Here is a 111,334-nt window from a genome sequence, read left to right as displayed (position 1 = left end):
ATTAAGATTGGAATAAAAGAACCTGTGAATGCCTGTCCCACAGGTAACCCACAAGTATTCCGTGAACTGCCCCTGCTTAAAGTGGTGTCGCCTGGGAATTTAGTGTCATTCCATAAATTCTGACATTGTGCAGAGACACAAATGTGTTTCATCTGTGTTAATGACATAGCAGGCTGGCACAGGGCCCCAGACTCTTAAGTTAAAAATGGGGCGGGGAGCAGGAGGCTGAGTTGTAAGGCTAGGGGTTTCCAGAGGCACACGGAGGAAGGCGGCCCCTGACCACCTCCGTGAGGACCCCTGGGGCCCTGTTCATTTTGGGTCTAGTTCTCGGAAGGTACTTTTCTGGTATTCCATTTCACAGGCAAGTAAACTGAGTCTGAGACACGCACACACCCACAGCCAAGGCCAAATTGCACTTCCGAGCCAAGGGACTCTCTTCCCAGTTCTGAGGTGACCTCTCTAGAGAGTTTTCCTATCAAGCCCGGTCCAAAGGCCCATAGTGCCATGCCAGGGTCTGGCCTCCAGGTGAATGGGTGGGGAGGACAGGAAGTGGCCAGCCGCAGTGAGGACCTCCAGGAGCTGCTGAATGTGGACATCAAGTCATGTGGCTACCAGGGAACTAACACCAAGGCTCAGTGCCAGCCTGTGACCTCAGACAAGGACACGACCCACTAGGGTCTACATGAGGAGGTTCCCATCCTAGCTTCCCAGCCCCAGGAGGGCCAAGAGGGAGTCCTTGGCCCTGGGTAAGTTGAGCATTCAGAAAGGCTCAGGTGAACCTCCCCAGGTGTGAAGCTGACCAGAACCGAAGGCTTCCAGACAGCAATCACATGCAGAGGCTTCGGTCTTTCCAATTAATGCAGGACAGGAAAGCGATGATAATGATTCGTTTCTTCAGGAGACAAGTTTTTTAAACATAGACTTGTACAGAGGCAAAACTGAAGGTGGGATTTTTTTTTCTAGCAAAGGGTTTGGATACCCCGGGCCGAGGAGGCCCTCCCCGTGGTTCTGCCATGCCCCTCTGACGAGTTGGTCACTCCCAGCACACACCCAGCAGCTGGTTGAGGACACGAGAGTGACCCATGTGGGCAGGACTGGGGAGAAGCCTGGCTGACCCCCAGCGTGGAGGCCAATGCCACTGTCTGGCACTCAAAGCCAGACTCCAACCGAGAGCAGACCCAGGCAAGGTCTGGTTTCAAATCCTGGTTCCACCTCCTGGTGAGAAGCGGGGAGAATAGAAAAGTAGGGTAAGTTAGGCTGTGGGCCTCGGCCTCCCCTAAGGCGCAGGCTGGACAGCTGCTCGCTGAGGCTCCCGCCAGCATCCTCTCCGTGAGGTACACCTCGGGCCAGGAGACAGGAGAGAGGAAGGGCAGTGGGCCAGGACCAGGTCGAGGGGCAGAGCCCAGGAGGCCAGGATGCGCCTGCAGGGCTTCACGACACTGGCCCAGGCTACCCATCAGGGTCAGGGCCTGGCTTCTTTGGCAGGACCCAGGGGCAGTTGTCCCTAGGACTCTGGGTCTGAGGCACCACTGGCCTGGCCCTAACCCCCTCCTTGTCCTTCCCAGGTCTCACAAGACCCCGGGCCCTTTGCACCCGAATCCCACTCAGTGTCTCCTGCCTGGAGACCCACCTGCCACAGAACCCTCAGCCTCTTCCCTTGGAAACACGGCTTTGGGCAGATCACCGGGCCTCCCGCCCCAGGACAGCGGTGGGCTTCCATGCACATGCATGTTGCTCTGAACTGAAGTTCACCACTGGTCTCTGTAAGGCAGGGAGTCCCAGCTCCCCTCGAAGGCAAGGAGCCACAGGTGGGTTTCCTGGGCAGCATCTGTCCCCAGCTACCCTCTCCCTCTAGGGAAACACCATGTGTCAAAGGAGGCTCTTTTCTCCAGCCTCCACTCAACCTTGACACACACACTCAAGCAAAACTTTAGCCAGATGTGCTGGCGTGCACCTGCGATCCCTGCACAGGAGGCTGAGGGAGGAGGAGGACAGTCAAGGCCAGCCTGGGCAACTTAGCAAGGCTGTGTCTCAAATTTTTAAAAATAAAATAAAAAGGGCCAACCAGGCATGGTGGCACAGGCCTGTAATCCCAGCGGCTTTGGAGGTTGAGACAGGAGGATTGTGAGTTCAGAGCCAGCCTCAGCGACAGCAAGGCACTGAGTAACTCAATGAGACCTTGTCTTTAATAAAATATAAAATAGGGCTGGGGATGTGACACAGTGGTCAAGTGCCCCTGATTTCAATTCCTGGTATCCCAAAATAAATAGATAAATAATTAATCAGATAAAAAGAGCCTGAGATGTAGCTCAGTGGTAGTGTGCCCCTACATTCAATCCCCAGTACCAAAAATTAAATAAAAATTAAAAAAGAAAACCTTTAGTATTATTTTTGGCACAAATATTTTCTGAGCTATTCTCTGGGGTTAAAAATATAGGCAGACTGTTTCTAAAAATTCACGGGCTTAGATTTGATGTTTTCAGTGCATGTAGGAGAAGCCTAACCCATCTCGCAGACCCGCTGCACCACCCAACTCAGGAGAAATGGGAGACAGAGGCACTTTACACCTTTGGGGTTGAGCAAATGCCTCCAGAAGCAAAGGAACAAGCAAAATCCAGCAAGGTAGTGTGAACGGGAGGGGCGAGCTCACCAGGCAGCAGACCCACGCATGCCCGCCCGTCGCCCAGGGAGCCTCACCGCCCCTCAGGACAGGGCACACCGGCCAGCCACTTGGACCAGCCCCAGTCAAGATTTCCTGTCTGGTAGAAGGGGCCGGCGGGCGCTGCCTGGCAAGGCTCGCCAGGCCTCAGGAGAGCCCGGGGGCATCCACTGTGAAGGTCTCCGCAGCCCCAGGCTCATCCACAAAGCCACCTCCTAGGGAGCCTGCTCCCCTCTCGGCAGCAGCCCCACCCCCAGGGAAGGAGCCTCCCTGTCCTGGCCCTGCTGTCCCCAGTCCCTGGGCAGAGCTGGCTCCTGGAGGCTCCACTCTTCAGGCCCCTTCTGCCTAAACAGATGCAAAACATACTTCTCTGCAGCCCAGTGCTTCTGTGGGGACCTTCAAGGGGGGTGGCCCCAGGACAGGGAGTGGGAGTGCTTTAGGGCTAGACACTGATGTCCTCTCTGGAAACCTGAGATCAAGGTGTCTCCAGCTGGTCCCTCCTGGGCCTCTCTCCTGGGCTCACAGAGGTGTCTTCCCCCGTATCCTCGTGTGTTTCTCTCTCTGTGTGTGAACCCAGGGGCACTTAAGTCCTGAGCCACATCCCCAGCCCATTTTTTTTATGTGAGACCCTGCCTCACTGAGTTGCTTAGGGCCTTGCTAAATTGCTGAGGCTGGCTTTGAACTCATAATCCTCTGCCTCAGCCTCCCAGCAGCTGGGATTACAGGCATGCGCCACTGCTGCAGGCCTGATCTGTTGGATTAGGGCCACCCTGATGACCTGGCTTTAACTTAATCATGCTGGTAAAGGCCCTGTCTCCAAATCCAGCCACATGCTGAGGTCCTGGAGGTCAGGGATTCAACATATAAACTTGGAGGAGCCACACAGCCCCAGATGCTCAGCCATGACGTGCGTGTTCTCTCTGCAGTGATCGTGGTGCTTATGTAATGCTGAAAGGCTTCTTAAGGTAATACGTGTCTTAAAGTGCAAAGACGCTATGCAGGAACAGGGGCTGGCGGTAAGCAGGTGTGCTCCCATGGAGAAGGGGGACCCCGACTGGCTGGGCCAACTGCAGACTCACCTGGGTGCCACTGTCCCTGCCGTCCCCTGCAGCTGGGACTTACAGTTCCCGCTGCCTCTTAGGAAGGGACCCTGAAGGAATCTAGGATCTGGTAGGAAAGAGAACACAGGTAGCTGCAGCCTGAGGTTCAGGCCTGCCTGCCTCTGTCCCTGCCTTCCTTAGGAAGAGTCCCAGTCCTGGGAGCCCAGAGTCAGGATCACGGTGAGCCGTGAGGGCGGTGGTGACAGCAGTGCCACGCACAGTGCAGTTCCAAGCACTTTCCATGTGATCTCCCAACACTTAGGGAGGCAAGGTTGTGATTCCTGTTTTTCAGGTGAGGATACGCAGAGAAGCTAAGTCACTTGCCTGAGGTCACACAGCTGGGGAATGTCCCTTCAGCCATAAAGTGTCTTTACTCAGTCCCGGGTAAATAATTTGAAGTGAAAACAAGAGGAGGGACTGCCCACCTCCTGTGTGTCACTTGAGCTAGCTAGGGACACTTGCTCACAGTTTGAGGGGAAAGGCCACTGTTGGGGAGTGGTCAGAGGCAATGTGGGCACGAGAGTGGCTGGTGCCACAGAGGAAGCCCCTGGCGGGGTCCAGCACAGCTCCACTACTGGCAGCAGCACAGCCGGAGCCCCAAATGCTGAGGACAAGTGCTTGAACTCTCCTTGGAGAGCTCAACTGTGGCCTGCTGAGAACCGTCACTCCAGCGCACGGCCAGCAGCCCTCATTCCCCGGCCTGCGGACCTGAGAGCTCCTGCTCAAGTGTTTAAGTGGAATTTCAAGATGCACGCACCAAGCAAGATTAGGTTTGGATTCGCAAGATCCCCTCTGCTGCAGATGCCAGCTGCCGTGTGTCCCGTGGCCCAGCTGGATCCACACAGCGAGTGGCCTCCCCCTCTTACTCATCAGTGAAGCCGGCTGTGTGCGCTGAGTGCCTGTGCCCACTCTCCAGCAGGCTGGTGGGCCGGTCCTGCTCCTGGGGCCCTGGCGTCCTGCCTCAGCCCTCCTGGCTTGCCTCCCCTGCAGGATGCTGAACCAGGCTGAGGGCCTGTCCCCTCTCTGGCTGAAACCCTGCAGCCAAGGCCTCACTATGTCTGCCCGCCCCCGGGGCCCTGCTGCCCTCCCTCCCTCAGGTGTGTGGGTGAGGGACATCCATGCACATTTCCTCCAAAGTGGCTGTGCAGAGATCTCCATCCCATGGGGACCAGCTCCATGCCCCTCCTGGAGAGCCACTTCCCGGCTATGGCCATTGCCCCAGTAAGATTCAGCTCCTATAGAGTGAGGCTGGGGGCATCCTCTCTCTACCTGGGGCCTGGGCCACTCTTGTGATGTGTGATTTGCTTTAGCCAATGAAAACCATTCAAAATGGCGAAAAAGAGCCAGGCATGGAGGCGCACACCTGTAATCTCAGCAGCTCAGGAGGCTGAGGCAGGAAGATCCCAAGTTCAAGACCAGCCTCAGCAACTTAGCCAGATCCTGCCTGAGAATTAAAGAATAACAGGTGCCCTTGGGTTCAATCCCCACTATAGAAAAAAGGGAAGAAAGAAATGAAGGACAGAAGGAAGGGAGAAAGGGAGGGAGGGAGAAAGAGAAGTAAAAAGGACAACCGCCCACCGAGGCATGTTTAAAAGTAGACTAGAACAAGAGTGGTGGCTTTGAAGTGCGCACCGGCTGTGCTGGGCTGGCCTGGTGGGCGAAGAGGGGCGTAGCTGCCCGAACCTGGGGTTGGCAGCCAGGCAGGATAGCAAGGCCATTGACCGAGGGGAACTCCCAACGCTGGAGAACCAGCCCTAACCAGCAGAGCCACCCAGACTGAGCCCAACAGCCAGACCACAGGCCCAGAGCCAGATAAGGGTCACCTAAGTCACTCAGCTCGGGGTGAGGTGGTGCCAGCGTCCACAGCTTATTGACAGCTAAGTGCCCGCTGGCCAGCTCCCGTGGTGAGGCCAGGCACGCTCTTCTTCCAGAGCTGGTAGGGAAGGTATCGTCTCCCATTACCCCAGGACAGGTGGCCCAGGAGGTCCCTCCAAAGGGGTGGCGGAACCTCAGCTTGGCCAGGCCGGTTCCTGACTTAGACCAGCACATGTCAAAAGCAAGGCACGAGCAAAGACTGAGGAAAGGACAGGTAAGCAAAGGTGTCCACCCACCCCCAGGCAGGGTGCTGGTGCCCTTGGCCTTTCAGGGACGAGGAGGGAGACCAGGGCGGCTTTCTAACCCACGCAGGATTTTCCAGGCAAGCTCCTGTGAAGTCAAGTCCCACCCATCATTCGACATCTGGGCTCAGACGTTCCTTCCCAGTCAAGCCGTCCAGCCACCAATCAGCGTGGGCGCATCCTGCAGGCCCTCCACTTGGTGATGGTTAAATTGGTCATGTTTTTTTCTAGTTGATCTGTGACAAGCGTCCACTGCAAGTTTTGTCATCGAACTAAAGAGGCAAGCTGGGCTGGTCAGGCTCACAGACCAGCCTCCCTCTAGTGCGGGTCTGTCTGCTGTCCCTGAGAGCCCACCTGTCTCCCGTGAACACCGTTCCGTTACCTTGCAGCTGAGGTGAACGGACATATTTCATATTGCCGCGAGCGCCTGCTCTGCCTGGGTATTGATCCAACAGGAAGAGAGGCCGGGTTTGCCTTGGCCGGGGAAGGGCCTGAGCCAGGCCCTGAGGACTGTCACTTGCAGATGACACAGGAGGACGCGCCTGGGGGGATTTTCAGGGCTTCTATCTGCCTGAGGCTCCATTCGGGCCCACATGGTGCCGTGCCTCTGCCGCCTTGCTTTCCTGCCTTTGGAGACACTGCCCGGTGAGGGACGGAGCCACAGTTAAGGACCACGGGCCAACTGGCCAGCTCCGAGCTGGAACCGGGTGCAGAGGTGATTCAGCATGGCGTCCGTCCCCGGAGGGCCAGTCCTGTCAGGCATGTGCACCACAGCACAATGTAAGACGCGTCATGGAGGACCAGAGGCGGTGAGAGCCGGCAAGGAAAGATGGAGACAGACAGACGCTCGGAGACGTCCTCCTGCCCTGTGGAAGGGACGTAACAGAGCCCTAGAGGGTGGCCAAGGACTGCCAGACGGCAGAATGTTAGGCTAGAAAGGACAGCAAACGCGGGACCACAGTGTGACAAAGCAGCCGTGCTTCCAGGTACACCTGAGTCACGCAGCCTGGGGCCACCGGGCCTCTGCCCCCCCACCCTACCCCAGCTCTTGCAGAGAACAGAAGGCACTTCCTACCTTCAAAGCCCCACCTCATCATCCCAGGTTGGAGCCTACTGCTTTCAGTGACAATCTCTGACAACCATGGCTGTTGTTTACTGAACACATACTATGTCCTGGGTGCTGAGCTAAGTCCTTTCCTGTCCACACCTCCTAATGCACTCAAACCTATCAGGACAGCACATGGTTGCTGTCTTACAGATGAGGAAGACAGACTGACGGAGGTTGATTGTGCGTCCTGGTCCCATAACTGAGAACCAGTTTGGAGCTTCATCTTTTTGCAGTGCTGGGGGATCCCAGGACCTGCCCACTTGAGCAGAGCACAGACTCCAGCGCCGAGCCACACTCCAGCCGGAGCCTCATTCTAAGCTCACTCTCTGACGTGGTGAAAGGAGCAGACTTGGATGTCTGATGAATAAATGACAAGCCCCTAGTGGACGGCAAGCCAGAAAGACGTGAGTGTCACGAGAGCGCTGCACCAGGGAGACGAGACACCAGCTGGACCAGAGCTGGAAACAAGCCAAGAAGAAGGGTGTATAAACGCACCCCTCAGACGGCTGCTCGGCTCAGCCCAGGTCTCCTGACCAACCCACGTCAGCCAGGTTCGCGAGCCCCACCCATCATCCGCCGAGCGCTGCTCTGACTGCTTCACGGCCAGCGGAGCCTGCCTGTCCTCGATCCTCGGACCATCGGCCGGAGAGAGTTCCGGGACCAGCCGTCATCTTCTCTCCAACTAAGATATGTCGCATTCGGGGTCGTCGGAACCGACAAGGCAGAGAGGACTTTGGACTATTCGATTGAGGTGTGTTTATTTGCTGTACAATTTGATTGATGTATGACATTAGGAATATTAAGGTTTGTGTTATCCCGAGTGTATCAAATAAAGCCAACTTGTTTGGAACCAAATTCTAGTCACTCGCCTCTCTGTCGCTCGCGACTCGTGGGAGAAAACAAAAATGGAGGAGACACTTTCCCTCTTTGTCAACTGTTGACTGAGAAACCTAGTGCCTGTTAAAAATTTTATTTTTGATCATTTATTGCAGCATGATTTGTGTGCCATGTGATTGCCTGTTGTCAATGGTTTTTAGTAAGTCAGTACAGAATCCTCCCTGACCCTTTGCCCTGTTCGTCCTGCCAGTCCCTGGGTGTCCCAGGAAACCTCTAACCTGCTTCCAACTCAGAGATGTGCTTTTCTGGATCTGGCAAACACACTGTAGCCCATTTTTCTCCAAGGGCCACATCGCCCGAAATCTCAGGGTCAGCCGTGGGCAGCCCTCGCCCTCTGACCCTTGCCCTTCTCACCTTCTCGGGGGCTTCGCTGGCTGCCTGCCTGGGGACATGCATCTTCTGGTGGCAAACCAACCCCAGGCTGGGGAGGAGAGGGAGTCACTGCCCAAGGCTGAGGACTCCCTCTGCCTCGCTCTCTTCCTGCACGCCCACCTGGCTCCCTGGACCCAGCAGTCTAGGGCGGCGGGAGCAGTGATTTTGAGAACGTGGGGTCACCTGGACCTTGCAGAGCTCAGCCTCCGGAGCCAGGCAGGTGGAGGACAGGTTCCCCTGAGCAGAGAGGTCCTGGTGTCTCAGTGGGGGTGCCCACAGATGCAGGCCACCCTGCCTATTGGTCAACAAGGACAGCAGCCGATGGCCAGGCACCATAGCCAGGCAACAGCTAAAACCTCTATGCGGGCTTGAGAAGAGGCCGGTTTGAGCATTGAATCCATTGACCTCATCTAAAGATGGGCTCCCCCCACACTAACCACTAGACACCAGGGTGATTTCATTTCCTGGGGCAGCAGGTGTGGAGCCAGCAGGGCGGCTGGGCTGCCCCTGGACTCTGCTTCAGATAACCTCGGGAGTCTCCGTGGCTTCTCCCAGCCCTGGCTGCCCGGCTCCTTCCCAGGCTGCCCCTGCTTCCTGACCACCTCTGGAACTTGGCCTCCTGCTCCTTCCTGTCCCTGCCGCGCCTGCTGTGTTCCGCCTTCCAAGGTGAAGTTCTGCAGGGACCCCTCCCTGCCTGTGGGACTAATGAGGTCCCATCTGCAGGGCGAGGCTGACCAACTCAGCCTGCTGGCCTCAGATGGAGATCCTGGATCCCCGAGAACAGCAGAAGCTGGAGACACTCAGAGAGACCACGTGAGGACCCAGGGGAAAACACTGTCTGCGAATCAAGAGGGCTCAGGAAGAACCAGCCCCGCGACACCTTGATCTCTTCCTTCCAGCCTCCTGCAGCAAGACAATGGCGGACTCCACCTGCAGTGCTTGGTCACAGCAGCCCAAGCAGAAAAGACGGTGACCTCAGCCCTCCCAGCCTCAGCAAACCTGCCTTTCCCACACCAGGAAGGCTGTGCCCACTGGCACCACAGGTGGCCCACACCCACTGCATGGTCATGAGTAGCAGGTCCTTTCCTCCCTGGGCACCTGCCAAGAGCTGCCCCTGAGCCACAGCCCTCCAGGCAAAACCCATCTGCTTTCCTGGCCCAGGCTGCCTGTGTCCTCAGGCCTGTTCTGGGTGGCAGAATCCAGCTAGGGCCTGGCTCCCAGCACCCTGGCCTTTGTGAGCCTCACTCTGACTTAAGAGCTGGAACAGACCCCACGTGCTCTCCCCAACTGAACCCGGCCTTTGTGCTATTCAGAAGTATGGCCAAATACCTACCATCAGGCTACTGTGCATGCAATGTTGTCATCTTTGCTAATGTAGCTCATGCCTATGGTTTTGGTATGGCGTTACAACTCACTGCAAAGGAGTGGAGTAGATAAAATTGTCGGGATGTTCAAAACCCTTGAGAGTTGTTTTCAAGCAATTCAGAAGCAATCTTCTTATAGAATTGAAATGCTAATTGTAAATAATCCTCTATTTACTAAGATAATTGACTCTCATGCCAGACTGAGTTTCTGTTGCTGTCCAAAATGAGAAAGCTGTGTTCTCAGACCAAGGCCAAGCCAGCCTCAGTCTCCCTGCTGACCTTCAGGGCGACAAAGACCCTTCTTAGGAGCTCGTGCAGGCTCTTTTCCTGCTCCTCTGCAATGTCCTCTCCTCCCTCCAGCAAGAGCATCAGGTTCCGGAGACCTTCTGCAGCCTGCTGCCTCCCTGCCTGGGCCGGTCCCAGGTTTGCATCCTGGCTGTAATTTACAGCTGTGTCTTTGGGCAGATGTCTTAAATGCTCTGCATCTCGGTCTTCTCATTTCAAATGGGGCTGATAACATCGCTGAGCTTTGAGCATTTTTGAGGATCTAGGATTTTCCTATGTGGTGGAAGCACCCATAGGACCCGCTGGACTGGTGACGATGTGGTGGGGAGGACCTCAGGCTGCTGTTCCTCCCTGCCTCGACATGGACTGTCAGGGGTTATTTCTGTGATTTAAATAATTAGCCTGTTGACTCTGTAAAGCATTGGTTCTGAAAGGTAGCCCCTGATCAGGCCCAAGATCGAGACCTGGGCAGGATTCATGGGAATTGCCTGCCTACCCCAGGCCTCCTGGTGCCTAATCCCTGGGCAGAGGCCCAGTCTTCTGCATGCTGGTGAGCCCTGCAGGAGGCTCTGGGCAGCTGGGGTTGGAGAACCACTGCGATAAAGGCTCTATCTTAAGAAAACAGATAAAAATAAACCCTGCCAACGGGGCTGCAGGGTAATATAAGAGCAGGACAGGAGGACTTCTGTCCTGTCCCTTCCTATACTAACCAGTGTGACTCTCGCCTTCTACCATCAGAACACCACCCCTGGCACTACCTGACCCTGAGCCCCTGACAAGCCCCGTGGGTCAGTATCAGGTCCTACACCATCATGACCCAGTGCCACAGCCGAGTGGCTTGATCCACATGGGTCCCCACCCACAATTTGGAGGCCAGAAGCCCAGGATCAGGTGCCAGCTAAGGCCTCCCCCAGCTGCTGGAACTGCTAGCCATCGCTGGTGTGGCCCTGACCCCGGCCTCCACTGCACTCAGTGGGCTCCCTGTGCCAGTCTGTGTAGTCACGCCTTTAAGGACACTCATCAGGTTGGACTCAGGACCCAGCCTTCTCCAGTGTGACCGCATCTTACCTAATTGCATCTGCCAGGATCCTGTCTCCAAATAAGCTCGCCTGCTGAGTCTCTGGGGGTTAGGGCTTCAATGCAGTGATGGGGTCCACATGGAACCATAACCCCAGGGCTATGGCTTGAATGATGGGGTCTCCTCCAACATTCGTGTGGCAACTTACCCCCCAGTGTCAGAGTGCTAAGAGGTGGGGCCATCGGGTGGTGAGCACAGTCCCAGGGGTGGGATTAAGGCCTCTAGAAAGTCCCCTCACCCTTCTGCTCCTATGCCATGTAAGATGCCACCACAGGAAGATGCCATCAATGGAGCAATCCCCAGCTCCTCGATCTGGGACTTCCCAGTCTCCGGTACCCTAAGTCATGCATTTCTGTTCTTTATAAGTTACCCAGTCTCGGATATTTTGTTACAGCAGCACACGTGGACTAAGACACAGCCTTGAGTCTGCATGGAGACACAGAGGTGTTCCCTATTATGTGTTTCCAGGTTCGATGACTTGTCCTCATGAAGAGAAGGTAGCCCTGCAGACTCTGCGTCTGGACTCGTGGACCAGAGCCATCTCCGTGCGGCTGGCCTTGCCCCTCACCATCCTGCAGGCTGCCACCCCGTGGGGTCCCTTCACAGGTGACAGCAGGTCTGCCCGCATTCCCAGCAGGAGCGCGAGCCTGGGAGCCTCTTGTTTCATAATGGGATCAATACGAAAATGGGACTTGCCTTCCAGAACTTGGGATGCAAACAATGTACAAACTAACCCCAGCTAAATAGAACTGGTCATCTGTTTAGTGTTTGCTTCCTTAAGATTGTTAATTTCAAAGTACGAAGGCTGGTGTCGGGCTGGAGCGTGCAAGTAGATAGTGTACAGGTCCCTGTGATCCCACTTGGCCAGGTTTGAGGCTAAAGGCATTTTTGACTGAAGGTGTGCAGAGGGCTTCGCCCGACCCCAGGTGTGGGTGTTCACCTGCAGAGGTCAGGGCTGGGGCTGCCTGCCATGCTGGCTGCTCTGACACCCACTCAGCGTCCTGGACCAGGTAGGTCAGGTCAGGTGGGTCTGGCCCTCTGGATCCAGTCAAGCCCTGCAAGACGCTCAGTTGTGTCCCTCTGGGGTCAGTTTCAGGAGGAAGAGGTGGTGGGTGCTGGCCCTCAGGGTAATGCAGACCTCACCTGGAGGGCACCCTCTCGGCTGGCCCCGGTTCCTGTCAGAGGCCACGCTCGCCTCTCCACCCTACCCACAAGGCCTATTTACAGGTGGCGCTGGGTTTTGTGGGCGCTCCTTACAACCCACACCTGGTGAATGGCTGGCGTGGCCTGGCCTCCCTCAGGCAGGGCTTCCTCATTCAGGGCAACCTGGGTGCTTCGCAGTATAGCAAACACACAAGGGACACAATACCCTAAAGCCCAGGGACACGGGGTTCAAGGGATAAGGGCACTCGTCTCTGTGCTGTGGCGCTCCTGCCAAGAGCCAGCTCTGTGTTGCTAACAGAGCACCTGGGACTGAGGGATTCACCATGACAGAGGCTTTTGGACTTGGGGTTGGTTTGTTTTGTGGATTTCTTTGCTCACAGTTCTGGAGGCTGGGAAGTCCACAGCATGGCACCCGCCTCTGCCCGGCCCTGGCGGGGCCTTCTTGCTGCATCACAACATGGCAGAGGGCGTCACATGGGGGACAGCAGGTGTGCCAGCTTGGGTCTCTTCCTCTTCTATAGAGCCACTGATGCCACCATGGGGTCACTTACGGCCTCGGCTAACCCTACAGCCTCCTGAGCCCCCTCCATGCACACAGGGAGTATCGGGTGGGTGGGCTAGGGTTCCAACCGTGAGCTTCTGGAGGATCAAGCCATAGCAGTTCTGAAGCAGTCCTCAGCTGGGGCGGAGCTGGGTGGGACACAAGGCACCCCTGTGCCCACATCGGCCCTGGCTGATCAACTCCAGGCCACCATCTCCCAGGGACCTCTCCGTCACACTCTGCTGAGAGCTGAGCTTTCCACATGGGCTCCAGCTCCCCTCCCACCTGGCGGGCCCCCCACCAGGACTCTGACGGCTTCATGGGGTCTTCCTGCCCCCTGTCCTGCACCTGTGCCTCCTGGGGCCTTCTCCAGCCGTGGGCCTCTGCCTGCACTGTGAGGCCCCTGCTCACTGGGAGCCGTGCCTGGCCCAGCCCGCCAGCTCTCTGCTGCCAGGTGCTGAGTCACCCTCGAACACAAGGTCAGCAGGTGCAGCACCTCAGGCCTGGTACACCACTCCTGAGGCTGCCCTGGGGACAGGCCCTGCACTGGCCCCCGCGGGCGCTCCCTGGAAACCCGCCATGGCAGCCACACGGCCTCGCCACGTGTCGCAGGCCGCCACTTGCACATCAGCTCTACTTTACCAATTGCCCCTGGTCAGTTATTCTTGGAATTTACCTTTTCCCGGCTTTGTAAATCCTAGGAAAAGCTGGTTTCGAGTCCCTGAGACACTGCTACAGTTGACTTTTGCAAAAAGAGGAACCAGAAAACCCTGACCTGTTATCCTTATCAGGAATCTTCTTTAGCTCTTTGGAGCCCAGAACATTTGATGGTCTTCAGATAACTTCAAAGGGTAGGCCAAGGACTTGCTGATCTTGTTCTTCAATTAAAAGTGAAATAATGTTTAACTTGCAGGGAGATAATATGTTCATCTAAATAATTATAGGGACTGGCCTAGCAGAAGAAAGTAGGTTGTTATCTCAAGGATATTCCAGCAGAAGAGAACACGAAGACCCCTCGGCATGAAGCCTCCCTGCCTGTTGTCCCTGCGCTCACGAGAGCCCTTCTGAGTGTCTGAGTTCCCTGCGATGGCCTTTGTTTGGGGTCCGTGGCTCCTCCGCTCCCAGCTTCTCAGGTGCCAGTGCTGTGAACACACCCGACTTCCTTCCCGCCTCCTCTGGTCTCTGGAGCGTTGGCGTCCGAGCAGTGAGCGGACAGACTTGGGTCCAGGAGCGCAGAGGCCTCGGGGTGCGGCTGTCCAACCACAGCATTGTTGTGATCGTTGTGCAGCGTGTTGTGGGCAAACATGTCTTTCAGAGTCAAGGAAACCTACCGACTCAGGCTCTGCGCAGGTCCTCCGAGGCACCATCTCCAGAAGCGCATGGGGCAACAGACAGAGAGGTAGCTCCCAGGGAGGCCATGTGCCTCCAGAGACCCCTCGGCTCATGTTTATGTTTGTTAGAACAAATATAAATAGCCTAGTCAAAGTTTTAGGGATGTTATTCTTTAGGGAAAAACTAACATTTTTAAAGCTCATCAATCTAAAATTCAAAATTAAACAAACTAGGGTGGATAGGACTTTCAAGTAAAAACAATAAAGATGGCAGGCTGCTGGCCTGTGGGTCTTCTGGACCTTCACACTGACCTCATCCTCAGAGTGGCCCCTCTCCCAAGGGAGTCTGGGAGGTCTGCCAAACATCCAGCCCCCGCAGGGTGCAGGGGGGCATTGTGCCTCCTGTGGTTGGCCTAGGTCTACTGTGGGCCTGAGACTCCAGCAATAGTGACATGGGACCTGGCCATGCCGCGGACAGAATGCCCACACCCAGCCCTCCAGGACTCTGTCTCCTCTGCTGTGACAACTGACCATGGTCTCAAGAGCACTGTCCCTGAAAACTGATAAGTGTCCCAGAGTTGCTGTAACAAACTGTCACAGTCTGGGTGACTTCAAACAGAAATGTGTTCTGGAGGCCAGAGGTCAGAAATCAAAATAAGAAATAAAAGGGTAGAGATGTTGCTCAGGGCAGAGCACCAAGGGATTCAGTCCCAGCACTGAGAAAAACAAGTATGAATATCAACTTTTTCAAAACTCTGGAAATGAGCTGAAGGCTTATAACAATCGATGGAGTATTTATTCAAGAAAAGCAGATAAATTGAAAGGATAAGGAGGCATCCAGTTTTTTAGCTTCCTGTTTCTCCCCACTTCCTCAGAAGCCCTGAGAAGCAGCCTATAACTCCACTGAAGTGGGCAGGATGGACAGGGCTGGCCAGAGGCCCCATCTGCTGACAGTGGCCACATTTGACCTCGCTGGTGCTCTCTGGAAACACCTACTACAGGCTGTGCTCCCTGGTCTGGACTCAGACTCCACTTCCAACCAGGAGACCAGGGCCTTAGGAGGAAAGTCCAGAGTGGCTGTCAACAGGGAACTTGGAAAGGCCCTGACATCTTCCTGGGAACCCAGAAACTGGAAAGTAGCCACGGAGGGAATCTGGGGAATTCTCAAGTGTGATGAAGTTAAGCAGATAACTCCTAAACTACCAGTAGATCCAAGAAGAAATGACAAGGTGGATTAGGCAATTCTTGAGATGCATGAAAACATAAAAAGGGCATATCAAAATGCGTGGGGTGCAACCCGGTATCTTAGAGGAAGATTCATGGCTATCAACAGCTACAGTGAAAAGGAGAGGGGCTGGGGCGGCTCAGTGGTGGAGCCCCTGCCCAGCAGGTGCGAGGCCCTGGGTTCCAGCCCCAGCACCACAACAGAAAGACAGAGAGGATGGGAGGGAGGTGGGACGGCGTGGCTGACTGATGGCTGCTACCCGGCGCAGGGCAGCACAGAGCTCGCCTTTATCCCTAGCAGGGGTGCAGAATGGCACCACCCCCTGGAAGGCAGTCTGGCTGTGTTTTTACAAAACCAGGTGTGCTCTTTCATAGGATCCAGGAGTCGCGCTCCCCGCTGTGGGCCCAGATGGACAGAAAACCTGGGTGTAGCAGCTTTGTTTGTACTTGTCAAGTGCTGGAAGCAACCAAGTGTCCCCCAGGAGGTGAGTGGATAAAGAAGTGTGGGCCCTTCAGACAACGGACTACTACTCAGCACTAAAGAGAGATGAACTGAGAAAAGACAAGGAGGGGTTTAGTTGCACATTAGTAAGTGACAGAAGCCGATCCAAAAACCCTGAAGAACACAGGGCTCCGTAGGGGAGGAAGAGCTTCACTCCACCCTCTTGGGGTCTTTGACTAGGCCTGAGAACTGAAGGACATCGTGACTCCACCTGACGCCACAGGGTGGAGGGTCGCTCTGTGGAGGGGTCTGGACCGCGGGACGCTGAGTGTGCAGGGATGCGTGGAAACTCTTTCTGTCCAATTTTCCTGTGGATCCTAAGCTGACTTTTTTTTTTTTTTTTAATACTAGAGACTGAACACAGGGGGCTCTGCCACTGAGCTGTGTCTCCAGCCTCTTCTTTTATTTTTCATTTGGTGACAGGGGCTCACTAAGTTGCCCAGACTGGCCTCAAACTTGCAATTCTGCCCTGGCCTCTTAAGTCACTAGGATCACAGGCATGAGCCACTGTGCCTGGTTCAAACAGTATATTTTCTAAAAGGAAAAAAAAAAGATCTTGAATCAGTAACCTAAATTTCCATCTTAATAAGCTAGAAAAAGAAGAGCAAACTAAACCCAAAGAAGGCAGAAAGAAAGAAATTACAAAGATTAGAGTGTAGATAAATGAAATAGAGAATAGAGAACCAAAAGGGGAAATCATTAAAACTAGAAGTTGGTCTTTAAAAAAGATTAACACAGATGATGAATCTTTAGCTACACTAACCAAGAACAAAAGAAAGAAGACTCAAATACTAGAATAAGGACTGAAAGAGGGGCCATTAATACTGACTTTAGAGAAATAAAAAGAACTATAAGGGAATATTATGAATAATTACATAACCTAGATGAAATGAACAAATCCTGTGCTAGTCAACTTCCTGGTACTGTAAAAAAATGCTTGAGATAAATCAACTTAAAAAGAAGAAAGGTTTATATTGGTCTATGGTTTCAGTCCATGACCGATTAATCCTGTTGCTTTAGGCCTGTGGCGGCACAGTACATCATCACAGGAAAATGTGATGGAAGGGGCCCATTTACCTCAGGGCAACTAAGAAGCAAAAAGAGAGGAAGAGACTGATGTCCTTCTGTTCCCTTTGAGAGCATGTCCCCAGCGACCTAAAACCTCTCCCTAGGCCTTGTACACATCCCACCACCTTCCAGGACTGTCAAATTCTTTCAAAGACACAAATTACCAAAAATAGACTGATAATACGTAAAGAGATCAAATTGGTAATTTTTTTTTCAAACTACCTATTAAAAAAAAAAAAAAACCTCAGGTCATGATGGCTACACTAATAAGTTCTACCTCACATACAGGGAAGAATTAATTCCAATCCTTCACAGGCTTTTCCAAAAAATAGAAGGGAACACTTCCAACTCACTCTATAAGGCCAGTTCTACCCTGATATCAAAAACAAGCAAGAATGTTACAAACCAACATACCTTATGAATGTAGATATAAGAGTTCTCAATAAAATTCCAGCAAACCAGATCCAGTGACATTTAGAAAGAATAATACCCGAGGGAGTGAGGTTTATGCCAATGCTGCAAGGTTGACTCAGAGTATGAAGATGAGTCGATGCATGCCCTGTGTTGACAGAATAAAGGACAAGAACGACATGTTCATCTCAAAAGATGGAGAAAGAGCACTTGACAATGTCTAACATCCTTTCATGATTTAAAAAAAACTAGCAAAGCAGAAAGAGAAAGGCACTTCCTCATCCTGATAATGCACAATTATGAAAACCCAAGGCTACCATCACACTTTTTTTTTGTACTGGGGATTGGACCCAGGCGTGTTTAACCATTGAGCCATACCCCAGCTCTTTCTTTAAAAAAATTTTATTTAGAAACAGGGTCTTCCTGAGTTGCTAAGTGCCTTGCTAATCTGCTGAGGCTGGCTTTGAACTTGTGATCCTCCTGCCTCAGTTTGCCAAGTTGCTGGGATTACAGACCTGTGCCACCATGCCCAGTGTACCATTACATTTAGTGGTAAAAGATGGAATGCTTTCCCTGAGAATAAAACAGTGATGCCCACCTTCTATTTGGCATTCTACTACAGAGTCAAATCAGGACAACAAGGCATGAAAAATAGATAAAGGCAACTAACTTAAAAAATAAGCAGAAGGATCTCTAGTCACCTGTGACATGATCTTATATATGGATCACACACAACGAACATTAGAATTAACAAACCAATCCATCAAGGTTGCAGGATGCAAGATCAATATACAAACATCTGTTGTGTTTCTACACACTAGCAAGGAACAAGCAGAAAATGAAATTAAGAGAAAAATTTCATTTATAATGATATCAAATAGAGTAAAATACTTAGGAACAGATTAAAATATGTTCAAGACCTATACACTAAAAACTAGAAAATGCCATTGAAAGAAATTAAAGAAGAACCTAATTCAATGGAAAGATATCCCATGTTCATGGATTGAAGACTTACTATGTTGAGGTGGCAATACCCCCCAAGTAAATCTACAGGTCCAGCCAAATTCTTATCAAAATCCCAGCTGCCTTTTTGCAGAAATTGAACAGCTGATCCTGAAATTTATATAGTAATACAAAAGATCCAGAGGAATCCAGATTAACCAAACAATTTTAAAGAACAAAGTTGAAGAACTTACATTTCTTGAGTCAAAACTTACTACAGGCTATAGCAACCAAAATAGTATTGTATAGGTATAAGGATAGACATTCAGAGCAATGAAACAGAATTAAGAGTCCAAAATAAGCTCTTACACTTATAGTCAAATGACTTTCAGAAAGTGTTCCAAGACCACTCAATTGGAAAAGAACAGTTTTTCCAACAAACAGTTCTAGGACAATTTAATTACCCACATACCAAAAAATAAAGTGAGGCTCTTATATCACACCATATAAAACACTTAGTGTAAATCCAAGAGCTAAGTGTAAAACTAAAATCAGAAAACCTTTAGAAAGTAAGGATGAGTTTTCATGACCTTGGATTGAACAGTGGCTTTTTAGATATGATAATAAAAGAACAGACAACAAATGAACAAATGAATGGATAACAACAGATAGACAGATTGGACTTCATTAAAATTTAAAACTTTTCCCAACTGCAGGGGAGGCTGAGGTAGCATGATCACAGGACCAAGGCCAATTTATTGAGACAACTGGGCAACTTATTGAGACCTTGTCTCAAAATGAACTGCAGGGGCTGGGTTTGTGACTCCATGGTAGATCTCTTGCCTAGAATGTGTGAGGCACTGGGTTTGATCCTCAGCACCACATGAAAATCAACAAAATAAACAAAATAAAGGCATTGTGTCCATCTATAACTAAAAAAATTTTCAAAAAAGAACTTCAAAGGGCTGGGAATGTAGCTCAAGGGTTGAACCCCCTTGGGTTCAATCCCCAGGACCACACAAAATGTGTGCAATCCCTCTCCTCTTTCCATGAAGTTAAGGTTCTCAGAGAGAAGAGAGGTGTAGGGAGACTCTAGGGTTTTCCAAAACAATGTGTCCTAGCTTTCAGTGTTCAAATTTCACATCTTTCTAAAATTTATTCGATACTTTGCTTTTGATAGTACTCTCAGTAGAACTGCGATCATAATTCCATGTTTCAATTGTCCTTTTCTTGTACATATAAGCACAATTGAGTTTTGTATATTGATCTTGAATCTTTTTATTTTTCTGAGCTCTTTTATAGGTTGTAATAGTTTCTAGTTAATTCCTTAAAATTTTCGAAATATAATATGTAGAGATGAGTATAGATATGAACATAGACTGTAGTTTTGCTCTTCCAATCTAGATGCATTTTATTTATTTTATTTTTTATTTGTTCTTTTTAGGTATAGATGCATTTTATTTATTTTCAATTCCAAATGACATGACTAGCATCTCTGGTATGATATGGTGAGGGTGGGTATATTTATCTTTTTTCTACTCTTAGGAAATAAAAATACAAGTTTCAGGGCAGGATTGTAGCTCAGTGGTACAGGACTTCCCTAAGTTTTATGAGGCCCTGGGTTCAATTACCAGTAATGCAAAAATTCATACAGATTTTATCATTAATGATTTTATCATTAATGGGGATTTTATGTGCTCTTTGTTAATTTGAGGGTGCTACTGTCTACTCCTACTTAATCTTATTATCATGAAAGGATGTTTGACATTGTTGTATTTGTTTTCTGCATGCATTGAGATGATGCAGTGGGATTTGGGTTGTTGTATTGAGATGGTGTATTATATTGAATGATTTTTTGGCTCCCAAATTTTTCAAAAAAAACTTTTCACTTCAATGGACATCATCAAAAAGGTTGAGGCAGGAGGATTGCAATTTTTGAAGTCAGCCTCAGCAAAAGTGAGGTGATAGGCAACTCAGTGTGACCCTGTATCTAAATAAAATACAAAATAGGGCTGGGGATGGGACTCAGTGGTTGAGTGCCCAAATCTCCAGTACCAAAAACAACAACAACAAAAACAAAACTGAAAAGACAGCTCATAGGATGGGAGAAAATGTTTGCAAGTCATATATCTGGTGAGGACTGGTATCCAGAACATCACCTCAGTGAAAAGGAAGACAACTTTTCTGCATAAAGATGAGCAAAGGGGTTGAACACACATTTCTGCAAAAGTGTATGGGAAAGGCCAATTGGTAGCTGAAACAATGCTGAACACACTAATCATTGGAGACATACAAATCAAAGCTGTAATGACACACCACTTCACACCACTAAGAGCCACGAGCCACTTCACACCATGAGAGCAGCCAAGTGGATGTGCCACTTCACACCATGAGAGTGGCCAAGGGGATGTGCCACTTCACACCACTAGGGTGACCACAGACCACTTCACACCACTAGGATCAGTGCTGGAATAAGCAGGAGAACAAGCCTAGGGGGCAGGGCATATGAAAAGATGCAAGAACTTTAGAAAACAATTCAAAAATTTCTGCAAGATGAACACAGCATCACATCACCACATGTAGGTACACATTCCCACAAAAACTCATGCACAGCTGGAAACAACCCAGGTGTCCACCTGCAGGTGGAGGGACAGAAGTAAGGTGGACTGTCCCTCAGCCACACAGAAGAATCCACGCTGACTCACCCACAGGGCCACTGTGGATTGCTGGGCTGTTCACGTGAAGCTGCTTCCACAAGACATTGGTGCTTTCCTGGAGAGGACACTGGACAGGAGGTGACCTGCATCCAGCGTCCCTGCAGAGAGGTGGGCGTGGCATGGTTCCTCCACACGGAAGTCCCTGGGCCTCGGCTGGAGGGCTGCGAGCCCTGAGGGTGCCCCGCCTCCTCCTAGCCTCTCTGCACTGGCTGTGTGGGGCATTACAGTGCCAGGGCTCGAAAGAAAGCAGAGGTTCAGAGAACTGGCTGGTCCCTGAGCAGGACTGGAGGCCCCTGCAGGACTCTGCCTCGCCCAGCAGCTGCTCATGGGCAGCACTGTCTCCACAGAAGGAAGAAGGTCTGTGTGGCCAGGCAGGTGCCCGGCTGTGGAGCCACTGTCTGCAGGGGACCTGGGACCTGGGCCCCCACAGGGACCCGTGAGAGAGGCAAGATCAGCTCTCCCCTTGGCCGGCCCATCTGCAAGTGTGAGGTGGTAGCAGCATCGGTGCCATGTGCAGTTTGTTAGCCCCGGGAGGTGGTGGCTTGCTGAGACTTACCAGTTCACCCTCATGCCACAGAAAACAGCCTCTGACCACCCACAGCCTTGCACACAGTCGGCAGAGGCACACGGTCTGTCGACGTGCAGCCTGAGACGGCCATCTACACTGACAAGAAACCGAGCGACAGAAAGCTCTGGTGGACCCTGACAGCACCGTGGCCTGCAGTTCAAGCAGTGCTTCTAGATTTTATTTGCACCATCCTGGTGTTCCTGTGTCCTCAAATCTCCTCTTCAAAAGCCCCTTGCTGGGCCTGAGGTGCGGGAGGGGCCCCATGACTGGCTGTCTTCTCCATGAGCTGGACATTTGAATAAAGTTGTCTTTCTTGTCTCAGTACTTTGCCTCTCAGCTTAAAGAGCCTGTCTGCAGCAAGCAGCTGGACCTGGGTCTGGTCACTATGTGGCCTGGGATTCTCAGGGAGCTGGACTCTCAGGGGACACCAGGCAGTCTCCCACAGCAGGACGCCCCTGGCCAAGTGATGGAGGTGACAGGTGGCCCAATGCCAGCCCACCAGGCCAGGGCCAGGCTCTGCACCCCTTGGACGGGGGCCCCAGGGGCCACCAGCTGAGAGCCATTCAGGCGACTTCCTCTCCCGTCCCCACCTCCCTGTCTCTCTCACACTTTATTGAGGGGAAATTCACAGCCTGGCACTCACGGCTCTGGAGTGAACTGTCCCACAGCATTTGGCACATTGAGCAGTCACAGTACTGTGCAGCCCTGCCAGTGTCTGGTGCGGATCCTTCCCAGCCTTCCAAAGGAAACCCTGACCCTTCCGGTGCTCCCCTCTGCTTCCCGTCTCTGGATCACCCCTCCTGGGCTCCTCGAGTCCCCACCTCTGGCCTCTCACTCACCTCTTCCCCCAGGTCCCTCTGCAACACATCACAGTCACATTCGCCCCTTTTGGTGGCTAGATCAGGTTGTGAGTGTCCTTCATCTGACAGTGGACGCCTGGGATGTTCCGCCTCCCGCTCCTGAACAGTGGGCTGCGAGCACTTAGGGATGAGAGCCTGAGACCCTGCTGTGGTCCCTCGGGTCCCCAGGTCTGGGAGCACATTTCTGCATCACACAGTGACCTTGACATTCAGCCAAGGTGCTGCCAAGTGCTCTATCTTTAGACAGCCTGCTGCCCAGGTTCTCACGCAGTGCCCAGTGCAGATGCTGGGGAAAGTGGCCGGAGGCCCCGAGCTGTGCAGAGAGCTGCCCTGAAGGTGCTGGGAGGCCACGGAAGGCACCATCACCCAGACCTGAGCTGACCTGCACGTGTGCATGACCTCTCCTCTCTGACCCTGCAGGGCAGGTGTCCAGGGGTGTCGGTCAGAGTCCAGAGCACGCAGCACTCCCAGTTCAGGTGCATCGGACCCTGGATTCTCAACAATTTCCCACAGAACACAGATAATTGTTAATGCTGGTGAAATACGCAGTTGGTTTTTTGTCACTGTGTCCAAAATACCTGATTAGAACAATTTAGAGGAGGAAAAGTTTATTTGGGCTCATGGTTTCAGCATTCAGTCCGTGGCCATTCAGGTCACCTATCCATCAAATGGACCCAACCACCTCTGGCATTCCCGCATTGCCCAACAGGAGCTTCTTTTTTTTTTTTTTTTTTTTTTTTTTGGGTGCTGGGGATTGAACCCAGGGCCTTGTGCTTACAAGGCAAGCACTCTACCGACTGAGCTATCTCCCCAGCCCCCAGGAGCTTCTTGGGTAGTAAAATTCCAGACCGTAACAGGTTGTTAGCACATACACAGCCGTGTCATCTGCAGGCACCTGGCCTTGGTCTCAGCACCTTGCAGGTTTCGGGTAATGAGAACCATGATCTCCTTTCATGTAGGTGTTATGATCATCCTCATTTTATAACTGAAAAGTTGAGTCACAGAGAAGAAAAGCAACTTGCCCAAGGTCACACAGCTAGCCAGAGGGTCCAAATCCAGACTTCTAGCCTGCAGGGTTCAGTCCTTAACCACTATGACCACTAGCCTCTTGCTTAGAGTTCATTTCTGGGTCTAAATTCACGGAAACAAATCCGCACAGGGCGACCCCATGCTTCCTTCTGAATATCATTAGTGAGCAATTTTAGGAGATGTTTTCTGTCATAGCCTGCAGTTTGGTCCTTACACTTTAAAGAAAACACAAGCAGGCTGACTGGAGCGCACACAGGGGAGTCGGGGCACTCGCCTAGAGCAGCACGCTCTCCCTCCTGGTGCCCCTCGGGCCGCTGCGTCAGCACATGCCTCAGAGAAAGCTGACTTAGGTGTGCACATTGTTTTCTGGTCCCCTCCAGGTGCAGGGCAGGGAGGACCCTGTCCTCTGGCGTCCAGACCACTCACTCAGAGGGCGTGCGCGTCGCTCTGTGTGAAGAGCGCCATACTCCACAGGGGCTCACAGGTCCTCAGGTTCCCCTGTCGGTCCTGCGAGGACTGTCCTGGTGCTGGCTCCATCTGACTCCCACGGCTGCTCAGGGCTCCCTCGGCCCAGGAGCAGGCCTTCCAGGATGGTCTTGCCATGTGCTCCCAGCTGGCTTCTCATTCGTGCTTTTGTGTTTTTGTCTAAAAAGTTTCAAATGTCGATGAAAACCTGAAAGAACAGCAGTGAAGTGTGGACCATCTCTCATCCACAGCCTCTCTTTCACTCGCGGCTGCACCACGGCTGCACCACCTGCCTCCTGGCTGCACCACCTGCCTCCTGGCTGGATCCCTGGCTGCACCACCTGCCTCCTGGCTGCACCACCTGCCTCCTGGCTGGATCCCTGGCTGCACCACCTGCCTCCTGGCTGCACCACAGCTGCACCACCTGCCTCCTGACTGGATCCCTGGCTGCACCACCTGCCTCCTGGCTGCACCACGGCTGCACCACCTGCCTCCTGGCTGGACCCCTGGCTGCACCACCTGCCTCCTGGCGGGCAGCCGCCTCCCATCATATGCGTATTGTGGTTTACGCATTTTGAAGTCAGTGTAGATATCAGAACCTTCCTCCCCACAATCTGAAGCTCCATATTTACTTGTGGGTCTTTTGAAGGACAGACTTTCAGAGAACGGAATGCACAGAGAACGTTTCAGAATGTTTCCCCAAGCGCATTTGCCTGTGCACCAGACATCTGACCAGGGCGAGAACACCCAGTGCTCCAGAAGGCCTTGCTCCCTCCCATGGGCACGTCCTCACCCACCTGCAGCCACCACTGTTGGGAACCTTTCCACGATCGAGTCGTTCAGTCTGCCTGCCTCTCTCAGAACTTCATGTAAGTGGGACAGTCTGGCCAGTGTTCTGCTGCGTGGGTCTTTCACTTGCCATGGGAGGTCTTGGGGTCATGGATGTCGCCATGTAAATAACTGATTCCTTCGCATTGCCAAGCTGAGCTCTGGCGTGTGGGTAAGCCACAGTCGAGTCTCCATCTTCCCCTTGACGGACCTCTGGGCTGCTGCCAGTGGGGGACCCTTATGAACAGAGCTGACATGTTTTTGTGAACAGTGCAATTGCAAGGTTGGGGGTAGTGTCTGGTTGTATAAGAAACTACCAGATCTTTAGCCAGGTACAGTGGCACACACCTGTAATCCCAGCAACTGGGCAGGCTGAGGCACGAGGATCTCAACTTCCAGACCAGCCTGGGCAACGTACTGAGACCTTGTCTCAGTTTTTTTACAATGGCCTGGGGTGTAACTCAGAGGGAGGGCACCCCTGGTTTCAATCCGCAGTACTGCAAAGAGAAGGGCAGGGAGGGAACTACCAGCTCTGTCTCCGAGGGCTCGTGCCTCTTTGCAGGCCCAGCACTGTGGGTTCAGGGGCTCCGCCGCTGCAGAACACACCCTCATCTTCGCTGGGCCATTCTTGTGCGTGTGTGGGAGAGCTCCCCGGGCCTTAGCTTTTACCTCCTTGGTGTCCGTTGAGGCTGGCTGTGTTCAGTGTGTCTTTTGACCACTTGCCAGTCTTTTGGGACACGTCTGTTCAAATCACCCACTTCTTAACTGCATTTTTCTTCTGAGCACTGAGTTGCATATATTTTTATATGCATTTTATCCCAGTCTCTGGCCTATTTATTTCTTGATGATGGCTTTAAATGAGCAGAATTCTTTAATTTTGATGCAATCCAATATGTCAAATTTCCTTTTCTGGTTCTGTGTCCTTTCTAAAAAAGCTCTGCCTGCCAGGCCTAAAGGACATGCTCCTGTTTTCTTCTAGGAGGTTTATTGTTCTAGCTTTTACATTAAGGACCAGGTTCCACCTGTAAAGCCTGAGTCTGATGTGAGGTAGAGATCGAGGTTCATCGATTCCCACAGGGCCATCTAGTGCTTCAGGTCATTTGTTGGAAAGAAACTCCGACCCCTGGAGACGGCATTAGTGCCTCTTCTGAGAACTAAGTTACTATACAAATGGGCTCTGCATGGCCCATGGACCCACCTGTCCCTTCTTTGCCAACGTGTGCTGTTGGCTGCTGCACTATCACAGAGGCTTGAGACCTGGCGCTGTGAGTTCTCCAACTGCTTTCTCTCAAGACTCTGGATATTCTAGGTCCTCTGCCTTTCCACAAAATAAAATCAGGTTTTCGCCTTCTCCGAAAATAAGCTTGCCTGGGTTAGTTAGGGCTGGGATTCTGATCTAGAGATAGGGAGTTTTCCAGTCATTTAACATGACATATCTCTCCATTCATTTAATTTATTTCTGCATATATTTTGTCTAAGTGGCCCATTTATTATCAAAATAATACAATTTCAAGCCAAACATGATGGTGCATGTCATAATCCCAGTGGCTCGAGAGGCTGAAGCAGGAGGATGGCAAGTTCAAAGCCTCAGCAACTTAGTGAGGCCCTAAGCAACTTGGTAAGAACATGTCTCTAAATAAAATATTTAAAAGGGGTTGGAGATGCGGCTCAGTGGTTAAATACCCCGGGTTCAATCCCCAGTACCAAAATAAATAAATAATATGATTTCATTGCAAATATGGGAAAATCCAGAAAAGTAGATACAGTACACAGGAGAGAAACCAACCAGGAACCTGTCGAGCCTCCTAACTCAAAGCTCCTGGCAGCTGGGCTCCAGCGTGACTTCTCCCAACCTCTGGAAGGCGCGCTTTGCTGTCTGTGCTCACAGGGAGCGTGCGTCACTGCGGCAGGCACCCGCACCTGGCCCTGAGGCTTCGACCACGCCCTCCAGCATCCAGCCTGGGGACCTCCGCAGCCAGAGCCACAGCCAGAGCACCGAGGACCCGAGCCAGGGAGCAACCCTCAAACAACAGGAGGCCTCGTTGCCTCCCTCACCCGTCCTGGGTGCCCGCTGGCCCCAAGGCCTCTCCGTCCCTGGTGCTGCGCCCTGGTCTCACGCAGGTCCCACTCATCGGAGCTGCTGTCCCCCTAGTCTCACCTCCACAGCCCACCAGGCTTCTGGGATGACTCTCACGTCCTTGCCAGAACTCAGCCAGGGTCCGGCCGCCGTCGAACCCTTAGGCAGCACCGGTCTTGGGGACAGCATGGTGTTCCTAGTGCGCTCACCGCTGGCTTATCCTGCTGCCTTCTCCCAGGGGAGCTTTTGTCAGTCAGTTTCCCAGCACCAGACAAAATTCCTGACACTTGGCAATTTCATGGAGGAAGGTTTGGTTGGCTCCTGGTTCGGGGGTTCCCGCGGGTGGCCTCTTGGTCCTGCCCCTACACCAAGTCAGGGAAGTCACTCACCTTATGGCAGCTGGGAAGAAAAGACAGGGAGAGGAAGAGCCCAGGGTCCCACCGTCCCTGCAAGGTCATGCCCCCTGTGATCCAGCTTCTCCCCCAGACCCCTCCCTGAAGGGCCCACCACCTCTCGATGCTGCCACAGGCTGGAGTCCAAGCCTTCAACACTGACACCAGTTCTGGGAACCTTTAAGCTCCAAACTAGACAGTTTTCCCACCCCTCCCCTCCTGTGGGGGACTGGGGACGGACCCCGAGCCTGTGGAGGCTGGTCCAGGGCTCACTGAGCTGCAGCCAGCCCCAGACTCGGTCTTGACTCACAAGGTGCTTTCCAGCAGCTAGAGAACTTCTCTAAGAGGAAGTCCCAGCTGAGTGCAGTGGCGCACACCTGTGATCCCAGCGACTGAGGAGGCTGAGGCAGGAGGATCACAAGTTGGAGACCAGCCTCAGCAACGTAGCAAGACCCTGTCCCAAAATAAAATCAGAAGGGCTAGAGGCAGCTCACCCAGGTTTCCATTCCTAGTACTTAAAAAAGGAGAGAAAAGAAATCCAAAATAGGATTTTTTTTAAGTCTCTAAATTCACACAGTAAAATACTGTCCAGAAAGTGCTCAGTCAGTTGGGCGTTCTCCCCGCAGGACGGGAAAGGGCCTCTCCAGCGTGTGAGGTGCCCTCCTATGGGAAGAACTAGCTCCCGCTTGGTTCCTGCACTGGGAAACAGCCCCAGGGGCCTCTTCCCTTTCCAGGTGGCCCTGCAGCTGGGAAGCAACCGCGGGGAGGGCCACTGTGCCTGGGCTGGCGGCTGCTGCCTCGGGTTTGCACCGCGGCGTGGTGACTGGGGCCGCGACCGAGAGCGCGTGGCTGTTGCTCCTCCAGCATTTCTCCTTTGGCCAGTGAACCGGAAGCGGAGGCAGCTCAGCAGGACCCACCCTGAGACCAGGGCCTCCGCCCCCGGCTGCAGCTCTGGCAGCTGCTCTGAATGGGCGGGTGCTACGCCAGATGTTGGAAACTGAGTGTGACCCTGAGAGAAAAGGGACCGTGGCGTAGTCCACGGAAGAGGCAGTGGGCGCCCCAGAAGGAACACGAGCATCCACGCCACACGGCACCACAGGACGCTGGGCACGGCTGGCGGAGGGAAGAGGGACTCCCGTGCCTGCAGCAGCCGCTGCCTCCTCTGCCCTGGGGAGAGGGCACGGGGGCAGCTGGAGCCCACGGTCTTCTGTTGGGTCACAAGACCGACTCCTGCTGACGTGGTCTGTTTGCAGACCCTCTGCCCGGGGTCCCGGTCTGATGCCTGGAGCGTCTAATTAAGCCACGTGGCTACCCGGGTGTGCAGCCTGTGGTCAGCGTTCCTGCCCGCACGGCCACACAGAAGACACAAAATTGGGGGTCTTTCCGACACCTTGGCTTGACTTCCACTCTTTTCTTTTTTAAAATATGCTGTAACTTATGCTGAGGTCGCATCCCTGTGCCACCTGGAGCAGGTGACGCGTGTGAGTCCGCTTCCTCTCTCCTAGCCGCTGGTGACTCTCCTCCAGAACACCCCGTCTGTCTCAACACCCCAGGGGAGGGGTGGCTGGTGTTCCCCACTCAGTCATTACGATCAGGGCCACTCAGCCGATCTTTCCAGTGTCCCAGGATGGAGGTCGCCATTCCCCAGCAGCTGGAGGCCAGCCTCGGCAGAGGCGGAGCTCCCCTCCAGTCCTCTGCTGGAGGAGACGGGGTGCAGCCATTCCCGGACGGTCGGGGCACAGCTGCCCCACCAGCCTGCGGGCCCTGTGGCCTGCTCTGGCGGAGCCGTCTTCCCTGGACCTGCGCCTGCCTCTCCTGCAGCTCCGGGCGCTCCCCAAGTCCCCCTCCGCTTGGACCCGTCCAGTGAGACCCCCTGCGTCTCCCAGGAACTGGCTGTTACCTGGGACCTCCTGGCACATGGAGCAGGGTCTCTCCTGAGGCTCAGCACCCTGTGCCCCTCGCACCCCTGTCCTGGTTGCTCCTCCGGCATCAGCCTGCCCAGGATAGCCACCTCCGAGTGCCGGGGGTGCCCTGGGTCAGCTTCCCGCCATCTCTGGCTTCCTGGTGCCCCTCTCAGAGCTTGAGGGAGCTCAGGGCGTATCTGGAGAGGCGGCTCCTGGGCGGAAGGGATGGTGAGGTTGATTTGGTCTCCGCCTTCGCTTTCTTCCGCTCTTTCTTTCCTGGCGGTGCTGGGATGGGACCCAGGGCCGTGCACTTGGTGGGCAAGTGCTCCACCACTGAGCTACCTCTCAGCCCTCTTTAAAATGCATCTTGAGACCCACCTTGTCTGCTGCCCGGCTGGCTGGCGTGCAGCCCTCCGCTTGCCTCCCTCACAGCCGAGGTCACCGAGTGCGCCACTGTGCCCAGCTTGCTTTAACTCTTAGTGGTCCGCTCATCTCAACAGTGCCTTCTGAAGACTGTCACTGTGGAATCAGTGACTGACGAGCGGAGCTCACGTCAGGCTCGTGCGGTGCTCCGAGGAGTCACCTGGGCAGGTGCATTCCAGTGCTGCGCCCTGCAGAGAGGCCGACCTGGCAAAGGAGATGGTGGGGCACGCCCCCAGGGTGGCCATGAGAAGCCAGCGTGGCTGACCTTGATGCTGGGCAGATAGTCCCAACCACGGGCACAGGTGGGAAGGAGGCAGGGCCACCGAGCACCTCCTCAGGGCCCAGGGACCTCGGGACCTGCCTCTCCTCCAGGCATCCATGTGTGGTTTTTTTTTTTGGCTGTAGTTTGCTGGCAAATGCAAGATCAGGGACCCAGAGGTGGGCACATGGAGACTCAGACACTGGCAGGGCCCCGGGAGGGAGAGGCTGGCAGGAGCGGAGGACTTGGGGAGGTGAGAGGAGAGGAGCCCAGAGGGAGCCGCATCGGGGGAGCAAGGACCCAGGTGGGAAGTGGGAGCCGGAGGAGGGCATGTAAGCCCAGGGCTCAGTCCTGAGTGTCCCGGAGGCTCCGGGGCAGTGCCTGGGGCCAGCCCTCCAGTTCTCAACCCTCCGGTATCTGGCTAGGGGCCCAGGAGGATGGAGCAGTGCTCCTTCCAGGCAGCAGGGTGGCTCCTATAGGCGCTTGAGCCGGTGGATGAGCAGCAGGGGCTGGAAGCTGAACCACAAGGTGACCACAAGGCTCCAGGGCCAGGACCATGCTCCCCTGCCAGGGCAGGGCCCCTGTGGCCAGCCAGGCAGAAAGTTTTGAGGGTTCAAGGCACTCTGTACCCATCATGCTGGCCTGTCTGTGGCCACCAGGCGGGAAACAGAGGCTTCTGGCGGGGCGGGAGCCAGCAGGAACCAAGGGGTTCTGCCCCTCGCTTCTTTTTTCAGCAGCAACCATTCAAGGTTGGCTTGACTCACTTTCTAGGTTCATTGCTATTCTGAGCACCTTCCCTGTTCCTTGCTGCTTCCAACTCCGGGAGTCCTACTGTTTATAGTTGACTATTTAAGAGACACAAATTACCATTGTGACACAGCCGTTGAACTTCAAGAGACCGTTAAGACGGTGAGCTGAACCGTTTGCTAATGGCCTGTCTCTGGGGGCTGGCGGAAGCTCTGCCCTCTTTCTGAGGTGGTGCGCGTGCCCTGATGCGCAGGAGGCCTCTGCAGAAGCGCCTCCCTCCACAAACTGCTCCACTGCTCCCCCCCAGGAGGCCACGTTCCCTGCTGCCCGTGGCCCAAAAGAAGGGGTGTCTCCACCTCCAGCTTCCACAGCTCAGGACCCGCCTGGGCTCTCTAGGCTGCAGAGTGGGCGAAAAGCTAAGAGCTCCGGCCATGGCCTGCCCCAGCTGCTCTGGGCGAGGCAGAGGGCTTCACTTCTGCTAAGTGCTTCACCGGGTTCACTTCCTAAACCCTCCAACAACCTCCTGCCCACCTCTGCAGAGAGGGGAGACCAAGGTGGCTCGTGGCTCCCTACGCTGCCCACCAGGGTCCCACAGACCCACCCCGCACACTCCTCTGGACAGGTCAATCTGAGGCAGGGGACACAAGTGTTTGAGGCCACTTTCCTGACACTTTCTTAAGTGGTGGTAAGTCTACATGGTTATTTAAGAACTAAGCACCAAACCAAGCTGTGGTCTGTCCTGTCATGGTGCTGAGGACACAGAACGGGGGCACAGGTCTGTACACACGGGCTTCAAAGTGCCTTCGGTGCCTCTAGGGATGCTGGAGTCCAGTGAGGCTTGAGCCAGGCTGGGCAGAGCTCTGGGGTCCTGGCTTGTGAACAGGGCCCATGGGGGGGTCCCGAGCTCCGTGGTTGGGGCTCATCCTGGAGGTGGTGGGTGAACAAGGGAGAAAGCGGGCAGGTGGTGGCTGGAGCAGGGTGGGGGGCCCGAGAGCAGACGGTGCCCCCAGACCCTGCAGCCAGCCTTGCCACCCCATCCTGTCCTTGGTTTCTGGTGACAGGGCCCCTCTGCCACTCCTGCATTTTCACAAGGAAGCCATGATTCTTGAGGCCAAGGGGGTGGTTCTGCCAATCCCACCTCACTAACTCAGCTTGCCTGGGACAGACAGGCAGGCACAGCAGAGCGAGCATCCAGCACAGGGGCTGTGCAGGGGACTGCACCCCCACCTGCCACACGGGGCCGTGAGAGCCCCAGGGGCCTCCTGCCCATGGCCTCCAGCACGTGGCCCAGTAGCTCTCAGGTCCTGGAGAAAAGGGAGCTCCGGGCATAAGGGAGCCGGGGACAACCATGTGGTATCTGCACTTTCATGGGGTCCCCGAGCCCCACAGTGGAAAGGCAGGAAGGAGGCTAGCGGAATGAGCCGAGAGCATCGTGATGGACAGCGCGCTCACCGGGCCCACGGGAGCACATGCCACCCCCATAGGGGCTGTGGCATCCCCAGGCAGGCACTAGGAAAAAGCGGGGCCACAGCCAACCATTCCAGAGAGCCAACCCCTACCCATGCTCAGAGAAACTTCTCCCCCTGCCCCAGGGGCTGTCAGGAGGACAAGCTCAGGGGAGGGCTGCAGGTCAAGCAGGGGCCGTTCTGGGAAGACAGTCTCCGACCCCCTGCCTGCGTCGAGCGGGGCACATTTCCCAGGCACCTGCCCAACCTTGATGGTGGCAAAGACGCTACCTGCTTCCTGATCCTGACAGCAGCGACCAGGAGCTGAAGGGTTGGAGAGGCCCCCTCCTTCCTCCCGGAATGCCTGCTTCATGGAGCAGACCTCCTGCGGGAGGAATGACCGAAGCCATCGATGACTGGCAATGTCACAGGCGACAGTCCCAAATTCCGGGTGCTCAGGATGGTGTGAGCCAGTTCTGGGGAATTGCTCATGTCCTCCCACCTCTGGCCTTTGTGAGGTGGCCCTCTGTAGATGACCACTGTGCTCCCAGAGGCAGTTTCCCTCAGAGAGTGTGCTGCGAACACTGGCGGGGCGATTCTTGGGGCTCGTTGGCGGGGGAGTTTTCTAAGACTCCCAGATGATGTAAAAACACACCAGCAAGTTGGTGGGTCCAAGACAGCCTACGGCGTTCCCATGGGACACAGCAACCCGTCCCGGGCACAGAAAGCGGGGACCCAAACGAGAACTGGAAGGAAAGCACTGTGTCTAGGTGAACAGGAGCAGGACAAGTTCACGCACGACGGTTTCACTTAAAGAATAATATGACCAACTCATTGACTCCCTCCCCTGGAAAAGCTTGCCCTTTCAGACTCAGCCTGTTTCTAAAATCCTGAAAGGCAACAACAGAGTGGAGACCATGAAAATGCGGTCCTAGGACTTTCGTGTTTCTTTTGCATTTTTCCCCAATACTGGGGACTGAACCCAGGGGCGCTCTATCACTGAGCCACATCCCCAGTTCTCTTTTGAGATAGGGTCTCCCTAAGTTGTTCAAGCTGGCGTTGAACTTGACCCTCCTGCCTCAGCCTCCTGAGTCACTGGGATTACAGGCCTGCACCACTGTTTCCAGCTTTCTTTTACTTTGTTATAGAAAAACATGTAACATCCCAAACACAGACAGAAGAAGAATCATGGAGTAACCCACCAGGTACCACCACCTTCAGCCTGAGAACAAGGGGCCCTTCACGCTTCTCCTGCCTCTCAATACGACCTCAAGGTCAGGAAGGTGGCTGCCTGCCTTGTGGCAAGTGCTCCACCACTGAGGTGTACCAGCCCACAGACCCCCCCGTGACACGCCAGTCACAGGTACCAAACCCAGGCCCAGAACACCCGGCCCCGGCTGAGCCCGGGCTCCTGCCCTCCCCACACCGCTCCAGGTCTTCTCCGGCACAGAGAAGCTGTGGAGCCTGGGAGAACGCCCAGCTCCTGCGGAGGAGCTGCCGTGGGGACATGGATGTGCAGTTACAAGGCCCAGGAGCAGCTTCGCTCTGCACCTTCACCAGAGGGAAGGGTCCTCGTGTTTCAAGAGGAGAGCCAGCTGGCGTCCCTTTCAGCTGCTCTCCACCACCCGGGTGCTCGCCGGGCAGGCCTGGCTCTCCTCACAGAGCTGCTCTTCCTGCTCTGGGAGGAGGGGCAGGCGGCCTGCACGAGGGAACTGCCCGACTTGGGGCAACTGGGGAGGTTGTGCACACAGAGGAGGACGGCCAGGCCAGAGGGGCAACGGATTCCTCCTGCTACTGAGCATCCCACCTGCATCAGGAGTCCTGCCTGGCCCGCCCCCTGCAGGAACCTGGAGGAGACAGGCCACCTCCATCTTCCCAAGGTCTTCATGTCTTGCTCCCTGAGGTTCCTGGCATCAGAGGGCAACAGGGTGTGTGTGTGGCATCCTCCTGCGACCAGCCCCTGTGGGATCAGGGCCACGTGCGGCCCAAGCACACCTGTCAGTGACGGGCCTGTGACTGGGGGTGCAGAATCAGTCCCCAGTGGGTGAGAACAGCAGCTGTGAGCTCGGGAGCGGGTGGAGGCCCATGGAATGGTGATCTCACATGAGGTCAGTGCCAAGGCTTGTGAATGGCCTTTCCTGTTGAAGCACCTGGAGCCTGGGCTTTTAAGCTAGATTAGTCTGCGTGGTAATGCCCGATTTTCCAAATCAGGCACATCTTTAAATTTGTATCAAGGCACAACTTAATAATTATTACAACCGAAAGAGGCCCACACCCCCAGGCAGGAGGCACACGGGCACCATGGGCACCGAGGGCACCGACCCTCCACGCAGTGACGTCTAGCCCAGCCAAGGAGGAGCAGAAAGGCGGCCTCTGGAAGAGCAGAGCAGGGGTCACGCACAGCAGGGGCACTGGGAGGAAATTCCTGCCAGCTGGGAAGCCCGGTTCCTTGGAGGCCACAAGCTGCCCCCAGAGGGTTGGAGGTGCCCCAGCAGCCCATTTCCCAGTCCCTGCTCTAGGGCCAAGGGCGCCCCCAGAAGTAGCTGCTGGAGATGTGCCTGTGCAGGTCCCAGGCAGGAGGGGACACAGCCCGCGTGGACAGGGGCATGGCAACATTCCAGGGGCTGGGCCAGAGCGGTTGGGCCCGCTTGCCCGCCCCACTCCCCCAGGGGAGGCAGGACTCCACACCAAGAGGCTCTGTGGGCAAGTCCATGTTGGGGATGTCACCAGGGTGATACGACGCCATTGGGAGGTGCCCTGGAGAGGGAGGCGCCACGGTGAGGGATGCCGCCAAACATGACGCCCCCGGGCGGGCTACTCAACAGACACAGCTACCGTGGTTCTTCACTGAGTTCCCTAAGGCCAGCTCAGTAGATGCTAGGTAGAGGGCAGGTAGGTAGTGGACAGGAGGGCACTGCCTGGAGAGAGACAAGTGGCAGGCAGGTGGACAGGTGGTGGGAGACACCAGGAGGCAGGAAGGAGGTGCGTGGCGGATGGGGGCGAACACAGTGACAGGTGGTCACAGAGCTCGCTGTAGTGACCTTCCAGGGCACACAGGGAGCCGGTCAAGAAAGAGATGCAGCTAACCATTTGATGGCCGCCAGATGGCACTTGAGGGACAACCGAAACCCCTAGTGTCGGCTGTGGTGCGGAGGAGGCGCGTCTGCCTCCGCTCCTTCCGACAGGTCTAGTTCAGCAGCCAGCCTGCCCTCAGCTGGCGACGCCTGGGAACCATCTCCAAGCCAGCGCCCCTGGGTTCTCTGGTGGCCTGTCCTCTTCCCAGCAGAAAAGCCCACTGGGAAGCGCTCCCACTGGGACCCTGCACTGTGACTGGACCTGCCGCCGGGGTCCTCACCCTGCTGTGGGGCCCTGCTGGCGCGTGGGCACATGGCAGTGGCAGGGCCTCCTTTCCATCCACCCCCTGCCAGGGCTGTGGCCTGGATCTAGAGTGGGGGTCCCTCCCCAGGCTCTCTCTGAAGCAGCACATGTGAAGGTGGGGGCTTCTCGAGAGCTGGGGGCACTCCAGCCCCCGCTACCAGCAGGACTGTCATCGGATCCACTCCACCCCACAGCTGGGGGGTTCACAACCACCCTGGCTGGGCCGCTCCCCGTGACGTGCCCCAGCACCAGGGCTCCTCAGTTCCCTCCGAGGCCCGCTCGCCAGGCCTGGCCCCACTGGGAATCAGCAGCCTCAGCCACAACAGGGAGTTGCAGGTCACAGCGCCACTGTGGAGCATGGAGCAGAGAGCACCCTGGCCCAGGCGGCTGCTCAGCAGCACACGAGGAATGGAGACGCTGCAGAGATCCAGAATGCCCCATGCCACCCCACATGACTTCACGTCCCCAGGCCGTGGCTGGGCCTGTCTACCTGCACCACCACACGCTGGAGGAGCTGTGTCCCCCAGACCTCGGCTAGCCACACAGCACAGAGCAACGGCTCAGTCTCCCAGGACTCCCGTGTGAGCAGCATGGCAGTGCAGAGCAGCCTGCCTGCTCCTGGAAGTCCTTGAGACATCACTTAGCTGCTCAAGGAAACCTGAGTGAACGTCCCAGCCCTGTGGCCTGCAGCGCAGGGCCCACCCAGGCCTTCTCCCCACATCTGCTGGAGAAGCAGTGGGCATGGGGATAGGGGTTCTCTTTGAGGTGATAAAAGTTGCTCCAAAGAGAGCCCTGGAGGGCCAGCTGAGTACTCTATGAATTACAGCTCAACTTTTTTTTAAGACTGGGAGTCAGTCTTAAAAAGACCACAGGTGCACGCCTGTAAACCTCCACTTCGGAGGCTAAGGCAGGAGGACTGCGGGTTCAAAGCCAGCCTCAGCAACTCAGTGAGACCTAGTCTCTAAATAAAACATAAAAAAGGGATGGGGACATGACTCTGGTTAAGCACCCCTGGGTTCAGTCCCCAGCACAGGAGTGATGGAAAAGGCAGGCTGGGGAGCCTTGCAGAGCCCCATCACGTGCACCATGGAGTGCCACTGCCCGGCTGTACTTATAGGATGGACTCCTGCCACTTGAGCAGCCAGATGGATAGGCAGGCTGCCCAGGACAAAGGGACAGTGCAAAACGCTGTTTCCTGATGTCCAAATTCACTGTGATCAGGTGGGTCCACCACGAGCTGCTTCTCACACGTTGTTCTTAAGGGCTTCAAATGCTGTAAGGGAGCCCTGACCCAGCAGAGGGACAGGGCAGGAGTGTACCCAGGGACCCTTGGGTACCAGATACCCCCACACACTTCTGTACAGATCCTCAGACAGGGCCAAGGGGGAGGGGGCCGTGCTGTGCAGCTCTCAGCTACCAGCCCGTATGAGGAGGGTCCTCATGTGGGGGTGGCCCCATGGAGACACCGAGCCCATGGGAATTATGGGGTTTGTGCAATGGGGCAAGACACATGGGAGTCAGAGCAGGCAAGGTGTGTGCGCAGGTGGCTGCCGAGCAGGACGAGGGCAGTATCAGGGACGCAGTTGCCAAGACTCCAGGGGGGACACCCAGGTGAGGGAGCTGGCAGCAGGAGCGAGCACAAGAAGAGAACCCCTGGGTGCTGGCCAGGCGCCCTCCGTGAGCAGGGAGACCAGTGCAGGGGCTCGTCTCTGTGCCATCAGGCCATGGCACCCAGGCTCTGGTCACACTCCCAGTCCTCCCTGTGAGGCGATTTCTGGACGAGATCAACATTTAAATCAACAGATTCTTGACCCTCCATGGCGTAGGGGGTCTTGGGCAATCACTTGATGATCTTTATTTAAAAAAAAAAAAAAAAGGGAAAGAAAAAGAAAGAAAAAAGCAGGTCCCTGAGCAAGAGGCCCCTCAGCCTCCAGCCCCAGCGGTGGGCTCCCGCCGCCGCCCTGCAGTTCACGCCTGCCAGCTCCAGGATCAGGCAGGCCAACTCAACACCTTCCCCACACGGAGGGGCCCTCCACCCACAGGGAGGTGACAGTCGGCTTTGCTACCTGGCTCTCCCCAGGCCTCCAACTAACTTCCCAGCCACCCGCAGCCCCAGATCGCAGCTGGGCAGGACAGAAGGGGCCGACTGCCCAGGTGGGGACACGTGCGACACACCCTGGACTCCTGCCACAGCATGGCCCCCCACCCCCCCAGGATGCCGGGTCTCTGCCTCCTAGTCACTGAGGGACAGAGCCAGATCTTCCTGCTACGGACAGGCCACCACACCACCAAGGAGCTGCTTGAAAACCCTGGGCTCACCGTGAAGCCCCGAGTGCTGGGCGGAGCCCGGCCCCGCCAGCTGCAGCTCTCACCAGGACTCTTTCCAAACATCTGGCAGACACTTTCATCCCCACAAAAATGGATATAAAATGCAAACAGTGCTCAGGAAGCCACACCTGCCACTTCACAGTGTCTAGCTGACACCTCAGACGCAGTGGTGCTCTGCAAAGACTGCACTGCATTTTATTCTATGGACACCAGGTAGGGTGGAGGGCCAGGCCTGATACAGGTATTGAGTCCCCAAGACTGAACCTTAGACTCAAGGCCATCACACCCAGGTGCATTTTCTAAGGCTGGATGAAATGAAAGGCCCGCACTCTCCCCCAGCCCCCTGCTTCTTCCTCTGCAGAAGTTTAGGAGCCGGGGGCACCCAGAGGCCATGGGAATGTGCCCAAGCTCCTGCCCCTCAACTCCCTCGGCTGCAGACAAGGAAAGCCCACAGTAAGCTCAGCTTCCACCCATCCTGGCCTGGCCATGTCACTTCCTGCTCTTCAGCGACGGTCTCTTTCTCCTCCCTGGCTCCTGGCCGTGGGTCACTGCGGTTCCAGCACCAGAGAGCTGCCTCGGCTTCCTCTTCCTCCTGCTGACCCCACTCTGGTTGCCAGTCTCTGCACACGCAACTTTGGGGCTGACCCCCTTCCAGCTCCTCTTCTTCACCATTTCCAAACCCAGGTCTGGACTAGAGGCCTCCTGGTCTTCCCCTGCTGAAACAGAGGCACGCTTCATCCACACAGAATCCTGAGGATGCCGTCCCATGGAGGACACGGCAGCCACAGCCCACCAGGAGACCTGCATTGCATAGACAGCAAGTTCCATGGTTACCTGTGCTCGTGACAAGGGGGGATGAACTCGGAGCCAGACCCCCTGGCCTGGCCAGGGGGGTTAATTCAAGTTGGGGCCAGGCTGAGGGCAGGCTGCTGAGAACTCACTGCCCAGGCAGGGAACATGGCAGGGCCTCAACAGCAGCGGTGGCCCAGGCTGGGTCAGTGCAGACATGAGGCGAGGAAGGCTCCTCAGCGGCCTGTAGCACCACGTCAGGCACAGGGCATGGCCACCCTGGGGCAAGCAGGCACCCAGGCCGACCACATCAATAAGGTGCACAGAGCAGCCCTTAGCACGAGTCCTGCCCAGCACCATCCTGTGTTCACCAAGGAGGGGCAGGGGCGAAAGAATGACCCTCTGAGGCTCCAGGACTGCCAAAGGACACTGGAGGAGGGTGCGTGGGTCAAGGAGAGGAAGCTGGCCTAGAGAGAGGCCTCCATGGTCTAGAGGGGACGGTTCCACAGACAGTGCGCTTCAGGCAAAGAGCGGGGAAGAGTCCTGAGACCATCCCAGAATATGTGGCCAGCAGGCACTGTGCTTGGAGGGGAGGCTTAAGGAAAGACACCAGAGGAGACCAGGGGCAAGGGACTGGGCAGCAGGTGAAGCACCGGGCGTCAGTAGTCACCTCCAGTCCTCCTCCTCTTGTTCTGAGACTTGAGTAGGCGCCTCCTCATCTTGCGCTCCCGCCTTCCTTCCAGCAGATGCCTGTAGGTTTTTTCTGGGATGTCATCCTCAGGGAAGGTGCCTAAGAACCAGGGTGAGAGTCAGGAGTCGAGGGTGGCCTGCACATGCTGCCCTTAAGAAAAGGCCTGTCCTAACTCCAGACGCGAGGTGCTCTCAACAACCCCACAGCTGAGATAGACAGTGCGGAGCCTGCACCATCCCGGCCCAGGTACAGCAGCACCGGGAAGCGGTTCTCAGACCATATATGAGGCCAGTCAACTTCTCAAACAGGCACGTGCTGGGAGGGGCACAAAGGAACCTGTGGGGATGGTCCCCCCACACCTCCACAGGTGCCCACACCCTGTGCAGCCCAACCCAGCATGTGTGACTTGGGCCCTTCACTGTGTGACCTTCATCTAAAAACACTGGCCTCTGGCTCCTGCTGCCATATGGACAGAGAATGGACCAGCAGGAAAACAAGTGATGGACAGGACAGTTGATGTTCCTGCAGGATCCCAGGGGTGGGCACGCAGGTACCCAGGTAAATCCTTCAACAGGCTGTGTGACTGAAATTCTGCATTACCCGCCCCCCACCCCCAAGGAGCTGTCTCTCAGTCTCCTGTGCCGCACACCGCAGAGTGCAGGGCTTCCTGCCCAGGCAGCAGCACCGCCATCAGCCTCTCCAGAGCCCTGGACCGGCACCGAGCCTCACAGACACCAGGGGGCTGAGGACCACAGGGAAAGCACTAGAGGAGAGCCGCAGAAGCCCTCAGCCCGTGGAAGCAGGGGAACCAGCGCAGGCCCATGATGAGTGCCTCCAGGTTGGGGCCACGCGGAGCCCATCAGTCCTCACCTCCAGCCAGGTCCTGCAGCCTGCAAGAGCAAGACAGACCTGTCACACAGCGTGGTTCTCCCACAGCATCCTGGGGACACACCTGGAGCTGCTGAGGGCCCAAGACACCCTGCCCTCGGTGACGCCTGTCGGCAGGAGCTCTGAAGCCCTCCGCCTAGCTGAGGTAGCCTCAGGGAGAGTGCAGAGGGGAACAGTGTCAGCAGAGGCAGTGGGGCTAAGACAGGCAGGTCCAGGGCCAGGGAAGGACAGGCCAGGTGCCCTGAACACCACTCACTTCTGGATCACTTTGTAGAGGCGCTTCCTGTTCTGAGAAGGAGTGCTCTGTCGACTGGCCACTTCAAACAGCCTGTTAGCCACAGCCTCATAGTCAAACTGTTTCAGAAAGAGAGGTCCAGGGTCAGTCACCTTCCTGCACCCCAGGAACACAGAACCCATGAGGCCCAAGCAGCCTTTGGTCCAGAACAGGGACTCCACCTGTCCACAAGCACACCTGAGGGTCCTGTGCTCCACCAGCCTACACCAGCATGGGCAGCGCTGTCCAGCACATTTCGAGGGCCATAAAGCCAGCCCTACGCACAACCTTAAATTCCAGCAGCCACAAGAGGATGAGGAAGTAGGAAGTGACAGTAATCTTACCTTTAACCCAAAACACCCAATTTTTCTTCACCTGACAGCAGTCGGTACCGCAATCTCACTAGGATACCCCGCACTTCCAACTCAGGTCACTGGTCTGACGCCCAATGCGACCCCAACGTCAACCACTCAGCACGTATCCCCTCATGAAGCCACCCAGCAGGGGAGGTCGCCCACTTGTCCAGGGCAAAAGGACTGCTGTGGGGCTGGCCTCTGCACCCCTACCCAGCACCTGGCCCCTCCCCATCACTGGCACTGCCCCTTGAAGACAAGCAGGCCTGCCACCTGTCCTTCCTCCAAAGCTGACCTCCATGAAGGTCAGTCTCCAAGTCCATGGCCACCATCCTCCCTCCCGGAGTCAGCGGCAGAGCAGGAGAGCAAAGGATGAGCTCACAGTCCACAGGCCCAGACACCAACCTGGAGGACAGGCTCAGAACTATCCTCGTCACCTCCCGTCTCCTTGTCCGTCTCAAGGTCAGCCCTGTGTATGGAGCCTAAAATGAAAAGGACCTCATGACCTCAAAAGCCCCATGTTGACGTGTGCAGGCCCTGGGAACAGAGCAGGCACAGGCTAGGGAGTACAGCAGGCAGCTGTCAGGACGCAGGTGGTCTCCTAGATGGTTCTCAGTGGATCTCAGGCAGTAAAGGTGGTGAAGTCCCACAGCAAGGAGGAAGGGCAGCCAGCCCGACCCTGAGGCAGTGGGAGATCGTGTTTCAGTCAGGGCGCTCAGTGCTGGGTTGGGCGCTCAGGGCTTTGCAGACACTGATTTCAGAAAGCAGGCACAGGACAACAGAGCTATGAGGGGCAGCACGTGTTCAGAGTGACAGCTGCAGGGCCATGGGGCCTACTCTGGAAGTGGTGCACTGCAAGCAGTTCTTAGGGAACCTGCCTGAGACTCTGGGATGACTGAGAAGGCCAAGGGAGGGCAGTGAAGGCACACACAGGATGGCCAGATGAAGCCCTGGGGACAGAGGGGCACAGGCTGACCCCCAGGAAGGCCAAGGGCTCACTGGCACGGCAACAAGTCCTGAAGCTGTGGGTGACCTGTCCTTCCAACAGGACAAGACGCTTGGTACACAGAGCCCCCTGCACAGCGAGACAGGGACACAGCAGCAAGACTGGAAGCAGGCAGGCTGGATCCGCTACTGCCAGAGCACCACGGCCATTCAAAAGGAAGTCGGGTGCCATACTCAGCACGAAACCCAGGTGCAAGGGACACTGACAGAACGCCCAGTCCTTGTGGGGGATGTGGGCCAGGAATGAGGAGCTCAACAGAGAAGCAGGTGATGGATGTGACCATGAGTGACCCAACATGGAGGCGCCCAGTATGAGGCAGGTGGAGGCCGCACTATAAACGAGGAGGGCAGGCAGCCTGAGTGGCAGGTAGACAGGGTGCAGGCAGGCCCCAGGGAGCACTGCAGCCACCCGGGGAACTGGGCTAGAAGGTAGTGGGGAGCACGGGGGGAGCTGGGCAGTGCTGGGAGCACCCGAGCTCCCATCAGGTAAGGAGAGCAGAGACCTGTGCCTGGTGCCCTCCAAGGTCATGGGCTGCTGGGCTGAAGCAGAAGCAGGGGACCAGCAGGCCCAGCAGGCCCAGTCCTGGACAGGAACTGTGGCAGGAGCCGAGCTCCACACACTGTGACCCTCACCTGCAGGAGTCTGTGGGATGGCAGGTCCTTCCAGAGACTCACTGTCGCCGTCTGACTCCTCGTTCGCCCCCTTCTGTGCATCCAGTTCGTTCATCAGGTCTTCAATGGCAAGCGGGGCCTGCTCCACAATCGTCTCAAAGATGCCCCGGGTGATGTTATGTAAAACCAGGGAGCTGAGGGTGGAGTGGATGCCAGAAAGCCTACTGGAGACGACCCTCCACAAGCAGCGCTGAGCATCCCCCCACCTCACCATGGCCAGCAGCCTCTGGAGCCGAAACACAGCCAAGAGGGGCAGCAATCCCCAAAGGCAGTCTCACCCAGAAGCAAGTGAGGATCGGGCCCCAGCCACCGGCCACTTACTCCTTAGTGCAGGCAGCCATCCTGCAGAAGGGGTCAATGAACCGCAGGTTCTGATCTGCCGTGAGCTGCGGGGAAAGCACAGGGAGCTGGTCGGTCTCTGGCGTGCGCACACACCGAGCTTGGTCACCCAACCAACCCTGGCCTCACCTCTTTAGCGCCCACTTTGGTCAGCTCCTCCAGAAAGATCTCAATGAAGTGGCTCTTCACTCCGTTGGGGGCCTGGCTGCTGGGGTGCAGGATCTCGGTGAAAAGCAGCTCCAGGAGCTGCTCAACCTGCCTGAGTAAGAGGGCAAATACAGCAGCAGCCACAAGAGTCACACGCCAACGGTGCCCCAACCTCTCGCCCTAAGGTTTAAGCTCCAGCTTAATGCACACAGGCAGGTGCCTCCATGGGAACACACCACCTTCTGCATCCACAGGTGGGTCTGTGCGGCAAGGAGCCTGGCAATCGAGGGTGTCTGTGGCCATGGCCAGCATCAGAAGGCAGTGTGCGTTGGGACCTCAGCAACACCTCAAACACTCAAGATGCAAGTGGGAAGAGGCCAGGCTGAGACAGGACACGACACCACCTTGTAAGGTCCTCTTCACTGTCCCCACAGGGTACAGCTCAGGAATGTGCATCAAGACAGAGCAGAGGTGGAGGGGAAGACAGTCCAAGAAGGGCTGAGGGCTACAAGTCATCTGCTGGCCTCTTAGGACCTGCACACGGGGTACAGGCTGGGAACACGTGCAAGTGGTAGCTCTTCCTGGCATGTGAGTTCATGTCTCAGGAGGTTCTGGACCTTGGACCAGAGAGCCCCAGGAAACCAACAGTCTTCAGGAGTCCTGGATTTACCCCAAATCCCAGGGGTGCTAACAGAGAAGAGCCCCAAGCTCAAAGCCCCTGGAAAATTCCGACAAAGGATCACTGGCTAAGGAAGGAAAAGTAACACTCCACCAGGCTCAGAAAAGAGAGGAGGCAAGACCTGCGCACATACCACGGCAAGAACCCGCTGCTGGCTCCTGCTCAACCTCATGCACTGTAAACAAAGACCTGTCTGCCCACGGGGACTGGGACGGGCAGTGGCAAGGCCCAGGCCATCAATTCTGCCTGTCCACAAACACTTACTGCCTGGGAAGAGGTTACCAGTGCTCCGCAGGATGCTCTCTGCAACCATGGGCTGTTACCATGAGGATGAAGCTACTTTTGTAACGGTAAACCAAAAAAAAGGTAATCACAATAAGGTCATTCCGAGGCACTGGGTCCCTTCTGGATGACTCACGTTACTAAGTCCTAAAATGAGTAAGAGTCACCTGGTTCTCAGTCCTCACTGGGAATGCAAGGATGAAAATCACACAAAACCAGGGGTGCTTCAGCCTGAGTGCAGCCTCACCCACAGAAATCCAAACCTCGAGGCCCTCAGTGAACCAGTCCAACTACTGCTGATTCTCCTTCACAAAGAAGGAAAGTGGGCCAGGCCAGGACCACGGTGTGAGCTTGGAGAGGGGCAGCCGGGCAGCCTGGGCCTCAAGCTGACACTGTCCCAACAGCCCTGACATGGCACTGGCTGGGTTCTTGGACTTGAAGCTCTTTGGGCACACTTTCTAATTACAAATCAATTCCAAATACATTTCTTCTAATCTACTCTCCCCCCACAAAAAATTTTAAAAGGAGAGAAAAGACAAAACCCTGCAGCAGCAGCAGGCCACCAGGCCTTTCTACTTTGAGATGGGTTCCAAGTTGCTGAGGCTGGCCTCAGTCTCCCAAGTCACAGATCACAGGTGGCACCACTGCCAGTGCGTTTTACAAGCACTCCTCCGTCAGGTGGAGGGACGTTCGGCCAGGGAAGCAGTGCAGTAGAGAGCGTGTACCTCGCAGGTACAGGCCCTGGGTTTTAATCCCAAGCACAAGAAAGGAAAAAAATATTTTTAAATATTACAAAGTAGTTTTCTGAGTTCTTTACGTTGCACACATATCATTCATTATCACGAAAAAAGCCAGGTGCAGTGGTGCACACCTGTAATCCCAGCAGCTCAGGAGGCTGAGACAGGAGGGTCAAAAGTTCAAAGCCAGCCTCAGCAAAAAGCGAGGCACTAAGCAACTCAGTAAGATCCTGTCTCTAAATAAAATACAAAATAGGGCTGAGATATGGCTCAGTGGTTGAACATGTTCAATTCCCTGTACATTTAAAAAAACACACACACGCACACATAATTACAAAAAAATATAATTTTTAAAATTAATTTTAAAAACTTTAAAATGTTAAACAGTCATAAACTCATTTTAGGCTATAGAACTCAGGCTGCCAATGAAGGTTTGAAAACCCAATGCCCAGCTTGGAGGCAGAGCCTCGGGTGGCCCAGGGGTCTCCCAAAGGGCAGGGAGGGGAAGCTGACCCTAGGCAGAGCACAGGACCAACAATGCCTGCAGGGAGAAGCCCACTGCCACCCGAGGAAGCAGAGGCTAGACAAACAGCTCACAGCAGGGGCACACAGGCCACCCACCCCATCGCTGCTGCTGAAAGGAAGACACAGGGAGGGGCTGAACACACTTAGAACGGGGAGTGGTGACCACCCAACAAAGCTGAACATGTCTTGTTTTCATCAAAAAGGGTGTCCCTGGCTGCTGGTCCCTCCACTGTGCCCAGTGGAGTCCATTCTGACTCTCAGCAATGGCACTTCCAGGGGCGCTGAACCATTTTCACCTTCTAAAAGGGCCTTCACCCTCAGCACCGTTGGGGGCATCCCTCAAGGTGAAGTCCAGCATCTCTTCATGACAAAGAATTACATGGGAAACTCAGACTGCCCTCCCCCAGTGCCAGTGGCCCAAGGACTCAGGTTTGCCATGGGGACCCACCTTTCTTCCCATCCTCGTGTTTTCAGGGCCTTCAGGGACTCATTCAGGACCATCCGCATGAGCTGGGGTACAAAAGGAAACACGTTAGGGGAACACAAGCCAGAGCTCACAGAGGCCCCTCCTGCTGCACGGACCAGGAGCTCCTGAGGGAAGTGCCACGCCTAGCCCATGCAAGTGGCCAGCTGAAGAGTGGCTGACGGGATGAACGCTGGCCGACACCTCACCACACCCTGCAGGCTCGGGGCCCAGGGCATGCACCCTACATGCAGTTGAGACTTAGCTAAGACACAGCTAAGCTGGGTCCACACACTGAAGCGGACGATGGCCATCTCAGAATCGAGGACGGGGTGAGAGGTGGATATCCTCCCCAGGAAGGCAAAGCCCACCACTTAGCCAGGTCTGTAGCAGGTTCCCTTCCCCAAGCCCTCCAAGGCCTCCACACCCCAATGGAGTGTGGCCCAATGTCTGCCCCCACACGACTTGAAGTTTTTGTAGCTCTCCTACCTTTGGGGCCTTAACACAGCATGCCCACAGGGGCCTGGGGCATGGTAAAAAGGGACTAAGGATCCTCAGACTTCCTCTGTGCAAGTACAGCATAGTAGCTAGGACACTGCTCCTGGGACACTATAGCACATGCCTCCCTACAGTGCCTCCCAGCTCAGCCCTGAGCTGCTGAACTTGGTCACACAGTGACCCCAGAAATGGGCCTTGAAAAGCAACAGCATGCATCATGTGAAAGGACTCAGCAACTATATCTCAGTGTGGTGACTTCACACAGAACTCCCCAGCCTCCAGTTCTGCATCCTGCAGAGATGGTGCCTGGTCCCGGTCCCCAGGCCCACCTACACCACAGAGCCCACCCTCCCCACTTCCTGAGCTCCACTTCTCTGCAGATGCTCCTCACCACAAGGAGCTAACACTCATGCTGCTCACAGAAGGCCAGCCAGGTTGGAGCTGGCCGCTGAGCTGTCCTTGGTGAGGCCCATAGTGCTGCTGGGCATCCCCACTGGGTTCACTGGCTTCAAGACAGTGACAAGGTTCCTTCATCTGAGGACTGCTCCCTTGACACAGTGCAAAGCTGTAGTTCCACAGGGAAAGGGAGGCCAGAGCAGCACAAAACCAGCTTCCTGTGTCTCTGAAGGTAAACCAGTGACCCCAACGGGGAGACACGGGAGGGAAGACAGGACACCAGTACCAACTGCCACAAACCACCCTCGCAGCCTCGCCGCCACCTCCCCAGGCAGCCCAAGCTCCTCTCTGAACCTAGAGTCCATGCAGGGGTTCTTCAACTGCTTCATAAACTCCAAGATGGAGACAAAGACTGCAGAATCCCCAGCCCACAGGGTTCAAGGCTACCCTCCCTCAGTGCCTTCACAAACTGCTGGGACAGGGCGGGCACCTGCATCCTCCTCACCATGTAGAACTTGTCCAGGCGCAATCTGTCGATGCCAGCCCACTCACGGTTCATGGTCTGCCAGAAGGTCTGCAGGAACAGGTGCTCTAGGGGCAAGAGTCACATCAACACTGAGTCACAGAGGGATGTGGCCACGCTGGGAGGGCAGGGGAGAACAGAAAGCCCCTACTGGAAGTCACACACAGGCAGCCTCTGGGGTTGCTCAGTCCCAGGGGCTGAGCAGAGAAGTGACACTGTGTATGTAGTTGAGCAGCAGGAAGCTCAGGCACACAGAGAGCCAAGCTCCCCAAACCAAAGCCACGTCCTCCAAGAAAGGCACGTGGAGGGAGCAAGGCAGCTGGCAAGAGAAGCAGCCCTCAGGCCACGTCCTCCCAGCTCCTCTGCTGCCACCTTGGCTCAGGCTGCAGACCTGACACCCAAGGCAGACTCCTCAACCGATGTCACCAAGGTAGCAACAACTGTACGTAGGATGCTCAGTGCTCAATCCATGAAACCAACCAGGTACATGAACCTACAGATAACAAGTGCATCCCACATGAATGCTACGGGTTGAAATGTGTTCCCCAAAATTAACATGCAGAAGTCCTAACCCCCAGTACCTCAGAATGTGACTATGAATGCAAAGACACAGGGTCTTCACAGACGTAATTAAGGTAAAATAGGGTCACTGGTGTGGGTCCTACTGACTGGTGTCCATGTTCGCACACGCACACATAGGAACACCACCATGAGGACACAGGGAGAAGACACTGTCTGCAAGCCAAGCAGAGGGGCCCCAGGAGGGACCAGTCCTGTCCACACCTTGGACTGAAGACACCAGGAGGGCAACTATCTCCCACCACAAAATCCCCGCAGCAGCACAGGGCTGGTGACATTACCCAGGCACAGGCAGGCCTAGGTTCACTAAACCATGGAAGCTAGGCGAGATGGACACCGTGGGCTGCAAGTTCTGCAAGTTCTTAGAGAGGACCAAATTGGGATCCACTCTACCAGTTATACAACACAATGAAAGCATCTCCCAAAGTGAGAAGCCAGGTGGGCACCCCTACTGTTGGGACTAAAACCCACTGTGCATACAACCAGCACCAGGAGCACTACTCCAGTTGCCGGCAGGGAAACTCAGTGCTGGCTGCCCTACATGCAGCATGGGGAGTCTAAGATGCTGGTGCCAGGCTGTGCCCCAGCAGCTGGGCAGGACAAGGCCTGGAGGTCAGGATTTCACAGGCTTCCCAATGGTTCTGAGGGACAGGCAGCATGAGAACTAGTCATCACGGACAGAACAAAGAGCTAGGAAACAGGCTGCAGGAATGTCACGACTCTCAGGTAGAACTCTGTCATCACCTGGGTGACCTGCACTCACTGCTCACTTTGACTTTCAAATGCGGGACCCCCAGCCTCTTGTGCTCTTGAGCTGAGTCTGTCTGGGCGAGTGGGTGGTGCAGGCCGAGCACTCAGCCGTGTCACACATGACAAACACCAGAGGCTGAATTGCTCCCTCTCGTTCTCGACTTCAGAACACAAACTTCAGTGTCTAGTGGCTTGAATCTCAGCGACTCTGGCATCTACCCGAGGGTTTAACTATGGCAGTGTACTCACGTGTCTCTGTGGTCTGAAAAGCATGGACAAGCTGGGAAATGGTCCTTCCAAGTTCCTCCTGTGAGGAGTAAGAAACACCCTCAGTCCCTGAAGCACTGTGCTCTTACAATAGCAGGTCGACACACTCCGAGGTCCACTCACTCACCAGAGAGCTGGGGCAATGAGTCTCAACCCAGTGGACCTGAGTTGTGCAAGTTTCCCCCTGCTGAGAAAGAACCCTGCCACAGACAGTGGCAGTCGCTGCTCTCCTGCCCAAGGCTACTCCCTGAGCAAGGGGCTGGTCACAAGGGGAATGGGAGAGCAGAGAGAGAAAGGAGCCTCGTGTCAGCAGGAGATGAAGTCAAGACCCGCGAGTCACCCGCTGTCAATCTGCCTTTGTTTGCCAATCATCACCCAGTGCGTGTGCTAAAGCAGCAGAGTCCACAGCCTCACTGAGAGAAGGATGCTTAGTAAATAAGCACCTTCACACCCAGGCGATTTTGAAGAGCAAAGGCTCAACACTTTGAAAACCACTTTGAGAAATCCTTATCGCAGAAGACCTGACCCATCCCCGAATTCCATTATTTCAGCACTCAGTTTCAACCAAATGGGACACTTCACCCATGCCCTGGCCAGCACTGCTACTGCCAGTGGCGCACGACTCAGCAAACCTCGCCCGTGCTCAGCACATGCCAGAGTCACTGTAACCAAAGACCTTGCCCTCCTGCCAGACAGAATAAAGCACTGAGGGCACACAGCTTCACCCACCTTCTGTGGCTTCCTTCCCGTGCACTCACCTGCAGGAGCGGCTTGTCCTGCATCCACAGGCAGTAAAACAGTCCTTTCCATATCTTCAGCAGCTCGTCGTGTGTGAAACCACCTGTGTCAAAACAGTAACATTCACACTAAGCAAACCTCCACCCCAACCCTTTAGTGCCAGCCACCAAGCCTATGGATTAGTCCAAAATCCTATTCGCTGTAAAATCAATTGGGGAGCAGTCTTCCCCCTCCCCAAGCCATTCTTCAGTCTCTGGAGGATCCTCCCCAGGTAACTCCATCCACTCAATAAACACTGAGATGTAACAGGCAGGCGCCAGGTACCCTGGAACTCCTGAAATTCAAAATTCAGAATTTCATCCCTGATTGGATGGCGGCCCCTCAGGTGAATTTAACGGTGGTCATTCACCCAGTGTTACATGGAGTTTTATGCTTTTCTGTGTTACCTCTTTGACATTCAAAGAAAGTCTCACTTAGTCACTGGAGTGGGCAAAGGATGTTGACCGAGGCTGCAGTGTGTGGACCGAAGTCCCCTGTGGAGCTTCCTAACCCGGGAGCCACTGACCCGAGCCTTGGCTCAGGTCCACTGGGCTGAGATCCTGGAATTTGCATTTCTAAGGAATGTACAGGTGTGCCGAAGCTGTGGCAGGGGCCTGACAGTCTCCGAGAACCGCAGGTACAATGAACAGTTAAGCAAGAAGCGTGTCCTGGTCCTCGTGGAGGGGGGCAAGGGAAAGTCGGGCAAGCCACCAACTACGCTACAGTGCCAAGGGCAGCGGCGCGGAGATGCGCCGCCCAGATGACAGGCTGGAGCAGCAAGAGGGGGCACGTTCTGCTGGGGTCTTCCCCGAGAGCAGGAGGCCCGACGGGGACCTGGAGAGGGTGGCCGAGGGGCCACGTGTCACCGCCCCGCCAGGTCGGGCGGCCGGGGCGGGAGCCCAACGCGGTGAGGACGCGCCCGTCGGCCCCACGAAGGCCCCACGCGGCCCCGAGGCCCCAGCTCGGGTCGTCGCCGCCCCTCGGTGTTCCGCCCGCACCCCCGCCCACCTGTGGCCCGCTGGGTCCTGGCGACGATGTACTTCCGGAGCTTCCGCACCGCCCGGTCCCGGGTCACCTGCTCGTTCCCCGCGAGGCGCTGCGCCAACTGGATCTCGGGCGGGAGATGCGTGCGCGGACCCATAGCGACCGCGACGGGCACGGAGGAGAAGCACAGCCCAGGCCCGCGTCCACACTGCGGCGCGGCGCGCGTGTGACGAAATGCCTACGTCACCCTCCCGCGCCGCCGCGCGCGCCGCGTCAGTCCTCCGCGCCGCCGCCGGGACGCACGCCGTCGCCCCGCAGCGCCGAGTCGCGCCACCGCTCCTGCCGCCAAGACGGGCGACCGCAGGAGGGAGCCCCGCGACGAGCCCTCGGAGGCGGTCTCTTTCGCCGAAAAGCGAGCGAGGCCGTCGCCGCTCCAGGCCGAGGGACGCGCGGGACAAAGGAGGGCGGACCCCGAGGAGGGCAGAGCGCGCCTTAGAAGGCTTGGCGTACCCTGGCCCCAGAACGGGCCGCCCACGCCGCTTGGGCAGGTTGGGAAGACGCGCATACAGACGAGGTGGTGCGATGCAGAGCCGCGTGGAGCCCCGTAGGTGTGACACTGCTCTTTTCGTAGAATGGGGCCCAGCAGACTCTCGAAAAGGCTGTGTCAGGAGACCCGAGTGTCCAGAGCCCAGGACCACGCTGGGCTCCGTGATTTGCTAGGAGGACTCACAAGACCAGCGGACAGTTGAACTCATATTAGTGGCCCAGATCTGGCTGCCCAGCACATCACAGGCCAATCAAGAGACAAGGAAGATGGCTTTATATGAAAAGCCGACGGCCCAGTGTCGTCCTTGCCAGGAAGCTGGCTAAGGGGTGGATTATATGGGAGATGAGCAACGGAGTCCTGTGGGCGCTTCTTCACAGCTGGGGCTTTGTGGCTGAGTGACGCACATCATGTCCTAATCACCTAGTCACAAGATGCTTTTCACTTCTGCAAACCTCAGGAACAAAGATCATTATTTTCTGGGGCGATTCTTGTCACTCATTGATTAGTTTGCAGTTTCTGACATTACACTATGTGCAGACTGGGGAGCTGATCACCAAACCCACCAGTATGGAAGAAAACAGACATAGTGGCACTCACCTGTAATCCCAACGACTTGGAAGGGCTAAGGCAGGAAAATTACAAGTTCAAGACCAGCCTCAACAATTTACCAAGGCCCTCATAACTTAGCAAGATCCTGTCTTAAAAAATAAGGGCTGGGGGTGTGGTTCAGTGGTAAAGTGCCCTTGGGTTTAATCCCCAGTACCCACTCTCCTCAAAAAAAAAAAAACAGTTCACCTGACTATTGTGGAAGAGGAGGGTCAGGCCAGGTCAAGTAGGGAGGTGCGCAAGAGATCTGGGCTCAGTACTAGGCTTCATGAGAGGTATATATATATATATATATATAGTTGTAGATGGACATAACACCTTTATTTATTCATTTTTATGTGGTGCTGAGGATGGAACCCACTGCCTCATGCATGCCAGGCAAGCATTCTACCATTGAGCTGCAACCCCAGCCCTCATGTGGTTTATCACAAAAAGATGCAAAGCAAAATCTGCAAAGGAAAAAGGTGCTTGGGGTGGGGGCTAGCCAGGTGGGAGTCTCCCTGAGACTTCTGGGTGGAGTAGGATGGGATGCTCCTGATTTCCCAGCAGTGAGTTGCGACAACTTGTGTGAAATGTTGCCAACTAGGGAAGCTTGTTAGAGACGTAGCGCCCAAGGGTTTTATTAAGAAGTGGTCACGTAGCAGCTTCTTCCCGGCACGTACCAAAATATCAGACTCCCAGCAGGAAAGCAGATGCTCATCATAAGCCATATTTGTACAGATTCGGCAATGACATCCTCTTCTTCTGAAATCCAGGTTCCCCAAAAGCAGTCCTTTTAAAGGGCAGCAGTCAGATAAATATTTTCAGCTTCATATGCTGAATAATTTTGTATTATAACAAAAAATCAGCTAGAAATTCTATGTAAATTAATGTACCTGGGTTCAATTAGAGTTCTGTTTATTATTTAATTTTGGTACCAGGGACTGAACCCAGGAGCACTTAACCATGGAGCCACATCCCCAACACTTTTTATTTTTTATTTTGAGACAGGATCTTGCTGTAAACAAGGCTGGCTTCAACTTGCAATCCTCCTGCCTCAGCCTCCTGAGTCCCTGGTGTTACAGGTGTGTCCCACTGTGCCCAACGAAGCTTTATTTTTAAAAATGTGGGACTGGACACAGTGGCACATGCCTATAATCCCAGCAGCTCAGGAGGCTGAAGCAGGAGGATCACGAGTTCAAAGCCAGCCTCAGCAAAAGTGAGGCACTAAGCAACTCAGTGAGACCCTGTCTCTAAATAAAACACAAAACAGGGCTGGGGATGTGCCTCAGTGGCTAAGTGCCCCTGGTTTCAATCCTTGGTACCCCCCACAAAAAAAGTTATTTTAATAAGTGCACAGTGATTCCTCTTTAGGAAACTTAAAAGCTGTTTTTAGAACCATAAGATAGGGGGCTGGGGAGATAGCTCAGTTGGTAGAGTGCTTGCCTTGTAAGCACAAGGCCCTGGGTTCGATCCCCAGCCCCGCCAAAAAAAAAAAAAAAAAAAAAAAACCATAAGATAGTATTAATGAGCAGTGAAATGCAAATCAGTAACATAGCAGGGTCATGGGTTTTCTTTAAATTGCTTTTAAGACTAATGAATAATTGAGTAGCTTACAGAAAAAACAACAGGTGTACTAACGCTGCAAGTAAACAGGTGGAAACAAAAGGAGCCAATTGAGAAATACATCAAGAAGGAAAGACGGGTGGGGCTGACTCTTGCCAGGCTAACTGGAGTCACTGTATAGTTAGGGTTGATGGCCACAGGTTTCTCAACCAACGTCAGAGGGAAGTTCTTCAGTAGTGCAGGTGAGCTGAGATGAAGCCAGCCTGGTCACTGACCCAAGCACCTGCATTAACATAGGACTGACTTGTAGATGAAACCCCCTCAATGGGATGGTCACCATGGCAGGTCCTGAAAGCACCAACTAGGGCCAATGACCCCTAACCACAAAGGAGGAGTAAACATATTCTGGGTGAAGACAGCAGAAGGTGGATGTCAGTCCCAGGGCAAGTGTACAACTGTAATAAATTTGTTGTCCTCTGCCCAGAGATGACTTTCTCTCTCAAGGGTGTTCTTTGAGCCTTACTTTACTTTCACTTACAATAAAATTCTCTTATTTGACCTTTTGTGTCTGCCTTTAAATTTTCTTTTGTGGGAACACAAGAACCAAGGCTTGGGGCATCAGCTCCCCACTTGACTGTGACAGCACCATCCAGTATGGACACTGAAATAAGTGGGGTAGAGTGCTTGCCTAGCATGCATGAGGCCCTGGGTTCCATCCCAGCCCATAAAAAGCCAACATGAAGTTAGTGGGTGAAAGTATCATGAGAAACACACGTGCCAGGTTTCTAAGGACTTACGACAAAGGGAAAGCAATCTTTCCAGTGGAGAGATCAGCACATACCCCTTCACAAAGTGATCGAAGTCATGGCCAGAGCTAGGACGTCAGTGTCACGCACCTAGTCGGATGCCCTAAGAAACATTCCTCAAAATGACTGAAACTCTTAAAAGTGTCAAGGACATGAAAGAACTTTTTCAGTTCCTCTAAAACAGTGCTGTATGGGAGAAGCCTGGACCAGAAAGAAGCCTCTGGTAGGATGCTGGGGGAAGGCAAAGGCATGGCAGACAGTTACAGGACAGTCCGGCTGTGCTGGCTTCCTGCTTTGTGACACTGTACTGCATCTGTGTAAGCTGTGTAAGATTTGAGCCTTTGGGGACATAGGAAGAGCTGACAGGAGTTCTGTTTTTTTTTTGTTGTTTGTTTTTTGGTTTTGTTTTTTTTTTTTTCCAGTGCTTAGGATGAAAACCAAGGCCTCTAATACTGAACTACATCCCTGTTCCTTTTTATTTTGAGTCAGGGTCTTGAATTCAAGCCTTTGTCCTGGAGTGGCAGGAAAAGTGGGGGCAGATCTGAAAGAAGGTTATAGGGAAGTTCAGAATCAAGGGCTAACCAATAGCATTGGTACTTTCCCAAGACCTGATGGGCACAATGTGGACCAACGGCATTGACCCAAGGGCTATGTAGGTCCCTAGAGTATAGCACATTCGGGGACAACTTGCTATAGGGTCCCTTCTCACCCTCTTTCCTCCTCATGTGAATAAATCCTAGTCCTTTTTCTCTTGCCTTCCGTTATTGTATGTGGATTTTGTTCTTTGAAATTGCAAGACAAGACCCAGAAAGAAATTGGCCATGAGCTGCTGGGGTCTGTTGGGACACTGGAGGGCATAGCCACATGCCCCTGGAGAGTAGAAGGGAAGAGCTGCGACCCTCCGAGCTGACGCTGTGATTAGCTAACACTAAAACAGGCTTTCTGGGTTGCAGAGGCCTCCAGGTGATCCACACCACGCCCACCATCAGAAGCACAGAAGCTAGTTTCATCTCAAACTCCAGTTTCATCATTGTGTTGCCCGGGCTGGCCTGGAACTTGTGATCCTCCTGCCTCTGTTTCCTGAGTCACTGGGATTTCAGGTGTGCGCCACTGCACTTGGCTTCTGTACTGTTTTTAAAAATTATTTCAGTATAAAGGATTTTAAAGATTGAAAAGTTAAAAGGAGAAAGCCTTTTTGGCTTTCTAATTTTAGAATTTGGGTAAGGAAATATTACAACTTCATAGACACTGCCCTTTGCTATCAGCTCCCACAGGCAGGGATTTTTGTTTGTTTTGTTTCCTACATCTAAAACATTGCCTCATTGATGAGCATGTAAAAACAGCTGTGCCCACTGGGTCACGCTACTACGGAAGGGTGCACACTGTCCCACAGATGATAAACTCCAGCGTCTCATCTCCCCGCAATATGGTGCTGATCCACCTCCTGCCTGAGGTTGTCCTGAACATGCTTTGTCTTCTACAGTATAAAAACTCCATGGTCAGGGGTCTTGTGTGGTTTCCTAAGTCTTGGTCTTTGAACTCCAGGCTCAACTTGATGAAAATGTGGGTCCAAGTGTGCATATGACATCTTTAAAGCTGTGTCACTCCCATGCTCGGGGACACACAGTGACGCACGGGGAAGAGGACCATTTCTGGGGCTGCTGTGACAAACACCACAGACCTGGTGGCTTAACACCGTGGGAACTCATTCTCTCGCAGTTCTGGAGGCCTGAAGTCCAAGGTCAAGCTGCCCGGGGGCCTGCTCCCTCTGAGGGCTCCAGTCTCCACCTGACTGCGCCAGGCCTTCTCCCTCTGTCCATCCTCACCAGCCATCCTTTGTGTCCTGTCCTCTTCTTATAAGGACACCACCATTGGATTTAAGGCCTACCCTGATCCAGCAGGACCTCCTCTCCACTGGTTACTTCTGCAAAGACCTTGCTTCTGAAACCAGGAAACATCTGCCACTGCCACCTGATAAGCTAATAACTCAAGAGACAGAGTGACAGAGAAGAAAGCCTGACTGGCAACAGGCCGCAGTGGGAAATGGAGAGCTGTCACCAGATTCCATCGCGCCCAGGGCTGCAGGTGCAGAAGCTTGGATGGGGCTCCAGGGGGCCTCGTGTTGGCCATGGCTGGTGGCCATCGGCATGGTCGCTGATCCTTGCAGGAATCCGTTCTCTTGCTGGGCTGCGATGCTGTGTCCAGGTGACCAGACACACTGGGAGTTCCTGGTCCTTCAAACGCGAAGAGAGAGGACTGCGGAGGAGGCAGGTGGCCACTGCTGCCTTCCCCTAGGCTTCTCTTCAGTCGGCCCCTTGGGGATGAACACGAAAGCCCCACTTGCTAGTGCCAGCTGCGAGTTAACCACTCGCCAACTTCATTTCCCAAGTGAGGTCACACTCACAGGTCCTGCATGGACACGTCTTGGGGAACCTATTCAGTCCACTTCAGAAGGGGCAGGACAGGAAGACAAACACTCACTACACTAATGAAGGCCTGCTGTGTGCCCTGGACTTCGGGCGCACCTTCGTGGAGCCTCGAAACAATCCTGTGAGGCAGGTGCCGTGCTGACCCTCCGGCAGATGAACCGTGTCCAGGTCAGTGAGTGAGGACGCAGAGCACAGCCACAGCAGGTCCCAGTGTCTGCCGGTGTGGTGCCCCGGGTTCCAGCTAGGACGCTTCCCGGGCTGTGCACCTGGGCAGGCGTCCCTGGTCAGAGCTCTGAAGAGCAAGATCAGTGCAATGCCGCTGTGGCCACGCTAAATCCCAGTGCTTCCTCAGCAGGGGCCTCGGGCCCCTCCGCAGCCCGAGGCTGCACCCTGCCCCCCACCTGCTTCCTGCAACACGGCCACCTCCACTTGCCTGCGTCTCCCCTGACGGGCCCCTCCACCCCATCACAGGACCTGGGGAGGAGGTGAGGTGGGGAAAGAGCTTTCCAGGGCCTGGAGAACACCTAGGTGTCTATTCATTATTTTCTATGTATAAATTAAAAAATAGTTTAATCATACTGTAGTGATGATTTTGTAACCTTCTTTCACTAACACTTAGCATTTTCCCACAATATCACTAACTTTTCAAATACATACATTCTAAAATAAAACATTTTATTTTTCTAAAAGATTTTTTTTTTGCACTGAGGAATTGAACCCAGGGGTGCTTTACCACGGAGCTATATCCCCAGCTGTTTTTTATATTTTATGTTAAGACGGTCTCACTAAGCTGTTTAGGGCCTTGAGAAATTACTGAGGCTGGCTTTGCACTTGCAGTCCTCCTGCCTCAGCCTCCCAAGTCGATGGGATTACAGGCATGCACCACGGCCCCTGGCTCGAAAGTTTTTTCTTTTTTTTTTTTTTGCCAGACATGGTGGTGCACTCCTATAATCCCAGCAACTCAGGAGGCTGAGGAAAGAGGGTCACAAGTTTGAGGCGCGCCTCAGCAACTTAGTGAGGCCCGAGGCAGCTTAGAGAGACCCCGTCTCAAAATAAAAAGCAAAAAGGACTGGGGATGTGTCTCAGTAGTAGAGTGCTCCTTGGTTCAATCCCCCAGCAGCCCAAGAACACATTCAGAGAGATACAGAGAAGTGCAGAGAAGGGAGTTTAAGGTACCTGCGGCCCACTTCCCAGGACGGCTGATGTGAGGCCTGAACCCTGGAACCTCCAGGGGAAGGGCCGGAAACACTGGCCTGTGAGAACCTCTTCGTAGCCAGTCTTCCTGGCTGTGGGAAGGGACTGGGTACTGCAGCTGCGTCCACATTCTGGGAGGGCCATTTGTGTTGATAAGCTTCTACCCAGCCATTCACTTTCCTTAAGACAATTGTTGGGACAACTTTGATTTTGATCTTGTTTTTTTTAATTTCCTCGAGCGTGTAGGTGTTGAACCTGTTCCCGCCCCTGCTCTGTAGCAGACATGGAGGTGGGAGAGGAGGTCACCCTGCCCTGCCTGCCTCCCAGCCCCTGCCAGCTCTGAGGGCGGCTGGCTCCTTTGCAGAGAGCCTGAATCAACAGCCCTGCTTTGTTCTCACCTTGTCTGTTTCCACAGGTGTTACCCTCCCACTTGTAAAACGTGGGCACCTGGGCACAGCAAGGCGCAGGCCGTCTGTCTGCCTGCTGGGGACCCCCTAAAGCACACTGGGAGATGCTGAGACAGGAGCTGCGTCAGGACAAGGAGCAGCAGGTGTGTTCGAAAGGCAACTGCCCCCCAGTGGGGTCCCAGCTGTCCTTCCAGTCCTCCAGTGGCTCTAAGCTCAGCCCGCTCTCTGCCACCACAAGTGAAGAGCAGTGGCCTGTCTTCCCTTGACTCACCCAGTCTTTGGGAGCTCCCCATCCATTCAGAGAGGGCTAGCTCAGAGGGGCCCGCTCAGAGGCAAAGCCACCATCTGCCCCATGTGGGTGTCCCAGAGCGGCCAGGCCCATGGGGGTCTCCACCATGTGTGGTTTGCCCACACTGGGAACCTGTTCTCCTGCCTATTTTCTGCTATTTCCCTTGATACTGATGAGTTGGTACATTAATAAATGCTTAACTGTTCAAACCTGTTTCCTTCTCTAGCAACCAGAAAGTCTCAGGCTGGGATTTAACTGGCAAGGAATTCTGCTGATGTTTTTGATGGGAACTGGGAACAGGTGTGAGTCACTTGCACAAGAGCACCAGCAGGAAGGCCAAAAGCTGGATTTGCCTCAGGGAGGAGGACTGCGGGACCGAGCAGGAACAAATAAATGAATGCAGCTTGGATCCTCCCTGGGAAAACAGGGTTCATAGGCGAGATTTCAAAATAGCTTGACTTCAAGATCTTGATCTTTCCAAAGACAGATTTCAGATGGAAGTGCCACTCGGCTCTCGTGGGGGCCCAGGGTGACTCTGGCGGGGACAGGAGATTCGTTCTTTCCCCTGGCTTCCCTAAGGTGAATACACCAAGGAAGGAGGTCCAAGTGTTTCCAGAGCTTCCAGCTGAAACACCAACATAACCCAGTGCACACACAAGCGACGGTGACAATGACAAGGCTCCCGGCTTGCTGGGGGCGCTCCTTCACTCACTCGGTCCTTTAGAGACTCTTTGGAGCTGGTCAGGTGCGTCATCCCCACAGGGGCACAGAAAGGTGCACACCACACAGTGGGACATGGGCTGCATCCACACTCTGGCGTGTGGACTCAGAGCCAGCCCTCTGAGGTGGCCCACACCTGCACCAATAGGACAGAGAACAGCCAGACCACAAATGGCCAGAGGACTGACTCAGCCACCATGCAGGAGCCAGACAAGCTCCGCCGGCCTGCGGCCACCGGAGGCCAGAGCCTCTGGTAACTTCTCTAGCACCCTCCCTTTAGCCTTTAACTCTGTGTCACTTGCTCTGAGGTGTAACCTGCAGGAAAGCAATCTGTCTGAAGACCTACACAGCCAGCTGTGCAGGCCTGTGATCCAGCCTCCCTGCAGGCCAGGCAGGAGGAGGTGACTTAGACCCCCTCAAAGTAAAATTTTAAAGTCCCAGCACCACAGGAAAAAAACAAAAACAAACAAACGAAAACAACAACAAGCCAGGCATGGTGGTGCACGCCTATAATCCCAGTAGCTCAGGAGGCTGAGACAGGAGGATGATAAACTGAAGGACAGCCTCAGCAGCTTGGTAAGGCCCTAAGCAACTTAGCAAGTTGACTTAAAATAAAAAGGGCTGGGAATGTGGCTAAGTGGTAAGCGGCCCTGAGTTCAATCCCTGGTATCTAAATAAATAAATAGTAACAAGGGCCAAGAATGGAGCTTGGTGGTAAAACGCCCCTGGGGTCAATCCCCAGCACCAAAAAAAAAAAAAAAAAAAAAAAAAAAAAATCAATCAAACTATGGGAACTAGTCTCAAGAGGTCAAGATCGCTCAAGCCATTGTGACCAAAGAAGGAGATGCACGCCCTGTATTCTCCCTATAAAAGCCCTGTGCACTCCTGAGCCCCCAGGACTGAGCCTTGAGGATGACAGCCCCTCCATCTTCCAAGGTGCCCACCCTTAAACTAGCCTACCTCCTTCCTGCCAGCTCTTGCCTCCCCAGCACCTGGTTCTTGAGTTGCCAGCAGCCTGGACCTTGGGTCACTAACATGCTGCTGTGAGCCCAGACAGCCATGTCAGCCACTTCTTAATGTCTGTCCCCACTTCCAACTTAGGACCAACCAAAGAGCCTCGAATATGCCCCTTAAATCAAGTGCACAGAGCTTTCTTCCTGTGAGCACTACCCTGGGCCTCCCTGTGCAGGGGGAGGCCACCTCCCCTGCCTGCCTTCAGTCTCTGCTGAGGGCAGCCAACCCCTAGCCTGGCAAGCCTTTAACAAACCTGCTTTCTAAATCCTTCTCATGGGGTGGCCTTTGTTTCCAAAACTTAGCCTGCATTTTAATTGAGGGCAATGATGACCCAGGTCCAGCAGAGCGGGAGGGACATCCCCAGGCCAAACCTCCCCTAGACTGCATCTTTTACTTGGACGCCTATTTTCTGATGCTTCTTCTACACAGAAAAGATCTCCGTTTTTACAGGGATGGAATTTGTCTCCACTCAACAATCATGGGAGTCTGTTCCTCCCCAGCCCAGGCCAACTGCCCTGACTTCCCGCCCTCCTCAGAGGTTACAGGGCAGCCGCGTCCTGCAGTACTGAATGGCCCACCTCCATCGCCTCAGGGCTGCTTCTGCTGGGCCAACCAGACAGCACCCTGGAGTGGACCAGCCCAGTGTTCACGGAGGAGCAGCCCTAGAGGGTGAGGGAAGGGCTGGGTCTTTCTGAGATGCTAGTCCAGGCAACTCGCAGCACGTATCTGTCCCAAATATGGCAGGCAGCCCTCCCCTCCTCTCTCCTCACCTCCCCTCAGGAGGTGAGTCTAACCAAATCCTATGCCAGATCCCACAGAACCAAGCCCTGTTCTAATTCCTCAGATGTGCCCCCGCCCCACCCCTGGCTGAGGCCATGAGTCATTTCCTTCCCCTTCCTGGGCCCCCACTGTCCTCCGTCTTCTGCCATTCACCGTGTCCTGATGTCCACTGCAGGCCACACAACTGGGTGGCCGAGCGACCCACGGCAGCCCACCTCCTCCAGGTCGTGCTGGGCCCCTGCTTCTCCCCTCGCCTTCTGCAGCTCTCAAGTTGTGCTGGGCCTCCTGCGGGGCCCCTGCAGTCCCCCGCACGCACCTGGCGGCAGGATTGGGCTGTCGGCCCTGCACCCGCGCAGGGCAGTGGAAGCGACCCGCCCCGCTGCGCTCCCTGCCCACCACAGTGCCCGTGGGACGACCCGTGCACACCTCCGCCCACTGCGCGGGGGCCGGGGCTCTAGGTCCCCGCGTGGCTGTCCGACCAAACTCCGTGCCCACCCGAGGGGCCGGACCGCAGGCTCCTCCTCGCGGGGCCGCGCCCGCCCGCTCCTCTAGCGCAGCCGGCCGCGCCCCCGCCGGGTCCTCGTGACTCGGTCACCTGGAGGACGACACCAACTCAGAGGGGGGACGCTCCTTCGAGGACCCGGGCCTCGGGTCCGGAGCCCGAGTCCGAGCCCGCGCGCGCGTGCGTGTGTGCGCGTGCGCGCCCCCGGGAGACCCCTGCCCGCGTCCGCTCCCTTACCCCACGTTGACTGCCCCCGCGCTTTGGTTCCTCCCGGTCACGTGGTCGCCGCGCCTACCCGGGAGCTGGGCGGACGCAGGGTCCACTCAGCGCTGCCCGCCCGTCCCGAGCTGTCACTTGGCCATCCGCTCCGTCCCGACCTCGCCGCCAGCATGATGTGCGGGGCGCCCAGCGCCACGCAGCCGGCCACGGCCGAGACGCAGGACATCGCCGACCAGGTGCGGCGGCGGCCCGGGCGGCGGGAAAGGGGGCGACCTGGGGAGGTCCTGGGCGCGGGAGCCGGGCCTCCGCGGGGCTGCCGCGGGGCTGCCGAATGGGAGGCGCGAGCCCGGGGACCACGCCGGGTCGGCCTCCGAGCGGTGGCTTGCGGTCGGGCGCCGGGAGGCCGAGGGTGTTTCTCTAGCACCGTTAAAAGCTAAGTTTATGATTTTCTCCAAATAAAAAGTCAGAAAGCAAAATAGAACCCGGGCTGCCTTGCCCGCAGCCCCTGGCAGCTGCTTCACCTCTTTCCCCATCTGAAAATGGTACCATTTTCCCCAGCACCTGCCCTGGGGACGGTTCCCCCTCGCTGTTCAATAGGGTCGGGATCCTCAGGAGCAGGACAGGTTCGGTTTTGAGTAAGAGAGGAAAAGTCGAACTTCTTCATCCTTTAACTGCCTGGCTGCCGCCTCCTCAGCCGGCTGCCAGGTGATTGGCTCTCCATGTCACTGCCTTGGTGGCCTGGGCCATCTGACTGCAGTAAGGGTGGTGAGTCAGTCCAGAGACCTTGAAAATGAGGAATTTGCCCAGAACGCACTTGCCAGCCCCTGCGAGCCACCCTGGAGAAGCTCCCAGGCAGCCCTCTCAGCGGCCCTCCTTACCAGTTTCCTGGGCGGGACAGATTGGTCATTTGCTCTTCCTCAGCCGGGCAGAGGCGTGGCTGTCTCATGGGGAAGTGCAAGTTAGCAGTGGCTCTGCTACCAGGGAAATTTTCTGGCCATGTTCTCCTGGGTGGCTCAGGAAAGGCGAGGAGGGGTGGGCACCTGCCCAGCCCCTCCTGGTGCTCCTCTTCGTGGGTTGTCATCACAGCGCTCGCTCTGTGGCTGCTTCCTGTTGCTCCCTGTTGTGGGTGAGAACAGAGATCGGAGACTGGCCCTAGGTTAGGAGGAGATAGAACCCTACATTTGACACCAGATGCATGGAGTCTCCCCCCGTCCAGAGGGACCCCATGCCTCACCATGCCTGGCCCCACCCAATCCCCTGAAGGTTGGTAACTGACCTGTGGCCTTGCGGAAAGCCCAGCCTGTCTCGCTCATGTCAACAGGACCAGGAAGCTGGCCTCCAGCAGGCAGGGACTGGCCTGACCCAGGGCCTCCCCAGGGCCTCCCCACCTGCGTTTGGGTTTGCTCACTGTTCGTGCCCATTTGCATGCCACTGCTCCTGAGGTGGGCAGGGGGGCAGCTTTATCTTCTCAGCCCCTGGCTGGTTTGTTGGACAAGTGACAGCTGGGACTTGTCACTATGTCCCCGCAGGTGCAGCACAGTGCCTCCATCAGAGATTTGTCTTCCCTATATATGGGGGTCCCCATCAGGGACCTTCCCTGGAAGTGCTGTCAGGTGACAGCCTGGGTCAGATTGCCCAGCCCCTTCATCTCCCAGCTAGCTGGCTGCCTCCCACTTGCTTTGTTAGATAGAACCCCTAAACCTCCAGGACCAGCCTGGTCTCTCTGCAGAGTGAGGTTCCCCCAGTGCCACCAGCCTGCACGGATGCATCCACAGAGCTTTGGCCGTCTGGTGTTTTTTGTTTTGGGGTGCTGGGGCTAGAGCACCTCCTGTGTGCCAGGCAAGCGTTTGCCTTCTGTTGTTATCCATGTTGATTTTTTTATCCTTTGAGAGAGGGTCTCCTCTCCTTTGAGGCACTGGCCTCAAACTCCTGGGCTGAAGCAGTCTCCCGGCCTCAGCCTCCTGAGTGGCTGGGACCTCAGATGTGCACCACCACACCTGGCCACATGCTTAAACTTACATTAGGCATGAACGTGATGGTTTCTGTAAATTATTTTTTTGCTTTTCTTTGCAGTGCTAGTGGTAGAGCCCAGGGCCGTGCATGTGCTATGCAAGTGCTCTATCACTGAGCTGTCACTCGGCTCTGTGAGAGTGTTTTTTAAAACCAAACTTGCTCTTTATTTCCACCATAAAGATTATCAGCTCCTGGGATGTTGGTTTTTGGGGGGCTGGGGCCTTGTCCTAAGCAAGCACTCTACACGAGCCACACCCCTAGCCTCTGAAAGGCCACGTCCCCAGGAAACAGTCAAATCAAAAGCATGTTTACTATTTAGCTTATTGGCATAGCTAATATCCTAAAGCTCCACACCCTCAAGAAGCCACTCAAGATACAGGTGAAGTGCTGGTCACCTGCTGTGTTAGCTGTGGCAAGGGTTAGGCATGGCCCTGAGTGCCCACAGAAGGATGCCAAAAGAACTAAGGCATGTCTGTGAAGTGGAAGCTTAAATTTAAAAATCAGAGATCTCAGTTAATTGAAAAGATGTAGTTTTAAAAAATTAGGGCTGGGGGTATAACTCAGGGGTTCCTTGTGTGCTTAGCATTCTGAAGACCCTGGGTCCCATCCCCAGCACCAAATAAATAAAAGATGAATAGGGATTAGTTAAAAATGATATACAGCGGGGCATGATGACACATGCCTATAATCCCAGTGACTGGGGAGGCTGAGGCAGGAGGATCGCAAGTTCACGGCCAGCCTCAGTAATCTAGTGAGTCCCTAAGCAACTTAGTGAGACCCTGTCTCAAAAAATAAAAAGGGGTGGGGATGTGACTCAGTGGTTAAGCATCTCTGGGTTCAATCCCTAGTTAAAAAAAAAAAAAAAGGTATAGTCTTTGAAATGAACTGTATGCATGTTAAGTGAAAAAAAAAGGGTATGAACTTGGACAGTGCTGTAATAAAGGCACTAAAATGTCCTGCGGCCACACAGGAAAGGGCACATGCCATTGTGAGTAGTATCAAGAAACTGGTAACTGATGAGGAGTCGCTTTTTCCACTTCGTCACTGGGGCTGACCCTTACGGTGTCCCTCGGGTGTGAGGCACAGTTGTGTTGGGGGCTGGGCTGGAATCCTGTTTGTGGGGAGCCACTGAGTCCCTCCTGTTCTCGCCCCACCCCTAGGTGAAGTCCCAGCTTGAAGAGAAAGAAAACCAGAAGTTTCCTGTTTTCAAGGCTGTGTCCTACAAGAGCCAGGTGGTGGCAGGAACCAACTACTTCATCAAGGTGGGCGCCGGGCCCGGTGCTGCGGGGGCCCAGGACCGTGGGTGCTTAGGCAAGCACCGCCCTCTGCGTGTGGGTGTGGGGTGTGGGGTGTGCACCAGCCTCTCCGGACAGGGATGCAGAAGGGGTGCGGGCTCCTGCCCTTGGAGGAGGAGATGGAGCCCCGGGGCTGCACCCGGCCCTCACGGGACTGTCCCCACAGGTCGACGTTGGAGGTGAAAACTTCGTGCACTTGAGGGTGTTCAGGAGCCTCCCTCACGAGAACAAGCCCTTGACCCTGTCTGCCTACCAGACCAACAAGGCCAAGCACGATGAGCTGACCTATTTCTAGTCCTCCTTTGTCCCCACGACGGATCCTGCAGGATTCTGCTGTCTACGGCATGTCTTTGGGACCACAGAACGAATGTCATCTCTGCGCTGTACCCCCTGTGGCACAGGGCACGGGGGGCAGTAGGAAGCAGCTCCTCCTACGTGGTGGTCTGATGTCATTGTATTAGTATTTTTCCTGTCTGATGTATGATCTTGGTTATTTTCAAAGAGAGCCACACATGGTCTATCTTTAAATATATTTTAATGTCTTTATCAAGCTCTTTTGTTTTGGATGTTCTTCATCTGAAACCTTAATCAGTCTAGAGGTGGCCCAGGGGGAGAGGAACCTGTGTTCCTGAAGTCCTCAGAGCTGAAGGACCCGGCTGGAGGAGCCCCAGGGCAGGATGCCTAGCCACAGTCAGGGCACTGGGCAGGAGCCCGGGTTCTCTGCAGGCTCTGGAAGTGGCCCTACAGGTGCGGTCACTGTGGCTCTAGGCTCTTCCTAGGCATTCTCTGAAATAAAGGTCTGTGTGCCCAGTTCTAGACCTTGGCTCTGGGTCTGCTGGGACACGCTCACACTGGACACAGGTAGAGGTATGCAGAAGAGGCAGCAGCACCCAGGGTGACAGACACCGCGCAGCTGAGCCAGGTAGAGCAGCAGGGAGGGAAACCCCTGGAGCTCGCCACGGCAAGGGCGGTGTCAGAGAGCGTGCTTTACAACGCTGTCTGGTTTCCTACTGAGGCTGCTTCCTGCTGGGACATGAAGTGGTTTGGCCCCTGGGGTTTTGCAGCACAGGGTGTCAGGACAGAGACGGTGGCCACGCCTGTGATCCCAGTGACTCCGAGGCTGAGGCAGGAAGATCACAAGTTCAAGGCCAGCCTGGGCAACTTAGCCAGACCCTGTCTCAAGTTAAGAAATAGAAAGGGCTGGGGGTGTAGCTCAGTAGTACAGCACCCCTGCATTCACTCCCCAGTACCCCCACAGAAAAAGGAAAAGCTGGGCCACATTTCTCTGGGGTCATTCTAAGATCCTGAGGGCTTCTGACTTGCACCTGCTTCTGGGGCTTGTGGCATGTGGGTCAGGTCTGCAGCTGCAGGACCCTGGTTGTCCAGGCCATGGGGTGATGAAGCCCAATAAGGGACTTTTGGTGAGCAATGGGCAGGGTGTCCCATTCTCTGCAGGAACTCAGAACACGCTGAGGGCTACTGTGCCGCTGGTGGAGTGCTGGCCTACTGGCATGCGCGAGGCCCTGGGTTCCACCCCCTGCACTGCAAAAAATAAAAGTAAATAAACCCATGACCCGCAAACCAGAATCACACACCTTCGCACGAGATGAAGCCCTGATAAATTTCCTGCCTGTCATGTCCAGTGGAAGGCAGGTGCAACAAATGGCATTTAGGGTCTGAGAAGGGGCCAGCCGCCTATCCTCACCAAGAAGGGAGCAAGAATCGCAGGAAGAGGGACTGGGCAGCCACTGTGGGCCACAGTAGGAGCAGCTGGGCTTAGGGTAGAAGCCTGAGGGAGCAGGACGGGCCAGTGCCTCTGCAGAGGGATGGGACTGCGACTGAGACTTGTCTACATCCAGGGCTGAGGGAGGAGCTGCCCTGCAGCTGTTGCCCACCCCAGCTTGTGCCTCATGATGCACCAGGAGAACGGCTGGGAAGTCTGCTAGTTTCTTCCGCCCGCTTGGAACTGAGGTCATGTGGCTGGGCATACTGTGGGCTCTTCCAGTGACTGCCCTCTGGGGTGGGGGGACTGTCCACACAGCCTGGGGAAGAGGTCTCAGATGCAAATGAGGGACAGGGTGTGGCAGGCGACTGGGTCTCCTTGTTGCCCACACTGGCCTCAAACTCCCGGGCTGAAGCAGTCTCCCGGCCTCAGCCTCCTGAGTGGCTGGGACCTCAGATGTGCACCACCACACCTGGCCACATGCTTAAACTTACATTAGGCATGAACGTGATGGTTTCTGTAAATTATTTTTTTGCTTTCCTTTGCAGTGCTAGCGGTAGAGCCCAGGGCCGTGCATGTGCTACGCAAGTGCTCTATCACTGAGCTGCCCCTCTTAGAGTGCTTTTTAAAACCAAACTTGCTCTTTATTTCCACCATAAAGATTATCAGCTCCTGGGATGTTGGTTTTTGGGGGCTGGGAACGGGGGCTGGAATGACAACAGGTGAGTCCTGCCTCTCCTCAGGAGGCTGCAGTCCAGCCGACTGGCTCAGCAGAGGGAGCCTGTCCCTTCTGCCAGCCCTCCTGCCTCCATTCTTCCCTACGGAGTGCTCATCCACGCGCCCGCAAGGATCAAGTAATCGAAGAGCAGAGATGCCAAGGTCACCTGGTCACTAGTCCAGCACGCTGACACTAGTTGGCTGTAGGCCTGAACTTTGGGATCTTCCAGAAGAGGACTACAGCCAGCTAGGAAGTGGGGTGGCTTCAGGGTATGCACTCCAGGGATGGAGATGTCCCTGAGAGGTTTCTGGATACTGGCACGGGACTTCCCGGGAGGCAGGCTAGGGGATTGGCCAGGTGGCACCCACAGAAGCCCTGACATGCCCAGTCAGGGTCATGTCTGCAGATGTGGCTTTGCCAGCAGCCAGTTGTGAAGTCCCAGCTAGGAGGTCCCAGCCGAGAGCTCCTGGTGTACCTGAGTCAGGAAGGCTTCGCCCCAGGGCCTTGGTGCTCACAGGACCAGTGGAGGTCCTGGGGCTTGCAGCCTGGCCAACTGGCTTTGCTAGGGCATGGCAGGTCTGGGTTGGGCTTCTGTCTTGTCCTGGCGGATGTCAGAATCACCAAAGGAGCTTTGGGAACCTGTTCTGTTCTGGGGGCTGAGAGCTGCTGTGGACAAAGCGGATGGGTGGTTCTATGGTGGCCCTGAGGGTGAGCTGCAGGAACCACCAGGACTCAAAGCAGGGAGGGAGTCACACCTGGCAGCAGAGGTGGGGTGGCTAAGCGGGTGGGGAGGGCATGGCCCCCTCATTTGCTTTAGCTATGGGCACATCTGGGCCTCCAAGAGCCCAAGAACAGATCCCTTAGCAGGGGGTCCTGGCCTGAACATCCAACTACGAGCAGATGGGCCCTCCTGGGTGCCATGAGCAAATGCCAAAGACCACGTGGGCCAAGCAAGATTGCTCTCCAGAGGCGAGGTCCAAGACCCAGGGCCAGGCTCCTGCCCAGGACCCTGGGCTGCATCTCATGGTGTCTAGTGCTGCCTGCCGTCCTCCAGTTGCCTGTTTGCATGTTGGCTTCCATGTGTCCAGGTTTCCCTCTTTAGGGACACAGTCACTGGAGGAGGGTCCACACGACTCCAGTGACCTAACAACTCTCACCCTACTTCCAAAGGTCGCCTTCATGGGAACAGGGTGTTAGGATGGTTCATACCTTGGGGGACTCTTGTCACTAAGTCCCAGGTGAGCATCTGTATCCACAGGCACCCCCTCTGGTGGATGCACGGCACCTGTCCCCACCAGGCACTGCTTGCTGCTGGCACCTAACGGCTGGTCCTGCACAGGTCTGCTGGGGCCTGAGAGTGTGGCTCTAGAGCACCCAGGGCTTGGAGGCAGATCAGAGAACAAGTGCCAGCCCAGGCCCTGCCTCAATCCTGCTAGCAGTGGGGAGCACTGCCGCTGGAGCACAGGGCACCTGGAGGTCGGGACTGGCTGCACAACCTTGTCCAGGGTCCCAGTCCTGGATGCAGGGCCCACTGTCCCACAGGGACTGTCCTTCGGAAGTTCCTGTTGTCTTAGCTGTCCGGGGCTGCAGAGCCAGACTGCAGTCACACAGCCACCTCCTTATTAGGACCCCAGACATGTAGATCCTGGGCGGCACGATCGCACCTTACTCATCTAACTCCATTCACAGAGCACGTTTCCAACCATGTCAGATTCTGAGGCTCAGGGATAGCCCTGGACTTGAGGCACACCTGTCCAGGCCTAAGTTGGGAGTCCCTTTCAGCAGAGGTACCTACACCCAGCCCCTGACTCTGCACTGGTATGGCCTGCCAGTATGGCATGTGAATGACATCTCAAAAGCTGGCGACCAAAGGGAGCAGGCGGAGGGGCCAGTCCCTCTGTCCACCATGGCACCCTGAGCTGAACAAGAGGGTCTTGAAGGAGGTCCTTCTGGGGTGGAAGGTGGGTGATGGGAAGCCAGCTGGGTGCTCATGGGCATGAACAGGCACAAAGGGCTCTGACCCCAAGGGGCAGTGCTATGGCCAGACCCTGCCAGCAGGGTCACCAGAGAGGACCCTCTGCAGCCTGCTCATCACACCCTGGGCACCTTCTCCGTCACTTCCCCTTCCTGTCCTTGCTCTGGCAGACCGGGGTGGCCCCTCATGCCACTTTGGCTGAACCCTCTGACCCAGGCCTGGAAACTCTTAGTCATGTGACTCTGGGGTGAACTGAGTGAAGGTCAGTCTCCCCCAGCCCACCAGCAGGGCCCCCATGGAGTCTTCACAGTGGCTGAGATCTAGGCGCAAGAGTGATCCTCTGCGGATGCCTGGTTCAGACATTCAGAGGAGGAAAGGGGTCCACGTCAGGACGCGCCCCCACCTGTGGTGGGACGCCATCCGTTGGATGACGGCCCAAGGTGCCCATGTCCTCATCCAGGGACCTGTGAGAATGGCGTCCTCCCTGGCAAAGAGGCTTTGCTGGGGGGATTCAACCAAGGGTCTGAGACAGAAGACAGGCCTGGGTTATCTGGGTGGCCCAGTGTCATCACGGGGTCCTTACAAGAGGGTCTGAGTCCCTGTGTGTCTGGCCTTGAAGACAGAGGAGGGGCCCATCCAGGGAGTCCAGATGCTGGGAAAGGCAGGAGGTGACCCTCCAGGGCCTCCAGAAGGAACCAGCCCTGTACCCCACTTTTTAGACTTGCGGCCTGTGGAACCTTAGAATGGATTTATGCTCACTTGTGGAAATTCGTCAGGACCACCACAGCACACCTGACCGCAGACCGTGGCTCCAGGCCAGGACCTGCCAGGCGCCCAGTAGCAGTAACTGGAAGTGGGCTGGGTGTGCGGCAGGGGAACTGTGGACCCCGCCACTGAGGCAGGAAGTGCCCCGACTTGGCCACCTGGCTGCTCCTGCACAGTCCTCACATCTGGCGTCCTCAATGTCAATGGGTGGCCAAAGGCCCCTGGGGTCCTCTCCCCCAGCCTTCCCCTTGCTGACGTGTCACACACAAAGGCACAGGCATCATGGGATCACAGTGCCCAGCAGGCCGACAGCAGGCAATGTCACCATCTAAACGTGAAGGAGCCGAGGAGCTGGGCCAATGCCCGTTGGCCCTCAGGATCCTGCAGGGAGGGGCTGGGAAAGGACCCCCACCTCTTCCTCACCCCTGAACCCCCAGCTCCTGGTAAATCCTGCAGGGAGTCTGAGGGCCCAGTGCCCACTGGCTGGAGCATGCCAGCCCCCAAGAGAACAGCGCGCAGAATGGGGCAGCTGGGTCCTCAGGTTGGGCAGGACATGGCCTTTCCCTCATGAGGTAGATCTTCAAGGAACTAGACACCACCCCTGGGCGGCGGTGACCAGGCCAGCGGGCTGGGTGACCCCAGTGAGAGCCTGCTTGGCCAGCGGGCAACTTGGCTTTAAGCAGGGCACAGTAATCAATCAAGGGCGTCCCCAGGGGCGCGTTCATCACACGTGCACACGACTGCCATGAAAATATTTATTTGTGGACGATCACATAAGCCAACAGGACCAGCACGGAACGGACCCGGCCCAGGGCACTGTGGGCCTTCATGTTACTAACACACCAACACGGACAGTAAGCAGGGTGGGGCTCCGGCTAATGAGACCCCTGAGCCCGAGTGTCCCTCCCCCTGCAGCAGGGACTGTGGGGCAACAGGGGCCTTGTTCTGAAGGCGGAGGGGCCTTGGGCAGGGCGGGTGGCCTGGGGCAGCGCCTCGGTCTTTCCATGGGTCCAGTTTTGAAAGTAACTAGAAGGTACCGGGTGGGGACCCCCAGCCTGAGCTCAGAGGCCAGCTCTGCTGCCACCTCCTGCCACCTGTTGGGGCATGCCGGAAGGTTCTGCCAGGCCCACCAGCCCCAGCGCACACCCTCCTCACGCCAGGAGCTGGGTGAGAGCAACTCCAGTGCCTTCAAAGGCCTCCGACCCAGGTCACAAAGAGGAGGGCGAGGGCACTCCAGGTGCCTTCCTGGAAACGGGGCGGCATGGGGTGCTGTGGGCAGCTGGGGCCAGGTCTTCCCAGCAGCTGCCAATCAGCCTGAGGCTGCTGAACTTCCCCAGCACAGGACCTTAGGGTGTCCTCACCCACCCAATTCCGTCAGGCTTTTCCCAACTGACTTGAGGATGGTGATGACTCCTAGCCAGGGCAAGTGCCACGTGGCTCAGAAGGCACTGCACTGTCCCCCAAGGGTGTCCATTTGCAGAAAGACCAGAAACTGCCCCGTGGTGATTTTGGGGGAGGGAAGCTGAGACCTGGGTTCAGGAACACTGTTCACCAGCAGGGCTCTGGAGCAGGCCCCCTCTCCCCGGGGTCGTCCTCCGGCAGGGGGCTCAGAGACGGCAGGCGGAGCTCCTGCTCTGAGGAAGGGGCCTACCTGGCACTCAGGTGCAGACACTTATTATTATTAAAGGCCCAGGAGTGGGAACCACTGAGCCATGCCTCAGTCCTTTTTATTGTTTATTTTGAGATAGGATTTTGCTAAGCTGCTAAGGCTGGCCTTGAACTTGGGATCCTCCTGCCTCAGTCTCTAGGATCACAAGTGTGCGTTACCATGCCTGGCTGTGGATGCTTTTAAAATCCATGTTTATTCTGCCACAATTAAAAAAGGAAAACCTCCAGGAATAACTTTCTATTAATATAAAGTTTTAAAAATACAGTCAGATCTAAAATTGCTCGTTAAACTCTCCTAAGCAATAAGCACGCTGGTTGAGATGCGAGGCAGAATGTGGCGTGAGATGTTTTTGATTAGTCTGCGCCCAGAATGAACTGCAGAACCAACAGAGACACACGCTACAAAGGTCCAAGCCTGGCTACCGTGAACCCCCGGCACGGACCCCAAGGCTGTGGTGCTGGAGGGTGGGGACACGCATCCAGCCCTCCGGCTCTTCACAAGCAGGGGCGCAGGACCAGAGGCTGCAGAGGATTCACAGCCTCCAGGATTAAAATCCCCAGAGGGCGGCTGAGGTCTAATCTGCCAGCGGGCGGGCCAGCGACCGGCCTCCACCTCGGCCTCTCCCCACCCCAGCCTTGCTGTGCCCCCTGCTTGTGGAGGCCAGAAGTGCACGGCTGGCAGGCAGGACCCCACATCCCTCCTGCCCACAGATGGCCTGCTGCTCCTCCACCTGTTGGCAGGTGTGGCAAAGGCGCCCGTGACCTGTGAGCGCCTGGTCAGCTCTGCTGAACCACAGGCCCTCCCTGTTGTGCCCGGGCCCTGTGGGTGGCATCCCCCAGGCCCCGGGACCCAGCTCACAGCTTCTCCAGCTTGGGGTTCATGAAGAACCTTTGGGCAGCGGGCCTGGCCTACCAGTCATGCTCCCCAGCGCGGGGAGTCCTTCTGAGTGCCCACTCGGCCGGCCCTGTGGTCACTTTCTGTGTGGCATGCTCCTCGGAAGGACCCAGCTTTCCAGGGATGAGTGCACAGGGCCGCACGGGAAGCTCCCTTTGGCCTGCAGGGAGTGGAAAGCACAGGAGCCACAACTTTGGAGGGCAGAGTGGAGTCTGGGCCATGTGAGGGCCACCACCAAAGTTGTCCCCTCTGTCCTCTCAAACCCCAGTGCCCTCTCTCTGGACCCAGGAAGGAGCCTGGGAGGGATCCTGAAGGGACCCTGGCCCCATAAGGAGGGAGCATGAGGGGCTCTGGAGAGCCGCTGGGCAGGAGGAGGAAGAGGGGCTCCTGGCTCTCTGGTAGCATAAATACAGACATGAAGCCTCCTAGCAGGAGGTCCTGGGAAAGGGCTGGAAGGACCAGGAGAGTCCAGGGGCCAGAACTCTCACCCCTCTTTTTGGTAGTTTTCAACTTAGAATGTGAGGCTTGAAGCAAGGGTCAGGAGCCATCAGAGACCGTGACCTGCTGACCCTGAGTGACCTGCCTCCTTCCCAGGCCCACATCCCAGGCACACCCGGGCTCCCCGGGGCCTCTCCTCCTCCTCCAGGCACCACAGCCCCGGGCCTGCTCAGGGAGCCTGTCCTCTCACTGCGCCAGGTGGTGGAGGTGACTCCTCCCTTCCGTCAGGGACCTGCAACCCTCCCTGCAGGCAGCGCTCTGGCCTTAAGGTTCGCGCGCGGCCCACGGATGGGGCAGTCCAGCCAAGCCTGGCTCAGCCCGTTGTAAAATTAAACGCCACAAAATTGGCTCTGACAAGTTTAAGAACAGGACATGAAAAAAACATCGTTTTTCGGTTCTTGGTATATATTGCAAAGTCAACACAGAGGCACACGATTACCTTGGCAGGACTAGGCAAGGATCAGAAATTGATTAAAAAAGAATCACATATGGAGTAATTCCTTCTTGCAGTGTCCAGGAGGCTCGAGAAGCTGGATTAAGACCATATTAAGATCCTACCCCCTAGTAACAAGTGGCAGCACTGGGCTAATGTGGCATTCTTCTCAAATCGTTACCATTATTATTTTGATGTCACTGAAACTATGGAAAGTAAAAACAAACTTTAATTCTAACTTGGACCCGAGCCGTATCAATAGCCACTGCCGATGCCCAAGGTCCCCTGGGACAGCGAGCTGTGGGTCTGGACCCTGCTGGGTGAAAACATGGCCGGAGCACCGGGACAGGTAGCGCCACTGAAGCCGTGCTCAGGGGCAGGGGCTGGCCAGGGCCATCCTTCCATGAGGCCCACAGTCCTGCTCCTCTTCCGGGAGGTCGGGGTGCTGGGGATCGCACGCAGGCAGGCAAGCGTCTGCCACAGTGCCACACCCTGGCCCTCTCAACGGGTCCTGCAGCCGGCACAGGCACCCCGACAGCAGCCTCCACACCAGCCCCACATAGGCTCCTGGCTCCAGCCAGGGCGCCTCCTCATCCCCAGGGCTGGCAGTCTAGCGAGACTGGAGAGGGAGCTGCCAATGGTGCGGGTTCATGGTGGTACAGCGTCTGCATGGGGCACGAGGGCCCCCAAGTGCTGCGGGAGGGGCTCACCCGCACCTGGACTAAGCCCCGATGGCTGCTGCCCTCTGCCAACGGCTCGGCCCCACGCTGGCGGCGGTCTCCACCGTATGGTAGGGCCACGCACGTGCTTCCTCCCCAGTCCTGCACTTGCTCTCATGTTAAGAAATTTTTTTAAAAAGATGGCAGGGGCTGGGAGAGAGAGACACAAAACTAGCTTCCCCCATCACTGGCCACGTGGTCTCCATCTGGAGTGACGGCTTTCCTGGAGGCCGTGCAGGGGCCCCTGGTGAATCTGGCTGGTCCCCTGCCAGGCCACTGGCCCAGTGGGACTTGGTGCAGGGAGAAGCCTGCTGCCGGGACCAGGAATCATGGCAGGAGACACGTCCGGCTCGGCGGCCCCAGCAGAGAGCCAGTCCACTCTGACCTCGAGTTCAGACCTTGGAATGTGAGCTGCACGGGGTCAGAGAGGTGGGGGTGCTGGAGTCCCATGGAACCAGCGTCCCCAGGACCTGGGACATTTTCCAACAAGGTGACGAGAACGCAGTGCTGGAAGAGGGTCTTCCTGGAAGACGCTGGGACTGCACTGAGGGTATGGGCTTTGGGAGGGGGCCGCCGCGGGCGGGGCGGGGCCCCAGGAGCCACCGTACCCTCCAGGCTGCGGGTTCCTGGAGAGGCACACCTTGGCACCCCAAGCTCTGGGGGTCTGAGACAGGCAGGTGGCAGACGAGCAGCCCCACCTGCAGCCTCGCCATTCTGGACAGGCGGAGCCAGGGACACCCTGGAGCAGCAGACAGCTGGACTGGTGCTGGGCCGACACTGGCCTCCACCACGCAGCCCACCTGGGCCTGAGCCCCCCACGGTGCCAAGGCCTCCCCTGTAGGAGCAGAAGGTCCACGAGGACAGGAACCCAGCCAGCTTTGTGCACGGGCCTCCCGCCCCCGGCATGCGACCAGGATGGAACACCAACAGGGGGCTAAACGTGGCCCTGCCGCGTCCCCACACTCACTCTTGTGGCTCGACATGGCACGCAGCAGAGCAAGTGCCCTCGAGGAACCACAGGGCCCCTTTCTCCAACCCCACCACTGGCCCGCAGCAGCCCTGCGGCACCAGCACCCCTCATGACACACAGCAGATGCCCAGAAGCTGTTCCCAAGATACAGGAGGTCCCACTGAAGCCCGTGAGGTCTGCAGACCCACAGGAGTTTGCTGGGCCCTGGGAAGGTCCTGGCGCGGAGACCACACGCCAGTGTGCATCTGAGCTTGCTGACGTGGGCAGCTGTACAGCTGCGTAAGGCCGGACATTCCCAGGACCCAGTGAGCAGCACGGTAAGACGGCAATTCCAACGCAGGAACAGAGAGGGTGTGACCAGCAGGACCATAAAGATATTTGGCGTGATTCTTCCAGATGCCCACGGTTGAGACCCGACGCAATCTGAGATGCAGACAGAGGCCTTCGCAGGCCCAGACCAGGCAGGACAGGGGTTCTGTGGGGGCAGTGGCAGCCAGTGGCCCAGCGTGGGGCAGTCAGGAGTCCCAAAGCCTTGGGGGAGGGGCCGGGTTTCCGAATCACAAATATCTGTGACTGCTTTTGTTATCGTTAAATGCACAACTGGCACGTCTTCACAATTGAGACCGGCTGAAGCCCGACACTCACGAGATGGAAAGTCAAGTCTCAGCCGGGCTCTAAGGCGGACGTCACATTTTCACAAGGACGAGAACGGGACATGCTGTGTGCCGGGGCGGGTGCGCTCGGCCCTCACAGCACTGTGGCCTGCACGACAATCTCTGGGTCCTCGATGTCCTTCTTGCTCTGGACCATCCTCAGCTCCAGCTGGGCGGGGCTGGGCTTCCGACCTTCCCCAGCCTGGGCTGCAGGCCAACGAGGGCCAGTCAGGGCAGCTGGAGCTGCTGCCCTTGTCCCCCGCCCATGGCCACCCTTGTCTCAGCCCCCAGGCCCACCCGCTTCCTGAGACCCAGGTTCAGGACGGGCTCCAGGGCTGCCCCCACCCCGTGCCAGGCGCTGCTTGCAGCTGAAGATGGGAGGGGCCGACCCTCGGGGCAGGTACCTCTTGCACACTGGATGGTCCTCTGGAGAACGTGGTGCATGGCGGACACGGTCTTCTCGCAGGCCACCTGCAGGGAGAGGGACGCTGTGCCCCACCCACTGGCTCCACTGCCCGGAGGGGAGCTCCAGGCCACCACAGTCCCCAGACCCGAGAGGCCCCCACAGCTGACTGCAGGACAGCCCGCCACGAAGATCCGGAATGTCCGTGAGTCCACGTGGAGGGGCTCAGGCCCTGTCCTGTGGCGCAACCGGGAGGTGGGGGAGGCTTTAGAGGTGGGCCCCACAGAGGTCCTGAGCTCACTGCGGTGTGTCCTTGAAGGGGCAGTGGAATACCCACCTCTTTCTCTCCCTCTGCTTCCAGCCAAGGTGGGTGGCTTCTTCCACCACACAGTCCTGCCATCATGAGCCACCACAAACCCAAAAGCAACAGGGTCAACCCACCACAGACTGAAACTGAGCCAAAACAAACCTTTTCTCTCTGTAAGTTGGTTATCTTAGACATTGTGTCATAGTAACAGAAAACTAATACACTGGAGGCGGCAAGTGACTCCTACATGTTAAATTACCCTCTTCCCTGGACCAGACCCCTGTGGGAAGGGGCTGTGTCTCGGGAACTGTCAGTACTGCCTGGCATGCAGCAGGTGCTTAACGAGAATTCCTGAAGTTAATCGTGAAGACTGCTGGAGGGACGAGTCCTGCCCCCAGTGCAGTTGAAGTCATCACTCCCTGCTGTCTCCAGGTCAAAGGCTTGGGCACTCAGCAGGTGCGGGGCAGGAGACTCACTCCCCAAGCCGACCTGGACTGGTGGACCCAGGGCTGGCCTCCAGGGCGTCTCCACTGGCCTGCACCGCAGGACACCTGTGCTGCTGCCAGGCAGATGGCCGGTCCTGCCCACACCCTGCCCCTGAGGGAGGCAGGAGGGTGCTGATGGTGAGGGACTGCACGTTCCAGCCTTGAGCTCAGGGCTCACCGTGGGCTTGTCACATGACGGCCACAGGTGACTTCGTTTTATTGTAAGTTTTCAGTTGTAGAGGGACACCACACCTTTATTTTATTTATTTTTACGTGGTGCTGAGAACGGAACCAAGGGCCTCACATGTGCTAGGCGAGTGCTCTACACTGAGCCCCAACCCCGCTGTGGCAAGGGCTGCTCCCTTCGGCCCTCACCATGTTCTGCGGGACGGCGGCCCCCACCCCCAGAGGGATCTGGGTCGAGCTCTGCCTTCCTCCCCTCCTCTCCCCTCCCTCCAGTCCCACCAACTCTGCTTCCAACAGCACGAAGGACACTGGCTGTCAGCGGACAGGACATCAGCCAGAAATGATCTGGTACATGGCCACAGTGCCATCTTTTGCACACAGTGCAGAAGGCTGCAGAACCAAGTGGGGCAGCTGTAACAAAATGGCCCCGCTGAGCTCCGCTTCACCAGGTCTTGCATAAGAAGGCCCTGACCATGGGTGCATCACGTCCACCCAGCCCAGCAGTGCCTGGGCGAAGCTGCCCACCTCTACACTCCCTCTCTGTGCACAGAGCAGGTGAGACAGAGCCCACCGGTCCACAGGGAGCAGACCTCCAGGCCAAGCCTGCAGTGATGCACCTGCCCCGGCCTGTCCTCAGACTCTGGCTCAGGCCCTGGGGTGGCTGCAGCCTCTCAGACCCTCAAGTCACAGCAGGGTTCCACCCCAGGAAACAAGTGGCCTGAGGCGCGCCTGGCAGGCGCGCCTCAGGCCCAGGGCTGCTCCCTGGGGGACATGGCTGACTCCAGGAGGCATCCAGACGTTTGTTTTCCTGTGCTGGGGACGGAACCCAGAGCAGGGCACGTGCCACACGTCAGCCCAGCCAGGAGCTCAGAGCTCTCCTCCTGCCCTGCCGCGCTGTGACCCCGCTTCCCGAGCGGGAAGAGGGCAGATTCCCCGTGGCCGGCGGGGCCCCCGAGCCCCGGGCACGGCTGCCCCACCACTGGGTGCTCAGCCAGGCCCCTCCTCCCCGCTCTGGCTGACCTTGAGGTTGTCAGGGTGCTTGTGCGTCCACGCCAGGAGCATAGCTGCAAAGAGGTCCCCAGTGCCCACGAAGACAGCGTCCACCCTGCGCATCTCCATCCGAATGCGCTCGGTCAGCGTGGTGCCGTCCGGCCTCCCTGCGGGAGAAGACCAGCCAGATCACTGACGCGAGACTCCCTGGCCAGCCACCTTGTCCCCACCCTCCCACGTGGCACGGAGGGTCTGCGCGGCTGCCCTTGGGGCATTCAGAGCTCAGTGGCCTCCTCTGGGAGCCCTGGGGCTGAAGGCGTGTGTGGTGCTGCCTTCGGCCCCCAACGAGAAAGTGGCGGGTGGGAAGCCACAGTGAGGGTGGCCTTGGGGACATGGCGCAGCTGACCAAGCACCAGGAAGAACCCAGAGGTACTGAGCTGTGTGCGCGCCCCATGTCCAGAGGCAGACGCCGAGGTGGCCACACCTGGGAAAGCTGCAGGGGCTGTGGGTGTGACCCAGGGTCACTCTCAGCGTGGCCCAGCCTCTGTCACCTGACGCGGTTCAGAGAAAACCCGCCCAGGTCGTATCTGCATGGCGGCTCAACAGGCCCAGCAGGGGCTGCTCTGTGAGGTCGCGGCCTGGGCCCAGCTCCAGGCGGCCTTGGAAGCCTGGTCCCCAGCAGCAGGAGTCCAGGTGCCACCTGATGTGAGCCTGCTGTCCAGGGCATCTCACATGACCCAAGTTCGCCTCAGTGACCCTCCTAGGTGATGAGAAGCACCCAGGCGATCTACCGCCAGCCGAGGAGGACCCAGCACAAGGTCACTCCCCGACGGCCACAGGCGCCCTGGGCTGTGAAGGCGGAAGACCGCACTTACTCGTCCTCTGGCTGCCCAGCGCGATCAGGTAGTCACTGCCCCTCGAGGAAGGCAGGTCAGAGCTGGTGATGACCACCGTGTCGGGGCCCATGGCATGCAGCATGTCCATCACCTGTGGTGGCACAGGCAGCACATCAGCCCTCTGGCCACGTCACAGGCCCACTCCACCCGGCAGGTCCCAGTGACGGAAGGGAAGGCCCCCAGGTGGCCAGGCACGGTCAGCGGGCTCCCAAGCAATGGGGATGAAGGGCTGAAACCTGGACAACTGTTCATGCACTGCCTCGCAATCCTGCCTTCTGCTGAGCTCACCGAGAGCCTGTGCGAGGCCCCTGGGGCCAGTGCTGCTCTGCACTGCTCACACGTGCAGGCTTCTGGGGCCAGTGGCCAGGGCAGTGGGGTCTCCCCTCCCTCGGGGACTGGGAACAGCACGGAGCAGCCTCTCTCCACACAGGATTTTCTATGACCTCTGTAGAAGCCCCTGTCCTTCCTGCTGCTGCCTCAAGGCGGCACAGTGGGGACAAGGCTGTGGAGCCTTTGCCACAGGGCGGAGCATGGGCCCCAGCCACCAACCCGGCCACACACCCCACACAAACCCATGCACGACCTGCCACACAACACAGGCTCCGTGGGCATGAGGCCAGGAGCCAGGCCTGAGCCCGAGGAGTGTGCCCCTGGGCCAGAGCCCTGACTGCAGTGCCCCTGTGTAACCGGCGCGTGGCAGCCCTGAGGGTCAGGCTGACCTCGACCTGGTCCCCGTGCATGCTCACTGGACTGTACACGGCTCGCAGCCCGGGGAACTGCCAGGTGAACTACTGGGCGCGACTGTCCCCAGGTCCAAGCGGGAATGGGATCCCCTGTGCTGCAAGTGGGGCCTTGGGCGACGGTCATCAGGAGGCCTGGCGACAGGCCCGGGCGAGCTCGGTCCCTGCCCTTCCCGCTCTGCCAGGAGGACAGAGTCCAGTCTGTCTGGAGGATGCAGTCTCAGGCCACTGGAGCCTGCCCGGGGCCTCCCCAGGCTCCCCTGGACCTGTGGCCCCAGAGCCTGAGCCAGCATGGCTACTGTTCGCCCACCGCCTGGCCCGTCCTGTGTGGAAGCACAGGACGAAGACCCGTCACCCAGGGCGCGACGCTGTCACGAGGACAGGCAGCACGTCCCGGGGGAAGCAGAACGGGACCCCAGCACAGCCGGCCCTGGCCGCAGCGGCTGCACCCGGGAGAGGCCTGGCCTGGCACCTCCCCCCACACAGGTGCATGCGCCCCACTGGCTTCCGGAGCCCCCAAGTGGGGGGTGGCCTGGGCATGGAAGGACCACCAGGTGGGCACAAGGCTCACGGCACTGTGGCCGCCACAGCCTCTGGGGCTGCGCCTGACCGCTGGTCTCGGGGAGGAAGGCAAGGAGTGACCGCGCTGCCAGGTGGCCGCGCTGCCAGGTGGCCGCGGAGCGCAGCGCACGGTGGCGGCTGCACTGAGCACGTGCGCTGCGGTCCGACCCGATGCCTCAACGCGACCTCTGCAGATGAGGTCACGCGGGTGGGCCGTCCCACGTCTGCAAGGACGAGGCCACAGGCCTCCTAAGGAGGGCACGCAGGGAGAGGTCAGCTGTGGCGAGGGAGTGGCCTGCGCAGCCCAGCACACGGGGGCGGGAGGGACCCACTGCAGCGCCGCCAGGCTGGACCTGAGCCTCCAGAGCGGCACGGACTTGCTGCTTTGGCCCAGTGCGCAGCAGCAGCTGCAGGGCATGCACAGCACTGCTGAGGGGCAGGGCAGCAGGTCAGCGGCCCTGCCACACCCCGCACCCCAAGTGCCCGCTGAGGGCCCGAGGAGGTCGACCGGCGCCAGCCCCAGCTGGCGTGCCCACCTCCCGCCCTGCAGATGGGTACCACGCCCCCGGCCACGCAGTGTCCAGCGCACACACGGCCCCCAAATGTCTGCTCACCGCTAGCGCTTCTTCCTGGCTGTGAATCTTCCTGCCGCTCAGTAACCTGGAAGACAGGTGCCGATGGTCAAGAGCGAAGTGTGGTCCCCGAGAGGGACACATCCACTGCACTGCTGTGCCCAGGGCCTAGGTGTGGCAGTGGAGAGGGACAGCAGCACAGGGCCCCAGTGACACAGGCACAGCACACAGCACGCAGGAGGGGACCAGCGTCCAGACCCTCCACGGACTGCAAACAATCGCCTGCCACTTCCCACCAGGCCACCAACAGCGCAGGGTCGAGGTGAGATGTCACCCCCAGATTAGACGGGCCCAGGTCAGGCATCCCTGGTCACCAAGAGTCCAGGGGCCACACCTGTGGATGACCGAGGCCTTAGAGATGGAAGGACTGGCTCAGGGTCAGGACAGAGCAGCCTCGAGCGCCACAGCCTGGTGACTGGTCTTCCCTTGGTGTCTGGCCTTCAATTGGTCAGGGGTCCCCCGAACACGGGCCAGGGGCCATGGCCTCCTCGGAACCCACAGGGAGACCCGGCGGCCTGCCTGCCTGCGGCCCCACAGTGGCCCTCCACCAGCAGCGTCTCCAGGCACCCGCGCCCTCCGCTGTGCCTCGTTGTTGAGGTGAATGCAGGCCAGCAGGAGAAGTCACCTGCCGCTGCAGGGGGGTCGGAGCAAGTCTGCACTGTGACTCAGGGGCAGGTGGCAACCCCGGGTGACCTGCCCCCGCGCCAGACCTGGGGGGGGACCGCCCTGTGGGAGGGCTGCGGGCTACTTACTCGGCCTCAAACTGGTTGGGGGTTATGATGTCCGCCACCGGCACCACCTTCTCTCTGTACACGGGGAGGAGGTCCTCGGGAACGTACTGGGAGCAGACGAGAGGAGGCTCGTCACACCAGGACAGTCACACCACACGCACACGCAGTGGGCAAGGCAAACCAAAGGGGTCCCGCAGGGAGGCTCGGCGGCGGAGGGCCTCGCTGAGCGACTGCAGGGACTGAGGTCTGGGATGTGAGGTGCGCGAAGCTCTCAGCCAGGGACGAGGCGCCAGAGCACAGGGGAGGCAAGGAGGGGCGGAGGACAGGAAAACCCAGAGGACGGAAGAGGGACCCTGAGGCCAGGGATGCCCAGAGTGCCGGATCTGGGAGCCTGACCTCACGTCTTCTTTTCTGTTTTGGTTCCACGGATTGAACTCAGGGCACTTGACCACTGAGTCACACCCCCAGCCCTATTTTGTATTTTATTTAGAGACAGGGTCTGAGTTGCTTAGAGCCTCGCTTTTGCTGAGGCTGGCTTTGAACCCAATCCTCCTGCCGCAGCCTCCGGAGCCGCTGGGATTACAGGTGTGTGCCACGGTGCCTGGCCATGTCTTCCTGTCACAGCTGTGAGCTGAACACCCAAGATCAACTCGTTCTTGTCTTAAATTGTCCAACAAAAAATTCAACCCAACAGCGTTCTTTGGCTACCAGATTTCTTTGAAAAGGATCCCAAAGCCAAAGTCCAACATGAGGATCTGAAATAATTTTGTTTGCTTTACGGGAGACTTTCCAGGTGCCTGTTTCTAATCCTTCCCCTCCACGTGGCTTGGGCCCTCCCTGGAGACCCAAGGCCCCCATGGATGTACCCAGGCACTTGGTGCTCAGGGAGCCCACAGGTGCCACAGGAGCTACTGCTCCACCACAGGCTGGGAGGTTCTGAGGATGGAGGGGCACAGCCAGCACAGCCCAGGCCCTGGATCTACCCTCAAGTCTGAGGGTGACATCCACCAATGGTTCTTCAAAACCTGGTGTTCAGCTGGGCGCCGTGGCGAATGCCTATGACTCCCATGACTGGGGAGGCTGAGTCAGGAGAGTGGCAAGTTCAAGGCCAGTCTCAGCAAGGCCCTTAGAAACCTAGCAAGACTATCTCCCAAAATAAAATAAAAAGAACTGAGAAATGCAGCTCAGTGGTTAAATCCTTAGTACCAAAACACCCCCCAAAACCTGATTTATTCAGTCAGGCACAATGACACATGCCTGTAATCCCAGCTACTCAGAGGCAGAGGCAGGAGGATCTCAAGTTCAAGACCAAGGTCAGGCTGGGAAACTTAGCAAGATCCTGTCTCAAAATAAAAAGATAAAAAGGCTGGGGATGTCACTCTATGGTAGTGCTTGCCTAGCACGTGTGAGGCCCTGGGTTTGATCCCAAGCACTGAAAAATAAAACAAAGCCAATTCTGGGCAGGAGTTCTGTTTGCTCCTTTAAGTCTGTGTGGGATCCTGAGATGACAGGTTTTCTGAGGGTCTGAACCAAACGCACTCTCTCGTACTTAGACTGGTCTTGGATCAAAAAAAAAGCAGCCTGACTAAAACCAGGGCAGACCCCTCAGTTCATGCACTGGACAGGCCGTGGCTCTTCAGGACCCAGACTCAAGCACCCCAAGCCCACCGCAGGGAGCAGTACCAAGAGGAGGGACAGCCTGGTGCCAGGGCCTCCCAGAAAACAGGCACTGGGGCAGGCGGTAAGCCAGATGCCCTTCTGGGGAACTGCCCACTAGCCACTGACCAAGTGGCATAGGGAGGGCAGCTGCCAGGCGTGCCCTGTGCCAGCGCAGACCAGGCTCAGCCAAGCTTTGGCTCAGCACACAAACGAGACGGGCCCACAGGGCAGGCAGACGCTAAGATGGCGCAGGTGTTAAACTGGAAACCACAGGTAGGAGGACCTGAGCTCCTCCGTGTCCACACCTCTGTGGCGGCCACAGGACGGGCTTTGCCCGTGGACTTCTGCAGGGGCACTGCGCTCTGGCTAGCCACCTGCCCCTGAGCCGCTTGTGAGGGAAGAACAAGCTCTGCCTCTATAGATGGTTAGGGAAACCTAAGGGAGCCAACTCGGCGCTCGGTGCCACCGAGGCCTCACAGGGACACAGACACCCTGGCTGGCACATGTGGCTGCTCCTGGTACCGGAGCAGGGCAGATGCAGCGCCCACAGCTGTCCACGGCCTGGCCCGCCCTGGAGGTGGGGGGGAGCAGCCAGAGCCATGCCTGGTCCCACTGCAGGCCCTGAGGTGAGCCCCCCCACTGTGTCATGGTGGGCGCTGTGCCGGGCCTCACGGCAGCGTCCACTCACCATGGAGCCTTCGCCGTTCCACTTGTCGCCCATCACAGGATCGCACACTGCAGAGACATGGGGCAGCTGGTCAGCCTGAGCGGGGCCACAGAACGGTGGCCGCTTCCTCCCGCCAACCCTCCGTATTGGTGCAGCTCGGCGGCAGAGCTCTGCCTGGGATGAGCTAGACCCTGGGTTCCGTCCCCAGCACCACAGGAGAATCAGAGTAAGGTGAAAGGTCAGTCACGTGTGAGAAGCAGGTAAAGAACTCTGCACTTCAGTCCCCGCTGGGTCGGGGACAGTAAGGACGTCCACGTGTGGAACCCCCCCACTTCTGCTTCTCCCCAGGTCGACACCGTCCCCGCCAAACACTAACTCCCAGTTCCCAGGCCGCCCGCAGGCCCCATGGACTTCCTGTTCCAGATATTTCATGTATGTGGAGTCATATTTGCCCTCTGGACACTGGTTTCTTACACTGAGTAACACACTTTGAAGATTCACCTAGGTCATAGAACATTTTCTGTCTTTCTTTTTGGTACCAGGGGTTGAACTTAGGGGCCTTAACCACTGAGCCACACCCCCAGCCCTTCATATTTCTTTTTTGAGACAGGATCCCACTAAGCTGCAGAGGCTGGCCTTGAACTTGCAATCCTCCTGCTTTAGCCTCCCAAGCTGTAGGGATCACAGGCGTGGCCACTAGGCCAGGCACTTCTTTCCTTTTAAGGCTGAATCGTTCTGTGTTCCAGACCACACTGTGCCTTTCCACTTGCCCATCAGCAAACTCTCGGGTTGTCTCCACCTTTGGCTGCTATAAATGGTGCATGATTAATGGAGTCTCTGCTTTAATTATTCTGGATATTTACCAAGGAGGAAACACCTGGGTCCCAAGGTAACCCCGTGTTTAACTTTTTTTTTTTTTAAATTTCTTCAGTTTTTGATAGACCTTTATTGTATTTATTTATTTTTATGTGGTGCTGAGAATCGAACCCAGTGCCTCACAGGCTAGGCAAGCGCTCTGCCACTGAGCCACAACCCCAGCCCCCGTGCTCAACTTCACGAGCCACTAGACTGTTCTCCATGGCGGCTGTGCCCCTCCGCGCCCACCGGCAGCTGCCTGCGTCTGCTGTTAGGACCACAGTGCTGGCGCCAAGCGACATGGAGCACACGCTGAGGCACACCCGCGAGCTTCCTGCTGTGCTCCCGTTGCGGGGCACCTTGCATTTCTTTGTCCTAGATGACTAGGTTAATTCTGATCTAACTGACGATCATCTGCACCATTTCCAAGTGACGGAACAACATCGCGGGTCACCTGAGCCGGCACTGCGCTCCCACTGCTGGCGGTGGAGGTGCAGACCCAGGTCTCCCGGCATCGGCCTTGTATAGCACGTTCCCTCTGGGCAACAGTCCACAGATGGACAAAGCAAAAAGCTGAGGTGAACCTGCCACTGGCCAGCGAGCACAGGGCCACCATGCCCCTGGGAAAGGACCTCAGCCTGAAGGCTGGCAATGCTGCCCCTGTTCCAGGTGTCGGGATGGGCCCAGTGCTGCCTGGCCACTGAGGAGGGGCTGGCTGCTCCATGCAGACACCCATAGGTGGCCACCCCCACTCCATGCCCTTTAGGGTCGGTGTGCTCGCACAGCAGGGTACCTCAGACCTTTACACAATGGCCCCGATTTTTAGCACAAGTAACTCTTCCTCTCTCACACACCCCAAGAGACCCCCAGGTTCCCTCTGAAAATGTTTCCAGCTCCGCTGTGCAGCTCCCAAGGTTCCCTGGAGGCCCTTCAGGCAGAGCTGCCCGGCCAGGAGGAAGGAGGTTGGGCCTCCCTTCTTGTGATCCGGGCCAACCCCACTCGGAGGGTGACAGGTGTGCCCCAGGCACACGGGCCACGTGCGGGGTCGTCCAGCACCCACCGTACACGAGCTTGGAGTTCTGCTGCTTCAGCTCCTGCACGATGTCCACCACCATGGCCAGGAAGGACTTGTCCCTCGTGTAACCTACGGGAGGAAAAAGTCAGGTCATCCTCTTAGGGCGAGACCTGCACCCAGCCCAGGTAGGCGTGGGGTCCCAGTCTGAGGTCACAGAGGAACACCAAGTGTTTCCCAAGAGAAGTGTGACATTGAAGCGAATAGACCCCTGGTGATCGGTGGTGATCCAAGTTCTTCCTTCTTCCTTATTTTCTACTTCAAACAGTAAGCAAGCGCCCCTTTAACCAGGCATTCAAAACAGTCACCGCTGGGCCCTGTCCAGCCCAGAGTACCCCCGGCACCCGACCTGCGCCCCCAGCGGCCCCAGGACACCCCGGATCCAAGCCCTGTGCACTGTGGCAGGTCCCCCAAGGCCACCAGGACTGTGATGGTCCCTAGGGCACCAAGAGCCTCCCTGGCGGAGGCAGGACCAGGGGCGAGCCCAGGGAGGGGGCCTGGGCCTCCGAGCCCCCCGCTGCCCAGGCCCGTCGCTCACCCGTGAGCACATAGTCGTACTTGTTCACACCGTTCAGCTTCAGGCCTGCGTACAGCTCGTGCAGCTCCTGGGCATTCAGCACCTGACCCTTCCAGTGGGTGTAGCCTGCAGGGACAGCAGACCACAGGTCCCTGAGGCGCGGGGGCTAAGGGCCTCTCAGCCCAGGGAAACCGCCCACCCTCCCGGAGGATGCCCAGGCCCAGTGCCTCAGAGGCCCCCACGCCTGTCCAAGCTGCCGAGAGGACCAGACTGGTACCGTCGCCTGCACACCCTCCCTGCCAGTTCCTGCCGGAATCAGTCCCATGCGGCAGGCACTCGGGGCTCTAGAGAACGGGTGCCCAGCCCACACAGGGTGTGGGGGGCGACCAGGCTGCCAGCCTCACCCCAGGCTCTGCAGGAGCACTCAGGTCACCCTCCGCCAGTCTCCAGCCCCCGCCGTGAGTTCCCAGGCACCAAGCTGGACTGCTCCACCACTGACACCCGGGGGCCCTGGCAGGAAGGGGCCTGTCCCCACTGCCTCCTCCACCACCAGCTTAGTGAGTGGTCAGGAAAGCAAGTCTTAGACCAAGGCCTGACCACGGGGCAAAGGTGGACAAGAAGCAGGCCCAAGCGTACAACCTGCCCTGGCCCAGCAGGGGTCCAGGCAAGGCGTCCACACGACTGCCCATAGCTGGCGTGCTCCTGAGGTGCAGGACGCTGCAGCACTGCTGGGGGCACGGCAGGTACAGCCAGGTGTGGGCACCCCACACCTCACCGGCTTCCTTCCACCCAGGGACCCGGCATCCCTGACCCAATCCCCAAACGTGCGAATTCACAGCCTCTGCAGCTCTGATTCTTGGAATAGCAGCGCCCAAGTGCCGGAGGCATCAGGCTGTCCAGCTCCCTGCACAGGGCCCTGTGGCACCCACCCGTGTCTGGCTTGTGTGGTGACGTCTGTTCCCATGGGAAAGGGCCACTCTGGCTTCATCCAGGAGCCACATAAGGTGTGTCTGGAACAAATGCCCGCAGCTGTCCAGAAGGCCCCCCAGGGACAGGCACGGCCTCGGCTGCTGGCCAGGCAGAGGCACCCTGAGGCTCTAACTGAAGAAGGAAGCACAGGACTTGAGGTGGAAGCGGGGACTAGCCAGACTGAAAAACAGACTGACCCCCGGGTTAACCAGGTCAGCTCGTCAGGAGGCTGCCGTCCAGGCTCCAGCTGTCCACTCAGACCTGGGACACCCCTGGGTCCCAGGCCAGCCTTGCTAAGGAGGCCTTGGGTTGCCACCAAAATCTCGCAGGCCTAGGGGTGAGGAGGTGCAGACAAACAAGGTCCTTCTGACCCCTGGTTTGCGACATCCTTCCAAGTGGGGTGAGGGACTGACTCACGTGCACACCTGTCCTAGTGTGCTCAGGCAGCTGCCACGACGCAGACCACTGCTTGGACCATGGATGTCCATTCTCTCACATTCTGGAAGCTGGAAGTCTGAGACCAAGGTGTCCCAGGGCTGGTCCCTCCCGAGCCCTCTCCAAGGTCCGCAGATGATCTTCCCTATGTCCCACAGGGTCCTCCTCTGTGTGTCTGTGTCCTGAGGGTTTTGTTTTGTTTTTGTTTTTGTAGTGGGGATTTAACTCAGGGATACTTTTTTGGTATTAGGGATTGAATCAAGGGTTGCTTGACCACTGAGCCACATCCCAGCCCTTCTTATTTTTTATGTTGAGACAGGGTCTTGCTAAGTTGCTTAGGACCTTGCTAAGTTGTTGCTGAGGCTGGCCTTGAACTTGGGATCCTCTTATCTCAGTCTTGGAGCCCTGGGGATTACAAGCATGTGCCCCCATGCCTGGCTCTCATGTGTTCTTGTGAGGACAGTCATATGGTATCAGGGTCACCCCATGACCTCAGTGTACCTTAATCTGTGACTCTAAAGGCCTAATCTCCAGATAAAGTCAGCTTCTCAGGTCCCGGGGGTTAGGGCTGCTACATCCGAAGTGGGGGACACAGTTCAGCCCCTAGTCCACTGTGAAGAAGGTGAGATGCCAGGACCCAGCTGGGTCTCGAGCACAGAGCCCCTAGCGAGGTAGCTTCCAGACTGATGTATTTTGGATCTGCAATGTTCCCAAACATCCACGTGTTAAGGGACTGGTCCCCAATGCGGTGCCACTGGGAGGTGGTGGGGCCTCGTGAGGTCTTCCAGTCACTGGGGTGTGCCCTCAGAAGTGACGGTAGGACCCGCCTCTTCTTTTCTGCTTCCTGGACAGGTGAGCAGTTCTGCTCCACCCACACTCCCACCACGATGTGCCACCTGCACCACAGACCCCCAGACACCGGCACTGACCGGCCATGGCCCGGGACCTCTGAGCCCAGCCAAAGCTAACCTTTCTCTATCCGACGTGTCACACCTTTGCTCCAGAGAGTAAGCAGACAAACACCAACACAGAGAGGTCCTGGGCACCTCCTTCAAGACTCAGATGGGTCCAGAGCCCACGAGAACCTTCCGGAAGGGGCACTCAGATCCTTCGGTCAACTTATTCAATTTACTGACAAAGCAGCAGAGAAGCCGAGAGCGTGGAGCAGGTTTCCCACGCAGCCAGGGAGTCTGGCGGCTCCTATCTTCAGCCCCCTCCAGGCCTCAGGGTCTGTGTCCACGCTGGTTGTCCCTGGCCAGCCCCCTCTCACTCCAAACCCCAGGAGACAAGACAGTGCCCCAGTTCTAGCCACCAAGCCCCAGCCCTGCTAGGTCTGTTCTGATTCGCTCCAGTGGGGACCTTGGGAACAGGAAGCTCTGGCTGGGCCTGCGAAGGAGCAGCCAAGGGACCCTGGCATGCTGGCCACCAGCAGGCTCTTCCAGCTCAGCCACCCTGCAGCTGTGGGGGACGGCAGGAAACAGGGCAAGGTGAGGCCTCCATGCCCAGAGCTCCTCTCGGGGTTTCCTCTACGGGCATCTGGCCCCGGGCCCCCAGGGCTCCCCGCAGTGAGTCTGGAATACCAACCCGAGAGCTTAGTCTCCACCGAGCTCCCCAGAGGATGACACGTCACATGTCCTCACAGCTCCTGGCTAGGGATCCCGCACAGCCTGAGGACCCTCACCTTTAACCCCTGGGTGACGGGCACTGCAGAGCACAGAAGTGTCCACACAGCCTGATTCAAAGCAGTCCAAAGCTGGAAGCAACCTGAGTGTCCACCCAACAAATGGATAATAAAATGTGGCCGCCCACGGGCACACCTGTTGGCTGCGAAGGGGAGGGAGCATGGCCACGTGCGTGATGTGGTGGGACCCGGACGCCTGCCTCAGGGAGAGAAGTCACACACAGAGACCTCGAGTCCCTGACCCCATCCATAGGAAATACCCCAGCAAGGTCACTCAGATGGGAAGTATCCCTGGAGGCCGGGAGAAGGAGCTGATAACCCTTCCTTTACTTCTATAATTCAAATTTTTTTATTAGTTGTCAATGAACCTTTATTTATTTATTTATTTATTTAAGTAAATGTTTTTAGTTGTCGATGGACCTTTATTTTATTTATTTATTTTCACGTGGTGCTGAGGATGGGACCCAGGGCCTCAACCGTGCTAGGCAAGCGCTCCACCACTGGGCCACAACCCCAGCCCCTGCTTTTTTTTTTTTTTTTTTTTTAAGATATCAGGAATTGAACCTAGGGGTGCTTAACCACTGAGCAACACCTCCACCCTTTTTATTTTTATTTTGAGACAGGGTCTTGCTAAGCTGCTTAGGGCCTCGCTAAGTTGCTGAGGTGGTCTTGAACTTGGGATCCTCCTGCCTCAGCCTCCTGAGTCGCTGACACCACAGCTGTGAGCCGCCATGTGCTGTTCTGATGATGGCTTCTAATTTGGGAGATGCAAATGTTCTAGAACACTGACTGTGATGATGGATGGACAACTCTGAATAGGCCAAACCAACAACTGTATGCTTTGACCTGCGACTTAATTGCATGGTCTGTGAATATCATAACAGAATTGTTTTAAAAGGGGGAAGGGAGCTTCTGACCTGGAGGGACGGGCGGACCCTGTGGCAGGGATCAGAGTTGCTCAGGGGGCCACCAACCCAGGAAGTGCACAGCCGGCTGGACAGCAGGGAAGCCTCTGTGGATCCCTGGCTGGCTCAAGAGTCCTGGCACAGAGCCCTGGGGCCTTGGGGCCCAGGGCAGAGACAGTATGTGGCTATACCTGCATGTCCAGTCACACGTGGCATGAGTGGCCTCTGGGGCACACAGTAGGGCCACATGAGAGATCCCTCACTGGGCTGGGGCAGGACAACCCAGGCCCACGGGGCATGGCAGTCAGTCTCCCTCTGCATGGGCGGCCTTGACAGACGCTTCTGGGAGGAAGGGTGCAGGTGAGAAGCCCCTCCACTCTAGAAATGAAGGTAGAAGAGTCAAGAACTTGCAGGTCTACTGCCTAGGACACAGCCTGCCGCAGGGACTTGTGACACAGGGACTAAGATGGCGGCACGGGAGTGTTCCACTGGCTCCCAGGGGCTGCAAGGTGGGGACTGTCACTAGTCCCATCCACCAGCCCCGTGGTTCCCGGGTGACACACACATCGGGGCGGGTGGGACCTGCCAGTCTTGCTTCTGAGCAACGGTGTGGAAGAGGCGCAGGGTGGGGAGCAGGCAGAGAGAGCCCAGCATGCAGGCAAACAGGGAGGCCTCCCTCACGGCCCTCACCCGTCAGGTGGTGGCCCCGAGCCAGAGGCACCCAGGAAGTCCCACCAGGCTGCACAGCCAGCCAACCCCAGGCCACATGCAGGGTGCTGGCGGCCGGCCCAGCCCACAGGGCACCTGGAGGAGGGGGCTGGGCACAGGCACTTGTCCACTCAGGGGACCCCCAGGAGGGGCGGGCCCAGTGAGGAAGCCCCGTCTCCCTTGTCCTTGCGCTACACCAGGGGCTGCAAGCACTCAGGGTCTGGTCTTCATCTTACCCCTCCGAGGCCCCTTTCTGTCTCAGATCCTCAGGGTGGCCAGCTGACCACAAGTGGAGAAGGCTGCAGGGGCCAGAAAGGCAGCTGGCCATATCTGCAGCCCTGGGGCCCTGGGCCAGGCTGGAATGCTGGAACGGGCCCAGAGGGCAGCAGGGCTTGTGGGCGCCTGCCCGGATCCAATGGCGCTGAGTGGCTCCTTGCAGTCCTCATAAGCAAATGCAGCCACTTAACGAGTAAGCCAGGTCTGCTCTCACTTATATGAAGTTGTTTTTTTATTTTTAATAAGATGATAAAAACGACAGTCCAAGCCCACCCGTCTCCGAGGATCACTGGAGGGACCTGGGTCTTCTGGGACGGCTCCGGATTGTAGAGCCCTTCGTGAGAAGTGGAGGCTCCCCCTGAACCTGCGCTGGATTCCCCTCACCCACCCCAGGGTGTGAGGCGTAAGAGCCCATCCAGGAGTGCCCAGGACCCTCCTGCACACGGTGCGGCCTGCCCTGTGCGCCCTGCGGCCCTGCCGGACTGCCCTGGACACTCCATGGTCCTGGCGTTCCTGCTGGTCTCGGAACGATGTCACAGCATTTCAAAGAGCCAGGCAGTTCTGTTCTGTCACCTGGAGAGCGGGGCAGACCCCGCGCACATGCACAGACACACACACGGCCTGGCCGCACAGTCAGGCCACGTCAGGGCTATGGGGAGTCCCCACGAGTACACGCCCCTCCTGCGGCACTGGGGTACAGGAGTCCGGACCACCTATAGGCCCGCCTCGGAACAACCGCACAGGGACCGCCTCACGCCCTTGGTGCCACTGGTGGACGAGGGCTGAACAGGCACTTGGCAGGCTGAAGGCAGCACCGAGGGCTGTGCTCCCGACAGGCATCACCAGTGCTGGGACTCACCCAGCTAGCTCTCCCCCAGCCAGGCGTGATCACCGCCTGGTTTCTAGAGGAGGACCCTGAGGCACAGAGAGGCTCTGCCACCTGCTCTAGGTCACACAGCTCCAGAGCAGCAGAACTGAGATCTGAGATCCAGACCCAGCAGACATGAAGGATGAGGCAAACCCTAGCTCCTTCTCCCATACGCTGCGCAGACTCAGCGCAGAGGGGCATTCTGGGGCCCTCGTCTGCAGAAGGGCAGCACCCTGGCTTCTAGGGGCCCATGCCACCCGACTCTGCTCAGCTCTACCATGGCTGCTCACCGAGGTCTTACCTGTGTGGTTTGAAAACTGGACAGAGTTCACCGCGTCGATCTCAAACCCCAACACCTGCAAGACAGCGCGAACAGTGTGAGCGCCCGGGTGGGGTCCTGGGAATGCCCAGCTGGGCCCTGGCGACGGCCTGAGCAGGCCGAGGGGGCAGTGCTGGGGGTGGGCCGGAGGGCGGCTGGTGTGGGGGTGCAGGCTCTCCCCGGCTGGCGGCACACGGGCACTCCGGGCCCCGCGTGCCTGGCGAGGGGCTTCCCGTGCTTTATTCCGGAAACTCCTGAGCGGCAAGCCTTAGACAGCAGTGGGGAGGTCCGAAGGTTGAGACGGAGCCCCTGTCCAGACTGCTGAACTCACTGAAGGGTTCATGGATCATTCTGGAAACTCCACCAAATAAAGTACTCAAGGAAACGCACATAGTGCGGTGGTGAGGCTGCTGTGAGGCCGTCTTTGTCCTGAGATTTTGGGTTCCCAGTCTCCGCCCTTCTGAGGAAGTGGGCTCGGGCCTGCCAGGCCACACAGCTGACCCCCCTCTCGTCCTCACATGCCAGCTGGCCCAAGGTCCCCAGAACCACCACGGACACCTCGCCCTCACTGCTCGCTGGCAGGGAGCCTCACACTGGCCCTCATGGGGGTCATTCACCCGGGACAGCTGGGCCCTTGAGACATGCTGGGCTGCAGGGTCACATGGGTGTCTCTGTGGTCAGAGGGATCAGGTTCACTCTCAGTGCATGAAGAAGTTCATTGCAGAAACAGATAACCGTGAGTTAAAAAGCTAAGTTCTTCAAAAAAGAGCACCTTTCTGACCCAAGGAAAGAAGGGCCACATCTGAGGGGCTGCGGAGTCATCAGCAGGCCTGACGTCGGGTGGGAGCATGGAGGGAGTCCCCCTGGCCCATCCTCACTTCCCTGGCTCTTCATGGTCAATAGGTAGGACTCTCTCTGTGCCCCTCGGCTGCTAGAGGTGGTGGACACCAGACACAGGACAGAGGGCACTCTTCAGCCCATTACCTGCTTTCTCCTGACCTCACATGGGAACTGCCAGGCCCTACTGGCCTTGCCACCTGCCTCTGCCAGGCTGGTCCAGCTGGCACCTTCAAAGTGACCCGACAACAATGATCCTGCCAGACAGCCCCCTCCCTGCCTTGCAGCATCCACCGTACCCTGCAGAGTGCCGGCCATTCCAGCCGCCCAGGGAATGACTCAGCATCATCGTGGCCCTGTGTCCAGCCCAGCCCGGGGGTAAAGCAGGCCCTGCCCACCTGACACAGGAGCACAAGACGCAGCCAAGACACATGGGGCAGTGTGCAAGGCCCGGCCAACTACAGGCCCCAGCACTCTTGCTGGCCCCACGAGAGCACAGGGACAGCCTGGGGCTGAGGCAGCAAGGCCTCCCTCGGGCCTCCCGCACCACCACCTGCCCGCCCCACACCAGCTGGGGCCTGCTAAGGGACCTCACCATCACCTGACCCCACGTCGAGGCCAGACCCGCCATCAGCCCCGACTTTGGGGCACATGGAGTCATGGAGCAGGGAGGTGTCCAACTGGACTGGGAGGTTCCAGGCTGTCCCTGGGCTCTGTGGTTGGAGAGGGCAGCACTCTTTCAGAGGTCCTGACCGACTCAGCTAAGATGTGATTGCTGGCCAAGTGCTACTGGCCACAAAGACCAGCCCATCTGTGAGGCCCAAGGAGCCTGAGACTCAGCCGACCAGGCCCGCCATGTCCCCTGCCTGCCTCGGGCACCTGGGTGCACCACCACCTCCAGCGACATCCCTCCTCCTGCAGGCCAGCCCTCCACGTCCCCCACTGTCCTGAGACTCGCCTGCTGGCTGCTGCAACTGACCTTGGCCCAATGCCTGGACGTCTTCGAGGAGGGACGCTCCAGCCACACATGCTCCACTCTGCCAGGGGCACCGCTGCCCCAGCCTCTCCAGAGGGCACTGAGTCTCCCCTCTGCTCCAGTCCCCACTCCCAGCCAGGTCTCAGGGGGCTCCTGATGTTCCCTTCACCCTGAGGCCACCAAAGGGCCATAGCACAAGCCACCAACCAAGTATGTTCCACAATGGCAGATGCCACCAATGCAAGGGACAGAGGGTGAGGCATGAGAGCCAGGGGCACAGGCCTCAGGAAGAGCTGAGTCGAAGGCCATGTGCTCCACCAGGGAGGGAGGGAAAGCAGCTGGGAGCCTGAAAGTCAACCAACCGTCAGGACTTCCAGGTAAACATGGCACAGAATCAGACCCTCCCCCTGGCCAAAATCCCAGGAAAATGAGAACAAAGAGCTCTGTGAAACAGAGGGAGGAGGAGACAAGAGGTCAGAGAGGCCACCAAGCTCTGGTTTGCTGGTGCATAGTTCCATAAGAACACTCCAGAAAACCTCGGGCCCTGCAGTGGGCAGAGACGAGTGGGCTGCTTCCCCTGCAGAACCGGCTGGAGACAGGGAGAGAGTGACGTGGGAGAGACAGACAGACAGGCAGGCAGAGTGTGAGGCAGAAAGACAGACAGACAGACGGGGCGGACAGACAGGCGGACAGTGTGTGAGAGACAGAGACAGGGCATGTGAGAGGGACAGAGAGACGCACACAGACAGAGGGATACAGAGTGTGTGTGGGACAGAGAGCCAGCAGAGGCAGGCAGTGAGAGACGGAGGGAGGGAGGCGGGCGGGAGAGCAGCTGGGCCTCTCAGCCACCGTGAGCGTCACATTCTGCACATTCTCTTCGTTCTGGGGGTGGCGTCCACTTGGGGCTACTGCACTGGGCTGTACACTTATGGTCTGTGTTCACCAAGGTCATTCCGAAAACCAAGCCAACATTATCACTAGAGTAATCAAACAAAAATTAGCAGTCTCATCAACCAGAGCTCAAAACAGCACTTCACAAATCACCTGCCCGCCCGGGGCCGCCTCTGGGCAGACGCAGACGTGGCGGTTCACATCCCTTAAACTCGAGGAGACAGACTGCAGCATGAAGACACCGATCCTGAGAATCCTGCCCAGATGGTCTGCTCCACTGCTCCTGGTCGTGCAGATAATGAATCCCTGGGAGCTGGCCGTGTATCTGAGAAGGAAGTTGCTATTTTCTGCCGTTAAGTGACAGAGCTAAGGGGCTGGCGTCTCTATTTCAAATGCCGTCAAAATTGGCCTTTTCAGCGTCACGAGCTGGCGCAGCACTTCCAGAGTCCCCCTGTCACGCGGCACGTGCACAATCCCGCCACACTCAGGAGGAGCCAGAGCAGGCCCGAGCGCTCCAAGGTGGGAGCCCGCGGCCTGAAGAAAGGAGTCTCCCGTGGCCACTCCCGCCCCGGGGCAGACCCACCTTGTGCGTGGGGCTCCGAGAGGCTGGGTCACACGCCAGAGGTTTTGTGCCTGCACAGCATTCCAGGAGAGAGTGGAACGGCAGGCTGGGGACCCAAGGCCCCTGTCTCTGGCTGCCCGATGGGCAGTGATGCTGGGTCCTCATGCTCCTCGCCGCAGGCCCAGCCCCTGGACAGCTCCCCAGCACCACCTCCCCAGCTTTTAAGTTCTCCTGGCCCCAGCCTCTTCCCTTCCAGCCCAGGGCCAGCTACTGGCCCTCAGGACACCTCTGCTCCCAACACCTGGCTTGGCGGCCTCCTCACTAACCCCTCCCCCCCAAGGGAGCCACACACTGCTCGTTGGCCCAGGGCTCAGGTGTGCGGGACATAGCAGCACAGCAGGCAGCAGGAGGACGCAGCCCTGCTCCTCGCTCTCGACGGCCTCCCCATGAGGACAGGCCAGGGCGTCCCAGGTCCCTGACTGACACAGCCACCTCAGGCCACTCTGGGACGGCTCACAGGAAGCCTGGGGCCCCAAATGGCCAAGGGGCCGCCTGGATTCAAAGAGTGACCCCAGGGGCCATCACCTGCCCTGTGTGGCCCCTCCAAGTGTGGGTGAAAACCCGAGGTGGCCTTTCTCCCAGGACTGTTACTGGCCAGGTGCAGCCCACTAACTCCGGTGCTCAAGGCTGCTGGGTGGAAGGGGAAGACGAGCTGGGACACACAGGTGGACTCTGAATGGCTGCTGAGGACCCAGCCTGCGCGACAGCCCTGTCCGTGGCCCTGTGTACCTGAGGCCAGTGGACCTCGCCACTTCCCAACCAGCTCCCTGTGCCTTGCGGTCACTCACGCCCTGGAGCATGGAAGCCTCTGCTCTGCACAGTGGCCCTGAGCCCTGTGCCACCCGCATCTCCCGCCACAGCTCCGCTCAGCCAGCACCAGGGAAACCGCCTGTGAGGCAACGCTGCCCCTGCACACAGCTGGCACACAGCTGGCACACAGCTGGCACACAGCGAGAGGGTGCACACAACCTGCTGCAAGAGAAGGAAGAACTGGCTGGAGCAGCCGGGGAGAGAGCAAGGCCTGCGGAAGAAGGGGAGCGCCTCCTGCTCCGCTGGCCCTTGCCCACCTTCCCTCCCGGCGCTGCCCAGCTGCAGCTGGCCCTTGCCCACCTTCCTAGGCCTGTTCACACCAGCTCACTCCCGACCCTGCGATGGTCTTCACTGGCCTCTGAGCTCCACCTGCCCTGGCTCCCTCAGACCGTAGCCCTCCACGCCCCTCCAAACCTATCTTCGAGGGCCCACTGCTGCCCAAGAATGAGGGCCAGACCAGTGTCCACCACCCCAGCGTCACACCCAAGCCACAGTCCGAGTCCCCGCCACTCCATGAGCCCCTGCTGCAGAGCTGCTGGCCATCTCTGGACCCTGAAGCCCTGAAGCCACTGTGCCCCTCCCCCCTCCCTCGTGGAGGGCCGTGGACCCTCCATCGGCAGGTCTGTTTCCAGGTTCGGCCGGGCAGCCAAGGACAGCCTGGTGGAGCACGTTCCCTCGACCCTCCCCCAGCACATGGCGCAGCTGCCCTCCTCCTGGATCTGACCGACTCCACCGCAGGTGCGTGTGCAGGAAACCAGAGCGAGCGGGGCTGGTCCCACCCTGTGCCCGGCACCGGGAAGAGGAGAGGTGGCCCTCTTCCAGCCCCAGGCCCTGAGTGCCTTGCTCCGGGCTCTCTGCAGCATTCCGGCCTGCGCGGGGGGCTCCGGGCTCCCCACTTCCCAAAGCCTCTGGGTGAGAGGGGGGTCTCGGCCAAGAAGCCTGACAGATGAAGCTCCGCTGCCTGGAGGGTCGGCTGGCGAGCACGGCGAGAGGGGCCTAAGCTGAGGCCACGGCAGAGCTGGGGGCGCAGCGCCTCAGAAGGCCGAGATCCACGGCAGCCGTGGGGGCGCTCCTGGGAGGCCTGCGGTGGGCAGCGTCTGCCCTGCAACACTGATGATGCCTGATCGGTGGCAGAGGCCCCCGGGCCTGCAGCTGGACGAGGCCTACAGCCGTGTGCACCTCCGGAACAGCCTGTCAGCTGGGGAGGTAGCTCAGGCATAGAGTGCTTGCCTTGAAAGCACAAAGCCCGGGGTTCGATCCCCAGCACCCAAAAAAAAAAGGAACAGCCTGTCCTGCCAAGAGAGGAAGCCACTCAGACTGTCCCACCCAGTGGTCAAGGCAATCCAGGCAGAGCCCCGCAGGGGCCTGGAAAGAGCCCAGACCCCCGACTGGCCGTGCTGTGCGGAAGGCAGCAGCACAGCTCAGGTGCGCCCAGAGGAGGGGCAGACCTCTGCCTCGATCCGCCACAGGGATGCAGGAAGCTCTCCACGCCTCTCCTTCCTCCCTCCTCCTTCCACCCCTGCTGCAAGACACAAGCTCCTCCTCGTGCCCCACGGCAGCCTAGGCCCCCACCCTCGTGGCCACCAAGCATCCTCCCAGTGACGCATGCAAGCGGCTGCTGTGGGCCGGTAGCCCCCACTCCCGGCAGCCCCATGACGCCTTCCTTGCTGCGTCTTTAACCCTCCGCTAATGGCGAGGCGGGTGAACACAGTGAGACACCACAGTGAGACACCACAGTGAGACACCGCACTGAAGCAGCAGCTCAGCTGATCCCACCTCGTGGGAGAGGCAGAGTGACTCAGAAGGCGGGAGGGGGGGAGCGCTCTGGAATATTCCAGCAAAGGTCCTCTGGGGGCCACCCACCCTCGTCCAAAGCCTTCTCCAGTGGGAGGAGGTCAGGCATTAGAGGCAACGCCTGCCCCAGTGACCCCCACCTGGCTTGTTCTCAGTCAGTCCCAGGAAATGAAGTAGGAAAGGGGAAGGACACACATCCTGACCTCCGCCACCTGAGCAAGCCCAGGGCCCCGGCCCCATGTCCTTCCAGGGACATCCCGCCAAGACACATCCTCACCCTCTGCTCTCCACAGGGAACTTCTAGAGACAGCCCATGTTCCCCAGAGGAACCCCCAGGGGCCTCTGCCCAGTGCACAACCTGCCTCTGCTGTCACAGCTTGGAGTCCCACCGCCACAGCCCCCAACCCCCACTCTGCCCACAGCACTCATGGCCAGGACCAAGGGCAGTGGAGTCCAGGGTCTCCTGGGTACTGGGATGCTCTGCAAAGTCCCAAGGCAAGGGGTCCCGTCCCCAGCTCTGGGCAGCACCTAGGGACTGACAAGGGTCAGCCCGGCTCGCTGTTGGGTCACTCAGACTGTGTATCCTAGCCACAGGGGTCACAGAGAACCAGGCTGATAGGAAGGCCCCTCTTCCTACCACCCAGCAGCCTGCCTGCCAGTCTGCTGGCTCAGAAGAGATCAGATGGTCAGACAGCTGGGGGTTGCTGAGCTATCCAGAGGCTGCCAAAAAGGCATTCCTGGCCCCGTATGAGCTCCTCGGTGTGGCCTCAGGCCTGTCCACCCTGCGGGCAGCAGTGCAAATGCAGCTCAGTTCCAGCCCAGGGTCCTGCTGCCCCTCCGCCTGGATGCTGCGCCTCTCCATGACCTGGTCAGCAGGGGCTCTGCCGAGTGCTGGCTCCCATCCCTGGCACCTCACTCCCACCCACAGCGTGGTCCCTGGGTGGGTCGAGCCTTCCCTGCCACCACAGCTTCTCCAGCGACCCAAGGAGGACTCTTTTCCTGTGGTGGCTCTCACAGGAGGGACAGGGTCAGCCTTCCTGGAGCCGCTCGAGGAGCAGCCGAGGACACGTACAGAGGCCTGCTGCTTGTGCCAGCAGCAGAAACCCCTAGAACAGAGCCCACGTGGAGCCTGGGAGTGGACAGAACAGGATGGCAGCTCGGGGTGGGCAGGAGGGCGGCGCCACCCGAGTTACCACACTGCATCCCTGAGCCCGTTCCTCAGCACCCCTTCCTTCTTCCTTGGGAAACTCCATTTACTCTTCCTCCCCGTGTCACTCCTCAGGGCACCATGCAGGACTGGCCATGACTGTCAGAAGCTCTGTGTGGATGTGCAGAGCAGAGGAAAAGCCATCAAGTCAGCGGCCAGTCCCCCGTTTCCATGGCGGGTAGCATCACCCCAAGCCTTACTGTAATGAAGGCCACACCTGCAGAGGGCAGAGCAGCACCAAGAAACACACCTGAAGACACACAGGCAACCACGCTCACGCATGTACAACCTTCACCCACACATGCAGACATGGTCCAAGCCAAGGCAGCAGGGAAAAAGCCAATCAGAAAGTAAAACCAGCAAGTTCTGTCTTCTCCGTGGCAGCAGAGAAAAGCAGAATCCTCAGCCCTAAACTCAGTCAGAAGAGCAAGAACAACCGAGACTGCTTTTTCTTGCAGAAAAAACACTACAAACACCACCTACATTTCCAGGACTGGAACCCATTCTGGCTCAGACCAGCAGTGGCCAAAGGGAAGCAGGGAGAATTCCAAACAGAGGAGAGCAAGTAAGCAGGTCAGCACAGCCCGGCGGGCACATCCCAGAAGACACGGAACTGTTTCCAACCCTGGCACATCACCTCCAAGCAAGTGAGCAAGCGTGACCTGCCCATGTGTGCATGCATACTGTGCACCTGACAAGGTCCCCATGGCTCCAGGGACCCTCGACCTCAGCCATGGCTGCTTTGCCAATGTCACTTGTCAGAGAGGAGTAGAGTCCTAGTGAGATCCAGGATTCCAGCACAACCTGATGCCCATCCCCTGCTTCTTCCTGCAGGGTGTCCAGGCCCAGGCCACTGATGAACGGGCATTGCTCTGCCCCTCAGGGTCTGCTCCTGCACAATGGGCCAGGACAGTTGACAAATGAGGCTGCTCTCTGCAGGTCCCAAACCAAGATGTCCACCTTACCACATCCTCAGGGGCAGGAGGCTGTGGCCTTGTCTTCCTGTTTCAGGGACATGGTATTTAAATGGGTTTTGAGCTAGGCCCCAGGTCAGATTCTCAAAGCCAATGGATTCAGTGAGTTGATGTCCAATGCTCATGATCCCCCCAACATCCTTGAGGCTACCCCAGCACAGAGGCCACATGGGTACCACGGCCAGGCCCACTCTTCCAGAGGTTGACATAAAGGATACAAAGTTGCTACCTGAGGACTCAGCAGGCAGTTGTTAGGACTGGCTCCAGTGCCCCGACAGGGTGGCTTTGGCAGTGCTCACTGCCACCCTTGGGAGCCATGCTGTGTGGACAGCACAGGGACTGCAATCCATGTCCTCCTCTTCCAAACAGGATGGTTTGGTGTCACTAACCTCTGAGCCTTTAAGAAAACCCTAACTGTCCCTCCAACCCCAGGCAGACTGCATGGTGGCCCCAAGGGTACGTCTACCCAGAACCTCAGAACATGACTGTGTCTGGAAAAAGGGTCTTTGCAAATATAAGTTAAAGATCTCAAGATGAGATCATCCTGTATTATCTGGGTGTGCCCTGAGCCCAGTGACAGTGTCCTTCGAAGGAGAGAACAAGGGGAGAAGGTCAGGCAGCAGACAGTGATGCACCTACAAGCCAGGAACACCTGGGCCCCAGAAGCTGGGAGGCAGGAAGGTCTCTCCTTGGAGCACAGAGCGGCCAACACTGACTGCAGCCTTGTGCCCTCCGGGTGAGGGAGAATAAATGTGTTTGCAAGCCACTGTCTGAGGTGCTCACAGTGGACCATGACCCCACCTTGGGAAGCAGGAGGGAGGAGTGGGGCTGGGAGGCTGCTCTGAGCATCCTGGGAGCCCCACTTCCCAACCAGCATGCCACGAAGGCTCGCACTGACACCCGCGGGGCTCAGGAGACCCAGAGCTGCCGCCCGGAAGACCTGGAGGCTTTCCTCTACAAGAGAAAACGGGCTGGGGTATAGCTCAGCGGCCGCGTGCCTGCAGGCAAGTGCAAGAAAAGCACCCCAAAACGAAAAGAGGAAACGGTCCTGGCAGTGTGTGCACAGGCAGAGTGCCCAGGACCCTTCCTTCCCTGACCCAAAGCTCAGGGCCGGAGAGCAGGGCTCCCCACCCGACCACAGACCTGTGTGCTGAGCTCCACACGGCCCCTGCCCTGCCCTGTCCTGCCCTCCCGGCAGAGGCGGGTGAGGAGGGATGGGGTGGGGAGCAGGAGAAGCACGGACTGCCTGGCCCTCGCGCTCTGCAAACCCCGGACCGTGCCTGGCACCTCGCCCCTGCCACACAAACATGTTCCCCTTGGACACTAAAATGCACCCTGGGCTCAGGCCCAGAAACAACATCCAAATCAGGGTCAAGGTTCTGCTCCCTTCTCATCTGCACATTTTCCCCAGCCCAGGGCAGGTGGCCGCTGTGGCTGCCTCCTGAGACCCTAGAGAGCTGCCTGAGGACTCAGCAGGAAGTGTGCAGGAGGCAGGGCCCTGACAGTCCTGGGGGGAGAGTCTGGGCCACACAGCAGCCTTCAGCAGGGAGCATGCTGGCCACAGGCACGTGCTGCACCCCGCAGGGATGGCACCAGGGCACAGGAAAGACTCAGACACCAGGACCAGGTCCCCCGGCTGCAATTACAGGAAGAGGGGACATCTGCTCGTGACACATCACCCTGGACACTTGGATCAGCCCCCACAACTGGCCTCTCCAGACCCTTGCCAGGCCCCGAGGCGTTCTGTGGCCTCTCTGAGAGCAGTATCAGGGCAGACCTCTGCACCTGGCCTGAGCCTACACCTTCCTCTTTTCTAGCTTTTCTTTCCCCACATTTAGCCATGTGGACAATACTCTGATGTCCCAACTTAAGTCGTAGCGATCAAAACCCCTAAAATGACCGCACCTTAGGGAATGCGCCCCTTGGAACTGCCTCTGAAAGGCTGGTGAGCACTGCCCCAATCCACCCCCAGGCTCTGCCCATCCCGCCCCTCCTGTGCTCACGAAGGCTGTACAAGCTGGATGGCAGGTCGGCCAGCCATCTCGGCCCACCCCACCCACCTCACGGCTTCTCCCTGCCCAGGGTGCTCAAACACAGGGGTGGAAGAGCAAAATGCAGCATGGGCCCCTGTGGAGCCCACGGAGGAGGATGCTGGGCACTGGAACCCCAGGTAAGAAGCACAGCTCTGTCCTTAACAGGCCCTTCCCCAGGTGGGTTGTCAGGAGCCCCTCCCCCGGCAATAGGAACACTATGTTCTCATCCAAGGGCACATGCCTGGAAATTCAGGAACCAGGGACCCTGCTGGAGGACCCAGACAAGAGGAGGAAGAACAGTGTGCCCAGTGAAGGGAGGCAGTAGCAGCAGGTGAGTGGGGGGAGGGACAGGACAGAGAGCCACAGGGGCTTGCGTGACAGCCCAGGGTGGTTAGGGCTGCTCAGAACACAGCCTGGCTCCACCCTCCCTGGCTGCCCCTGCACCTATGCTCCAAGCACATCCCACCTCAGTGACCCGTCCTTGCAATCCTGCTGTGTTCCCTTCCCCCACAAGCTAGGGGCTACAGTAAGTGTGTGGGACTGTGGGACAGTGCACCAACTGCCCCAGGGAGGTCGGCCCCCTGCTAGTTGGTGAATGAGGAGCAAACCTGAGACAGCAGTGGGGAGGCACTGAACACCTCCCAACAGGGGCTCAACACTCAGTGACCACCCTGTCCCTTTGAACTTGAACTCCTGTACAGGTGACCCTTCTTCGTGTCCTGCAATGCTCAGCATGGGGACTAGGTGTGCACAGCAAGGGCCCAAGGACCTGTCATAACTGCCCCATGTCACAGACCAGGCCGAAAAGTGGGCAGGCCAGAGGGGCCACCACCTGGCCAGGCCCACCCAGCCCTCCTGGTGGGACAGCCAGGCAAGGAAGTGCCCATCCCCTGGCTCTGCCTCAGGTCCAGACAAACACCCAGTGACCATCCAAAGGGCACTCAGGTACAACCAGGAAGCAGTAGGTGCCTGGCCTACAGCAACACGTGAAGACTGGTGAGCTCCAGGAATGGACAGAGTTGGTCCGGCCTCCTGGGCACTGGCCTGTCTTCTACCTCACTCTTGATTCCTCCTTCGTGAGGCCCACAGGGGACAAAGGGCAGAACCTGAAGGCCAGCCCAAACACCTGCCTATCTCACCGATCTCTTGGACATTGCTTGCGGGGGCAGAGTCCTCCAACCCTGCCGTATTTCGTCGCCTCCAGGGAGCCCCTGCCCACGTCTGGCCTGGTGGCGGGAAGCCGGATGCACTCGCAGGACCTGGCGAGTGCGCCACAGCTGGTGCACCGGGGCTTGGTCCCACCTGAGCGCCCCCGCCCCGACGCCCAGGCCAACCCACCGGCAGGGGTCCCCTCTGGAGTGCTCCACGGCCCCGTCCACCAACCCAAAGGGCAGGCTCATGGGCCCGCCAGGTTCTGCCCGCAGCGCCCTGAACGCCAGACCCCCAACTGGGACAGGTCGCGGGACCCCCCCAAGGTCACGGCTGGGGGCGGCCGGCCACCCGCCGCGGACCCGCACGCAGGGCGCCAGTGCCGCGGAGCGGGTTACGTAAGCCGGCCGAGCGCGTACCTGCAGCGGGAAGGTGGCCGCCCGGTTGCCCACGTAGCCGCGGACGACGTGGCTCTGGATGGAGAGCACGCGGCACTCCTCCTCCATGCCGGGCTGGCGCGCGGCGCGGGGCCCCGGCGGCATCACGGCCTCGCTCCGGCTCCGGGTCCGCCGCTCCTCCGGCGCGCGGCGCGGCTCGCGCAGGCGCTGGGCTCGGACGCGCCGCCCGCCTCCTCTGACCTCAGCCGCCGGCTGCGAACCCGCGAGTCCCGCGCGGCGCCGGGGCGGGCCGGGGGCGGGCCGGGGGCGGGCACCGCCGCGCAAGCCCCGCCCCGGAGCGGGAAGGAACGAGACCAGGGCCCGAGCCCCGCTCGGCGCGCCGCGTCCGCACCGCAGCACGCCTTGCACTGGTGGTGCGTGGCCCCGGCCCCGGCGCTCCGGGGCGCCCCTGGACGACCCGTGCTCCCATGACCCGTGCTCCCACGACCCGTGCTCCCACGCCGACAGCCGCGAGGGACCCCAGAGTGGGCGCGGGGGGCGCCGGGCCGGCGGCTGCTCCCTCGCCCGGCTGCACTCCTGAGAGCCCAGGGCCCCAGAGCCCGCCGATCGCCGCGCCTTCGCTGGGACCCACAGGCCTCCGAGCACAGCTTGGGAGCAGACATACCCGCACAGCACAGCATCTCCACACCGCCAGGAGACCCTGGGGGACCCCAAGGTCCCCCACCAACTGCGCATCCTGCAGCGAAGACCAACCCTCGACCACGTGCCTGCTGCTCTCAAGTTGAGCCTTGTGTCTGTCGTCCCCGCCCAGGTTCAGGTACTTGCCCACTTAGGCCCTCCCAGGACGACGGATCTGACTCTGCCCCCCATCTTCCACCCTAGCCCTTAACTCAGCTGACAATGAGGGCACACCATCTTCAGGGTACAGATCTCTAGACACTTGAGCCCCTGGGGTCAGTGATGCAGGCAGCACATGAGATCTACCACAGTACCCTATGAGAGGAAGGCATTGCTTAGGAAAGCACATTATAATTGGTAAGAATTAATTGTCATCCATAGCTGTACTCCAAGAAACTTGGGAGGCTGAGGAAGAGACAGGAGAATCCCAACTTCAAGGCCAACTTTGGCAACTTAGTGAGACCCTGTCTCAAAAAAAAAAAAAAAAAAATTAAAAGATGCAGCCACATCATAGTTTATATAGCAGCTTAATTCACAGTAACTAAACTATGAAACCAAGCTAGGTGGACTTCAACAAATGAATGGATAAAGAAAATGTGGTATATATACACAATGGAATATTACTCAGCCATAAAGAAGGAAATCATACCATTTGTCAACAAATTGATGGAAATGGAGACTATCATGCTAAGTGAAATAAGCCAATCCCAAAAAAAACAAAGGCCAATGTTCTCTTTGATATGTGGATTCTAACATAATAAGAGGGGGGGAATAGAAGTTCATTGGATTAGACAAAGGGGATTGAAGGAAAGGGAGAGAGGATAGGAATAGGAAAGACAGTAGAGTGAATCAGACATCACTTCCCTATGTTCATATATGAATACATGACCAGTGTAACTCCATGTACAACCACAAGAATGGGGAGTTATACTCTGTGTATGTATAACATGATGAAATACACTACTGTCATGTGTATCTAAAAGAACAAATTAAAAAATTTTTAAAATTAAAAGGGTTGGGGATGTAGCTCAGTGGTAGAGCACCCCTGGGTTCAAGTCTCAGTAGTGGGGAGGGGAATTAATTGCTGATTAGTAACACTAACATTTTCAGACTCTTGCTCTGTGCAAGCTCATTTTATGGGTCAACACACTGAATCTTCACAAACACTAGTGAGGTCAGGTTCTTCTCATTTTACAGATGGGGAAACAGGGAAAGGCCAGAGGGTACAGGGCTGCTCAGTGACAGCCCTAGGAACCCACAGCGTCAGAGTGCAACCCTGCCCTCACTGACTGTCCTCTCCGGCCCCGTGGGACCACCCGCTTGGCTCTTGGGATCTGAGGGCTCTATCTCTCTTTGGAGCTGAAATCGCCGCTCCCCACCCTGACCCTGGGCAGACCGAAGGAGCATCCTCCCACCACACCTGTGCTCAGGTAAACCAAGGCACTGAGAGGAAAGCAGAGGTGGGGGTACTCCTGGCCTTCAGGCCTCTGAGCTCTGAGACCCTCCCGGACAAGGCCCAGGAGCCTTAAAAGTGATATGTTGGTGGAGACACTTGCTCCTACTTTTTTGGACCTTGAAAGATCTGCTTACCAGTCCCCAGCTGTTGCACAGATACCCAGAGAGTCAGGCTGGTCACAGCAGAGTCTCCTGGGAAACCAGGCTTGTGCCCAGCCCAGCCTGCCCTACCTCACTGGGCCTGGCCTCTGTGCTTCCTTTTGGCTCTCCCCAGGCTTCTGAGACCCACCCCCAAGAATGAGAGCGGCTCTTTAGGCAGATGAGTTGTTAGGCATTTTTATGAGCACGTGTCAGTAACGATCAGTCCAAGCACAAACCCTTTCCCTTCACAACTCAGAGTAGAGACCTACGGGAAGCTGAGTGCTGGCAAGACCTCCCAGGCTGGCCCCTAGGACACAGGTGACTGCCTTTCTTGCTCCTCCTGTGTCCAGCCCAGGGCAGGCCCTGGGGAGGCGGCCCTCTGCCAGGTTGGTGGAAGGATCTCTGACGGAGAGTGGCTGGAGAGTGGCTGGAGAGCGCAAAGTCGGCCCAGCCTGGAAGTAAGTGGTTAGGTTTCCAGAATGCTGTTCATGGAGACAGAAGAGAGGGGACCTGGAAAATCCAGGGGAGCTCGTCTTCCACCAGAGTGTTTGCATCAGAGCCGTCGGAGTCAATAGTGTGCTGAGGCTTGAGAAATGGTGGCCGTGGTGACCATGTGTCACATGATAATTAGTTTTTAAAAAGACTTCATTCGGACACGGTGACTGTCTGCCGTAGTCAGGAGGACACCAGAGGAAGCCTGGGTGACCGCTTCCTGCGCCAGCCCAGGGCTCTTGGGGACCGTGAGATAAGTGGCCCGCGGGATGTCTGGCTGGCACTGGGTGGTGTCGCGGCCAACCTTGGTTAGGTGTGGCTGCTGTTACAAATCACCCTGGTCTGAGGAGCTAGCCAGCAGAAAGTGGTTCTCACTGCTCTGGATGCTTCAAGCCCAAGGTCCGGTGCCAGCCGATTTAGTTCCTGGACAGGACTCTCTTCCTGGCCGATGGCCACTTCATGGCAGGGTCCTCACGTGGCCTTTGTGAAGAAGAAGCAGAGAGGGAGGGAGAGCCGCTCACACACTCTGGTCCCTCTTCCTCTTTTTGTAAAGGCACTACCCTCATGACTCCTAAGCCTCATGATCTCCAAAGCCCCCCATCTCACATTTGGGGTTAGGATTTAGCATATGGATTTGGGGGAACAACATTCAGTTCATAACTGGTGGGCAACTCACCCTACTAGCCTAGCCCAGCAGGCTGACCTTTCAGAGCAGCACCTTGGTCCAGAACCCAGCTGGACCTACGTCCCTCACTCATGGGAGCAAGTGATCAGACCTGGGAGACCTCACTGAGGTTTGAAGTCTTGGTGTCAGATGGTGTTGGGAGATCAGGGTCACCCTCAGCGTGGGGAGAACCTTGCATAGGAACCAGGTGCTATGGGTTGAATCATGACCCTCCTGCTCCCCAAATTCACACACTGGAGTCCTGACCGCCAGCCCCTCAGCCTGTGATCTTATTTGGAGATGGGGTCTTTGGGGACATAGGGGAGTGAAAGTGAGGTCATTAGGACAGACCCCAATCCAACGTGACTGGTGTCCTTATGCAAAGGGGGAGTGGCGTAAGGACACAGGAAATGACCTGCAAGCAGAGGACCGCCCTTGGAGGGAGCCATCCCTGCCGGCGTCTCTGCGGTGGATTCCTGGCCTCCAGAGCCGTGACAGGCAGCGTTTGGTGTGTAAGCCACCGAGTCTGAGGCTCTGCCTGGCAGCCCGACACACACACACTGGCTGGCTGCATGCTGCGGGACATGCCTGCTGCGGACTGCACAGTCTGCTCTCTCCTTTACTAGTGTTTCAGCTGGTGCCTAACCAGCTCGTTCCTAATGGTCCAGAGCTGCTGGCTGTGGCCCCAAAAGGGAAAGGACAGACGGGCTCGGCTCAGCTAACAACATCGCGTGTCCCAGGTTTTCCGAGGCGTTTCCAGTTTCAGACCTTGTCTCACCAGCACACTGTGGCCACTGGAGTGAGGTCAGGGGAAGAAATCACTGCCTCCAGGTTTCTCCTGGCCCAGGGCTGTGCCTCCAGCCTTGGCAATGAGGGAGGAGGGGCAGCAGTGACTCCGCTGTTACAAACTGAGTCTTGTCCCAGCAGAACCCTGTGCCCCGTGTGATGGCGTGGGGAGATCACCCAGGCCGAAGCGGGGCCGGAGGGCGAGGCCCTGGGCTGCTGAGATCAGTGGCTGTGAAGAAGAGATACCAGCTTCCCAGGAGAGGCCACGAGATCACAGTGGGGAAGTGACCGCTTGCCAGGAGAGAGCCCTGGCTAGGAGCTGCGTCAGACGGCACCTTGACCTTGAGTTTCCAGTCTCCACAGGAGGAGAAATGAACTTGTGTGGTTTAAGTCACCGTCTTCAGGGTTTCCTTGTAGCAGTAGACTAAGAGCCACCACCTACCTCCTGTGGCCTTGTGATTTCTGCCACTGTTTTTAGGCGACACCCTCAATAGGGTGTGACCCAATCTACAGGGTCACTCTGCCCTATTGGGCAGGTCGTATTTTATTTGACTGAGAGGCGGTGGCCAGGTGTCTTCTAAGGTAGGTTCTGTCATTATTCAGGTATGGTGAGGTGAACAGACCAGGAGGCAGAGGAGAGAGGGGAAGGGGGACAGGAGCCCCGTGTGGCATAATCTCCACAGGAAAGGCAGGGCAGGGCCGGGCAGGGCAGGGCAGGGCAGGGCAGGGCAGGCAGGCAGGGCAGGCAGGGCAGGCAGGGTAGGCAGGGCAGGCAGGGCAGGCAGGGCAGGGCAGGCAGGGCAGGCAGGGCAGGCAGGGCAGGGCAGGCAGGGCAGGCAAGGCAGGGCAGGCAGGGCAGGCAGGGTAGGCAGGGCAGGGCAGGGCAGGCAGGGCAGGCAGGGCAGGGCAGGCAGGGCGGGCAGGGCAGGCAGGGTAGGCAGGGCAGGCAGGGCAGGCAGGGCAGGGCAGGCAGGGCAGGCAGGGCAGGCAGGGCAGGCAGGGCAGGCAGGGCAGGGCAGGCAGGGCAAGCTTAGGGTTGGCTCATGTGGTTTTTTTTTTTTTTTTTTGGTACTGGGGATTGATTGAACCCAGAGACGCCCTTTTAAATATTTTATTTAGAGACAGGGCCTTGCTAAGTTGCTGATGCTGGCTTTGAACTCGGGATTCTCCTGCTTCAGCCTCCTGAGCTGCGAGGATTACAGACTTGTGCCTTCATACCCAGCTACTGTGGATGTTTTTAGTGGGCTCAGGGCATGTGGCACCTGGCCCTGGGACAATTAGGCAGGGAAACACGGCCTCCTAGCATGGAAGGGCTCACAGAGCAGGTGGTAAGAACTAGAATTTAGGGCTGGGATTGTGGCTCAGTGGCAGAGTGCATGCCTGGCGTGTGTGAGGCACTGGGTTCAATTCAACCCCGCATAGAAAGAAAGAAAGAGAGAGAGAGAGAGAGAAAGGAAGGGAGGAAGGAAGGGAGGAAGGAAGGAAGGAAGGTCCATTGACTACTAAAAAACAAAAAAGAAAAAAGAAAAGAAAAGAAATAGAGCTTCCACAGCAACCTGGGTTCCTGAGCCACAGGTCGAGCCCCAGCTGCTCCTGTGGTCTTGAAACCTTGAGTCATGAGCTGGTCAACCCCAGGGAGACTGAGGACAGGGCTGGGTGCCAGCCAGTGCTCAGGACGGCGTTCTCCACTGTCACCAGCGGCAAGGAGTCAAGGAGAGTACGTTTGGTCCGAGATCACTTGGCCTTTATTTGAGCTGATCACACCACACCATAGTCACCTCACCTCCAGCCACACCAACGTCTCACGACTCAATCACTAAATCTCCGTAAGCCCCGGGTAAGCAAGGCTCCCTCCTCACTGAGACCCGTTCCCAGGTCCACTCCCGTGTGACGTCTCTTGAGTCGAAGGCAGCGACTCCCAGAGGTCGGTCAGGAGGACGGCCCAGGAGATCTCGCTGGGGAGCTCCCTCCGGCCGGAGTCCTGGTGGCGAGGACGGTGGGAAGGCGAGGGAGGGCGGCGAGGTCGCGCAGGCCGGGCGGAGACGTCTCAGGCGGGAGGCACACGGGCGGCTCCGCGGTCACCTCCACGGGAACGTCTCGGTCACGGTCAGGACGAGGGATGTTCCGCAAGCGACGAGCAAGTCAGCGAGTCTCCTCCAGGCTGGGCGCGGCACTGGCCCATCGGTGTAAAACGGAGACTGGGGCTGGGCTCAACACGAGTCCTTTTAAACCCTTTTTATCAGACCCTGCCAGCGGTCTCGTCAGGGGAAGGCAGTTGTCTTACTGGGGTCAGTTGCACGTGTCTCCAGCTTGAGAAAATGTCAGACTTATCTCGGGGCAACACCACCTCATTACCTGACCACAGCACAGAGCACTCAAGTTACTTCTTGCAAGTCACACAGAATGTCACACATTTAATTTTGCTCCTTACGTCCTGCCATTTTGGTGGGAAGAAGAGTAGGGTCTGAAATCTGCCACAGTATAAGTGGCTCCATCCCTCAGCAGTTCCCAGTTCCTGAATGTGTGTCCTAAGAGGCAGCAGCTGCCCCCAAGCCTGGATTCCATAGTGTTTTCTGGTGGTGGTGGTGGTGGTGGTGGTTTTTAGTTGCTTTTCTCTGGGGAACAGCTAAGACTTCCGTTTTTCCCTTTATTGCTGAGGTGGAACCCAGGGTCTCCAGTATGCTAGGTAAGGCCTCTACCGCTAGCTACATCCCAGCCCCAAGTCCCTTTCTCCCCTGCCCGCCAAGACTTTGTGAAGCTCTAAAGCACTTTTGGATGAGGTGTCTCCAGGAACCCTACAGAATCCCCTAGGCTCGTTCCTGACCTGCTAGGAGTTAGACATTTTAAATCCTCAAACCCACTGGTCTGGTTTGAAAGCTCACCTTAACTCTTCAGGTCAAAGAGCAGGCACCTGTGACAGTTTCAGGCCTCCCCAGTATCCACTTGAGACAGATCCACGCCACGGGGAGAGCTCTCTCCTG

The 111,334-nt window shown here is 57.1% G+C and overlaps 3 protein-coding genes and 1 non-coding gene across 8 annotated transcripts; 2 read left to right on the top strand and 2 right to left on the bottom strand.

Annotated features, from left to right (window-relative positions):
• Window positions 1-37,137: 37,137 nt before the first annotated feature.
• On the bottom strand, window positions 37,138-61,007 carry Rrp1 (ribosomal RNA processing 1). 5 transcript variants are annotated; one of them, XM_047563224.1, is made up of 13 exons: window positions 60,965-61,007; window positions 49,199-49,281; window positions 48,423-48,480; window positions 46,827-46,912; window positions 45,413-45,474; window positions 42,724-42,853; window positions 42,577-42,641; window positions 42,217-42,389; window positions 40,984-41,060; window positions 40,208-40,305; window positions 39,934-39,953; window positions 39,043-39,162; window positions 37,138-38,299 (listed from the first exon to the last, which is right to left on the bottom strand). In XM_047563224.1, exons 2-13 carry the CDS (start codon window positions 49,220-49,222, stop codon window positions 38,073-38,075), a joined length of 1,140 nt encoding a protein of 379 aa, XP_047419180.1. In that variant the 5' UTR covers window positions 49,223-49,281; window positions 60,965-61,007; the 3' UTR covers window positions 37,138-38,072. The 5 variants fall into 5 exon arrangements, with proteins under 5 accessions (XP_047419180.1, XP_047419178.1, XP_047419176.1 ...); XM_047563222.1 differs by lacking the exon at window positions 60,965-61,007 and adding an exon at window positions 50,226-51,040 and having other exon boundaries at window positions 42,244-42,389; XM_047563220.1 differs by lacking the exon at window positions 60,965-61,007 and adding an exon at window positions 50,226-51,035.
• Trnat-ugu (transfer RNA threonine (anticodon UGU)) lies at window positions 52,745-52,821 on the top strand. The gene has a single exon. It is a non-coding gene; the product is annotated as a tRNA-Thr (tRNA).
• Window positions 61,008-61,339: 332 nt separating the features above from the next.
• Window positions 61,340-65,118, top strand: Cstb (cystatin B). Its single transcript, XM_047563249.1, has 3 exons — window positions 61,340-61,495; window positions 64,433-64,534; window positions 64,734-65,118. The coding sequence occupies exons 1-3, from the start codon at window positions 61,430-61,432 to the stop codon at window positions 64,860-64,862; spliced, it is 297 nt and encodes a 98-aa protein (XP_047419205.1). The 5' UTR covers window positions 61,340-61,429; the 3' UTR covers window positions 64,863-65,118.
• An 8,089-nt stretch (window positions 65,119-73,207) lies between these two features.
• Window positions 73,208-104,377, bottom strand: Pdxk (pyridoxal kinase). The gene is made up of 11 exons (XM_047563236.1): window positions 104,159-104,377; window positions 92,429-92,483; window positions 86,307-86,411; window positions 85,757-85,840; window positions 83,863-83,909; window positions 81,537-81,622; window positions 80,767-80,812; window positions 78,831-78,942; window positions 77,986-78,122; window positions 75,989-76,055; window positions 73,208-75,791 (listed from the first exon to the last, which is right to left on the bottom strand). The coding sequence occupies exons 1-11, from the start codon at window positions 104,279-104,281 to the stop codon at window positions 75,679-75,681; spliced, it is 975 nt and encodes a 324-aa protein (XP_047419192.1). The 5' UTR covers window positions 104,282-104,377; the 3' UTR covers window positions 73,208-75,678.
• Window positions 104,378-111,334: the final 6,957 nt, after the last annotated feature.

Source organism: Sciurus carolinensis, chromosome 9 (assembly GCF_902686445.1).
Source record: "Sciurus carolinensis chromosome 9, mSciCar1.2, whole genome shotgun sequence".
Classification (NCBI taxonomy): domain Eukaryota; kingdom Metazoa; phylum Chordata; class Mammalia; order Rodentia; family Sciuridae; genus Sciurus; species Sciurus carolinensis.
This window is presented reverse-complemented; position numbering and strand designations above follow the sequence as displayed.

Bases quoted from the DNA above. Each gene is read 5' to 3' on its own strand.
- Pdxk (XM_047563236.1), bottom strand. From the start codon at position 104,281: ATGCCGCCGGGGCCCCGCGCCGCGCGCCAGCCCGGCATGGAGGAGGAG. The intron at 83,910-85,756 runs GTGGGTGCTGGA...ATGTCTCTGCAG, and splicing joins GAACTCCAAGCTCGTGTACG to TGTGCGATCCTGTGATGGGC. The intron at 78,943-80,766 runs GTGAGCAGACAT...GTGCCACCACAG, and splicing joins GCCAGGAAGAAGCGCTAGCG to GTGATGGACATGCTGCATGC.
- Cstb (XM_047563249.1), top strand. From the start codon at position 61,430: ATGATGTGCGGGGCGCCCAGCGCCACGCAGCCGGCCACGGCCGAGACG. The intron at 61,496-64,432 runs GTGCGGCGGCGG...CCCCACCCCTAG, and splicing joins CGCAGGACATCGCCGACCAG to GTGAAGTCCCAGCTTGAAGA. The intron at 64,535-64,733 runs GTGGGCGCCGGG...CTGTCCCCACAG, and splicing joins GAACCAACTACTTCATCAAG to GTCGACGTTGGAGGTGAAAA.
- Rrp1 (XM_047563220.1), bottom strand. From the start codon at position 50,358: ATGGGTCCGCGCACGCATCTCCCGCCCGAGATCCAGTTGGCGCAGCGC. The intron at 42,390-42,576 runs GTAAGTGGCCGG...CTCCACCCTCAG, and splicing joins ATGGCTGCCTGCACTAAGGA to CTCCCTGGTTTTACATAACA. The intron at 38,300-39,042 runs GTGACTACTGAC...CCTCTGTTTCAG, and splicing joins CAAGAGGAGGAGGACTGGAG to CAGGGGAAGACCAGGAGGCC.